The sequence below is a fragment of the Rana temporaria genome, chromosome 9 (assembly GCF_905171775.1).
Source record: "Rana temporaria chromosome 9, aRanTem1.1, whole genome shotgun sequence".
NCBI classification, from domain to species: domain Eukaryota; kingdom Metazoa; phylum Chordata; class Amphibia; order Anura; family Ranidae; genus Rana; species Rana temporaria.
The window spans coordinates 58,102,786-58,218,403 of record NC_053497.1 but is presented as its reverse complement, the minus strand read 5'-3'; the positions used below and the strand labels follow the sequence as shown (position 1 = coordinate 58,218,403).

Sequence of the window (115,618 nt, the reverse complement as noted above, 5' to 3'; positions counted from 1 at the left end):
AAGCCATATTGTAATTTAAAGCTGAACTCTGGACACAATGCCTTTTTATGAAAATATATTTCTCAATAACCGCAACGTTTCTAAACCCATCTTGTGTGCACTAAATTACTTTTACCAACAGGCTACTTTCACGCTGGGGCACTTTGCAGGCGCTATAGTGCTAAAAATAGCGCCTGCAAAGCACCCTGAAAGAGCCGGTCCTTTCACCTTGGCTTTCACACTGGAGTAGTGCGCTGGCAGGACGCCTTTGAGACGCTGTAGGAGTGGTGAATAAAGCGCTCCTGCCCATTGAAATCAATGGACAGCGCCTCCTGCTTTGCGGGCGGTTTTAACCCTTTTTTTGGCCGGTAGCGGTGGTTAAAAGCGCCCCGCTCGCAGGTGAAAAGCGCTAAAAATGGCGGCGCTTTACCATGAACGCCCGTGACGCCACAGTGTGAAACTAGCCACACTGATATTACATTTAAAAAGTGATATCGGTGGCATCATCACAACCTGTGCAGACGGCAGAGCTGAGGGGGTGGGGTCAGCAGTCTCTAATCGCTACAGGCTGCCTGCAGAAAGCTACAGGAGGGGGCTGAGACAAGACCAATCTCTCTGCACAGAGAGAAAGAGCAGCCATGACTGGTCTTTATTACAGGAAGATCCTGCCCAAAGGCAAAGTACTGCCCAGATATGGAAGAAAGACACAAAGCACACCAAGATTCATCCTAATTGTATTTAGGCAGCATTTTCTTATCCTGTTCAGCTTTAAAGTTACAAAAATTACCTTTCCATGTCAGTGTGCAGTGCTGTAGTTTTCTGTAAAATTCAATGCAGTAAGGCTACTTGGAGGCATTCTATACAGCGTTGCTTGTTTCATTGGCTCATTGGTTTTCCCCAGAGACTGCACTAAGGTATAAGTCAGACTTTAGGCATCCTCTGCAACCGAAATTTCATTTTTGTGGAGATGCTCAATAAGGGTTAATTCTAAATTCATGCAAATGTGCTGCAACTCTCCTCTTCAGAACACTGAGAATGCATGTTTATTATGAACCAGACTCTCCCATTCAGGATCGGTCTTGACGGGACACGGTCACACAAACTGGTATGAATTTGGAACAAAGTTTGTTAAAATAACAACAGATGCTGACTCCCTGTTGCAAGAGTGTGAATAGAATGGGTAAAAGATGGCTTTGATACAGCCCTGAAAAGGGGCTTAATGCATCTGAGGAGTTCTTTACAGATGAAGAACATGAGCTGAAGCCTCTTTTACCAATCCTATTCACACTCCTTCACCAGGGAGTTGGTGCCTGTGTGCAGATGGCTGCCATTTTATTTAAGTGTACTTTCTGGTTGCCAGTGTAAAATGCTGTGTTAACACTGCTTGTGATCTGATGACATTTCTCTAATTTGTCCAATTTATTTAGCTGCTGGCATGAAGGGAAATGCCATGTATCGCTGGGTAGGGAAGATCATGTGTTCCTAAATAGGAAATTCTAAAAAAAAAAAAACACCTCAAAAGCCAGCACCAATAATGAACACATCTTCTAACAAAACACACTGTGTATGTATATATAATTTATATTATTTTTATTTTATTTTTTATTATCATCTCTATCAATTTGCAAAGTGAGTGAACAGAAGAAAAATCTAAATTGAATCAATATTTGGTGTGACTATCCTTTTGGCTTCAACCCTGCATCAATTTTTCTAGGTACACTTGCACACAGTTTTTGAAGGAACTTGGCAGGTAGGTTGTTCAAAGATCTTCTGTGAATGTAGGCTGTCTCTTCATGTAATTCCAGTCAGACTCTATGGTGTCGAGATCAGGGCTCTGTGGAGGCCTAACCATCATTTCCAGGACTCCTTGTTCTTCATTACACTGAAGATGGTTCTTAAAGCAGAGTTCCACCCAAAAATTGAAGTTCCGCTTTTCGGAAACCTCCCCCCTCCGGTGTCACATTTGGCACCTTCCAGGGGGGAGGGGGGTGCAGAAACCTGTCTGAGTCACACCACTCACAACCCCCTCCCCCGCTGTCTCTCGGGAAACACACTGGTTCCAGGAGAGAGCGGGGACCAGTGAGAGCGCATGCGCAGTAGGGAAATGGGCAGTGAAGCGGCAACGCTTTACTTCCTGATTCCCTCACTGAGGATGGTGGCGGGGGCTGACTAGAGACGAGCGATTTCAGTATTTGGAGCTGCTGGCTTTTTAATTTTTTTTAATTTAATAAAAATTCGGGTGGACCTTCGCTTTAATGACATTGGCTGTAAGTTTGGCTTTGTTCTGCTGCAGAATTTGTGGCCAATCACAAACCTCCCTGATAATATGATGGGTATGTATCTGCCTGTATTTCTCAGCATTGAGGACACCATTAATCCTGACCAAATCTCCAACTTCAATTGTAGAAATGCAACCCCAAACTTGTAAGTTCACCTTTGGAACATATTACATGTTCCACCCATTTTTTTTTACATGTTCCAGCAGCTGCAGCCTCTCCCCACTGCCGCCCCCCCCCCCCCCCCATGGCAATGAGTGGGGGATCCTCTTCTGCACTGCCTGTCACAATTTGAAAATTGCACCCCCATACAAGGCTCCATCCACACGGCTCGTCATTCAATCACAATTTCCTGTGCATGAATAAATTGAAGCCATTGTGGCTGATGGCTTGTAATTCTCCGTGAACTAGGGAACTGGTGAGCATCCTTGTAGGACAAAGAGTAATGGCACTAAAAAAAATCCATATTTATTGAAAAATTATTAAAATCCTGGACAAGACATGCACAAACACAGCACTAGGAGCAACAGCAAATGCATTTCACACCACTGTGCTTAATAATTGCTAATTGTTTTTAGGGGAGTCTTGTTCCCTATAGCACAGGGCTGCAGGTGGAACAAATGAAAAATCTATCCCACAGCCCTGTCCTCCAGGGAGACCACCTTAAAGGGTTTGTAAAGGATTTTTTTTTTTTTTATCTTAATAGCTTCCTTTACCTTAATGCAGTGCTGTTTTCATGTCCTCATTGTTCGTTTTTGCTCTCAAGTTGCTGTAATTCTTCTCTGATCTCCACACTTCCTGGTTGTCTGTTCCTGATAACCACAGTCCTGGGAGCTTTCTCCCTGTGGTCACTAATCAAGGAGGTGTGATTACTGTGTGTCTAAAACTCCTCAGCACCAATCCGTTTCGTTTTCCAAACCATCACTACCCTGTATTGGCTCTGTACATCACAGAGGCAGGAAACAACATGCACAAACGAAACTAGAAACTACAGGTACATTATATGATTGATTTTTATCTATTTTTAATCGTTTTTAAAAGGAATCAGTTAACTATTATGTCTCTATACCCTGTAAACGGTCATTTCAGCAAAAAACATTTTATTTACAACTCCATTAACTTTTTTCTGTATAACAGAGTAAACGCATATACAGAGATTAAATAAATATATGTGTAATATATAAACACCAAGAATAGAATGAAAAAGCAGCAAGATTATGTACATACGGTATATATCCTCAAACAACGCCTGGGGAAAAAAAGGTTTTAATCTTATAAATTCATAGTTGCTGGTAGTAAAAAAGAAACCCCAACACAATCCCAGGCTAAAGGACTAAAATGTGGGTACCAGAAATCAACCGACTCAAAAGGTGTTCTAGTAAAGTATAGTCATAAGTCTAAATTAAAGCGGAAGTAAACCCATCGATGTAACACTTAAAAAAACTGTTAAAATTCCCGGCAAGCCAGGAATGCTAACTGCACATTGGTTGTGCTCTCAACCAAACTGTCAAACCATCCAATGGCTGGTGTCATAACTGATCACATGTGCAGCTTCATGGCAGTTGAAGATTGAACAAAGGCCAAGATGGCTGCTTCCTTGGCTGAAAAAGATAGGAGGGTTTACTTCCACTTTAAGTTATATCCAGAAACCACACTGGTGGGTAATACCAAAAGGAAAAAGAAAAACGTCCCCGTAGTCTGTTGATCTTCCTGCTCTCAGGTAACTGCCTGCTCATACGAACAGACTGCTATGCTGAGAGTCTGTTGGAGCCTGAGATTGCACTTGCAATCTGCTGATTGCAGGTGCAATGCTCTGCAGACTTCTTGGGGAAAAAAATAATAAATGCACTTTTTTTTTTTTTTTAACTAAAAAAATGTGCATTTGTTTTTTTTTTTCTTTAAAGGTAAACCCACCCTTTAAATTAAATGATAAAAAAAGATTCTAACCCAATCAATCAAAGATAACAAGAGATCATGTGCAATAATAAAGATTAGAAGTAATATCCAGCTCCAGGTAGCAGTTCAGAAATATCAACTACCATGCACAAGGCGTGTGCTGACTCTGTATGCAAGATACAAACAAACAAAGAAATTCAGATAGCCGCACTCCAAAATAGTGTCTTTATTGAATAGAAAACTGTTCATACAGCATACAGAGTCACAGATAAAATAGCTGATGCGTTTCAACCTCTTTACGGGGCTTTAGTCATAGCTAAAATAACAATTACAGAACACACACGAATCATGTATACGATTACTAATACTATCATGTGTAGCCAATTAAACACTTGCAATAATAATGGGAACAGCTGAAACCATTGAAGGAACCAAAAGGTCCCAACAAAAGCACCTGAAATCCTTAAGGCCCCTTTCAGACTGGGGCGGGAGCTGCGGTGGCGGTATAACGCCGCTAAAAATAGCGGCGCTATACCGCCGGAATTGCCGCGGATATCAGCCGCTAGCGGTGCGGTATTAACTCCCGCTAGCGGCCGATAAAGAGTTAATACCGCCCGCAATGCGCCTCTATAGAGGCACATTGCGGGCGGTATTGCCGCGGTTTCCCATTGTTTTCAATGGGAAGGAGCGGTATACATGCCACTCCTCTCACCGCTCCAAAGATGCTGCTGACAGGAGATTTTTTTGTCTCCCGCCAGCGCATCGCCTCAGTGTGAAAGCCCTCGGGCTTTCACATTGAGTCTGCAGTGAAGGAGTTTTTCAGGCGCGATAGCAGCGCTATTTTTAGCGCTGTACCGCCTGAAAAACTCCTCAATGTGAAAGGGGCCTTATGGAAAAGCACACTAGAACAATGGGAAGAAAACGCACATATATACCAAAAAATATATATATATATATATATATATATATATATATATATATATATATATAGTATATGTATGTGTGTATATATATATATATATATATATATATATATATATACACACTTCCATAATACAGGGCATTTTCACCCCCTTCCTCCCCAGACCAATTTTTAGTTTTCAACGCTGTCACACTTTGAATGCCAATTGCGTTGTGCGACGTGGCTCCCAAACAAAATTGACGCCCTTTTTTTCTCACAAATAGAGATTTCTTTTGGTGGTATTTGATCACCTCCTAAGGTTTTTATTTTTTGCGCTATAAACAAAAGAAGAGCGACAATTTTGAAAAAAAAAAAAACATATCTTTTACTTTTTGATTTAATAAAAATATTTTTGGTAAAAAAATCGCAATAAGCGTATTTGATCGGTTTGCGCAAAAGTTCTAGCATCTACAAAATAGGGAATAGAATTATGGCATTTTTATTTTTTTACTAGTAATGCCGGCGATCTGCGATTTTTTTTTTTAATTTTTTTTTTTTTATTGTGAGCGTGACATTGCGGCGGACATTTTGACACATTTTTGGGACCATTCACATTTACACAGCGAATAGTGCTTTAAAACTGCACTGATTACTGTGTAAATGTGACTGTCAGGGAAGGGGTTAACACTAGGGGGCGCTGAAGGGGTTAAATATGTTCCCTAAAGTGTGTTCCAACTGTAGGGGGACTCACAAGGGGAGACGATCGATGTGTGTTCCTCTGTACTGGGAACACACATCAGTCTCCTCACCGCTGACAGGACATGGATCTGTGTGTTTACACACACAGATCCATGGTCTTGCCGTGATTGCCGGTAATTGCGGGTGCCCGGCGGGCGCCGCGCACCGGGTCCCGAGCAATGCTGAAGGAGGAAGGGTTCCTGTCGACGTCATTTTACAATGACTCGGTAGGGAAGGTTTTATATATATATATATATATATATATATATATATATATATATCTATCTCTATATATATATCTATATAATATATTGAAGTTGATGTCAACGCATTCATTGACAATTCTTGATCTGTTTATTGCTGTGTTTATAGACTTGAATTAGAGTTATTTAATGTGAACTTGATCTGAGCCTTCCTTGTGGGGTGGGAGGAAACTTGATTGGGATTATTACGATTACTCTTAGGGGATGAGTCATTTTTTTTTCCTAGGGATGATATATATTTTATTTTAATTTTATTCTCCATCATGGAGGTCTTGTTGTTACAAGCCAGTAATTTATATTTCCTGCTTGAGTATTGCAATTTTTATATAATTTATTTTTCACGTTTTTCTTTGTTGTCTCTTTTGTTTTTTGCTTTGTATTTTTTGAATACTAATGCTTCATTGCATCTTCACTGTGTGTGTGTGTGTTGGTCTCAGACACACACACGTTACTGATTTTTTTGTTTTTTGTTTTTCTATAGGGATGTGTATTGATTCCTCTATTTAACCACTAGATGGAGTCTCCAGCATTTGGTGAGGTAATTTATACCCACCATTGTTTTTTGTGGGTAGAGGATTCATGCCCCTTCCTTTACCTGGGATATTGTTGTTTTTAAATTTTTTCCAATTTCTATTGATTTTTTAGTTTCCTTTATTGGATTCCTGTTTTTTTCCCGTATTCTGAGGTTTTTTCCTGCTGTGAGCAGTTCTGAACCTCTAGGCTACCATACACGAGTTTCCGGAGCTCTCGACTCAGATCGAGGCTTGGTTTCCTGTTATTGTATTTAATGTGATGCGTCAGTGCGTCGCCCGTGCCCCAGACTACGTCATGTGTGACGAAACGCGCGTCGGGAGAGGGAGATGTGCTGACGTCATCACGTGACAGTCTGAGCCGGATTTATCTTATATGCTGAATATACGATCGTTCTCTTGTAAGTTTTTTTATCTCGTTAAATTTTATACTATTTCTACTGTATTTCAAATTTTATACTATTTCTACTGTATTTCACTATTGTGAGTCCACATTTTTTTGGTTTCTCATCTGCTTGGGGACATCCGTGCTTTGAGGATTCATTGATTGCCTTATCGCTGGCGAGTGCTGCAGTTCATGTTAAAGGCCCGGGATGGGGTTTACAGCCGCAAGCTATCCTTGCTTGCCATCTGGTAAGCCTGCATTCCTTATGGTGTCTTCACTTTTGGTGGTGGATTTTTTCATTTTTGAATTTCTAAATAAGATTTTGCATTTGATTTGTGTTTTTTCTTTTGGACTTCACTGAACTAATGCTTTAACACATTTGTTATTGCTTCATTTGCATTTTTCATTACTACTCGCAGTAGTATCTTTTCACATATTACTTTATCACAGCACAACTACATATTTTTCCATTGTCTATTTGGTGTGTATTTCACTTTTTAGTTGCTGCTTTTGCAATTGTTCACTTTTTTCCTTATATTTTTATATATTATTATTATTATACAGGATTTATATAGCGCCAACAGTTTGCGCAGCGCTTTACATCAGGGATATATATATATTATAATTTTTTCTAATGGGGGGTGTGTGTGTGTGTGTGTGTGTGTGTGTGTGTGTGTGTGTGTGTGTGTGTTTTTTTATATATATATATATATATATATATATATATATATATATATATATATATAATGTGTGTGTATGTGTATATATTATATAATGTGTGTGTAATAGTGTTCATATTGTCTCAGAACTACCCGAAAGAATAGAATATACATTTATATATGTTATGTAATTTGCTATTCCTGTTTATTTCTGTTTTATCTTATGGTATATATGTGTTCTTTCTTTCTTTCTTTCTTTCTTTCTTTCTTTCTTTCTTTCTTTCTTTCTTTCTTTCTTTCTTTCTTTCTTTCTTTCTTTCTTTCTTTCTTTCTTTCTTTCTTTCTTTCTTTCTTTCTTTCTTTCTTTCTTTCTTTCTTTCTTTCTTTCTTTCTTTCTTTCTTTCTTTCTTCTCAATATTGAACCCTACAGACTAAGACTGGGATGCCATTAAAGTGATATTAAATTAACTAACAAACATGTCATACTTACCTCCACTGTGCAGTTCATTTTGCACAGAGTGGCCCCAATCCACCTGTTCTGGGGTCCCAATGGCGGCTTTTGTGGCTTCTCCCAGCATTAGATGATCCCCTCTGGGAAGCTCTCTACTGAGGGGGGTTACCTTGCGGGCGCACTCCTGTGTCATACACTCAGTGTCCATAGGCGCCGAGTGTATGACTCGTCCCTGCCCCCCGGCACCTGTGTCATTGGATTTGATTGACGGCAGCGGGAGCCAATGGCTGCGCTGCTGTCAATCTATCCAATGAAGAGCCATGAAGCCATGGAGAGAGCGACGCAGGATCGCGCCCACTGATATTTGGGAATCATGTTATTAAAACAGGGGGGCGGGACACTGCAAGGTGTTTTTTCACCTTAATGCATAGGATGCATTAAGGTGAAAAAAACGCGAACCCATTTAAAGTTCATGTGCGTGAAAAGGCAGATGTTCCAATACTTTTGACCAAATAGTGTATGTTGTATCATCACAAATTATTCGCCCTCTGCCGAACCAAGCATTTTCACATTTTTATTGTTTCTTTTCACATTTCAACCACATAACATCCTATATGCCATAGCTTGAGTCCACCAGCTTAAAAAAAAAAAAAAAAGCAGTCTACCTAATTATATAGGCCTTAAAGTGGAATGATGACTCCATGGCTCCCCAGAGCTCTTGTCATAATACTGTCTTATTATGGCACACTTACCCACCAAGGTGCCTTGTTGCTCTGTCTGTACGGCTACAATCTTCTGCCAGTCTTCTTCCTGGTCTGGAGTCTGCTGCCAGCCAAGGCTGGCCGGGGATGATGCAACTCCCGCACATGTGTAGCCAGCTCTTACCTCCGTAGCAGTCAGCGAATATTAAACATGCAAAGTCTTCAACCAGCTCCAAATTTTTAAAACTTGGCTTTGGTTCCACTTTAACAAGAAAAATGTACAGTCATTTATATTCTGCAATTTTCAGAAATTGCTGACGCAGTAATCACCTTGGAGCTCTGTGCTAAGTGTTAAAGATCTTTATAATCTCACAGTAAGGGGCATTTTAATTCTTGCCATATACAGGTCATAGAAATGCTTCTGTATGCCCAAATGACTATACTTCCAACTGTTGTGGAATTTGCTGTAGGATATTCTAACGTTGCATAGTTTGGATATGTACGTTAAAGAGGTTCTTCAGTCATATATTAAAAAAATAAAATTAAAAGTCAGCAGCTACAAAAACAGTAGCTGCTCACTTTTAAAATTTAGACATTCACCTGTCCCAGGATCCAGTGGTATCCTCACCCGGCGGTTTCTTCACGGGCATCGGTCCCTGGTGCCGGCATACTTACTGTGGGCAGCTGGCTGTGACTGCTTTTGGCTTCACAGCCAGCTGTTATCTGCGCATGCGTGAGCCTGATTGATCCCGCAGCTTTCTAGGACTTGTGACATGTTCCAGAAGTCTACACGGGGAGGAGAGAGGGCTGAACTTGCACTCATATTGATGTAGCTATCCGACCAGCAATGGGGAAGCGGGTACCTGTTTTTCACAGGTACCTGTCCCCCCTCCAAAAGAAGTGCCAAAACTGAAGGAGGAGGAGGATGAAGAGCGAAACTTCTCCTTTTGGGAGAAGTTCCGCTTTAAGGCTGGGTTTATACTTGGTGCGGATGTGGCTTACAGCAGGGGTCCAGGGCGTCCCTGTGCTCCGTTTCAGACCTGAATTTGGACCTGAAACTGATCCAAAGACGCACAGGACCCCTGTGAAATCTGTTCCACGGCCGCCACTGAGCTGTGTGAACCATCTCCATTGAGAGTCGGGCACACTCTCATTTTATAAAAAGTTAAAAGCATTACTAAGGCTGGGTTCACCACAATGCAGCACACCACAATGCATGTATGTTCAGGTAAGTGCTTTGGTTAAATGTTCTTGGGCACAGTACACCTATTTCTGAGACGACTGTTACTGACTAAACTAGCATTTCACAAAATTTTGGGAACCAATTGTCATGGTTCCCAATCATGTCATTACAATGACAGCCAATCACAGTGATCACATGAGGTTTGTTTACAAACATCTGTTGGCTTCAGTCATTCCTTGCACACAGAGAGGGCTGTCAGGCTGCATTCACATCTAGGCGGACGAAATCGCGGCGTTTTGTCGCCGCAAATCGCGGTAAAAATAGCGGCGTTTTGTACCGCGATTTGCGGCGACAAAACGCCGGTATTGTCCGCCTAGATGTGCCCCAAGATGACCCCCTCTATGGAGAGGATTCCCATCTCCTAGCCGAACGCTCGAAGACGCCTGAAAAAAAGGTCCGGGACCTTTTTTCACGCGGCAGGCGACAGGCGTCCGGCGTTCGGCGTGGAGATGTGAACCATCTCCATAGAGGGACATCTGTTTTCAGCCCTCTGGCGGCAGTGGCGTAGCGCTACAGGCGTAAAAACCCCTAGGTGTGAATGCAGTCTCAGTGTCACTGTGCAGTGTGTAAAACAGAATAAAACTGTTTTAGAAAACCAATAAGTATAAATACATTTACATACCGGTATATTACATATAAAACATTACTAAAAATAATATTTTCATACCTGTTTATTGTAAACTTGTGATGAAATTCCTGCATGGTAATTTATTAAGCAATGTAAGCATCAAAGTGTTACCCCAACACTGCATATTCCTGATATGTGTCTGCTGTACCATGTACTTGTATGAGAAAGTATCCTGTTCTCTTTGTATTGCCTCCTTTATGTAAAATCCCTGGTGTTCCTTCCAGTCCCCTTGCTTTGCTAATAAAAACTGATCACACTAAGCAGGAGAGCACACTGTGGTCAGTTCTCTAGCTATGCTGGGAACTTTTGAGTACTCTCCTCCAATGATCAGACTTGCCCTGACATGCCCCCGCTGCAAAGCCTTCCCCCAGCTCTTATGCAACTGAGAACAGAGTAAATGTGATAATTTATAAAAAAAAAAGGGGGGGGGGTATTTATAATGTGTGTGTGTTTTTTTTCTTCCATGCAAATGTTTTGCCTTTCATTTCTACTTTCGTTTTACAAGGGGGTTGTTTGTTTACAATCACATTAACAACTTATGACCCGGACCAAAATGCAGGTAAAGGACCCGGCCAGTTTTCTCCCATCACCTTCCAGGACGGCACCTGAGAGATGATGGCTCCTCCCTGCAGGAAACACAATCACATGACAGATTAAAAAGCCCCACCCATCCCCTTGTTCCCCAGTATTGATTGTGTTTCTCCAACACAGCGACATGTTTGTTTTTTTCCAAAAACCTAGAGACCGGGGAGGGTCGAAGGTACCCCTGTGAGACAGGTTCTAGGGAAGCCGGGGAGGGCTGAACTAACCTGTAGACCTTTTGGTCCAACTCGCAGGTCGCCCCAGGTGAGCATCAGCGCTCTGTGCTGCGGGGAGGCAAGCCATCGCTGATTGCTGTAAACCGCCGCCATTTCAAATCGCTCTCTTTCCCAGGCAGAACGCTGCGCTCCAAGCCTCGCTCTGAGAAGAAGCAGGAACCGCGTCACAGGAAGGGGCGGTTCCCGGCGGCGCAACCCGGAAGCATTGAGGCAGCGTGGAGAGCAGCGTTGGCGGCGGAGGGTCGGCTTAAGGAAAGCCTGTTCGGAGGTTCTGGCAGCCAAGGCCCAGTCAACCCCCATCATGGAAGAGGATGGAAAGACGGACGCGACTGCTGGCAGATCCAGGTCGGGGTTCGGTGAGTACTTATCCCCCTGGAAAGGGAGGAAGGTAGCAGCTCGAGTTCCCGACTTCTAGGGAACAGCCAGAGCAGGATCTGGCCCCCCTCTTGCCTGCTTCCTTCCTCCCCAGTACAAACCAGCAGTCTTAGGGGGAAGACAGAGTAATGGTTGTGCATTTCATGTCTTTTCAGAATCCCCCAGCGGAGCCCAGGAGGCCTCTGGTCAGTCTCCTGCCGCTACAGGGCATAGTTCCTCTAAGAAGTGTGGGAGTTGTAAGGAAAAACTCCCTAAATCCTATACTAAACCCCTCTGCTACAAATGTATAAATAATTTGGCAGGAAAGGAGGCTGCAACAATGATGAAAAGTTTTTTTCTTTCATCTATGCAATCGGAAATGCTAGCAACAGTTAAAGCTTTCCGAGAGGCAGCTGGGCAGTCAGTACAAACTGATACAGAGGAACTTACCCCCAGGGAGGGCACTTCTTCCCAAGAAAGTTTATTCGCGAAGGGTCCAAGTGCCTTCTTCACACCTGCGCCTATACCCCCTCGGGGTCAGGCAGAGGATGAAGAAAGTGACATAGTGAGTCTGACCAGGTCTAGACACAGCTCAGGGGAGGCAGACGGAGACTCAGCTAGTCAGTCTCAGGAAGACTTGCGTCTTAGGAGACACCTCTTTGCTGTAGAAGACCTTGAGAGTCTCCTCCAGGCCATTTATGCCACAGAGGAAATTCCTGAGACCCCTAAACCAACCTCAGGACAGGATAAAGTTTTTATAGGGGTTTAGGTGACACCCAGTCTAGGGTATTCCCTCTACACCAGTCCCTTAAGGAATTAGTCCTACAGGAATGGAGAGATCCTGAAAGGAGAATTGTCAAACAAAAGACCTGGAAAAGAAGGTTCCCTTTTCCCAGGAGGACGAGGAAGTCTTTTTTAAGCTTCCTAGACTTGATGCGGCTTTGTCGCAAGTCACAAAATTGTCTGATCTCTCCTTTGAGGATGCAGGAAGTATCAAAGACTTGATGGACCGCAAAGCAGAATCTCTCCTTAGGAAGGCTTGGGAAGCTAATGCAGCAGCCCTAACCTTACTTAGCAGTAACATGTGTAGCCAGGAACACTGATATCTGGGTGGAAACACTCACCGAGCATCTGGCTCAGAACTCGGACACTAAGGAGGTGGTAGAGTCCCTAACAGTCATCAGGAAGGCTATTGCCTACCTAGCGGATGCAGCAATTGAATCTGCAAAAGCATCAGCAAAAACAGCAGCCTTGGTTAACTCAGCTAGGAGAGTGGGGGGTCGGCTGTCCCAGTTCTTACCTCAGTGGGTAAAGATGTCAAACAGCCCTTACATTTGCCAAATTGTTCGAGAGGGCTACCGTCTAGAATTCTTGGCAACACCCCCCTCTATGATCACCCTCACACATCTTCCCAGGGAGACCCTAAAAAGATCTGTTCTTTTGGAAGGGATACAGGAGCTAGCCGAACAGCTAGTGATAGTACCAGTACCGATCAACAGTACCAGGGATTTTATTCCCACGTATTTGTAGTCCGCAAGCCGTCTGGAAAATACCGTCTAATAGTAAACTTAAGAAACCTGAACAAGTTTCTGACATACAAAAAGTTTACTATGGAAAGTATCTATTCGGTAAGGAAGAACCTCATGAAAGAGGCCTTCTTGGTGACTCTAGATCTCAAAGATGCCTACCTTCATGTGCCGATTCACGTAGATCATCAGGCTTTCCTAAGGTTTGCTATAGTGATTATTCTCTAGGGTGTTAGAAAAAAATATATATAATGTTTGGGGGTTTTAAGTAATTTTCTAGCAAACAAAAATGTTTTAGTCTTGTAAACACCAAATCTGAAAAACACCTTCTGTCCTTAAGTGGTTAAAGAGGACGTACAGGTACGTGCTTGTGCCCAGCCGTGCCATTCTGCCGACGTATATGTGCAGGAGGCGGTCCTTCAAGTGGTTAAAAGCCTTATTCTAAGTGCTGGTTCACACTACAGCGACATGAAAGTATGCACGACTTTGCGAGGCAACTTGAGGCAACTTCAAGTCGCCCCCAGCAACTTTGCCAGTGGCCAATCAAACGATAATCCGTTCTGTGGGAGGGAGGGGTTTGCCTGAGAAAACCATTTTCTCTTCTTGTAAAGTTGCTTCAGTTAAGACGGTGATCCAACTTTGGAGGCAACTTCCATTGAAATCAATGGGTACAAGTTGCCTAGAAGTAGTACAGGAACCTTTTCTGAAGTCAAAGCGACTTCAGTAGTGTGCATTAAGACGGCTCCATTCACTTCAATTGAATTTTTCTTGTTGCGTAAATTGGGGCGACACAAGTCGGATCCCAAGTCGCGGTAGTGTGAACCGACACTAAAAAAAATAATTAATTTCAGTTTTATTTATACATTTTCTAAAACAGATGTATTTTTTTTTTCTACCCGAGAATATATGTAAAAATAAACAACGTGACCTACATACTGAAACGTTTGCAAACCCCTGTCCTAGATCTGTATCTCTAAAGTTCTGAAGTCCACCCTGCTATTCCTTAGGTTGTGGGAGTCCCTACTGTAGGTTCCTTCTCATGCTCTATATCCGTGTTTCCCAACTCCAGTCCTCAAGGCACACCAACAGGTCACGTTTTCAGGATTTTCCTCAGATGAAACAGCTGTGGTAATTACTAAGGCAGTGAAACTGATCAAATCACCTGTGCAAAATAATGGAAAGCCTGAAAACATGACCTGTTGGTGTGCCTTGAGGACTGGAGTTGGGAAACACTGCTCTATATGACTGAGGGCGAATATGTTCCTTCATCCTCAACAGGGAACCCTGGTTGTTCCTGCTGGGGGCACGAGACTGGCTTACTAAGCTCAACTTGTCGTCCTTTACGAAAAAGCTATCGTTTTCCTCTCATGCTTATCGCCCTTCACACTAAATTTGAAGGGCTGTGTTCCCTCCATGAGCTGCCTAGACATCTACTTTCCTCCCTGTATTTCTTAATTCATGCACTAACAACATGATGACTTACCAACATACACTAGTTTATGGTCCACCGATCTGGAAGAGGAGTTTTCGAGAGCGGACTAGTAGACCTCATTCTGTTTTACACATAAGTCCACTATCTCTTGCTGTTCTCAAGAAAATAATTTTAAGATTCTATCACAGTGGTATAGGGATCCGTCAACACAATATAAGATCTTTCTGTCCACCTCAGCTTCCTGCTGGCGCTGTGGCTCAGCTTTAGGTACATATTTGGTGGGAATGTGGGAGAATGCGCCCTTTCTGGACTCGGGTATTTTAAGGTTTATAGTACAATTTATGAGGAGCCCCTATAACCAACCCCAGTGATTGCCCTTCCCCCTATGCTCCCTGTCTCTATGGTGTTCCAAAAAAGGTGCCTTCTACATTTTTTTGTCTGCAGCACGTCAGCTCATTCCTCTATATTGGAAGACTGAAACTACACCGCCATTATCCTTGCGGGTTTCTACTGTAAATGACATAATTCACATGGAGATGTTGACCCTTAATAAAGGGTTAATGAAAACTAGCTTTGGGACTTTAAATGAGGCATATGAAAAACGTACGCCTCCATTCCTGTTGGATACAAAAAAGAAGGGAGATTTTGGGACTTTAGATGAGATGCGTTTTTAAGCAAACAGTAAGTATAAATAAAGTTGTAAACGTTTTTAATCAGGCTCACACTTGCCACCCAAAGAGCAAGCCAAATTCAACTGTCTTAACTGTGTATGTTAAAAGCAGAGGATTGGTTGCACGCATTTGCAAGTACATGATTAAGCTGCAGAGCCATCGACAAGGCTCTCTGCGTTTGTTAACCCATTTATATTAGACTATGCCAGCCTCTCTATTAGAGGCTGGCATAGCACACTATGTAAGTAGTTTTCAAAAACGAGCGTTCTAAATACCGATTTTGAGCTGTCACATGACTCACAGCCGATTAACAGCTCCGATGGATGTCTTCGGCGGGAGGAGCCGTGATCTCACTCTGACGTCAGCCTGGGAGATCACGTGGCCACTCGTCTCCTCCACTGAAGCTCTGTGTTGTAGCTGTAAAGGGTCCGTGAGTCACGTGACCGGCCTAAAGACAGCTCAAATTTGTATTTATTTTTATTGTGACGCCTCTCTTGATTTCACAGATCCTACTAGACTCAGCATTCCCAGAGTCTCATTCCAGCTCCCCTTCCTACTCTTCCCCTTTATTCCTTTTCACCCTTTTGGTCTCTCTCTCTCTTCTTGTATTATTTTCTTCTTCTTTTTACTATTGGTACAACATGACAAAAAGTTTATTTGGTGTATTATTAGCATACCGGGTCAATTGCAAATTGACCACCTTGTTGGATTAGATAACGGTCCATGCTATGTTTGTGAATTATATTCTTTTGCCATTTTCACAATGGACAATATCGGAATGTTTTTTTTTTTTTATCTTATCTGGTTTTTCTTCTTCTTCTTTTTTTTTTTTTTTTTAACAGGGAAAAATCTGTTTTTTCTAATGTGACACTACACACAGTTTCTAGGACGCACGTTTAGTTTACATATGTCATGCTAGGGGCGACAACTATTGAGCTGACTGTTTTGCCTCATTACTGTTGTGTCTTGATTACATGTTTTGAATGTTGATATGATAAAATAATTTTCAACTCTAAAGTACTGAAGTCAGTGCCTATCAGGAAAGTGGCATATTTTATCATAGCAATGGTTTCTTTTTAGTAGGGGTTTCCTTAAAAAATACATTATACTTTCTTTTTTATAATTCTGACTTGCAACTAGTAATTCTGGTGGCAATCCCTTTTAAAGGACCTCAAGGCTTTGCTTCCAGGCTTCTCTGAATGGCTCCCGAATCTTACTCTATTCTTTGCTCAGCTGAAGCACTTTGGAAAAGTTTTTGCCGTTCTTCTGGTCTCCATAGAAACGTATGTCAAATTGTTTCTCCAAAGACTGGCACAGAACAGAGAGGGGACGCTAGTGGGCCGAGTTCTGAATGGGAGCAAGATTTGTGGGTCAGTTGTATTCGGTTCTTGTGTAAAAAGGAAAAAAAAATCGCATTCCTTCATTGCTGGATTGACATATCTACACTGGCAGTTCTAAAATCTGCTGACAAAGGAAATTCCTGGACTTGGAACAAGGTGAACACTTAAGCCAACCCCTGATGTTCCTATAATCTACATACTATTACATGTATTTATTGCCAGTGCTGAGTAGCTGGGTCCATAGTACTACTATCCTGGGCAGCTCCTTAGATATTCTCCTCTATCATAATTGTACATAAAGAGCCTTTGTTTTGGTCAAGTATCAGCTGAGTTGGTGCAAGAAGGGAGCTGATGCCTGGGGTGGGGAGTGAGGGCATGGAGGGGTGCTTGTGATCATCTGATGGAGGAATGGACGCATGCTGTGCTGAATCTGGGAGGAGAGGCTGCAGAAGTCAAGGTAGAGGGGCTGGAGGAGGGCAGCCGACGGTGACCCTGGAACATAGTAAAGGGGGAGTGTGATCAGCACATGATCTATGTAGGGGGGGGACCACAGACACAGGAGACAAGCAGAGCCTGGCACAGCACAGACAAGGTAAGAGGGGAAAGTGGAGCAGAGGCTAGAAGAGAATCAGGGACAGATTTACAATGAGCGGAGAGAGAGAGAGCAGGAAACTTTCCAGCTAGAGACAGACCTACAACGTGAGATGGATGAGAACTAGGACATTTTGGAACAGCTGTGTGTATTTAGTTTCCTCCCCCCAAGCAGGCGACCCGTATTGTTGCATTGCTTGCTGTGACACCTCTAACCTGTGCACCTTTCTTATTCTTATCCCTTGTTCTCATCTTCGAACAATCGGTATTTAAAAGGTTAACATTTATCTATAGTGAAGGTTTTGTATAAATTAGGAAAAGTTTAAAACGAAAAAAAAAAAAAAAATTATATATATATATATATATTTTTTTTTGCGGAATGTGACCTATTGGGGGAGATTTCCCTTCACTTCCTGTCCTGGAGAAGTGAGAACAAATCTGTAGCAATTGGCCTTTATGATGTCACCAGAACAGGTGTCCACATGAGAAGATTTCCATTCACCAATGTTCCAGTGATCACTGCAACATTTTGGAGTTGCCATCACCACCTGTTTCAGTGACAATGGAGACAGGACAAATTGGGTGACTGTCCCCAGCGTGGACACAGCCAGCAACTAGACTAGAAGACCTGAGGTTCCAATCCTCCCCTACTCTATTCAAAACCTAATACCGCGTACACACGGTCGTTTTTTGTGACCGTGTGTGGGCAAAATGTCGTTTTTTTGTCTTCTGAAAAACGACCAAAAAAAAAATTCAAACATGCTTCAATTTTTTATGTCGTTTTTCAAAATGTCGTATTTTGTGTCATTTAAAATGATCGTGTGTGGGCTAAAACAACGTTTTTAAACCCGCGCATGCTCAGAAGCAAGTTATTACGTGCTTGAATGGAACAGAGTGTCGTCGTACGTGCTGAACGTAACCGCGCTTTGCTAGAGCATTTTGAAAAAACGATGGTGTGTAGGCAACGTTGTTGTTTTTTAAACTACGTTTTTTAACAAGACAAAAAACGACCGTGTGTACGCGGCATATGAGAGAGCTTTGTATATCACCTTTACTTTGGAAGGCATAAGATTGATTGATTATATTATTATTATTATTATTATTATACAGAATTTATATAGTGCCAACAGTTTGCACAGAACTTATAAATTATGATTTTTTTTTTTTATTGTAATGTCATTTACAACAGGTTTTTACTATTTTGTAAACGCACCTCGGTAGTTTTTTCTTTTTGTTTCCTAAGTTGTCCTCGAATAATTTGCTAAATGTGTTGTTCTTTGATATTTTACTTGTTTGCGGTTACCTTTTGTTTTAATTTTGCATATGAAAATGTATATATACCATCTGTATATCTGCGAGGTAGATTAGCTTCCCTGCTGATGGACTGCTGAGATCAGATCAGTTAGGGCCAGTTCACACCAGACGCAGTTTCGTGTGCATTTTTTCTGCACAAAATGCATGCACAGTGTTTTCCATGTATTCCAATGGCTCAAGTTGACACCATGCAGTCAGTTTCCGGTGCAGAAACTGACTGCATGGTGTAAACTAGAGCCAACTAGAGTCATTGGAATAGATGGAAAACACTGTGCATGCATTTTGTGCAGAAAAAAATCACACGAAACAGCGTCTGGTGTGAACTGGCCTTAAAGGATAAGTTACCTTTTTAAAAACAAATTATAAATGCACATTTTTTTGCAGGTAAAAAAAAATAGCATTTTATTCTTTTTTTGTTGTAGGAGCCTGTAAAGCAGTTCATCAGTGATCAGATCGCTGGTGCCATGCAGGTCTCCTGCAGACGTGTCAGTTTACTGGCTTGCTTGTACCTCGTGTGAGGAAGCCAATAAATTCTGACAGGAAAACTCGATGAACTACGACAGAGCTCACAGCGCAGTGGTAGTTCATTGAAAGCTGACACCTGCTGGACTTTGTAGTTTTCCATTCACAGAGGACTGTGAATTAGTGACGTGGATGGGGCAACACCCAGCTCCACGAAAGTACATTTTTCAGGCAACTTGTCAAAGGAGCTGGGTGGCCCAACAACACCTGCATCCAATCAGATGCAGTCTCTTTTTGGGTATTCTGACAGCTGTTGTTCCCGTTGGTTGCTGAATGCAATAGCTGGCAGGAGAGAATCCTCAATCCATGCTGAACAAGAGAAATCTAAAGGTATATGGGCAGCTTTAGTCTTACAGGGGGGTTAATTTAAAGGAGTAGAGGCTGTTCATCAAGTGAACTGAATGCTTATGCCCCATTCACACGAGCGGAATTTTCGCCAGCAAAAGTCTGATGTGAGCTTTTCATCGGAAATTCCAAAAGTGTGTATGCTCCATCAGACTTTTGCTGTCGGAATTTCTGCTAACAAAAGTTTGAGAGCAGGTTCTCAATTTTTCTGATGGAAAAAATTCCTATTGGAAAATCCGTTCGTCTGTATGGAATTCTGACGGGAAAAAAACATGCATGCTCGGAAACAACTCAACGCATGCTCGGAAGCATTGAACGTCTTTTTCTTGGCTTGTCGTAGTGTTGTACATCACCGCATTCTTAGCGCTCGAAAGTTCAGAGAACTTTTGTGTGACCGTGTGTATGCAAGCCAAGCTTGAGCGGAATTCCGACGGAAATTTCCGCTTGTGTGTAAATGAATGTTGGGGAATAAAGTTGGAGCTGTGTTCACTTTGAAAATTCAGTTATGTTCTAGTAAAAAAAAATTCCCCCCCCCCCCAACTTGTACATGATTGGGTATTTAAAGTGAAGACAGGTGCATCTTATTTGGTAATATTCACTTTGCAAGCAGACCATTCACATTTTTAGGCTAGACCCCTTTCATATAGAATTCCAGATTAAACCTAACCATAAAATGTCCCCTTCCCCCCTTCTAACTCCTATGCTAGCTAACCTTTGTAAAAAGATAAAAAAAAAAAAAATGTATACTTGCCTATTTTCAGCCTGCGTAATCCCCAGCGGCTGTTGGGGAGAGGAGAGCATGTTCAACAATGGCTAGTAAAGCCAGAAGACGTGACATCACCCATAGGCTTTAATGACCCATATGGCGCTTTCTCCTCTCCCCTGCAGCCACTGCTGGCTGACACAGACATGGATCGGGCTGAAAAAAGGTAAGTATATTAGGGCTGTGGAAATTAAAGATTAATTCCTCAATTAATCGTTAATTTTTTTGATCGATTAAAATTCTTTTGATCGGTACTAGTGGTGCAACAGATCGTAAATGATCCGTGATCCAAATGGGTCACCATATGTGGATCGGCACACCTCGTGATCCGCGGAGCTCCGCTGCTGCCTCAGCCATAGAAAAGGCTGCGGCTCCAGCCTAGCTCCCTGAGCGGCGGCCATCTTGGTACACCCGGCGGCCGCCTAGGTGATCCTAGAGCGGCGCGCTGACGTCATCACTCGGCCTCAACTGCTTGTGTTCGGCCGGCTTCTCTGGTAAGACTAAGCAAGCACTAATCTTCCTATACAGTGGGGGAGATTGTGGATATTACAGTGGGGGGAGATGTCTGTGGATATTCCAGTGGGGGAGATGTCTGTAGATATTACAGTGGGGGAGATGTCTGTAGATATTACAGTGGGGGAGATTGTGGATATTACAGTGGGGGGAGATGTCTGTGGATATTACAGTGGGGGGGAGATGTCTGTGGATATTACAGTGGGGGGGAGATGTCTGTGGATGATGCAGTGGGGGAGATGTCTGTGAACATTACAGTGGGGGAGATGTCTGTGGACATTACAGTGGGGGAGATGTCTGTGGACATTACAGTGGGGGAGATGTCTGTGGACATTACAGTGGGGGAGATGTCTGTGGATATTACAGTGGGGGAGATGTCTGTGGACATTACAGTGGGGGAGATGTCTGTGGACATTACAGTGGGGGAGATGTCTGTGGATGATGCAGTGGGGGAGATGTCTGTGGACATTACAGTGGGGGAGATGTCTGTGGACATTACAGTGGGGGAGATGTCTGTGGACATTACAGTGGGGGAGATGTCTGTGGACATTACAGTGGGGGAGATGTCTGTGGACATTACAGTGGGGGAGATGTCTGTGGACATTACAGTGGGGGAGATGTCTGTGGACATTACAGTGGGGAGATGTTTGTAGATATTACAGTGGGGGGAGATGTCTGTGGACATTACAGTGGGGGAGATGTCTGTGGACATTACAGTGGGGGAGATGTCTGTGAATATTACAGTGTGGACTATATATGGTGGTGATCCAAAAAAATGTATGTTCGTTATAATTAATCGAAATTAGTCGATTAAAAAATTTCAATCGGTAACAGCCCTAAAGTATATACATCCTCTTTTTTTTTTTCACAGGTCAGTCGGCATAGGTGTGAGGAGGGAGGGGCCTTTTTAAGGCTTGTAAGGTTTAAAGCGGGAGTTCACCCGAATTTTTTTTTTTAACATTAGATTGAGGCTCGTTTTGTCTAGGGGAATCGGGTGTTTTTTTTACAATCGAAGCAGTACTTACCGTTTTAGAGAGCGATCTTCTCCGCCGCTTCCGGGTATGGTCTTCGGGACTGGGCATTCCTATTTGATTGACAGGCTTCCGACGGTCGCATACATCGCGTCACGAGTAGCCGAAAGAAGCCGCACCGACGTTCGGCTTCTTTCGGCTACTCGTGACGCGATGTATGCGACCGTCGGAAGCCTGTCAATCAAGTAGGAACGCCCAGTCCCGCAGCACATACCCGGAAGCGGCGGAGAAGATGCATCTCTAAATGCATCTCTAAAACGGACATCTGCAGTATGCTGGATTATTTTTTATTTTTTTTGTACTTATCATTTTAGCAGTATTTCTTCTTTTGCACGGAGCGGCGTATCTTTCCGGGTATAGGCGTTCTTAAATAAAGCGCAGTTGATTGACGGGCTTGAATATCGCGTCACACCATCCGGAAATAGCCGACGTGACTCTCTGCAATTTACGGCGCCTGCGCAGTCAGCTCTACACGGCAGGCGCCGTAAGCAGCGGAGAATCACGTCGGCTATTTCCGGATGGCGTGACCCGCTTATCAAGCCCGTCCATCAACTGAGCTTGATTTAGGAACGCCTATTGCCCGACGGATTCCCCGCTCGGAGCCGGAGAAGAGATACGGCTACAACGATAAGTACAAAAAAAAGAAATGAAAAATCCAGCATACTGCAGATGTCAGCAGTATGCTGGATATAGTGACAAAAAGTTGATTTTCGGGTGAACCTCCGCTTTAAGTTGAAATTCTGCTTTAATAAATCACCCATCATTGCTTTCAAATAGCCCAACCAAAATGGTAATCTTGCATTGAGAGAAACTATGGAAAGAACAAATGTTTTATCTACATGAACACACATCAATAAGGTTGTCTACGTAAGATTGATCACATGTATCTGTTAAATGGACTTTAAAACTCATATAATCTTTTATCACTTGTTATCTTCTTGTCTACGTTCTTCCGCTGCGCTTCCTTTCAGTTGGCATAATGGTGTCTCATATTCTACTCATTGTTGTTGCTTTTGCTGTATTTCTAACCCAGATTGTACTAAGTAGACTGTCAGATTCTCTGCTTACACTTGCAGACTCGGCACATACGCTTTCTCTTATAGTTGCTCTGTGTCCAACCATCATCCTTTCTCACTCGTCGTCCTTGTCTTCCCATGCTCAGGCCCGTCTTCCCACACTCTTCTCCTTCCTGTCCCCTCTCCTGCTCTCCTCCCTGTGTCTGGCTCTCACTTTAGGCTCCCTGGGACATCTGGTACATCCTCATCACTCTCATCAGCCAACTCTCATCTTTGTGGCTGGGGTGCTGGGTCTGCTCTTCAACGTGACCTATCTGGCAGTAACAGGAGCCCTGCAAGGTAAGGAGATGGAGGCGGGAACCATGGGACCTAAGCCCCCTGTTTACACCTTAGCCGTTTGTCATGTGTTTCCAGAAGCGCAAAAATGCTTAATAATAAGATTTCCATTTTATTCTATGGGGCCCATTCACATGATCTGAGTGATGTGTTGTCTATTGTCGCACCAAAGAGGTACAGACGTTTCGTTGGAACAGGATCATGCATTTTTTATTTTATTTTTTGCCCCCATAGACCACCAGAGAAAAAAAAGGCTAATGTGCCTAACAGGTTTCCTAAAAGAAAAATACTTGAAATACCTGAAAGACCCAAAAAGTGCATTTAACCACTTCAATACCGGGCACTTTTACACCCTTCCTGTCCAGGCCAACTTTTAGCTTTCAGCATTGTCACACTGAATGACGGGTTGCACGGCATGCAATGCTGTACCCAAACAAAAATGATTTACTTGTCCTGCCGCGGTGGAGATGTTATTGTTTTGGTGATCTTTTTCTTGCACAGAAGATTTCTGATTATTACACTTGAGTTTAAAGTGTTCACATGTCAAAAGGGTTGTAAAGGTTTGTTTTTTCTTTTCTAAATAGGTTACTTTAAGCTAGTGCATTGTTGGTTCACTTATCTTTTCCTTCCATTTCCCTTCTAAATGTTTTTTTTTCTTTATTTTCTTTGTCTGAATTTCTCACTTCCTGTTCCTCCTCGGAAAGCTGTTCTGGCTGACTAAACACCACTTGGATGATAGTGGAAAGCTTACTGAGGAGAAACAGGAAGTGAGAAATTCAAAGAAAAAAAACATTTAGAAAGGAAATCGAAGGAAAAGGTAAATGAACCAACAATGCACTAGCTTAAAGGAACCTATTTAGAAAATAAAAAACAAACCTTTACAACCCCTTTAACACTGAAGTTGGTATTCTGCAACGTACTAGGACTGTCTATGGTTCTCAACTCCTGTCCTCAGGGCCCACTAACAGGCCAGGTTTGCAAGATAACTGAAATACATGACAGGTTATATCATTTGCTGCTCAGTGATTGCCATATTCTAGTCTGCATCTCCCCAAAGTTATACTTAAAATCTTTCCTGTTTGTGGGTCCTAAGTATAATTTTGGGGAGATGCAGAAAGCTCATATTGCATTAGGAAATCACATTGCCAGAGAGGCTTCTGGGAGCCACATCAAAGGAAGCTTACAAGATGTGAACACCAGCCCACTGGTTAGAGACCGTTCCTGGAAAGAAAAGTGCTTTAGGATTAATGGTCCTTTAACCACTTAAGCCCCGGACCATTATGCAGGTAAAAGGACCTGGCCAGTTTTTGCGATTCGGCACTGTGTCGCTTTAACTGACAATTGTGCGGTCGTGCGACGTGGCTGCCAAACAAAATTGGCGTCCTTTTTTTCCCCACAAATAGAGCTTTCTTTTGGTGGTATTTGATCACCTCTGCAGTTTTTATTTTTTGCTCTATAAACAAAAATAGAGCGCCTATTTTGAAAAAATTGCAATATTTTTTACTTTTTGTTGTAGTAAATATCCCCCAAAAACATATACAAAAACATCAATAAGCGTTTATTGATTGGTTTGCGCAAAAGTTATAGCGTTTACACAATAGGGGATAGTTTATGTCATTTTTATTAATAATTTTTTTTTTTTTTTTTTACTAGTAATGCCGGCGATCAGCGTTTATTTTTTTTCATGACTGCGACATTACGGCGGACACATCGGACACTTTTTTGGGGCCATTGTCATAGCGAAAAGTGCACCGATTACTGTGAAAATGACAATGACAGTAAAGGTGTTAACCACTAGGGGGCGCTAAAGGGTTAAGTGTGCCCTAAGGGAGTGATTCTTACTGTAGGGGGGCATGGCTGTAGGTGTGACGTCACTCACTGATTGTCGTTCCCTATATCAGGGAACAGACGATTAGTGACACTGCCACACAGAAGAACGGGGAAGGTGTGTTTACACTCACCGCTCCCGTTCTTCAGCTCCTGTGACCCGATCGCGGGACACCGGCCGCGATTGGGTCCCGCAGCGAGCGCGACCCACGGCTGGGCTCTTAAAGGCGACGTATCAGTACGTGCCATTCTGCCGACGCATATCGGCGTTGGGCGGTCCTTAAGTGGTTACACACGGACACACCAAATTCCGACCGCCAAAAACGCGGTGATGTACAACAAAAAAAAATTTCTCCGTCACAGTTCCATACAGACAAACGGGAATTTCCAATTATTAGTATTTTTTTCTGTCGGGGAAAAAGAGAACATGTCCAATGGGGCATACACACGGTCGGAATATCCGATAAAAAAAATTTGTCTGACTTTTTCCATCGGACATTCCGATTGTGTGTATGAGGCATAAGTGCATACAATATTTAAGGTGTTTAGGCTATGGTTTTGGTAAATCTAACGGAAAATTAAATAAGAAAATTGAATATTGTATTGCCAGCCTAAATTGTAACATGTATAAATAGGTTAAAGTGATTCTTAATACATACAAAAAATTAGGAAGGGTGTTTTCAGTATTTAGCAAGGCCCTTGTGCAGCTGAAATCTTATTGCTAACCGTCCTCGATAAGAAAGCCTGAGCATTGATTGAGAAGGTCCTTTTTAAATGGTTGTCTAGGAAACAGTTTCAATGCTATCTCTATGAACTGCTGAGACAACATGGCATTTCAAACTGATATTTAGTCTTACAGTGGACTTTAGGCCTTCAAGACCAGCAAACAAACTGCATAAGGGGGGAAAGGTGTACTAGAAAACATAGTGAAACATCCATGTCTTCCAGATGTTGGAAGGACCTACCCAACCAGCAGCCTAACACAGCCATTGTAGTTTTGGACAGGATTGTTTAAAATCGCTTATCGACAAGCTGGCAAGTCACAAGTGACTTTATATTCTTTGATACAAAATATTAGGTGCACTTGCTTTTTAATGTTATTTGGCTGGTTTTCAACAAACATTTAATATCCATCTAATATTCTCTATTAACCATATTTTAAATGTCCTTGCAGTGTACTCATATCTTGCTCTACCTTTTACCCAAACCAGGTCTGTGTCTATCAACATTACTTCATCAACAACAACCAAGATGGCGTCAAGTGCTGTGCCTGTTGTGTTCTCTGGCTCCTTCTTCCCTCCTCCTGGCCAGCAGTTTGCTTCTTCACCTGTTCACTCACCCCACCGTACACTACTTGGATCCGGCTCTCTCCTTGGCTTCCATAGCAATAATGGTGGCTTCGGTTTACCCAGACATAGTTCATAATGGCCGTGTCCTCCTCCAAGCCATTCCTGCCTCTGCGAATATACAAAGCCTTAAGATGGATTTAGATGCCCTCTGTGGCCATAACGGACATCATGAACTTCATATGTGGGCCCTTTCTGGTGACCATGGGGTGGCTTCCCTCCATGTTCATTGTCTTGAAATGGAGGCTTACAAGACTATTTTAAGTCAAGCCAGAGTTCTGTTCAAGCGCCATGGCATAAGAGAGCTGACGGTACAACCAGAATTTGGAGTTCCAGGCACATGTTCCTTGGCATGTGAACCAGTCTGTGCCCGTTACTCCTGTTGTGACCCTACCCCTTCTACGAGCAATGATTTGGTCCTGGCCAATGTGTGCACATGAGATTTCAGTAAGACGCCACATCAGTCAACCCAGTTCACCAATAAGGCACTAGAGAACTAATGGAATTTGGAAAATGGAGTCACTGTACATATAGTATTAACAGGTGGAAGTAGAGACTTTATGGACAACCAATTACAAATCCTATAAAATGTACCTGTAGTCTATGCACAATAAAGCAGGGCTCGACAAACCCGTACGCCAGGTCACAATTGCGACTAGAATTAGCGACCTGGGGTTACCTGTCTCCGTGCGCACAACCCCCCCCCCCCCGCGCAATCGCGTCGGCCAGTAATAGAGGCTGCGACTTTGCGGCCTTCTGCAGGCCTATTGCTTCTTTCTGGAATCTGGCACCCTCTTGTGGTGGCCGTTGGTATTACAAGACAACCAGCAATGCTAATGGAGCTTCCCTGACTGTTTTCATTGCCCAACAATCTCCTTCTCTTAGAACCCCCAAACATTATATTATATATATTTTTTATTCCAACACCCTAGAGAATAAAATGGCGGTCGTTGCAATACTTTGTCGCACCATTCCGTATTTGCGCAGCAGTCTTACAAGCGCACTTTTTGGGGAAAAAATACACTTTTTTTAATTAAAAAAAATAAGACAGCAGTAAAGTTAGCCCAATTTTTTTTATATTGTGAAAGATGATGTTACGCCGAGTAAATTGATACCCAACATGTCACGCTTCAAAATTGCTTCCGCTAGTGGAATGGCGACAAACTTTTACCCTTTAAAATCTCTATAGGCGATGTTTAAAAAAAAATCTACAGGTTGCATGTTTTCAGTTACAGAAGAGGTCTAGGGCTAGAATTATTGCTCTCGCTCTACCAATCACGGTGATACCTCACATGTGTGGTTTGAACACCGATTTAATATGCGGGCGCTACTCACGTTTGCGTTCGCTTCTGCAAGCGAGCTCGGCCGGACGGGGCGCGTTCCTGGCTCCTAACTTTTTTAGCTGGCTCCTAGATTCCAAGCAAATTTGTCAAGCCCTGCCATAAAGTGTATTGAACCAATATTCAGTCAATCGATACACAAGGAACAATGTCACTGTGGTGTGAATCATACCCTACTGAATTGGTAGACCATATTTTCTAAAATATTATTCTGCCCATTTGCTGGCTATGTGGATGCATTTCTGTAATTGTGACAAAATAATGTTTTTACATTGACCTTGGCTTGTCTTGTTCATATTGGTTACACAAACACAACGCAATGCTGTTTAAAAAATAAGTTCTTTTAATGATATATTAAAAAAAAGTTAGTGCTCTGTTTCTTGCGGTTATTCCCATTTTTATGGCCCAAATAGTTTTAAAAAATCGGATTACTTTTAAGCCCCCAATCCCGATCCGTTCACACTCAATAGAATCTGCCCCCCCCCCTTTTTTTTTTTAAAGGTACAAACCTCAACTACTTTGCCCAAGCCCCCTCCCTCTGGGATATTCAGGAGATACACATTACTAAGCTCTCAATAAAAACTGGCTACACCAGTTCTGGCCAGAGGTGTCTAAACAGATTATTTTCAGGAAAAAGGTCTTTTGTCAGGTGATAATTGCTGCCTGTGCCCCTACTGGGAAAATTCCCTCTACTTCCTGAGCAGGTGACACCTAGGTCATTGCTGTGAGCTAAAGTTCCTGTTACCTCTCTCTAGGTTCTGTCATTGGCCCCTAGTAGATTCTAAGGACAAATGTGGAAAATGCATTCCTGGAAGACGAAACAAGAAGCTTGGCACACAACCATGCTAGGTGCAAACAGGACAGGAAGTAAGGGAACACAGGAAGCAGGAAAATTGTAATAAAGGATATAACTAGGGTTGCACCGATACTGTTATTTTATCGGCGAGTACCAGTACAGATACTTGTGCTCAAGTACTCACCAAAACTGATTACCAATAACTTTGCAGTGTTGTTTGAAACCATACAAGATGAATGAGCTCAAATCAGACTGCAAAAAATCGCATGTGATATGAACAGGAATGCGGTGCAGGTCCTGTGCGAATCGCATTTGGTTACCCACACTGCTCCTGTTTGAACGCAGGTCGATGTCACTATAAAAAGCCTGGGTTCACACAGGAGCAGTGGGGGAAACTGCATGTGATTTTGAATAGGAATTGCATCGTATTCCAGTTCAAATCACAAGCATTTTTTTGCAGTTCGATTTAACCACTTCAGCCCTGGAAGAATTTACTCCCTTCCTTACCAGAGCACTTTTTGCGATTCGGCACTGCGTCGCTTTAACTCACAATTACGCGGTCATGCGACGTGGCTCCCAAACAAAATTGTCGTTCTCCTCCCCCCCCCCCCCCCCCCCCCCCCCCCCCCAAACTTTCTTTTGGTGGTATTTATTTGATCACCTCTGTGGTTTTTATTTTTTTGCACTATAAACAAAAATAGAGCGACAATTTTGAAAAAAATGCAATATTTTTTACTTTTTGCTATAATAAATATCCCCCAAAAAAATCTATAAAAAAAGTTTTCCTCAGTTTAGGCCGATCCGTATTCTTCTACATATTTTTGGTAAAAAAAAAAAAAATTGCAATAAGCGTATATTGATTGGTTTACGCAAAAGTTATAGCGTCTACAAAATAGGGGATAGTTGTATTGCATTTTTATTTATTTTTTTTACTAGTAATGGTGGCAATCTGTGATTTTTATTGTGACCGTGACAATGCGACAGACATATCGGTCACTTTTGACACATTTTTGGGACCATTCACATTTATACAGCGATCAGTGCTATAAAAATGCACTGATACTGTATAAATGTGACTGGCAGGGAAGGGGTTAACACTAGGTGATCAAGGGGTTAATATTTTCCCTAGTGTGTGATTTTAACTGTAGGGGGAGGAGACCGATGTGTGTTCCTCTGTACTGGGAACACAGCATCTGTCTCCTTACTGCTGACAGGACATGATCTGTGTGTTTACGGACACAGATCCACGGTCCTGCCGTGATTGTGGGCAATTGGCGGTGTACGGCGGACATTGCGGCCGCTGGGTACGCGCAGACCCGCACCTCCTAGACAGCCGGAAAGTCCAGGACGTCATATGACGTCCACCCAGGATGGCAAATCCCATCTGTGGACGTCATTTGACGATGGGCGGTAGGGTAGTGGTTAAGACAGTTAATTTTGTATGGGCTCAAACCGGACCGCAAAGGTATCGATTTCAGTTATTCGGAACAGTTGCATGAGTACGAGAAGTGCATATTATTAAAACCGGTATCGGTGCAACCCTAGATCTAACCCTTTCTGAATCTTTCCAAACCTAAAAACATAATGATGATAAAGGCTTGTCAAAGAAAGTACTACAGAGAACTAGGATTTATCAAGTAAAGGAACCCAAATCTACCAATTTCGAATATATTAAAAGTTGATTGGTAACTATGGGTTCGTTTACTTATATAAATTCCATGTAGTGCCATACCGATGTTTGTGACTTCTCAAAAGACTGCAATAAGTTTTACAATCCTGAACTATCTGTATTGAGGGGGAGGAGAAAAGTGTGAGTAAAAGTGCTGTGACTCTTTCCCTATACAAATCAAATGAAGTTCCCCTCTCATCTGGACACCAACGGTCCATTGTAACCACCTAACAAGATTGGCACTCAACCATTCAATATTTGATGTACATCTATGGAGAGGTGTAATCATGTAGTGGGAGATCTATATTAATGCTCTTGCTGGTTGGTTTGTCTGCTAACCTTTATATTTACATAAAAAACAATAAGTGCTCTCGGGCTCCCAGTGCCACTTGTCCACTCGGGTTAACACGTGTCTAGACAATGACCAAAGTGAGTTTTCCAATCATTTGTGATTAACAGATGGTACATTCAGTCAATTTCTGGATAGGCAGCCACTGAAGGTCAACAACTACCCATTCTCATATCATCTGCGTAGGGGCATTCTGAGTACATCTGTGCCTGCTCTCCTGTGAGGCTGAGACTGTGCCCAACCAAGCTGGCTGTGGCCTCTCCATCATTGTAAGCTTGGATGCTTTCAAAATGACTTGCAGTTGCTTGTTCCTCCAGGTCAGCGGTGGTCCATGCAGCATAGATGTCAAGGTTTGAATGTGTATCTTCAATGTGTGTCACATAATCCTGTAATATTTGTGGGTCAGTCAGGATATTAAATGGATCAATAGCAGGAAGGATCCCGTAATCTATGAAAGGAGAAAGAAAGGTATTAAATCACAGCACCTGTCTCCCCATTTTACACCCTATTATGAAATCCCTGAGATTATGGCATGTACACGGGATGAACCAACGACTATAGATCTGCTGGTCAAGTCTGAAAATGCAGCTTCTGGTTTGGAAGCAAGGGTGGGAAACGGCCATCAAATGTTGTACTTGCGCTAGAAAATGACCCCACATACCAGTCCTATTTTTGTGGCTGCCTGAGCACATCCCCCTCCAACATACAGTACTCTGCAAAGGACTTTGGCAGGTGTGAAAAATGCTGTAAATTAAGAATGCTTTGAGAAATAGAAGGGTTAATAGTTTATTTTTTATCAATATGGAATGAACAGAAGACAGATCCATATCAAATCAATATTTGGTGTGACCACCCTTTTTGCCTTCAAAAAAGCATCAATTCTTCTAGGTACATTTTTTGAAGGAACTCGGCAGGTAGGTTGTTCCAAACATCTTGGAAAACTTACCACAGATCTTCTGTGGATGTAGGCTGCCTCAAATCCTTCTGTCTCCTCATGTAATCCCAAACAGACTCCATGATGTTGCGATCAGGGCTCTGTAGAGGCCAAACCATCACTTCAAAGACTCCTTGTTCATCTTTACACTGAGGATAGTTCTTAATGACATTGGCTGCATGTTTTGGGTTGTTGTCCTGCTGCAGAATACATTTGGGGCCAATCACACACCTTCCTGATGGTATGGCACGATGGATAAGTATCTGCCTATATTTCTCAGCATTAAGAACACCATTGATCCTGACCAAATCTCCAACTCCATTTGCAGAAATGCAGCTCCAAACTTGCCAGGAACCTCCAATGTTGTCTAAAGACACTCAATTTTGTACCGCTCTCCAGCCCTTTGAGAGAAAAAAAAATGCCTTCTGCTACAGCCAAATATTTTAAACTTGGTCTCATAAGTCCGGAGCACCTGCTCCGATTTTCTGCACTCCAGTTCCTACGTTTTCGTGTAGAGTTGAGTTGCTTTGCCTTGTTTGTCCTATGCACGCCCATGACTAAGCCCTGTGGCTGAGGTGAAACATGTTGGAGGCGTGGCCTGGATGGAGCCAAGCTGAAGCAGTTTACTACTACAGATATGGGCTGAGCCGGTGTGTGCAGCAGTTGAACTTTTTTTTTCACTTGTTCTGCAAGATGCTTGGTACAACCTACCTGCCGAGTTTAAAAACTGTGTGTCTAAAAGAATTGATGCTGTTTGAAGACAAAGGGTGGTCACAAGAAAATATTGATTGGATTTCTCTATTGTTCATTTTCCATTTTGTTAATTGATAAAAAAATTAACACTTTTATGTTTCTTAAAGTATTCTTAAAGCGGAGGTCCCACGAAAAAAAAAATAATAATATTAAAAGCCAGCAGCTACAAATACTGCAGCTGCTGACTTAATAAATGGACACTTACCTGTCCAGCTCGCCCGCAATGTCGGAAGCCAAAGCCGAGCAATAGATCGTCCCTGCCGCCATCCTCGGTGAGGGAATCAGGAAGTGAAGCGTTGCGGCTTCACTGCCCGGTTCCCTACTGCACATGTGCGAGCGGAGCGTCCTCACTGGTCCCCACTGGCTCCTGGGAACAGTGTGTTTCCAAGAAGACAGCAGGGGGGGGAAAGGGGCATGACTCCCACAGGAGTCTATTCCCGGAAGTGGGTGCAAATACCTGTATTATACAGGTATCTGCACCCCCCTTACCCCTAAAAGGTGCCAAATGTGACACCGGAGGGGGGAGGGTTCCGAAAAGCGGAGGTTCACTGGAGCGGTGCGCTGGCAGGATGGTAAAAAAGAAAAAGTCCTGCTAGCAGCATCTTTGGAGCGGTGTGTATACCGCTCCTGTCCATTGAAATCAATGGGCACTGCGGCTATAATGCCGGAAAAGCGCTGCTGCAGATGCGCTTTGTGGTGGTTTTAACCCTTTCTTGGCTGCTACCAGGGGTTAAAAGCACTCCGCTAGCGGCCGAATACCCCCACAAATGACTTTACTGCGATTTTGCAGCGATTTCAGAGAATGCCTGTGTAAGTGGCATCAAAATCGGACCAAAGTAGTGAAGGGACTACCTTGAAGTCAGAACGACTTGAAGTCCTACTAATATGATTGGTTGTCATTGGAAATCATGGGAAACGACTTGTCATGCTACTTTGCTATCACAAATGGTGGGACAAGTTGTATAAGTGTGAAAGGGGCCTAAATCTGCTCCCACCCCATTCTAAGTCTATTCCATATATCATGGGAAGGAAACCATGTCTATACTTACCTATTCTGAAGCCACTCCATTGCAGTCACATGACCGGCTTCCAGCACCAGCTTTAGTGTAGAGGAAGGACTGCTAACAATAATGGCCCATAGTAAGCTTATGGGTGACGTCATCGCCCAGTGTCTGCAGCCATTGTCACTGCCTCTCCTCTACACTGAAGTAGGTACAGTACTGGGACCCAATCATGTGTCTGGACCAGAGCAGCTTTACAACAGATAAGAATACACATCTTTTATTTTACAGGGTAGATAGAATAGTCCTAGAATGGGGGTGGGATTGGATTTAGGCTTAGTTAGATTTTCATTGGAATTCTACTTTAACCCACACAAACTCTGCACTGGGTTTACAGTGAACTTACGGCTATTGTAAACAAATAAAAATTGCCATTTTCTTTGTACAGCTGACACCTCTAGGTACCAATATGTCACATCAGACTCCTTATAGAGTGTCCTGGGATTTCCCAAACCAAGTTGTTTTACTAACCAAAAGTGGGGCATATGAGGTGCAAACAGGTAGATAAAGTTTACAACTAATGGAGCTATATACAGAACATGGAGGTACCCAACTCTACACAGTAGGTGGCAACGGTAAAGCATTTACAATAACTGCAGAATTGCTTTAAAAGAAATGTTGAGGGTGTTTTTAACATGTTATTAGCAGAGTAATGTTTATTTTAAATCACATTTCTTGCTTGCTCTCCAATAATTATATTATATTACACATTGAGGTTTGTAAATTGGCCACTAGAGGGAGCTCTCAGCATAGTCAATCTCTTTCAATGTTTTCAAGCAGAGAAAATTGAGTACCGTCTGTGATACTTTTATTTGCACTAACATACAATTTTCAGGAGAAGCTTTCGGGGGGATGTCCCCTTCTTCAAGGTCCAAGCAGTACTGAAAAATTGTATGTTAGTGTAAATAAAAAAAGTATCACGGACAGTACTCAGTTTTCTCTGTTACTATTGCACGAATACAGCTACAATCACGTCAAATATTTTCAAGCAAAACATATGCAGTGTATCTTAAAGTACATGCAGATTTCCCCACAATTTCTCCCTTTAAAGACCCTGGAAGTACAGAATATTACCTGTTCATCTGCCAGACTCATAAGTCTTGTTGTGGGCGGACTACAAACAACATTTTAGTGGAGTGGTGTCAGCCCTGCTACTTGCCATTTGCTAAAATACTTAACTAAGCCCATTCCCAATATTCTACAACATAAAAGGACAATCATTCTGTAGTTCAGGATAACTAGGAGGACTCTTTAAGATGACATAGGAATTGTGCAGAAGACAAAGGAGAGCTATGAATTTCAGAAAAGCAACATCATTTTTGTTTGCACTTTATAAACAGATGTAACAAAATGCTTCCACTTTATCCTGAACTGACCTTAAGGGCGCTTTCACACGGAGCGGATCCCTATTGATCCGCCCCGTGTGTGTCCGTCGGCTCAGCGGGGATCCTCCGTAAATCCCCGCTAAGCTGTTGGCGGACAGGGCGGTCCCCGCACACTGTGCAGAGACCGCCCTGTCCCAACCTTCCATTTTTTTAAACCCTTTTAGGGATGGAGGCCTGTGGTGGTGCAAACCACATGCCTCATATAAAGTCCCAACCCCACTTTTTCCTATAACAACGAGACTGCCCTGTCTTTCCTCCGCTCTCCCCTATGGGGAATCGGATGAATAATGAATACGGACCGTATGTCCGTATTCATCCGATCCGTTTTGCCAGACGGAAGAAAAATAGGGTTTTCTTCCGTCTGAAAAAGCGGATCTTTGCGGAGGCGGATCTCTATGGACGTTAGCAGATGCATCATCCGCTAACGTCCACAATCCCATAGGGATGCATTACAAGTCTGTAAACGGACTTGTAAAAAACGGACCGTTCGTCCGCCCGTGTGAAAGGGCCCAAAATGATTTGATTGCAAAAGCAGTACTGAAGTCTGCCAAATACAACTACATTTATTGCACTACATTTTACATTTAATTACCTGATGGAGAAGTTATGTAGTCTGTGTATTCGGGTCTTGCTTGTCGTCTCCTGCTCTCAATCCCATGTGGGTCTGCAAAAAAAAAAAAAAAGGATCAGAGTAACATATAAGATTAGACACATAATAGTAATGTGTATATATAAAATGTTGCCAAGCACTGACCGTGTCCGACAAACTCATCTAGCGGAGAAGAGATGCGAGGTCGCTTTCTGCGCACTCCATGGGAATCTGTAGTAAAATTATGGGACACATTGTTTGTCTAGTTAGATTGGACAGAAGACCATTCAAGACACACAATCCGAGCAGATCACACACCAACCACACACACTGGACAGATCACACACCAGACAGATCACACATCACCCACACACCAGACAGATCACACATCACCCACACACCAGACAGATCACACACCAACCACACACACTGGACAGATCACACATCACCCACACACTGGACAGATCACACATCACCCACACACTGGACAGATCACACATCACCCACACACTGGACAGATCACACATCACCCACACACTGGACAGATCACGCATCACCCACACACTGGACAGATCACACATCACCCACACACTGGACAGATCACACATCACCCACACACTGGACAGATCACGCATCACCCACACACTGGACAGATCACGCATCACCCACACACTGGACAGATCACACACCAGACAGATCACACACCAACCACACACACTGGACAGATCACGCACCAACCACACACACTGGACAGATCACGCACCAACCACACACTGGACAGATCACGCACCAACCACACACTGGACAGATCACGCATCACCCACACACTGGACAGATCACGCATCACCCACACACTGGACAGATCACGCATCACCCACACACTGGACAGATCACGCATCACCCACACACTGGACAGATCACGCATCACTCACAAACTGGACAGATCACGCATCACTCACACACCGGACAGATCACGCATCACCCACACACTGGACAGATCACGCATCACCCACACACTGGACAGATCACGCATTACCCACACACCGGACAGATCACGCATCACCCACACACTGGACAGATCACGCATCACTCACAAACTGGACAGATCACGCATCACTCACACACTGGACAGATCACACATTACCCACACACCGGACAGATCACACACCGGACAGATCACGCATTACCCACACACCGGACAGATCACGCATCACCCACACACTGGACAGATCACACATTACCCACACACCGGACAGATCACACTCCACCGATGGACTGGACAGATCACACACCAATCACACTCTGAGCAGATCACACACCACCCACACACTGGACAGATGACACACCAACCACACACTGGACAGATCTCAGACCACCAATAGACTGAACAAATCATATGCCACCCCACTGAGAAGTCTGTACACCAGGTTGAGAAACATTTATTATCTGGGCCACCCTACTAGATTTCATTTAAATTATTTGTTTAAAGCACACGTTTATGAAGAGAAATGTGTAGGCTGCTTCCTGAAATTGCTAGTTACCTGGCTGTCTCTGGTTTCGATATTTTCAAACATTGATACATGTGTGATAGGTAGAGTAACAGCACAATCAGAATTCCTTATTTGTATACATATTTCTTTCAGTTTGGCGACACAAAAAGTATTGAAGCAAATGTTCATAGCTTTCCTTTAAGGCTGACCATACACTATAACAGTGTTTCTCAACCTTTTTTCAGTCAAAGCACCATTTAAAATGATGGACAGTCCCAAGGCACCCCATATCTAAAATGTAAAAAAACTATTCTAATAGTTTACAGTGGTTGCAATTAGTTTGTATAAGGGAGGGGCTTACCATTAATATTCCAATATTAGGTCTGATTAATAGGAAAACAATACAGGGGGACTTGCCTTCTCTACCCACCATCTTTGCAACATATTTTCTTCTTTAATTTCAACAATTGAGTGACAGACACCACACCCTACACACTGACCTCCATCATGTGGCAAGTATGTGAAGCTCACTCCATCGCTGCGGATGCCGTCAGTGATCCTCTGCAGGCAGACTTGCACTGTAGCCGGGTTACAGATATGCAAATCGCGGTATGGTGGCGTCTTGAGAACGATGGCGATCTGTCTGTGCACATCAGCTTGGGAGAAGTTGGCGCAGGCTTCCCACGAATTGTCAAAGAATACCACCTTGATATCCTCTGCAACAAATGTGGAGTAAGCAAAAGTTTACAAGGGACAATTAATCACAGGCAGATGTTGTCATTCAGTCATTCACACAAATGCACAATTGTGGCAACGTATGTACAATTTTTTCTTTTTTATATATACATATTGTGTGGGATGGGTCCTGGATGGGAGGTTTAGTTTCTTTCTATTAGTGTTGTGGTCCCTTTAAGGGAGACTCCAATAGATATTTTTAGTATTTAGGGGTTTTCATCTATGCAGGGGGAGGGGTACTGGGGTAGTGCAGTTGAACAAGAGAGGTCTGATTTCAGTACTTGGTAGTCCTCTTTTGAGACCCGAAATTCGGAGGCTCTGAAACTTTGGGTGGGAAAGAGCCTCCAAACCCTGACTGCAGGCACTTTGGCCCTGGAAGGGTTAGTCCACCTGCAATGGAGTCTTGAAAAGCAGCAAGAAGGAATCATCACCTGTCTACAAGGTAAAGTGGCGTAGTCCACAGCTGTGAGACCGGGTGGGCAGTCTGGTGACAGACTCAGTTTGCTGATCTCTTGCAGCTTGTATTGCACCCACAAACAGATGGGAACCCTAGGCCCAAGTGTGGGACTGAGATACTGGTGGTGAGCCATTTTGTGGGGACTTCATTATATTAGGACTATAGATTGTTATTTTGCTGAAGAAAGTGATTTGTGATCCTCTATATCAGGGATCTGCAATTAGTGGACCTCCAGCTGTTGCAAAACTACAAGTCCCATCATGCCTCTGGGTGTCATGCTTGTGGCTGTCAGAGTCTTGCTATGCCTCATGGGACTTGTAGTTCTGCAACAGCTGGAGGTCCGCTAATTGCATATCCCTGCTCTATATTATCACAAAGTAGATGGATAGAGACCCAACCCATGACCATTTACCTTTCTGCACCTTGTCACACAGGATGTACACCTCTTCTCCCCCTTCACAGTGGCCATACTCTTTATTCATCCGGCATATCTTCAGTTCGGATGTATTTGTGGATTCTAGAGAAGCAGAAAGAGAAATATCCAATTCAGACACCGGATATATGTAGAGCAGGGAGAGCATTCCAGTAATTGAGCACAAGACTTCTAAGGTGATCTTCTCTTAAAGTGGACCTCCTGTAATTTTTTCATCTTTCCATCTATTAAATCCTCTGCCCTTGTTGTTTTAACTTTGGATAGTAAACATTTTTTTCTGCCAGTAAATACCTTATACAGCCCACTTCCTGTTTCTTGTTTGGTAAAAAAAAAGCCTAGGCTTATGACATCATACACAGTTCTCACTCTTGTGAGCATTTGCCAGGAAGGGAGGTGGGATGAGTAATAAGAGGGCCAATGAGAGCTGAAAAGCTAGTGGTGTGTCTGTTTGAATCCAGGAAGTGGACAGGCAGCAGCTTCAGCTGCCCACAGTTAAAATGGCTGCAGCCATACTCATCGGCGGGAGATTTTCTGCAGCATATGTTTATCAGACAGAAAATAGAGTACTAATAAAGTAGGTCCACAGTATGGCAAAACGCGTCGGCACGAGGACTTACTTTATTAGTAGTCTATCTTCCGTCTGATAACCATACGCTGCAAACTGTCACATTTATACCTTGATATTTTAGCAATTAGATATATGTGCTATGCGTTATAGCTGTTCTTTTAAAATTGTGAGACTTTAATAAAATATGTGATTTTCATATAACTTTGGTGTATGCTCCTTTTCTGGCCTGTAGAGTCCGATATCCTTTTTTTTCTTTTTTTAAAGTCAACCAGTACTCATGGGCATCCGCAGAACTTTTTCCGGGGGGGCATAATTTTACGGTCACCTATGCTCCGCTTCTTTGACAATGTCATGAAGGGGAGGGGCTTAGCCATTATCCCATAAAGCGCAGGCATGTGCCCATGATATGCAGCCTCACTGTGCTGATCAAATGTACAGTACAGAGGGTGTACAGTATGTGTATATAGAAGGGGTGGATGGTATAGGTATATAGAGGAAGGAAGGTGGGTATATACAGCTCTATATACACAGGACAGATGATGTATATCTGCAGTTCGTGATGATGGAGGAATACAGGAAGGAAGATGGGTGTATATAGCTGTATACAGGACAGATGGGTGTATATAGCTGTGGACAGGACATGCCACCCCCCTTCACTGATCATACCTGTATGCACTCAGCTGTCCACCTCATCTGTATATATGTCAGCCCCCCCCCCCCCGTACACAAACAGCCTTCTCCCTTCACTTGTACTCACAGCCCCCATTTGTAAGGTCACAGTGGTCTTCCTTCTCCAAAGTCCTGTTTCCACATGTCCCTTTGAAAATACATTACAGGCAGCAAAGCAAACACGAGGGTGCACATACAGGAAGCAGCCAGAGGTGTCAGTAAAGAGCTCTGTAACTCAGTGACACTGATCTTGCAACAGCTGTGGAGCCGACTCACACAAACACAGAGAGAGTCAGCACAGCTACAGATGCGAGCATGGCAGACCCGTGCCGATTATAGGGGGGGGTCACTCGCCCCCCCTTACCCCATGAGCGGACGCCCATGCCAGTACTGTGCCCATTCCCAGCCAAACACGAGGTTTGCTTTCAAGCAGAATGAGCAAGAAGTCCACACCTAAATTCCATGCGCTCCCCTTTGGCCCATTTCCTTCCCCTACAAAGTCGCTTTGTGAATTCTGACCCAACACTTTCAAACACAAAAATACTTTCCACCAAGAGATGGGATTATGGAAGGCGAATTTTAAGACAGATCTCACAACTTCTGACAGCTTCATGTAAAAACACATTGATATTTTAATAGATCCATGGATTCATTTACTTGAGTTCAGCTTCACCCCCCTTGTTTTTTCCCGACTACTTACTCTTATCATACACGGGCTCTGACAACACAGGTCCAATTTTCATCTGTTGTCCGGCAGGTGAAGTATACCAGGCCTGAAAACAAAGCCTGACCACGTTGAGATCTACTTCCTCATGGTGCCGCCACATACCAGCTGTTGGGTTAAATGAAGAGCAGGTAAACCAAATACACAGATGGATATGTACATTCATCAAGACTTATGCAGCAATACGCCTGAAGGGAAATACAACACTGACACTCATGGCAATCAATCAAGAGCTCCATTTCGATTCTCCCATATCTGCAGCACAGGAGAATCCAATTGGTGGTAAAGACAAGACAAATAGTTCACACTTCAGGATTATTTTCAAAGGAGGCTTAAAGAGACCCTGGGCCAGATTCACAAAGAGTTACGCCGGCGTATCAGATACACCGACGTAACTCGCAATCTAAGCCCGTCGCATGTTTAAGTGTATGCTCAAACTGAGATACACTTAAACCTACCCAAGATATGACGGCCTGCGCCGTCGTATCTTAGGGTGCAATATTTCCGCTGGCCACTAGGTGGCGCTTCCATTGAGTTCGGCGTAAAATATGCAAATTAGTAGATACGCCGATTCACGAACGTACGCTTGCCCGTCGCAGGCTATGCCGGCGTAAAGATAAAGCTGCCCCCTAGGTGGCGTATCCTATGTTAAGTATGGCCGTCGTTCCCGCGTCGAAATTTTGAAACTTTACGTCGTTTGCGTAAGTCGTCCGTGAATGGGGCTGGACGCCATTTACGTCCACGTCAAAACCAATGACGTCCTCGCGACGTCATTTAGAGCAATGCACGCCGGGATTTTTTAGGGACGGCGCATGCGCAGTTCATTCGGTGCGGGGACGCGCTTCATTTTAAGGAAACACGCCCCGAACCCGCCGAATTTGAATTCCGCCGGGTGTTTTACGCTACGCCACCGCAACTTTACAGGCAAGTGCTTTGTGAATAAAGCACTTGCCTGAAAAACTTGTGGCGGCGTAACGTAAATCAAATACGTTACGCCCGCCCAAACGTACGCCCATCTACGTAAATCTGGCCCCCTGCCACCAACCTACAAGATTGTAGGCAAAAACACTGAAAAATCACCGGCCCGTTCCTTTTTCCCCTGTACACACAGCCAGTTTTCCCGACAGGAGAGCTTTGATTGGGAAAACCGGGGAAAAAAACACTGCGATTCGTGGCAAGAAAAAAGACAACATGTTCTCATTTTTTAAACCGCAGTTTTCCTGTTTGGAAACCGCTAAGGAGCATACACACAGTCGGTTTTCTTGGCCAAACAAAAACACAGCAGTTTTCCCGACGGGAAAACCGATCGTGTGTACTAGGCATAAGCCTATTTCTGACATTTGGGGTTTACAAGTTAAAATATGTATTTTTTGCTAGAACTCCCAAACATTATATATATAATTTAAAAGCGGCTCATTGCATTTTATAGCATACACACATTATTATTAACTCTACAGTCATTATCTTGACCTAAGTCCATATATTACTTCCTGCCTGATGCCTGTCCATCCTGGGTGTGCGCCTCTGTGTGTGGGGAGCCGTCTGCCGTTCAGCACCCTGCCTCAGTCCCTGGCAGGATCTACGCCTATTGGGGTCTGTTTGGGCTGGACTTCCATGCCAGCTACATGGGAATACCCCAAAGCACAATGCACCTTTGCTCCTGATGAGTGACTTAAAGTCGCGAAACGCGTAGAGCTAACAACGTCATGCTCCAACTATATGTTACTACAATACCCCATATTGCATTTTGTGTCTGTAAATCCCGATTTTTGTTCTGAACTGCTTTAAGCTTTCCATAAAAGTTTATGTATTTTAACCTTATCATCTTTGTCTTTTTGTTGACATGAATTTGAATCTATCTATATAAGTATTTAATACTGTATAATTATGATCTTCTTCAATAATGTAATATAGTTATGTACGATACATTATATGAAAGTATTAAATGATCGTAATCTACTTCAATCATCCTTTACCATTTCAAGCTTTTCCCCGCACACACTTCATTTAAAGGCCCGCTCTCCTTCGCTCTTCCATTATTTATATATATATATTTTAGCAGAAAATCTAGAGAATGCTGCAATATTCAGCGATTGCTGCAATATTTTATGTCACACGGTATTTGTGCAGCAGTCTTTTAAACGCAACTTTTTGGGGAAAAACACACTTTCATGAATTTTAAAAAACCTTAACAGTAAAGTTAGCCTAATTTTTTTGTATAACGTGAAAGATGATGTTACACCGAGTAAATAGATACCAACCGCTTTGCCAGCGGCGCTATGCCAGCAATTTTAACCCTTTTTAAAAGCACCCCTCTAGCGGCCAAATAGCGCCGCAAAAACAATGGTAAAGCGCTGCTAAAAAGAACGGCGCTTTACTGCCGAGGGCGCAATGCCCCAGTGTGAAAGTAGCCTTAAGAATATGTTGGTGCTCACCATTATAGGGATCTATCCCCAAATTTAGCCTGGCTTGAACCGATGACTCGATTTCCTTTTTCCGGACACATTGGATACCAAGGTTACTAAAGCTGGAAGAAGGAAAAAATACCGTGGTGAAACAAGTACCATATAAATACCAAGTACAAAAACAATGGGAATGCTAAAAACATTTTATTTTATTTTTTTCAATTCTTTATTTTCCGTCACAAGGCAACAGTACAGGAAGCGCAAGAAAATGCATATAAAAAGGATAAATACAGTATCTCACAAAAGTGAGTACACCCCTCACATTTTTGTAAATATTTTATTATATCTTTTCATGTGACAACACTGAAGAAATGACACTTTGCTACAATGTAAAGTAGTGAGTGTACAAATTGTATAACAGTGTACATTTGCTGTCCCTTCAAAATAACTCAACACACAGCCATTAATGTCTAAACCGCTGGCAACAAAAGTGAGAACACTCCTAAGTGAAAATGTCCAAATTGGGCCCAAAGTGTCAATATTTTGAGGGGACACCATTATTTTCTAGCACTGCCTTAATTCTCTTGGGCATGGAGTTCATTCATTTCTGAGATCTTTTTCCGCCAAACGAAGATCGGCCGTGCTTGCGACCGCTTCCAATGGAGCAGTGTGCAGCCTTTGACAACGGTAAGTAAAATTGGTACAATAGAAAGTCTATAGGTCCTCACCGAGTTCTGGTGATGATACAGAAGAGAGAACGCTGGGTCCCACGTACACCTTTGACCAAAAGGCAAGTAGCGCGTGGCAGGACCAAAAGATGTGAAGAAGAGAACCAGTCTCCTCCCGCACCGCCAACATACATTGGGAAAACATCTTATTGATCAAAACAGGGTAAAAACATTTCTTGCTGAACCATTCCGATGACATTTTAAGGGAACAGGTCCATTTCTACTGCTGATTTGAGTTTAAAGAGACAAAAAAACATCTGCAGGTTTGAAGTACAGGAAACTTGTTGTGGTCTTAGCGTAGCTTCAAAACCCTGTAATTTCCAGACAATTCCCAGGCCATTCTGTCACTGAAAGCTACAGTCCTTCTCTGTCCTGCCTCTTACATTTCTATTGGCCACTGAAGCACTCTATCATAGTAATGGGCCAATAGGAGACTGTGTGTGTCTGCGGCAAATTCTAACATCACTGAGAAATGCCGGCGCTTGGTCTCTTGGTCAAGGAACCATGCGATCACAAGAAGAGGCAGTATCATTAACACTTAAAAACAAATTTAAAAAATAATTTACTGGCAATGTATATTTATTAGACACAAAAACGAATGCGTTTAGGTTAAATCAGAGCACGTGTTAAGCCCTCATTCGGCTTCTATCATTAAAGTTGAACTCCGTGCAGATACAAAAGAAGCACATTTAATGCAGCGCTGTATTCATTAACCACTTGAGCTCCAGAAGATTTGACCCCCTTCATGACCAGGCCATTTTTTGGTATTCAGCACTGCACCACTTTAACTGGTCATGCAATGCTGTACACAAACCAAATTTCATCCATTTTTTTCCCCACACAAAATAGAGCTCTCTTTTGGTGGAAGTTATCGTGCCTACAAACTAGAGTACCATATATAGTCGAGAATAAGCCGACCCGAGTATAAGCCAAGGTACCTAATTTTATCACAAAAAACTGGGAAAAAACGTATTGACTCGGGTATACGCCTAGGGTGAGAATGCAGCAGCTACTGTAAGCGGAAAAGAGGGTCAACAATGCCAATTTGCAGCTTCACTGTGCCATTTGCACGCCTCACTGTGCCCATTGCAACCTCACTGTGCCAGAGTCAGTGTACCTGAAATTCTTGACAGGCTGCTGGTGTCCATTCATTGTTTAAAAGTTGCGGTCTCCTCCTGGTCCCTTCCGTGATAGGCGATTCCCAGCAGACACAGTTCCGCCTATCACGGACGTTCTCTCATCCTCGGACTCAGTTTCCCAGCAGACACTGTGTTCAGTGTTCTGCCAATCACGGACGTCCTTTCATCCTCGCACAAGAGGACGTCTGTGATTGGCGGAACACTGATCACTGTGTCTGCTGGGAAACGCCTATCAGGAGGAGACCGCGACTTTTAAACAATGAATGGACGCCCGCAGCCTGTCAAAAATTTCAGGTACACTGACTCGAGTATGAGCCAAGGGGGGTATTTTCAGCCCTAAAAAAAGGGCTGAAAAACTTGACTTATACTCGAGTATATACAGTATATATACTAGAGTTTTTATTCTATTTTTTTATACTACTGACAGTAATCTGCGACTTATAATGGGACTGTGATAGTGCGGCGGGCAAGCCGACACTGGGGTGAACTGATTTAACTGCCACTGATATCACCAGTGACATTAATACAGTGATCACTGATACTATATGCTGTCACTGTACTATTGACACTGGCTGGAAAGGGGTTAACATCTAGGGTGATCAAGGGGTTAAATGTGTGCCCAACTATGTGTAATGCGTGCTGTTTTTACTAAGAGATCTCTCAGTTTTGCATCCCTGCTTTGCAGGAATGAGAAACTGACAGATCGCTCCATCTGTACAGAGCTCTGTGTTGTTTATCAACACGGAGCTCTGGGCTGTGAATGTATGCAGCTGTCCTGAGTATGAATCATTGGCTGGGACTTTCTGACAGGCTCCTGCTATGTACAATCACAGTGGGTGCTGAGTGGGGCACCCTAAACCCGGAAGTCGTCAGCGATGTACAGGTACATTGATTTCCTTACCCCAGCTGCTCGGGTGGGTGGGATGTGGTGAATATAATCATTAAATGTTTTTGGTTCAATAGTTTTTATTGAGAAGATTTATTTTATGAAAACATAAAAACCAAATACAAGAACAACAGTTCTAGAACAAACAGGTAAGAGAGCTGCCGCTCCAGGTGAGCTCACTAGGGTAATTGATGTCCACTCAGAAGCAGATGGGTGCTGGCAATGCACAGGATGTGCAAAAACAATAAGGATATGGACAGCCGCACTCCAGTAACTTGAAAAAGACGTGCCCTTTATTGGGTACAGGAAAAAATGATTAAGCATTGACACTCATTGATTAAGCATTGACACTCAATGCGAAACGCGTCAGCTGTTTATCCCACTGTGTGCTGATATCTGTAGTGCATTTTTTCCTGTACCCAATAAAGGGCACGTCTTTTTCAAGTTACTGGAGTGCGGCTGTCCATATCCTTATTGTTTTTGAACAACAGTTCTAGAATACAATCTCTGAAGTCGTGGTGGCAAGTAAATATGTTTTTTAAATTGCAAGTAGTCGAGTGCTCAAACTGGACTTGATGTCAGCCACTTGTAGTCTATCACGCAGCAGAGCTCAGACAGAGAAGGGAAAGCAGCAAAGACACCAGTCAGGTGTACTGCAGTGCTCATGTACAAAGAACAAGTTGAATGGAGAAGAGAGCAAAGTGACAGAGAGGTAAGCTAATTTATGAATGAATATAATACATTTTGCAATTTTGCATAAGGACATTTTTGGATTGAATAATATTTTGATTGGATTTTCTGTTCACTTTAAAGGTTTTGCACATGGCAATCATATATGGTGTTTTGCACATGGCAATTTTACTTAGCGCTGCACTTTTAGGACATACAGAAAATCTCATCAGTCTGCTGCTTCTCCTTTCACTGTCTAGTCACAGGCTGGGGGAAGAACAAGATCTGTTATCTACCTGCTGTACCGAAAATCTGGCCTCCTGATCCTGCTAGACAGGAATGTGTTCTGTCACAGAGCAGATAAAACGGCTCCTGTACATGTATTTTGTCTGCATCTTTAGCTTCCTGTCTGGAGTTCAGCTTTAAGAACATACAATGCCTTGCAAAAGTATACTCACAACCTGGAATTAACATGGATCGTTTGAGGATTTGCGTCATTTCATTTACAGAACATGTCCACAACTTTAAAGATTTTTTTTTTTTATTGTGAAGCAAAAACAAATAGGAAAGATAACAGAAAAAGTCAATGTGCATAACTATTCACCCCCTCTAAAGTCAATAATTTGTAGAGCCACCTTTCACAAGTCACTTTGGATAAGTCTCTATGAGCTTGCCACATCTTACCACTGGGATTTTTGCCCATTCCTCTTGAAAAAACTGCTCCAGCTCCTTCAAGTTTGATGGTTTGTGCTTGTGAACAGCAATTTTTAAGTCTGACCACAGATTTTCTATTAGATTGAGGTCTGGGCTTTGACTAGGCCATTCCAACACATTTACATGTTTCCCCTTAAACCACTCAAGTGTTGCTTTAGCAGTGTGTTTGGGGTCATTGTCCTGCTGGAAGGAGAAGCTCCGTCCTAGCCTCAAATCACACACAAAGTGGTACAGGTTTTGCTCAAGAATATCCCTGTATTTAGAACCATCCATCTGTCCCTCAACATTGATCAGTTTCCCAGTCCTGACTGCTGAGATGGTGTTTTTTGGGTGATGTGATGTGTTGGGTTTGCGCCAGACATAGCGTTTTCTTTGATGGCCAAAAAGTTACATTTTAGTCTCATCAGACCAGAGCACCTTCCTCCATACATTTTAGGAGTCTCCCACATGCCTTTTTGCAAACTCAAAACATGCCATATTTTTTTTGCTGAAAGTAATGGCTTTCTTCTGGCCACTCTGCCATAAAGCCCAACTCTATGGAGCGTATGGCTTATTGTCGTCCTATGTACAGATACTCCAGTCTCTGCTGTAGAACTCTGCAGCTCCTCCTTACCTTGGGTCTCTGTGCTGCCTCTCTGATTAATGCCCTCCTTGCCCTGTCCGTGAGTTTTGGTGTGCGGACATCTCTTGGCAGGTTTGCTGTTGTGCCATGTTCTTTCCATTTGGTTATGATAGATTTGATGGTGCTCCTGGAGATTATCAAAGATTTGGATATTTTTTTATAACCTAACCCTGACTTGTTCTTCTCAACAACATTGTCCCTTACTTGTTTGGAGATTTCCTTGGTCTTCATGGCAGTGTTTGGTTAGTTGTGCCTCTTGCTTAGGTGTTGCAGCCTCTGGGGCCTTTCAACAAGGTGTGTATATGTAATGACAGATCATGCGACACTTAGATTGCACACAGGTGGACATTTCACTAATTATGTGGCTTCTCTAGGTAATTGGTTGCACCAGAGCTTTTTATGGGCTTCATAACAAAGGGGGTGAATACATACGCACATAGCAATTATTTTTTTATTTCTGAAAAATAGTTTTATGTATATATTTTACTTCACCAACTTGGGACTATTGTATTCTGATCCATCACATATAATTCAGATTAAAAAAACATTGAACTAAAGGCTGTAATGTAACAAAATAGGTAAAAAGCCAAGGGGGGTGAATACTTTTTCAAGGCACTGTATGTGTGACAATTAGGTAATGAACCACTCTGTATTGCTTTGTGTGTTATCATCAATATTCAGCTCACCAATGTTCAGTCTCTCCTTCATTTGGGTGCAGTATGAATTCACAGATGCCATCGTGACAGTCTTTCCCCACAAGGGCGTGTGGGTGGATACGATGAGGAGGGTCCTTCCAAACCAGGCAGACGCTAATATGAACTTCCCGGATCGCCTCGCAGTTTAACAGCTACACCAACAAAACAAGGAGGTGACAGGTGATGAGGCTGCTGGGATGTGGGAAATCTTAGGTACTTTCCAAGAAAGGTTAAGCTGTACAAATCTCATCAATCACTATATGTGCTCAGAAGAAAGTGTGTAACTAATACAGCAGAAAATGAAATCACAATAAGTCATGTTGCCAAACACAATTTCTTTCTATAGAGCAGGCAGATGCTCTCCGCCACCTGTTGCATAACTAGAAACCCCAGCATGCTTTGCCAGCCAGCGGCCAACCTTTTTGGCATCAACAGCTTACTCTGGTTCTTCCGAAACTGCAGAAGTTGGCATGTCCTGGCAGGTTGTTGAATATCCAAAGCAATCACAGCAATATAACTTTTAAGGGAAAGCAAATTGAATGGGAAACCCATGCCATGAAACTGATATGAGAAGAATATTGAGGCGTCCACTGTTGACCAATGCTAGTTGCTGCTTCTGGTTTCATTATTCTCTAAGGCTGGCCAGAGATGGAGCAAATTTCCTTCCTTAAACCACAGGCAGTGTTGACAGAGCAATCCTTCCCCTGAAGTAGAGTGTGGGTAGAGAGGGGAAGGGTGGCAGCGGGGGAAACCGTCCCCACCGGGAGAACACAGTGATTATTGCTGACAGCTATCAGCCGTTTAGTGATAATCACATGTAAAATCACGCAGGCTGGTTGTACTCAAGTTGATCGACCGGTCAATCAACTTGGGTACATTCAACCTGCCCATACATGGTTCAAATTTCAGCCGGTTCAGCAGAGATTTGAACCGTCTTAAGACATACAAGGATAAAAGTAGGAAAAGTAGGCGCTTGTGCCAACTTAAATGTGTACCACCAACCTACTTACTCAGGGTAGGGGAAGATACAAATGGTAAAATTATGAAGAACAAAAACAACCACCCTAAGTGCAATAAATCAAAGATTTTTTTTATTCCATATAAACATTTAGGTACTCACAAAAGTACGATCAAAATAGGCACGTAGGCATATGTTGCCGAACATCCGTATAGTCTGTCGATCCGTAGGCTGATGGCTCCGGTGTCTGCGAGAAGGCTGCGCCAGTGTATGCTGACACTTCCTGTCTCTGGAACGCATGCAGGGAGCCAAGGGGATGTCGTCACTTCCGGAGGGAATTAGCCAATAGGCGATGCGTTTGTGGAGCATGCACTCCTTCTTCAGGCCCAATAGAGGCTGTGATGGGTCACGGCTTTTAAGCCCGACGGGCTGCGCTGCTGGGTCCCAACTACTCCCAGCTGGGTTGAGTTTAATCGCAGCAGTATACACAAAATGACTGTATTACTATACATTAAAAAAGAGATAAAAACAAAAAAAGAGCATGCAATTATTTTGTATCACATGCTCTTTTTTGTATCACATGCTCTTTTTTGTTTTAATCTTTTTTTTTTATGTATAGTAATAGTCATTGTTTGTATAATGCTGCAGCAATGCAGTCCGCTGGGCTTAAAAGCTGTGACCCATCACAGCCTCTGTTAGGCCTGAAGAAGGAGCGCATGCTACGCAAACGCGTAGCTTATTGGCTAATTCCCTCCGGAAGTGACAACATGCGTGCGTTCCAGAGACAGAAAGTGTCAGCATACAGCCTTCTCATAGACACTGCAGCTATCAGCCTACGGATCGACAGACTAGATGGACGTTCGGCAACACATGCCTATTTTGATCGTACCTTTGTGAGTATCTCATGTTTATATGGAATTCAAAAATTCTTTAATTTATTCCACTTAGAGTGGCGCCTGTGTTTCATCCTGTCCTAAGACACTGACCTGGAACAAGTATGTAACAAGTCAAGTCGGAAATCCTCATCTGGATACATACCATGGGCCAGCAGAGATGTAAATATTAAGCCTAGTAGAAGGCCATCAATGTATGTAGTTCTCACATAGGAAGTTTCCTTTAACCACTTAAGGACCACCGCACAACGATATATGTTGGCACGGCTGGGCACAAAGGCATACATGTACGTCCCCTTTAAGAACCCAGCCATGGGTCGCGAGCATGCTCGCGACCCGGTCCGAAGCTCCGTAACCCGCGGGACCCGATCGCCACCGGTGTCACGCGATCGGGTCACAGGAGCTGAAGAACGGGGGGAGGCGAGTGTAAACAAACCTTCCCTCTTCTTCTCTGTGGCAGTGTCACTGTCATAGGGAACAACGATCAGTGACGTCACACATCCAGCCATGCCCCCTACACTAAGAACCACACATGAGGTCACACTTAACCCCTACAGCGCCCCCTAGCGGTTAACCCCTTCACTGCCATTGTCATTTTCACAGTAATCAGTGCATTTTTATAGCACTTTTCGCTGTGAAAATGACAATGGTCCCAAAAATGTGGCAAAAGTGTCCGATGTGTGCGCCATAATGTCGCAGTCATGAAAAAAAAAAATCGCTGATCGCCAGCATTACTAGTAAAAAAAAATAAAAAAAAATATTAATAAAAATTCCATAAAACTATCCCCTATTTTGTAAACGCTATAACTTTTGTGCAAACCAAACGCTTATTGCGATTTTTTTTACCAAAAATATGTAGAAGAATACGTATCGGCCTAAACTGAGGAAAAAAATAGTTTTTTTATAATATATTTTTTGGGAATATTTTTTATAGCAAAAAGTAAAAAATATATATATATATTTTTAAATTGTCGCTCTATTTTTGTTTATAGCGCAAAAAAATAAAATGCAGAGGTGATCAAATACCACCAAAATAAAGCTCTATTTGTGGGAAAAAAAGGACACCAATTTTGTTTGGGAGCCACATCACACGACCACGCAATTGTCAGTTAAAGGGACGTAGTGCCGAATTGCAAAAAGGAGCAAGGTCCTTTACCTGCATAATGGTTCGGGTCTTAAGTGGTTAAAGTGGAACTGAACTAAAAAAAAAAATATTTGGTGTGTTATAGAGAACATATAGAAATATTTATTGTGCCTCAAAATACCAAATAAATAAAAATAAATCTAGATTATGACTGGAATTCTAGCTGAAAATATCAGTACACTTCCTTGTATGTAAGGGTGCCTAGGCATGGTTGCTGGAGGCTCGGACAAGCGGGAGCAAAGTCCTGCCTCTACCAAGATGTCCACCTCCTGACAAAGTGGCCCCCGAAACGTTGCACCTTCAATGTTATAATGGGATCATTCTAACAAAGGTCTGGACGTTATCTCGAAGAACCATGGGGTGCTGGTGATCTATGCTTTGGCGCAAGGTATGGTAAACCCTCCGATTGCCTTTTCTGGGCACAGTTTCTTTTTAAAAGCAATAAGCAGAACAATAAAATATCCCACTGTTTTGCCGTAGTCACTTATAAGATGTTGTTTAACTAAATGCATTTTAAACATTCGCCCCCCTCTCCCCACTTCTTGCAGGTTTCCGCTGAAGGTCGGTGGGATTTGTGACTCTCAGCCAATTGGCAGACAGTGAATTTGACAATTCATCTAACCACGGGCAATGCCACACTTTTCCTAGTCTTTCCTGTATGGAGAGCACACATACACAGTGTGTAAACAGGGGCGTTCTTCCTCAAGCCCTCAATTTTAGATAGTCTGGACTCCTGTTTAGGAGGAGGTGTTTGTTAGCAATAGAAAGAAAACAGATTATAAGGATAATGATCATCAATGAAGAATTTCTCATGGAGTTTCCCTGGGTCATCACAGGTTGGTAAGCAATGTTCATTTTGGCAGCAAATTTCGATTTAGTTTTAGTCTAATGCCTTGTACACGCGACCGATTTTCACAACAAGAAAACTGCCATTTTTTCTATTGGTCGTGAAAACCGGTCGTGTGTATACTCCCTAGCAGTTTTCTCGACGAAAAAACTGCCCGCAAAAAAATTGAAACCAGCTCTCTTTTTTCTCGTCTTGTTTCCCGTCAGTCTTTTTCTCGTCGCGAAAAACAGTCATGTGTATGCTTTTCCGAGGGGAAAAAAAATGTGCATGTTCAAAATCAAGTATGCAGCCCAAAGGGTGGCGCCATTTGAAAGGAACTTCCCCTTTATAGTCACGTTGTACATCACCGCAAGTCAGGCTGGAGAGGAATCACGTCGGGAAAAACAACGGCTTTTTGCACTTCAGGAAAAACGATGGTGTGTACAAGGCATTAGTCTTAGGAATAAAATGGCATTTTAGTTTTAGTCCCATTTTAGTCTTCTGCAATTGTTTTAGTTATATTTAGTCAACTAAATCTCCAGTACATTTTAGTCAACTAAAATGCCCTACGTCTTAGTCGACTAAAATCTAATGGGTGTAATTAAATTGTAATGCATTAGTTAACATTTCTCTACAATTTCCAAACTCATTATATACTGCTGGAGTGAAGAATCGAATATGTAATTATTTATGGTATTGAGGTATGAACATTGAAGTCAAATTTCAATTCAGTTTTAGTCTTAGGGGTAGATTCACGTACCTCGGCGCATTAATACGCTGGGCGCAGCGTATCTAAGATACACTACGCCGCCGTAACTTATTTATTTTTTTCGAATCCTCAAAGAATTTGCGCCGTAGTGTATCTTTGGCGGCGTAATGGCGCGGAATTTAAATGGATGCAATGGGGGCGTGTTTTATGTTAATACGTCGTGACCCGACGTAAACAACGTTTTTTTAACTGCGCATGCGCCGTCCGTGGGGGTATCCCAGTGCGCATGCTCGAAATTAACCCGGAACAAGCCAATGCTGCCGATGGTGACGTCATGCTACGCAAATCCCTATTCGCGAACGACTTACGCAAACGACGTAAAAATTTCAAATTTCTACACGGGAAGGACGGCCATACTTAACATTGCGTACGCCTCATAACAGCAGCTTTAACTATACGCCGGAAAAAAGCCGAACGCAAACGACGTAAAAAAATGCGCCGGTCGTACGTTCGTGGATCGCCGTAACTAGCTAATTTGCATACTAAGACGTACACCCAGGGTGCCCATACATGGGTTGAAATGCAGCCGATCCCTGCTGAACCAGCCAAATTTAGATCCATGTATGATCGGCTTTAGAATGCCTCAACTCCACATGAAGGAACACAGGACACCTTTGGACAGCAGCATTGTCAGTCTGGGGGGCAGTATTAGATGTACTAGCAAGCTTAGATACACTAACAAACTGAAGTTGAACTTACACTTCTTTAGCAGTTACACTTTTGTTCCTTTTAAGATAAAGGCTTTACATAAATAAATAAAAGGGGATCATCGTAAGAACCCATGTCAGTTGTAAATGGTTTGTCTCTACTTCCAACTTACTTGCATTATCACCAGGTGAAAATAAAAGAAATAAAGCCTAAAAACTAAAACTAATGCAGCCATCTAAGATTTGGTAAGCTGCATTAGAATTAATGTTCGCTTTTGGATTTAATACCTCTTTAAAGGGGTTGTAAAGGTACATTTTCTTTCCTAAATAGCTTCCTTTACCTTAGTGCAGTCCTCCTTCACTTACCTCATCCTTCCATTCTGCTTTTAAATGTCCTTATTTCTTCTGAGAAATCCTCACTTCCTGTTCTTCTGTCTGTAACTACACACAGTAATGCAAGGCTTTCTCCCTGGTGTGGAGTGTCATGCTCGCCTCCTCCCTTGGACTACAGGAGAGTCAGGACGCCCACTAACACATAGCTACTTTATCTGCAAGGTAGAGAGCGTCCTGACTCTCCTGTAGTCCAAGGGAAAGGGCGAGCACGACACTCCACACCAGGGAGAAAGCCTTGCATTACTGTGTGGAGTTACAGACAGAAGAACAGGAAGTGAGGATTTCTCAGAAGAAATAAGTACATTTAAAAGCAAAATGGAAGGATGAGGTAAGTGAAGGAGGACTGCACTAAGGTAAAGGAAGCTATTTAGGGAAAACATTTGTACCTTTACAACCCCTTTAAGTCAACTAATTTTGTTCGAAGGCCCTTCAAAATTTAGTCCAGTTACTTGAATGGATTCCCAGAAGTAATAAACAGGTTTCTTTTATTAGAGAGATTACTTTTCACTTCCTATTGTTTCTAAAGTATAGGAAATAAAGGAAAGACTCTCCAATAGAACACATATGCAAAAACAAATGGGTTTAACCAGTTCTACCGTAAACCAATATGAGAAAAAAAAATGTACATTAATAATAATATTTTCAATGCAAGTATTTTTACATGTTTTTTCCATTTGTGAATTTTGGTTTTGCTTTTTTGCATACTTGTTTATTGTATGGGGTACCATTTGGACATTTTGGCCCGGATTCATGTAACACTTACGCCAACGTATCTAGAGATACGCTGCGTAAGTGTAAATGTGCGCCGTCGTATCTATGCGCCGTTCCCATAGAACTAGATACGCCTGAAAATAGGCTTCCTCCAACCGACGTAACTTTCCTACGCCGGCGTATCTTGGGCGCATATTTACGCTGGCCGCCTCATTGCAAATGAGTGAGATGCGCCGATTCACGAACGTACTTGCGCCCGGCACATTAATATACGCGGTTTACGCAAGTCGTACGTCCGGCGTAAAGTTAAGCCTCATAAAGCAGGTGTAAGTCATGTTTAGGTATGTACGTGAATGGGGCTGGGCATGGGTTACGTTCACGTCGTAGGCATTGAGCCGTCATATCTTAGGGAGTATATTCGACGTGATTCTGAGCATGCGTACTGGGATACGTCCGTTTGTTCGGCCCATCATTTGCATGGGGTCACGCTTCATTTAAATGGATCACGCCCACTTCCACCTACTTTGAATTAGGCCGGCTTACACCGAAGAATTTACGTTACGCTGGCGCAACGTTGGGAGCAAGTGCTTTGTGAATACTGTGCTTGCCTCTCTGTGTTACGACGGCGTAGCGCATATGAGATGCACTACGCCGGCAAAAAAAAAATACGCCGATGTATCTGAATCCGGCCCGTTGTGACTATCGCTGTTGTGTCTTTATTATATCAATTTTAATTTCAGAAAACACATTCCGATGCATTTGTGTAATAAGTGTCATTAATCAAAATATATAGAGAGTTCTGGAACTGATATTAGTGACGTCACAAGAGTATAATGTGTGACCCATGTCCTCACCTGTATTGCAGGAAGGGTCTTGGTTTGATCATTGCTGCTTTCCCCGAGGATGCTGCCGGCAGACCTCCCCTCGCACCGATACCGGAAGCGCATCCCCCGCTGCTTTGGCTGTTCCTTGATTATCAGGGTGGGTAGTGCAGAGGTCTGGCATGGTTGCCATTCAGAAGAAACAGTTGGTTCTGCTGGGTATTGGTTGATGGTAACTGTATCAAGGAGACCGCCACATGGAACATGATCGGTTAATATAGGAAAGGAGACCATATCGTTCTGTGGTCTTGTATTTACAGAATCATTGCTGATTAACTCCATAACATCATCTGTCAGAAGAAAACAGGAGGTTGAGTTGGACAAAGGATAAAGAACTGAAAAAGAACTTAATTGGAGGATGTAATCACCAGGAGTGATAGACCTGTAAATCTGACTAACATCCATGCAAAGACAACTCCACTGAAATCCTAAATCAATGTTGGATTGACACTTTTAGAATGAATTCCTCTCGAGTCTTGAAATTCTAGACTTCCTTAAAGTGATTGTAAAGGATTTTTTTTTTATTAATTTTTTTTATACTTGCTTGCTTTCGTTTAGCAAAGAGCAGCCCCGTTGTCCTCTTCTCGGTCCCCCCACCGGCGCTCTGGGCCTTTCCCCCTTGCCGAGTGCTCCCATAGTAAAGTAAGCTGCTTGCTATGGGGGTACTGGTGCATGCTTGCTTCTGAGCTCTCTGTGTCCATAAGATAGCCCTGCCTCACTGGCTGATGATCAGTAGGGAGAAACCCGGGAGAGCCTCGGCTCTCGTGCACATCGCTGGATCGAGATCAGGCTTAGTTAGGGGTGCTGAGGGGGGACTTACACACTGAAGTGCATGACCTTTAGCCTTTACAACCACTTCCTTCCTTTTCTGGTAATTATATGTACAATACGGATGATTGCTTATGGGGCCTCACACAGTAGTGAGCCCTGAGATAATCTCGGGGATCACTACCAGGATTCTCCGTAACTCTGCATCTCTATCATTCACCATACATAGTGGTATCCCTGATCATAGATAGAAAATTATTGTTCAGTTCCATTAGTATTTGGATGCATGTCATACATTTTATGCTATGATGTGGCGATAGATGACAGGTATGTATTATGGCCATACCTTTTGTGTGTCTGTATTGCTATGTTGACAATCTGAAAATGTACTTTGTTCCATTAATGCGTCTGTTCATACAGGAATTTGTTTCTTTTTCCAATAAAAAAAAAAATTGAAGGCAGGAGCCGGCTGCATCCTAGCAACCAAGGACCTACTATAGTGCAGGAGCCACCTGCATCCTAGCAACCAAGGACCTTCTATAGTGCAGGAGCCACCTGCATCCTAGCAACCAAGGACACTAGGTGGCAAGAGCCACTGAATCCTTGCACAAACGTTACATGCATACAGTGTATAGACAAGATTCTACTTGAATCTTGCTACCAAAGGTTTGACAAAGGTTAGCCTAAGAATCTACTTCTGTCAAATGGGACTTTTGGAAAACTTTTTTCGAACAGTGGCTTGTACTTAAGCATTTTGACAGCTGAGAAGTCCTGCTGCTTTATTCGGACAGCTTGGAGGATTCCTCCATCCACCTTGCATGTTGTATATTTTTTCGACCGGCCTTCCCCCTCCCCCCTCACTTGTGCTCATCTCGCTCTAGAGTCTAGACCTACTGTATTCATAATTATATCAATCTATTTTTGAGTGCTTTATTTTTCCTTGGAGAGTCTCATAAATAGTCCATCCACAAAGACATTTACTTAATTTACTTATTTTTTACATTTACATCTACGTAGACAATTTAAATTATTCGATTTTTTTAGACCTAGCTTAAAAAGTTTTTTTCCTATTTATCTTCTCAAGTACAAAAAAGATTTTTAAATCGGGTCTTTTGGAGGGGGGATGTTTTGCATTTTTGTTTTCTGCTCTTTATTTAATTTTTTTTTTACCTAAACTACTTTAAATCATTTTTATTTTTTTAAACTCTATAGGTCTTTGCAGTCTGATTACTCTAAATACAGACTTGCTATGTTTTTCATATAACTTTATACCAGATCCGCACACACACGACTTTCCTTTTTTCATTAAACGTGACAACTGATGATGTATAAAAACTACCCATCTCCATCCACATGATTAAGCTCCGAGGGGTGGAGTAAAATGTGTTGGGGGTGTGGCCTAGCCAGAGTCCAGGCTGAAGTTGCCACTTACTATTGATTTCTGGGATTGTACATAGGTACAGCCATAGGGTGACCTTCCTTTACACATAGCGATCACAGGAGTCGGGGGGAGGTACATTCCGAATCAGCACTCAGCAGTGGACATCAAGGATTTGCACCCCTTTCAGGGAGCCTGAGCCGCACACGCAGCAGGTCTTTTGTGTCACTATTTTAGCTTCTAGGAGCAGAAAAACATGAATTGTCGTATCATCTCTTATGAGCTACAGCCTCCAATGTACATATGAACACCTCTTTATCATGATTCAGAAAATCCTTAGCTTCTTTGTGAAAGAAAACAAAACTGTAATCACCGATTCTGGAGAAAAGTTTTCCCCTGGTGCCGTTTTCTCTTTTAAAACAATGGTTTTCCGGAGTATTAGCAGAATTGTTTCTATTTTAGATGGACTTCCCTTTTTTAGCATACAACACGCATTAAGCAATCCCATGGAATGAACTATTCTGACATATTTTAAAACCATAACTGTTTAAAGCGATAATTTTTTTTTTATTATTATATTACAACTTATTAATTCTTAGATATCGTGGCTGCATTTGTTTTCTTTGTTAGTTTTATGATTACAGCCAACTTTCTTTAACCCAAGCTGTCCAGCAAAAGTGGCACAGGTGCTTACAATGGTCAGCTTTTATTCATCTATGCAAAACCTTTACCCCAAAAGGAGAACTGTTACTGTAACTGCTTATAAAGTGTTAGCTGGAGTTCAGCTTTAATTTGTTATTCAAGATCATTTAAATCTGCCAGTGCATTAACACTACTCTTCCCTCAAACAATGCTGCTGTCCAAAGGTGTCTCTGTTGCTCCTCCTTTTAGAGTGGAGATACCCTAAGACAGGAAGTGTGTCACTAGCCGGATCATCAGGTGAAGAGAAAAAGAAACAAATCCAGCAACCACATTTAACCACCTCCCGTGATCTTGCTTCCAATGTCACCCCTGTAGCACACATCGGCATGGATCTGTGATCGATCAGCTGATCACAGATTGGAGTAAGGAGACAGTCAGAGTGGCTCTTTACCATGTGACCAGCTTTGTCCAATTGCAACTGATCACAGTGTAAACAGTATTTGCCAGTTATCGTCAGTCCTCTATTCACGTTGATAGCGCGTGAGGAGAGGAGAGCTGATAACCGGAAAATCCACAAAGGGGACATCTATACTGTTAATCAGGGCACCAATTATCAGTGTTCTGATGATCAGTGCAGCCCCGACAGTGCCCACAAGTACTGCCACTCTGTACCCATCAGTGCTGCTAATCGGTGCCCAACAATGCAGCCTATCGGTGCCCAACAATGCAGCCTATCGGTGCCAAACAATGCAGCCTATCGGTGCCAAACAATGCAGCCTATCGGTGCCAAACAATGCAGCCTATCGGTGCCAAACAATGCAGCCTATCGATGCCAAACAATGCAGCCTATCGGTGCCAAACAATGCAGCCTATCGGTGCCAAACAATGCAGCCTATCGGTGCCAAACAATGCAGCCTATCGGTGCCAAACAATGCAGCCTATCGGTGCCAAACAATGCAGCCTATCGGTGCCAAACAATGCAGCCTATCGGTGCCAAACAATGCAGCCTATCGGTGCCAAACATTGCAGCCTATCGGTGCCAAACATTGCAGCCTATCGGTGCCCAACATTGCAGCCTATCGGTGCCCAACATTGCAGCCTATCTGTGCCCAACATTGCAGCCTATCTGTGCCCAACATTGCAGCCTATCAGTGCCCAACATTGCAGCCTATCAGTGCCCAACATTGCAGCCTATCAGTGCCCAACATTGCAGCCTATCAGTGCCCAACATTGCAGCCTATCAGTGCCCAACATTGCAGCCTATCAGTGCCCAACATTGCAGCCTATCAGTGCCCATCATTGCAGCCTCATCTTTTTTTCATTTGTAAATACCACCAAAAGAAAGCTCCATCTGTGTAAAAAAAAAATGATAAAAAATGTCAGATGGGTACAGTGTTGCATGACCGCTTAATTGTCATTCAAAATGCGACAGTGCTGAAATCTGAAAACTGGCTTGGGCAAGAAGCGGGTGAAAGTGCCCAGTGGGCAAGTGGTTAAGGATTGGTAAGCTGCAACATATTACATTTTTGGGGGGGTTAATACCAGCTAAGGCTGCAGAGATATTCATTTACCCACAGCAGACAGAATTCAGCTTTCAGTTTTGAGCAGTTAAATTACTTATGAAAGTGGTAAGATGCTGAACCCGTCAGGTTATCCTTTTGGCATTGCTATAAAACCATATTGCAATGATGTTGGTATAGGTGATCTGATTACCGGGGAGGCAGCTTTTAAGCCCCAGAGGAGCAACACCATCTTCTTGGTTTGAAATGTATTACAGTATAAATAGGAATTGAAGTTCCACACTGCTGCTCAATAGTGCAGATCCAGTTTTGTTTCAGTAAAGGCTGCTAGACGATCAATCAAAAGGGTAGCTATTTTATCGTTCATCTTACCTTCATTGGAATAGGAGCTGTATCTGGACTATTAAGCAGCAGTATGGAATTTCAGTTTAATTACTTACGAAACTGGAAAGATAGTGGTGGACCCATGAGCAGTGTTGTGGCAATCCAGTTTCTACCAATACTGTTGAACAGGTAAAGGACAGTGAAAGGTAGCTCCTAATTTGAAAGTATCTGTCATCTCCTCTCTAAGAGACTCTCAAGGTCCATATTTTCTGATTTGCTTTGTATGTTTAAATAGACACAAGCCCAAAACCAGTCAACACAAGCCACAAAGATAAAGTAACAACATAGTTGGTGAGGTTGAAAAAAGTCCATCAAGTCCAACCTGTGTGTGTGCTTTTATGTCAATATTACATTGTATATCCCTGTTTGTTGTGGTCGTTTAGGTTCCTAATAGTTTTTGGAAATGATCATTCTTACCGCAAAGAACCCTCTACGCAGTTTCCGGTTAAATCGCTTTTCCTCTAATTTTAGTGAATGGCCGTGAGTCTTTTTAAATTCCCTTTCGCAGAAAGATTTTATCCCTATTCTGGGGTCACCAGTACGGTATTTGTACATTGAAATGATAATCCCCTCTCAAGAGAGAATAAGTACAGTGCTTGTAAACTTTACTCATAACCAAGATCCTCCTGTCCCTTTATTTGCTTTGTTGCCCTTCTCTGTACTCTCTCCTTTTCCAGCACATCCTTCCTAAGGACTGAAGCCCAGAACTGGACAACATACTCCAGGTGCGGCCGGAACAGAGTCTTGTAGAGTGGGAGAATTCGCGTTTTATCTCTGTAGTTAATTTCCTTTTTAATACATACCAATATTCTGTTTGCTTTGTTAACAGCAGCTTGGCATTGCATGCTGTTTCTGAGCCTATCATCTACTAGGACCACCAGGTCCTTTTCCATCCTAGATTCCCCAAAAGGTTCTCCCCCTAGTCACTGGTGCCAATGTTCAAAACCCCCCCCAGTAATCTGTCCAGCAGATCCGTGATGTGCTGAACCCGAGCGCCTGGTAGACAACATACAGTTCGGCGCTTGTGACAGATTGTCCTCTCTGTCCTTCTGAGAATTGAGTCCCCTACCACCAAAATCTTCCTTTTCTTCCCCTTGGCTTCCCCTCCACTCTCACTGGAGGAGTTCTTCTTCCCCTGGCAGCTAGGGGCATCACTCTGCTCCAACAATGCTGGTCCCTGACTGGTTTCACCAATATCACGCAACGGGCTTACTTATTCGGATCTTCCAGTTCAGGATCGGCTTCCCCTCTACCCTGACTGTCCCCCATCTACTCTTCTCTGGTGCCTGCACAACTTTGTCTCCACCCGCCTCTCTGCTGGCCCATGCCGACACCTGCCGTGTACGTTCCCAGCTCTCCTTTGGGTTGGAGATTATTTTCAGTGTTGACAGTTGCTTCCCTAGATTCAGAATCTGTGCTTATAGGGAATCAATGTGCTTACATTTTTCAGAGCAGTATTCGCCCTCGATCACATGATCAAGGAAGGCATACATGCCGCAAGATGTACACGGAGTCGCATTTCCATCCCTGCCAGGCATCGTACCTTCTAATTCAATGGGGATTATGCTCTGTCCAATTAACTAACAACTAGCTTCCTGGCACTAATACTCAACAATACAATGCACAGGTACTCACAGCACTCGTGCACTCACAACATTGTCTGTAGATGAGGCAGATGAGTTAGACACTGAAATGTGTGTAAACCAGGCTAGGGATATAGAAGAATGAAAGTCACATCAGGACTTGAACACCGCTGGACAAATGTTTTTTTAGCACCGAAACTTTAGTACTGAGAGATCTCAGTGAACAACGAATAATTCGAACACTCAATATGGTAAGTGTGCACTTTAAGCTATTATTTATTTGGTATTAGTATGATAGTAAAAGTATACAGTATATTATTATAACATTATAGTATATATTATTATACAGTCTTGATATTATTTTAATATTAGTAATTAAGTTAAAGTTTATAGTCAAGGGTTAGTGGATCAAATAAATTATTATAGTTTAGGGCAGTGGTCTCCAAACTGCAGCCCTTTGCTTGCCTTTATCTGGCCATCCCGATACAAGACACTATTCCTCCCACTGACACCTACAATGGGGCATAATTCCTACCACTGACAAAATGGGGCACTATTTACACCCATTGACACAAGGACAATTTCTACCCCCACTGGCCGCAATCCAGTCCTCCGGTCTGAAAGACAGTAAACTGGCCCATTGTTTAGAAAGCTATATGGCTGACTCAATTAAGTGTTCACACATTCCTATCAACTGGTAGATGTGTTCTATGCAAGCCAGTGTCCATTTGCATCCTGATATAACTGCACTATTGCTCAGTTTGATTTCAGCTTTATAGATTGCTATCACACCTGCTGAAATATCACATAGAAACTACTCGGCCCATGTGTGACTTTCCTATCATTCTACAGGGATAAAAACACCTGCTTAGCCAACAGGCTGCCAATGTCCTCAGCCTACAATTGACCAGAACGCTACTTCTCATATGCCCTCTTTGCCACCCATAATTGGGACTGTTGTATAAAAAAACATATAAATTTAATGATAGTTAATGTTTAACTGAGTAACTGCAAGAAAGTAAAGAACTTAAACTCAAATTACTATATTTGGTAAATATTTGAAATGCAGTCATTTATTCATGCATTCATAACCGACATATTCTGCAGTGCCTTAATTGATAACACTTAAGCATTCACACCACTCCCTAGACTTAAAAAAAGCTTATAATATACTGTATTTATCGGCGTATAACACACACAGGCGTATAACACGCACCCTAACTTTAAGAGGGAAGTTTCAGGGAAAAAACTTACCACAGCACCCTGCGTATAACACGCAGGCACAGTTTACCCTCTATTTTCAGGGTAAAAAAGTGACTGTTATACGCCAATAAATACAGTAATCGCTCCACCAAGGTCACTCACACACTATGGACAATCTGGCAGTTAAGGTACTAGTTTGAATTTGGATTATAAGGGGAAAAAAATATATATTTCAGCTTTCAGCAGTGGACAGCTTCTGCCTGGTGGCTACGGTAAGGCTTCCTGACACCCAATGTAAACTTAAGCTCTAAACTGCATACTCGTGGTCAAATGACCAATCATTCTGTACAGCAGATACAAATGCCAAAATCTACTGTTCTAAGAAAATCAAAGCATCTAGACCCCTGGTGCCCAACCTGCAAGTTACCTTATGAATATCCAATCTAAAAACATCAAATGAATATCAAGCTACTTTATCAGATCAATGTTTCAAGCTATGAATGTGTCATAAACAAAGCCATATATGCACAGGTGCTCTAATTCTTGTTCCATCTTTGGTTAAAAAAAAAAATATAAAAAAAAAAGTTTACCTGTAGGAAGAAAGACCCAAGACAGGAAAAATCCCCAAACCACTCAATCTGAGGCTTGCCACTAGCTGTAGATCTATCATCCAAGCATGTATGTCAGCAACTAATGGAGAGGTGAATAAATTAATAAAGAATTCAAGAGCCAGGCAGGTCAAAGTAGGAGCTAGCAGGAAATTTTAAGGACTATGGGAAACGTGCGCTTCGACTGTCAACAAAATCATTTCAAAAGAAAAAAAAGAGGGAGGTGTCTTTTAAAGTGCATCGACTATGTATCTCTTGGAATTTGCCCAGACAAAAATAACACCAATGTACAAGAGTAGAGGACAGTGGTGTCTTTCTAAGATAAGCAGTCTAGCCTATAATAACCTTTGTTAAGATGCAGTGATATGTAGAGAATGTCCTGGGTGGCAATAAAAATGATTCAGGTGCTCTGTGATATATCACCAACTAGAAACCAACAAGAAACTACTACTGTGCCAACAATGGAGCCAACTGGAAGAGTCATGAGGTAATTGGAAATTATTACCCTGCCCTAACCACTGGGTAACACATTAAGGTTATTCCCAGAAAAAAAAGGCACCAGACACCCTACTGTAGGTAAATGTGGCAGATTGCTCAAAAAGCCTTTTGCAACGTTTCCGTCACACCCACTCCTTCACTACTCACCCCTGTCGTGGGAAACCCTGCCTTAAGTCCGGGACTCAGCGACCCTAGATTTCAAGATCTGAAGAAGACTGAACGATCTCAGGTCCGGCACTCCCTCACAAAGGGACAATGGATGACCAGGCAACAAATCATGGATGACCCATCTTTGACGGGCCTCTCCTTCTGGCAAAAACGACAGTTGGCCCATTACCTCCCCCAGAACCCTACAGGAGAAGCCTCACTTCCTTCAAGTTATTGTGTCTTGAACAGTCCCCTACATGCCACATAGTATCCCAGACTTGTCAGTTGCTCCTAACGCCACCACCAAATTTCAGACCTTCCTATATATCTAAATGGGAGCAGGACTTCACAAAAAGGTAAGTAGAGAGACTTCTCTTGTAAGATCTCTGTTTGTGCTAACTAACCATCAGGAAGTGGCATACAAGGTACTGACAAGGTGGTACTATACGCCCGCAAGGATCCACAAGATGTTACCGCAGAGCACGGGATCTATGCTGCAGGTGTGGGGAGGAACCCGGTTCTCTCCTACACATCTTCTGGTCCTGTCGCCTTTTGCTGCCCTACTGGACTGAGATTCACTGCATTGTTCAGAAATGTACAGATTGTGAGCTGCCCAGGACCCTTGCGTTCTTCTTCTTTCACCACCACGAGACTCCAAGCAAGATCTATAGGATATCCATCTTGCCTCTCCTGCTCACAGCAGCGAAGAGCTGCATCCCACTGTGCCATCTGGTTAAAAAAAGTAGCCGAGATCAACATAATGGAGGACCTGGTGGCCATGGAGAAATTCCTCAAGAAGAGGTTTTATTAAGTTGGTGACTTAACTCCCTTGGGAGATGGGACTAATGGAAAGGCTCCCCAGACATGGTTGGAGGTGGTGGGTGGTGGTTAACTTCCCCTCCCCTTCCATCCCTCTTTTTCTTACCCCCTCTTTTTCATTACTTTTGCTATTGGTCTCCTTGCTGCTTGGCCCTCTGGGTCTTACCTGCTCTCTGTCCTTTTAAAAAAATAAAAATTAAACGGTGTTGACCATTAAAAACTTTGCGGAAAATACGGGGACTTCCTAGTCCTTGAAGCCCACTGTCTAAAAAATGCACATCATATGTTTACCTAATGATGACACTGTGATGACCGGGCAAGAGGCCTTATAGGTGAAGATGATCCACTGTATGTTCAGCATTGTTGATGTTTCTGTATAACTGTATGCCCTATTGAAATAAATAAATGGGCCAGAGCTTATACAAGCTCAAAATATATCCCATTTAATTGCACCTTTAACTTAGATCCTAGATGTTTAAAACTTTGTTTACTTGTTTAACACAGAAATCCCCTTAACGGTGTCACCAGAGAAGCAGCGAAACTGGAGATCTGGGAAAGTACCCAGGACAAACCCAGGACAAAGGCTGAGGGTAGCTGCTGAGCAATAGAGTCAATCTTAGCAGCACACATTGGAAACAAATGTGTTGTCATGAGGTATGTCTAAAGAAAACGCGTCACTTCTGTTTAACACGGCGTTGATGAAAAGCAATACCTTCACGTATGTTACTTGTGAATGGATGGGAATATTCATTAACGGAGAAATGCATTCTTAGAAAATGTTTTATAACTACATATATTCATTTTTTACATAGCCACCAGATAACTTTACACAGTCGTGGAAAAAATGTGCTAGTACCCTTATGTTGTTATGGTACAGTAAGTGCTGAAATTAAAAGCAATTTTTTCATGTATACCGTACCTGCATGTCTATGGCATGTCAGAGTAAATCCAAGAAAGTGTGCAAAGAGATAAACAATAATGTATTCTACAAATCTATTCTGAAATGGCCTGGACAGATTTGTTGGTATCCCTAGAAAAAGATTATAAATGGCTGGATCACAGTGATATTTCTGACTTTTTTCTATAATTAGTAGAACATGTTTTTAATTTTGTAAATCGGCCAGTTGCTGTAATTAAATGGAGAAAAGTAGCTTTGCTGTTTAGTATAATTGCATGATCCACATTTTACATCGACCAGAGAAAGCATGGCGAGAGTTGTCTGAGGAGATCACATTGAAAATTATAGGCCAGCATGTCAAAGATAAATGCTTTTTTAAAGTGATATTAAAGGTATTTTTTTTTTAAATAACAAACATGTTATACTTACCTGCTCTGTGCAATGGTTTTTCACACAGCAGCTCCAACCCTCCTCTTTTCGGGTCTCCCGCCAGTGCTTCTTCTCCGTGTGCCCCCATAGCAAGCAACTTGCTTTGGGGCATTCGTGCATGCTTGCCCCCAAGCCCAGTTCTGTGTGTACATAAGACGCACAGAATGGTGCTCGTCCCTGCCTCGGCTCCCTCCTCACTGGGTGTAATTGACAACAATGGGAGGCAATGGTTCCCGCTGCTGTCTGTTAGCCAATGAGGAGGCAGAGACCCAGGAAAACAGCTGCTCTCATGCACATCGACGGATCGCGATCAGGCTTGGGTAAATATAAGGGGGGTTACAGGGGGAGCCACATACTAAAGTGGCTCCCCCTGAAGCCTAGTTCTGTGTGTACATAAGACACACAGAATGGTGTTTGTCCCCCTCATCACTGGCTGTGATTAACAGCAATGGGAGGTAATGGTTCCCGCTGCTGTCTCTCAGCCAATGAGGAGGCAGAGACCCAAGAAAACGGATGCTCTCTTGCACATCGATGGATCTCGATCAGGCTCGGGTAAATATAAGGGGGGGCTGCAGGGGGAGCCACATACTAAAAGGTAAAAAAAAAAAAATCAAAATAGAATCACTTTAACACCACTCCTTAAGCAGCTTGATGTTTTTGTGACTACTGTTACAAATATTAAGAATTTAAGATCCATGGGAGTGTAGCTAATTACCCTGGATATGACCGCAAGAGGAAAATCAACTCAGATTGAACAGAATGTTAGTGTAAATGGTAGGCAAAGAGCCAAGGAAAACTTCCAAACAGATACAAGCTCAAAATACATCAGCGTACTATCCTTGGTTTTTTGAGCGATGGTGGACTGGAAGAAGACCCTAAAGAACACCACTGTTGATAGAAAAACATAAAAAAGCCACAAGCCACAAAGTTTCTGGGGGACTGTCCTTTTGACAAACGGGGCAAAATAAACACTTTTCGGCAAGTAACATCAGCTCTATGTTCGCAGACAGAAAAAAAAAAGATTTCAAAGAAAAATAACACAATACCTACTGTAATATGGAGGAGGCTGATTTGGGGCTGCGTCTGGCACAGGGTACATTAAATCTATCTATTTTTTCCCCCTAAATAGCTTCCTTTACCTTAGTGCAGTCCTCCTTCACTTACCTCATCCTTCGATTTTGCTTTTAAATGTCCTTATTTCTTCTGAGAAATCCTCACTTCCTGTTCTTCTGTCTGTAACTACACACAGTAATGCAAGGCTTTCTCCCTGGGGTGGAGAAAGCCTCTTGAGGGGGGAGAGCAGGAGAGTCAGGACACTTTCTACTTTGCAGATAAAGAAGCTGTGTGTTAGTGGGCATCCTGACACTCCTGCTCGCCCCCTGAAGAGGCTTTCTCCACACCAGGGAGAAAGCCTCGCATTACGGTGTGTAGTTACAGACAGAAGAACAGGAAGTGAGGATTTCTCAGAAGAAAGAAGGACATTTAAAGGCAAAATGGAAGGATGAGGTAAGTGAAGGAGGACTGCACTAAGGTAAAGGAAGCTATTTAGGGGGAAAAAAATTCCTTTACAACCCCTTTAAATTGAAATAGCTGCAATTGGCCCCTCCATAGCTGTTCAGAACATCAGTTCTTATTGGGCAGCAATTTAGCACTAACAGTCACTTCATTCGGATTTGACAGATGTGCAGAAAAATCCACTAAATGTAGCTTCTCATTGTAGTTGCAATAAAAACCATAAGATAAGGTACAACATTATAAAGGGTTCACCCAGGGGCCTCAACATGGAACAAACTACAACACATTCTACTCATTTCAGTATAAATCTGACCTTAGTCAGACTGAGTGGGTGTCATGTTATAAAATGTTCTCTCAAAAACAAAAAGAAAGCTATTTCTGGAAGCCAAACGTGATAATTGGTGCCGGTGGTGAATTATGAAACCACTTGTTATGTGTCATATCAGTTCAAGGACGATTTAACAATTTTTGGTATAACTAAATAACTGAATAACTGCCTCCCAAGTTTTGTAAAGCAGTGCTAGTGACAGAACGAAATAGATAGATGTGGAATACATGGAGTAATGCTTTATCTATACTAAACAAGAGAAATTACACTGCCTGCTTTGCGTTTAAAGATGAAATTTAGGTATGGCAATTTTTACATTGGTACAGTGCCTTGAAAAAGTATTCATAGCCCTTTAAATTCTCCACATTTTGTCAAGTTACAACCAAAAACGTAAATGCATCCTATTGAGATTTTATGTAATAGACCAACACAAAGTGGCACATTTTAAAGTGGAAGGAAAATCCTACCCAATCTACAATCCCTCCTGACCCGCTTTGCCGCCATTTCAGGGCTCCAGATTAATCCTCATAAAACCACGGCGCTCCCCTGGTCGCACACCTTCAATCCTCCTTCCCATACCGCTGGTCCGACTCCACTTTAGAATACTTGGGTATCAAGTTGACCCCCTATTATTCCTCTTTGTTTTCTGCGAACTATTATCCCCTATTACGTACCATCACGGCGCTCATGGCATCCTGGAATCTCCCTACCTTGTCTTGGATTGACCGCATCTCTGCTGTCAAGATGACGGTCCTTCCAAAGATCTTATACTTCTTTTGGACTCTACCAGTCCGGATCCCTGCATTTTTCTTGTGTCTCCTCCAGAAAAAGCTCCTGTCTTTTATATGGGCCAACAAGCTTCCCAGGGTTTCCTGCTTTACCCTATATGCTCACAGACTGAGAGGCGGGCTTGGAGTCCCGAACATTGCCAAATACTATCAATCCGCACAAATCTCTCAGTGCTCCAGGCTACCTCCGATATTCCCTCCTGGGTTCTTTTGGAGATCCCCAATTGTGCACCGGTCCCCATCTCCGCTCTCTTATGGCTCCCTCTTTAAATGTGTCCCCCCCTCACTCAGCCCTTTGATGGCCGATAGCTTAAAACTCTGGAACACAGTCCGGTACTCCGGTAGGCTTATGTCCCTGTCCTTCCCGCTCCTTCCCCTCCTAAATAACCCCCTATTTCCCCCTGGCCTAGAACAACCTCATGTTTTTTCCTGGTGGCCAGCCCATGGATTCTCTCAAGTCCGACATTTTCTTCTAACTCGTGCCTTCCCCTTGTGTGCTTCTATCTGAGAAACAAATGATGCCCCCTCTGTGGATTTTTTCCACCATCTCCAATCACAACACTGGATCTCCTCTCTCAGGCGTAATGCCGTTTTCCCCTTCCAGAAAATGGCCTTTGAGCTTACGTGCCAAGAATCGCCGGGATCTCCGCGTACGATATCCTTGATATACTCTTCCTTTAACTCAAGCGGGACTCCATCCTCGCTGTCTTATGTCCTCCACTGGGAGCGGAATTTATCACATATCGACCTAGCAGATTGGAGCAAAGCCTGGTCTAACACTGCAAAATGTTCCTTTATTATGGTTACCCTAGAGGCAGCCTATAAGGTGCTCCTCCCTTGGTACTGGGTCCCTTCTCGTATTGCCAAAACGAACCCATCCTGCAGCGATAGATGTTTCAGGGGCTGTGGTCAGCGTGGAGATGAACTTCATATCTGGTGGTCCTGCTCCCGTTTGGTGGGATTCTGATCAAGGGTGTTTGGTCTACGGTCTACTCTCCTCCATATATCTCCCCGCAGAGATGCCAAATGGGCCTTACTCCCCTGCCCGATCCCGGGCCTCTTTTCTTATCAACAAACATTGGCCACTTATTTGTTTATTGCTGCAAAGCGTGCAATAGCAAGGGCCTGGAAGAAGCCGGCTGTTACGTTTGCAGAGGTCAAGAGCATTTTAACGACTCTTATGATTAATGAGAAGATGTCCAGTATTCTACATGACTCACACACCAAGTTCCTTAAGGTTTGGGGCCCGTGGTGGTCCTACGCTCTTCCCACTCTGCATCCAATCAGTTTGGGCCTGGCCAATTGACCCTCACTTCCCTCCCGACCTGGGGGTACTCTACCCTTCCCTTGTCTTTTTCCTATCCAGCCTTTCTGCTCAATACCCCCTTTCATCCTTTATCTTTCCTTCCCCTCTCTGGTGTCTCCCCCTCACCACCTAGCTCTCCCCCTCCTATATAATTTTTTTTCTTTTTCTTCTCCCTCTCCTTTCTTTCTCTCTTATTTGGTTTTCCCCCTGCATTTTTTTTTTTATTCGTATGCCTTTTCATTTGTGTTTTTGTTCGTATGTCCTCAATTTAGCTTTGTTTTTCAAATTTTTGTGGCATTTTCCGCAATTTAATTTCTGAGCAACCAAGCTCAGTTACTTTATGTTGACCCCGGTCTTGGCCAGAGGGTTGTTGATGTTCAACAATTCCCACTATCACATGTGTATTATTAAGCTGTGTTATGTCATGCTTTTTTGTTCACATCCCCTACGTGGGATTATCATAATCGTTTTCTAATTTCTTCAAAAAAAATCTCAATGAAAAAGATTGTAACTGAAAGTGGAAGGAAAATGATAAATGGGTTTCAAAATTTTTTACAAAAAAAATGATTGGCCGAACAAAGTGTTGGGTGTCTGAATACAATAGCCAGCAGAAGAGATTCCTCCATCCATGCTATTTAGCAAGAATGGAGGCCTGTCAGGACAAGTCTGATCATTGGAGGAGAGCAGGCTGAGTTCCCAGCATAGCTAGAGAACTGACCATGGTATGTTCTCCTGCTAAGTTCAATCCTCTTGTACAATTTTCCTTTAGATTTACCAAAAAACATATAATATGAGGTCAAAACTAAACAACACTTTCAGTTGTATACAATTAGGCAGGCCCATGCACTACATTGTTGAAAGTAAACCTAAAGAAAATTGTAAGAAAATCGTATAATGAATGGCCAGCCTTCGTGTGGTCAGTTTTTAATAGGAAAACAGAGGGACTGGAAGGAACACCAGGGATTTCACACAAAGGAAGCAATACAAAGGAGCCTTGCATACAAGTTCATGGTACAACAGGCACATACAGTGTCTTGAGAAAGTATTCATACCCCTTGAAATTTAAAACATTTTGTCACGTTACAACCAAAAATGTAACGTAAATCAAAAAAAATTGAAAACCATTTATCATTTTCCTTTCACTTCACAATTATGTGCCACTCTGTGCTGGTCTATCACAGGGATATGCTGGAGGTCCACTAATTGCTTATCCCTGGTCTATCACATAAAACAGGGCTTGACAAATTTGCTTGGAATCTAGGTGCCAGCTAAAAAAGTTAGGAGTTTTTCGGCTGCTGATTTTCCAGCATGCTTATCTGACAGAAGCCACCAAAAGAGCTGTCTTTCTTTTGGACTAGCTGCCATACACACGGGCCGAATGGCAGCCAGTTTTTATTGAGCTGGCTGATGTTGCCCGACATTCGGCCCACATGTACTTGGATTAATGGTGTGATGGGCAGCAGCTCACTAGGGAAGGACAGTGCAGCAAGGTGGGGGTGATAGGAAATCCAGTAACTCATGCCACCTTAGGCCCCTTTAACGCGGGTGCCTCCGCTAAGAAGAATCTGCTTGCTCAGCAGGGGGGGGGATCTCCCCGCTAATCTCCGCTGAGCAGAGCGGACATGGACACAGCCTGCTCTCCTCTATGGGGCAATCAAATGGAAACGGACCACCTGTGTTTTCATCCGATCCGCCAGATGGATGGAAAATAGGACTACCATCCGTCTGTTTTTGGCAGACAGGATTGGATGGCGGTGGGTGTCAGCGGACATCTGTCCGCTGACATTCGCAGCTACATAGAAAAGACTGAAGAGTCCAATCACGTCCGCCTGAAAAACTGAGAGGCGGACCTGATCAGGTCGCCTGTGTAAAAGGGGCCTTCAGCTGTGGCATGGCAGAGGGAGAATGAAAAATAAAAATTGTATTTCAATGACCAGAATTTTTTTTAAATGTAATAAAAATCTGTTTACATCTTTGTGGGGGTATAAATGGAACAGAGGCTATGGCAACTAGCTGTCCTGAACTCCCTGTCCACTTAAGAAAGGCGCCAGATAAAGACCACAACAACTTCAACCTCTTCTCCTCTTGGGAAGAAGATAGGCGTGCAGTGAGAACAGGCAGGGGAAACTGCTTGTCGGAGCCACCACAAGAAGGCGCCAGTTACCTGATCTAAACGTCTCGCTCTAGAAGGTCGCAAAGCCGTGACCTCAATTACTGGCCGGCGCGGCATCTTCGTCCACGCACCTGCGGGAGGGGGGGGGGGCTTGCACAGGGACAACACACCTTCTGCAGTGCAGCCCAGGCACCAGATCGCTAATTCTAGTCGCCAATGCGACCTGGCGCCTGGGGTTTGTTAAACCTTGACATAAAATCACAATAAAATACATTTACGTTTTTGGTTGTAACATGACAAAATGTGAAACATTTCAAGGGGTATGAATACTTTTCCAAGGCATGTGCATTGGTCCAACTTGAAACAATGTAAGAATGTATGTGCCATACCTGTGGGATCTCCATGGAAGATGGAATCACTGTAGTAGGCACTGCTATTAAAAGTGATCTCACCTAGCTGGCGAATCCTGTTCCCTAATGCATTATGAACACAAGGGGGTGTTCACTCAGGCGCCATTCAGATAACACTTTGCATTTTGCTCAATGAATGCAGTGTTCACCCAGGGCATGTTCAGGGCAGTGCATATGTTAATGGTTGCCCCGGGTCTCAGCTCCACAATTGCCTGCATTTCATTTTAATTCCTGTGGTTGTGCAGAGAATGCAGAGAAGCAGCTGTGGGGAGGTTGGGGTGTTGTGCAGAGGTGGGAGCTGTGGGGTGTGGGAAAGTTGGCAGGTTGTGTAGAAGTGGCAGAGGATGAAGAGGTCAAAAGATGGAGGGTTGAAGAGTTGAGGTGCTGAGAATTGGGTTGAGCTGTATATGGGGGTGCAGATGTAAAAATGTGGAAGGGGGACAGAGATAAGCTGTAGCTGGGGGAGCAGAGGTGAGTTGTTTAGAGGGATTACAAAGGTTAGTTGGGGGTGGGGGGATGTTGACAGAAGTGCAGAGTTTAGCTCTGGGCAAGGGAACAGAGGTGGGCTGTGGACAAGGAGAGAAGAGGGCTGCTGTGGTCAGAGGAAGAAGTGGTGGGCTGTGGACAGAAGAAATTGTGTGCTGTGGAAGAAGGAAAAATAGGTGAGCTGTGGAAAGAGAAAGAAGAGGTGTGCTGTGGAACGGGAAAGAAGAGGCGAGCTGTAAAAAGAGGTAGAAGAGGTGAGCTGTGGAAGGAGGTAGAAGAAGTGAGCTGTGGAAGGAGGTAGAAGAGGTGAGCTGTGGAAGGAGGTAGAAGAGGTGAGCTGTGGAAGGAGGTAGAAGAGGTGAGCTGTGGAACGGGAAAGAAGAGGTGAGCTGTAAAAGGGGTAGAACAGGTGAGCTGTGGAAGGAGGTAGAACAGGTGAGCTGTGGAAGGAGGTAGAAGAGGTGGGCTGTGGAAGAAGGTAGAAGGTGTGGGCTGTGGAAGAAGGTAGAAGAGGTGGGCTGTGAAAGAAGGTAGAAGAGGTGGGATGTGGAAGAAGGTAGAAGAGGTGAGCTGTGGAAGGAGGTAGAAGAGGTGAGCTGTGGAAGGAGGTAGAACAGGTGAGCTGTGGAAGGAGGTAGAACAGGTGAGCTGTGGAAGAGGTAGAAGAGGTGGGCTGTGGAAGGAGGTAGAAGAGGTGAGCTGTGGAAGGAGGTAGAAGAGGTGAGCTGTGGAAGGAGGTAGAAGAGGTGAGCTGTGGAAGGAGGTAGAAGAGGTGAGCTGTGGAAGGAGGTAGAAGAGGTGAGCTGTGGAAGAGGTAGAAGAGGTGGGCTGTGGAAGGAGGTAGAACAGGTGAGCTGTGGAAGGAGGTAGAAGAGGTGAGCTGTGGAAGAGGTAGAAGAGGTGAGCTGTGGAAGAAGGTAGAAGAGGTGGGCTGTGGAAGAAGGTAGAAGAGGTGGGCTGTGGAAGAAGGTAGAAGAGGTGGGCTGTGGAAGGAGGTAGAAGAGGTGGGCTGTGGAAGGAGGTAGAAGAGGTGGGCTGTGGAAGGCGGTAGAAGAGGTGGGCTGTGGAAGAAGGTAGAAGAGGTGGGCTGTGGATGGGGAAAAGAAGAGGTGTGCTTTGGACGGGGGGAGAAAAGATGAGCTGTGGATGATTGGGGGAGAAAAGATGAGCTGTGGATGATGGGGGGGGGGGGATGAGCTGTGGATGATGGGGGGAGATAAGATGAGCTGTGGATGGTGGGGGGAGCAGAGGTAAGCAAAGATATGTGCAGATGTGAGCAGTAGATAGTTACTTTGGGTGAGCTATGCAAGTACTGCCCCATGAGCTGATTTCTGTGACCTGTGTGATACGCACAGCTCAGCCCTACACAGTACGCACTCCCGAGGCCTGTGTGTGATGCACAGCTGAATGTGGAACTCTGCGTGTTACTCATTCCTAAATCTTGCATCTTGTGCAATGCAGAAATTATTTGACGGCACTTTACTTCTCTGCCCCTCAGGGGGGGTGGAGTTGGCCAGGCAGGGCGAGTTCCTGCTCCCATTCTCTGAGAAAAAAAGCCCTGAACATAACTATGTAAAAGTTGCCATACCTGGAATTCAGCTTTAACGTATATTTGAACCCTCATCTTGTAAAACACCCCACTCAGTGTAAAATAGAAATGAAAGGCAAAAAATGTATGTATAGATTTACAAAACAATATAAATACCCTTTTTTCTTTTTCTATATCTGATTGCATAACTTCTTTTCTCAGCTGCATAATGGACTTAGAGATGTGGGGTGCAGACTGCAGGGGGCATGCTAGCATGCTAGCAGGAGACAGGGAGAAGGCAGTACAGTAAAACCTTGGTTTGAGAGTAACTTGGTTTGAGAGCGTTTTGCAAGACAAGCAAAATGTTTTAATAAATTCTGACTTGATATACAAGCGATGTCTTGATATTATTATTATTATTATTATTATTATTATACTGGATTTATATAGCGCCAACAGTTTACGCATCGCTTTACAACATCAGGGAAGACATTATAGTTACAATACAATTTAATACAGGAATGATCAGAGGGCCCTGCTCGTTAGAGCTTACAATCTAGATATAAGAGTAGCGTCATATGTCACAACTGAGTATAAAAAAAAAAAAAAAAAAGGAGGAGACTCTAATGCCGCGTACATACGATCATTTTTCGGCATGAAAAAAACGTCATTTAAAATGATCATGTGCGGGCTTCACATCATTTTTCGGCTTCTGAAAAACGACAAAAAAAATTCGAACATGCTGCATTTTTTAACGACATTTTAAACAATGACGTTTTTCGGGTTGTAAAAAAATGATCGTGTGTGGGCTAAAACGACGTTAAAAACCCGCGCATGCTCAGAAGCAAGTTATGAGACAGGAGCGCTCGTTCTGGTAAAACTACCATTCATAATGGAGTAAGCACATTCATCACGCTGTAACAGACAGAAAAGCGCGAATCGTCTTCTACTTACACGGAATCAGCTAAAGCAGCCCAAAGTCGAATGGAACTTCCCCTTTATAGTGCCGTCGTACGTGTTGTACGTCACCCCACTTTTCTAGATCATTTTTTAAAAACGATGGTGTGTGGGCAACGTCGTTTTAAAGATGAAGTTGGAAAAACTTTGTTTTTTCAACATGCTGAAAAACAAAGTTTTTTTTCATGCTGAAAAATGATCGTGTGTATGCGGCATAAGGGTGTGCACACTTATGCAACCATATTATTTTTTATTCTTACTTCCCTCCACCTAAAAGATTTCAGTTTGTTGTTCAACTGAGTTGTACAGTTTATAGGTCACATTAAAAAGTGGAGAAAAAAAAAAAAAATCGGAAATTATTTTTCTTTGTCTCATTTTTTTTTAACATCACAGAAACCTGACATTTGACAGGGGTGTGTAGACTTTTTCTATCCACTGTATGTACTGGTGCAGAAGAAGACAAATGTATTTACTTACCTAGTGGGTCATGGGAAAGGATGCAGTTAGAACCTGGGAGAAACACAAATGAAAGCATTTACAATCCATATATTAGCAAAGCAAGGCTCGCCAAAAATAATAGATTTGTTATCAGCCATTAAACCAAAGAGCACACTTTGTTCAGAAAATTGCATCTATAAGAGCCCAACTAAGGCTGTTCATAGAGTACTTGCACTTTGACCAATTCCTGCTAAGGATCGGTTCACACTGCTGCAACGGCAGTCATACAACTTTGCCTGCGACTTCCTTCCGACTTGGATGCTATTTCGGAGCCTGTACAAGGGCTGAAGTCGCACCCAAATCAAAACAAAGTAGTGCAGGAACCTTTTCTAAAGTTGGAGTTACTTGTGTATTATCAGTTAACCACTTGCCGCCCGCCAATGACAAATTGACGTCGGCAAAGTGGTTGTAGAATCCTGACCGGACGTCATATGACGTCCTCAGGATTCTGAGCCGCTGCGCGCCCCCCGGGGGCGCGCATCGCGGCGATCGTTGTTGCGGGGTGTCAGTCTGACACCCCGCAACACCGATCTCGGTAAAGAGTCTCTCACGGAGACTCTTTACCACGTGATCAGCCGTGTCGAATCAGGGCTGATCACGATGTAAACAGGAAGAGCCGTCGATGGCTCTTCCAAGTTTGAAAAAAAAAAAAAAAGTTTGAAAAAAAAAAAAATAAGTCTGGAAAAAAAAATAAAGATGCCAATCAGTGCCCACAAATGGGCACTGACTGGCAACAAAAGGAAAACAGTGCCGCCCCACAGTGTCCATCAGTGCCGCCCCACAGTGTCCATCAGTGCCGCCCCACAGTGTCCATCAGTGCCGCCCCACAGTGCCCATCAGTGCCGCCCCACAGTGCCCATCAGTGCCGCCCATGAGTGCCCATCAGTGCCACCCATGAGTGCCCATCAGTGCCGCCCATGTGCCCATCAGTGCCGCCTATGTGTGCCCATCAGTGCCGCCCATGTGCCCATCAGTGCCCATCAGTGCCGCATATCAGCGCCCATCAGTGCCGCATGCCAGCGCCGCCAATCAGTACCACCTCATCTGTGCCCGTCAGTACTACCTCATCGATGTCCATCAGTGCCATCTCATCTGTGCCCATCAGTGCTGCCATATCAGTGCCCATAATTGAAAGAGAAAACTTACTTAATTACAAAAAAATGTACAGAAAAAAATAAAAACGTAATTTTTTTTCAAAATTTCCAGTCTTTTTTTAGTTGTTGCGCAAAAAAAAAAATCGCAGAGGTGATCAAATACCACCAAAAGAAAGCTCTATTTGTGGGGAAAAAAGGACGCCAATTTTGTTTGGGTACAGTGTAGCACGACCGCGCAATTGCCATTCAAAGTGCGACAGTGCTGAAAGCTGAAAATTGGCTTGGGCGGGAAGGTGTATACGTGCCCTGTATGGAAGTGGTTAAGACGGCTCTTATAGGAAAACATTGAATTTGACATGTCATGCGACTTGGGGTCTCACAAGTCGAATCCCATGTAGCAGCAATGTGAACCAAGGCTAAATCAGATGAAATTTGAGCTGTAGTCGGGCCTGCAAGCATCCCCCAGCCTGAAAAGTTGGGTGGAAATTCGTGTGCTATGACTGCCTGAATACAATAGCTGTCAGAGAAGATTCCCCCATTTACACTGTTAAAGTAGACATGGTAACCAATCAAATTGTTCTCTCGTTCATCCCGTGGGCTGAGCAGGAGAGAATTGAGTCATATATGGCTACTGTAATGCCGCATACACACCATCACTTTATGTGATGAAAAAAAACGACATTTTCTGTGAAGTAAAAAACTACGTTTTTGAAACTTCAATTTTCAAAGACGAAGTTGCCTACACACCATCGTTTTTCTCACAATGTTCTAGCAAAGCGAGGTTACGTTCACCACGTTTTTCCATTGAAGCTCGCTTCATAACTAGCTTCTGGGCATGGGTGTAAAAACGTCTTTTTAAACGACGTTTTTTGCTACACACGGTCAATTTCTGTGAAGTAAAAAACGACGTTTTGAAAAAAGACACATAAAATTGAAGCATGCTTCAATTTTTTTTGGTCGTTTTTTACAAGACATAAAACGACGTTTTCCCCCACACACGGTCAATTAAAGTGACGTTTTTAAAAACATCGTTTTTTTTCATCACATAAAGTGATGGTGTGTACGGGGCATAAGGCTGTATTCCCATATGAACGAAGTGGGAGCATCATATTTTTCCCAAAGTTGGATCCAAAAAAAGGGCACATGAGCTATTTTTGTGTGTTTTTTGTTTGACATGTAGGGCAGCCCATTCACTTGAATGGGCTGCCCTCCTCCCCAAGAAAGCACCAAAATAGCCCCTGTGTATTTTTTCAAGCTGACTTTGGCAAGCTTTTAACTAGCTCACTTTTGCACATTTTATTTTAAAATTGGTCTGGGCACGAAGGGGGTTTAAGTGCCCAGTAATGAAGTGGTTAAAAGGCATTTGTTTTGTAATATTATGGTTCTTTGATTTTTTAAGATCGAAATACAACAATGTTGGTGTCCCTTATTAATTTTCCATTGTGTTGTTTTTAATGTAACTGCCTACTCCCAAACTGTCATTTGAAGACAAACACATAGCCAAGTATTATTCTACACTATTTTTTTATTGCGCAGAAGAAAAAAAACAGAAATTAAATTAGAGATGCTACCTGCCATCCAAATACAAATAACTTAACAAAAAAGTGTAAATCAACGCTCACCAAACTTCTACTAACATGAAATTAGCAGAAGGGATCCAAAGGGTGGCGCTTGAGAAATGAACTTCCTCTTTATACTCTCATAAAACGTCACTACGTTCCTGTTTGTCGAAACGACAATTTGCAGATAGTATGCAAGACAAAATTCTACACACGTGCTTTTGACAAAAATCGGGCGCTTGGTCGTATAACAATCGAACCGTGTGTGCGAGGCTTTAAGACCCCTTTTACACAGAGGCGCTTTGCAGGCGCTATAACGCTAAAAATAGCACCTGCAAAGTGCCCTGAAAGAGTCGCTGCTGTCTCTCCAATGTGAAAGCCCCGAGGGCTTTCACACTGGAGCGGTGCGCTAGCAGGATGGTAAAAAAAAGTGCTGCTAGCAGCATCTTTGGAGCGGTGAAGGATTGGTGTGTATACCGCTCCTGCTCATTGAAATGAATGGTCACTGCGGCCATACCGTCGGCAAAGCACTGCTGCAACCCTTTTTCGGCCACTAGCAGGGGTTAAAAGTGCCCCGCTAGTGGCCGAATACCCCCTCAAATATGACGGTAAAGCTCCACTAAAAATAACGGCACTTTACCACCGCCGCCACCAACGTCCCAGTGTGAAAGAGGCCCAAGTCTGCAAAAGACTTGAGACTGGGGAGGTTCACCTTCCAGCAGGACAACGGCCCTAAACATTCAGCCAGAGCTACAATGAAATAGTTTAGATCAAAGCATATTCATGTGTTAGAATGGCCCAGTCAAAGTCCAGACCTAAATCTAATTGAGAATCTGTGCCAGACTTGAAAATTGCCATTCCCAGACGCTCTCCATCAGGCCCGGACTGGGACAAAAAATAGGCCCGGGCATTTTTGATTGAGCAGCCCATGACATGCTAACCGGCACCTCCGGCTGAGAACATGCGGGGAGGTGGAGAGCACTGGTGGGTGGTTGAGAGCACTGGGGGGTGGCAGAGAGCATGGGGGTGGTGAAGAACACTGTAGGGGGGTGGCAAAGAGCACTAGGGGGGTGGCAGAGAGCATGGGGGAGGTGGAGAGCACTAGGGGGTGACAGAGAGCACTAGGGGGTGGCAGAGAGCCCTGGGTGGTGGCAGAGAGCACTGGGGGGGGGGGTGGCAGAGAGCACTGGGGGGGGGGGGGGGGGTGGCAGAGAGCACTGGTGGGGAGGTTGAAAGCACTGGGGGTGTGGCAGAGAGCACTGGAGGGTGGCATGGCAGAGAGCAATGGGGGAGGCAGAGATCACTGGGGGGAAGGTTGAGATCACTGGAGGGGAGGTTGAGAGCACTGGAGGGGGGGTGGCAAAGAGCACTGGGGGGGGTGGCAAAGAGCACTGGGGGAGGCGGAGAGCACTGGGGGGTGGCAGAGAGCACTGGGGGGTGGCAGAGAGCACTGGGGGGTGGAAAAGAGCCCTAGGGGGTGGTGGAGAGCCCTGGGGGGAGGCGGAGAGCCTTGGGGGGTGGCAGAGAGCCTTGGGGGGTGGCAGAGAGCAATGGGGGGTGGCAGAGAGCCCTAGGGGGAGGTTGGGAGCCCTAGGGGGAGGTTGAGAGCCCTGGGGTGTTGAGGAGAGCAATGGGGGGTGGCGGAGAGCAATGGGGGGTGGCGGACAGCAATGGGGGGTGGCAGAGAGCCCTGGGGGGTGGCAGAGAGCCCTAGGGGGTGGCGGAGAGCCCTAGGGGGAGGTTGAGAGCCCTGGGGGGTTGAAGAGAGCAATAAGGGCTGGCAGAGAGCCCTGGGGGGTGGCGGAGAGCCCTAGGGGGAGGTTGAGAGCCCTGGGGGGTTGAAGAGAGCACTGGGGGGTGGCAAAGAGAACTGGAGGGTAGCAGAGAGCACTGGGGGGTAGAAGAGAGCACTGGGGGGGTAGAAGAGAGCACTGGAGGGGAGGTTGAGAGCACTGGAGGATGGAAGTGAGCCCTTGGGGGTGGCAAAGAGAACTGGGGGTAGCAGAGAGCACTGGGGGGTAGCAGAGAGCACTAGGGGGGGAGTTGAGAGCACTGGAGGGGAGGTTGAGAGCACTGGAGGGTGGCAGAGAGCACTGGGGGGTGGCAGAGAGCACTGCAGGGGGTAGCAGAGAGCACTGGGGGGTGACGGAGAGCACTGGGGGGTGGCGGAGAGCACTGGGGTGATAGCAGAGAGAAATGGGAGGGGTGGCAGAGAGCACTGTGGGGGGTGGCAGAGAGCACTGGGGGGGGTGGCAGAGAGCACTGCAGGGGGTAGCAGAGAGCACTGGGGGGTGGCGGAGAGCACTGGGGGGTGGCGGAGAGCACTGGGGTGATAGCAGAGAGCATGAAGGGAGGTGTAGAGCACTGGGGGTGGCAGAGAGCCCTGGGGCATGGCAGAGAGCAATGGGAGGGGTGGCAGAGAGCACTGCAGGGGTGGCAGAGAGCACTGGGGGGTGGCGGAAAGCACTGGGGGGTGGCGGAGAGCACTGGGGGGGTGGCGGAGAGCACTGGGGTGGTAGCAGAGAACATGGAGGGAGGTGTAGAGCACTGGGGGGGTGGCAGAGAGCCCTGGAGGGTGGCAGAGAGCACTGGGGGGGGTGGCGGAGAGCACTGGGGGGGGTGGCGGAGAGCACTGGGGGGGGGGGTGGCGGAGAGCACTGGGGGGTGGCGGAGAGCACTGGGGTGGTAGCAGAGAACATGGAGGGAGGTGTAGAGCACTGGGGGTGGCAGAGAGCACTGGGGGTTGGCAGAGAGCACTGGGGTTGGCAGAGAGCACTGGAGGGTGGCAGAGAGCACTGGGGGGTGGCAGAGAACACTGGGGGGTGACGGGGAGCACTGGGGGGGTGGAAGAGAGCCCTAGGGGGAGGAGGAGAGCACTGGGGGTAGGGTGAGAGCACTGGGGGTGGCAGAGAGCCCTGGGGGGTGGCAGAGAGCAATGGGAGGGGTGGCAGAGAGCACTGCGGGGGTGGCAGAGAGCACTGGGGGGGTGGCAGAGAGCACTGCAGGGGGTGGCGGAGAGCACTGGGGGGTGGCGAAGAGCACTGGGATGATAGCAGAGAGCATGAAGGGAGGTGTAGAGCACTGGGGGTGGCAGAGAGCCCTGGGGGGGTGGCAGAGAGCAATGGGAGGGGTGGCAGAGAGGACTGCGGGGGTGGCAGAGAGCACTGCGGGGGGTGGCGGAAAGCACTGGGGGTGGCGGAGAGCACTGGGGGGTGGCGGAGAGCACTGGGGTGGTAGCAGAGAACATGGAGGGAGGTGTAGAGCACTGGGGGGGGGGTGGCAGAGAGCCCTGGAGGGTGGCAGAGAGCACTGGGGGGTGGCGGAGAGCACTGGGGGGGTGGCAGAGAGCACTGGGGGGGTGGCAGAGAGCCCTGGGGGGGGGTGGCAGAGAGCCCTGGGGGTGGCAGAGAACACTGGGGGGTGACAGGGAGCACTGGGGGTGGAAGAGAGCCCTAGGGGGAGGGGGAGAGCACTGGGGGAGGGTGAGAGCACTGGGGGTGGCAGAGAGCCCTGGGGGTGGCAGAGAACACTGGGGGGTGACAGGGAGCACTGGGGGGGTGGAAGAGAGCCCTAGGGGGAGAGCACTGGGGGGAGGGTGAGAGCACTGGGGGTGGCAGAGAGCCCTGGGGGGGGGGGTGTCTTGGAGAGCCCTGGGGGGGGGGTCTTGGAGAGCCCTGGGGGGGGGGGCAGAGAGCACTGGGGGGAGGTGGAGATAACGAGGAGGCAAAGAGTATGGGAGGTGGAGGAGGAGCAGTGGGGGCTTCTGCATATACAAATCTTTTTCTCTATCGTCTCCCTTCTGCAGTATTGGAATGCCTGCTGCTTTTACTGTACCTCTCGCAGCCTCAGGCATTCCAATACAGCAGAAGGGAGACGATAGAGAAAAAGATTTGTATATGCAGAAGCCCCCACTGCTCCTCCTCCACCTCCCATACTCTTTGCCTTTGTATTTGTGTAAAGATATGCAGACGCCCCCACTGCTCCTCCTATCCAGGTTACAGGAGCGGGGGGGGGGGGGTGCACTCACGTTTTCTGGAATCCGGTCCGGTGTTGTAGCAGCAGCCAGCAGGTGTCGGCTCTGGCTCCTCCCCCTCGCAGTCACACCCCCCCGGCCGTGGAGAGGCCGAAGGCTTCTCATCTAGCTCCTCCCCCTCGGTGTTTACGTCCACCCGGGCGGCCGCGGAGAGGCTAGATGAGCGGCGCGGCTTGTGCCCCGCGGCTTGCAGCCTGGCAGCATCTCGGTGGCCGCGGCCCACCGGGCGTATGCCCGGTTTGCCCGATGGCCAGTCCGGGCCTGCTCTCCATCCAATCTGACAGAACTTGAGCCATTTTGCAAAGAAGAATGGGCAAAAATGTAACTCTCTAGATCAGGGATCCTCAAACTACGGCCCGCGGGCCGTATCTGGCCCGCCAGTGTGATTTACCCGGCCCGTGGACTGAAACTAGTGACAGGGCAGTGGCGACGAAACTGACAGGCTCTGAGAAGGGACACAGGCAGAGCCACAGCTGCGGGAGAATTCCACCCTCCCTCTCCTTGAGCAGAGCATTCACCTGGTAATGCTTGTTCCTATTGGCTACATTCAGAGCCAATAGCTGGGAAACTAGAGCATTATGGGAATTGTAGTCCTGGATACCATTAAGATTTCCCTGAGAGGAGTTCAGCCCCAAACATGCCGAGAGGGAGGGGGAATAGGAAGAGAGGAGAAGAAATGGCATGAGGCTGTCGAGTGGAGGGAGCCAGTGATTCTTTTTTTACCCTCCAAGGTAAGGACGTACCTCCCATCTATCTGGCTGCTCCCACTCTATTCTACCCTCCACCTGGCTGCTCCAACTCTATTCTACCCTCCACCTGGCTGCTCCAACTCTATTCTACCCTCCACCTGGCTGCTCCAACTCTATTCTACCCTCCACCTGGCTGCTCCCACCCTGTCCTCCCCTCCACCTGGCTGCTCCCACCCTGTCCTCCCCTCCACCTGGCTGCATCCACCCTGTCCTCCCCTCCACCTGGCTGCATCCACCCTGTCCTCCCCTCCACCTGGCTGCATCCACCCTGTCCTCCCCTCCACCTGGCTGCATCCACCCTGTCCTCCCCTCCACCTGGCTGCATCCACCCTGTCCTCCCCTCCACCTGGCTGCATCCACCCTGTCCTCCCCTCCACCTGGCTGCATCCACCCTGTCCTCCCCTCCACCTGGCTGCATCCACCCTGTCCTCCCCTCCACCTGGCTGCATCCACCCTGTCCTCCCTCCACCTGGCTGCATCCACCCTGTCCTCCCCTCCACCTGGCTGAATCCACCCTGTCCTCCCCTCCACCTGGCTGCATCCACCCTGTCCTCCCCTCCACCTGGCTGAATCCACCCTGTCCTCCCCTCCACCTGGCTGCATCCACCCTGTCCTCCCCTCCACCTGGCTGCATCCACCCTGTCCTCCCCTCCACCTGGCTGCATCCACCCTGTCCTCCCCTCCACCTGGCTGCATCCACCCTGTCCTCCCCTCCACCTGGCTGAATCCACCCTGTCCTCCCCTCCACCTGGCTGCATCCACCCTGTCCTCCCCTCCACCTGGCTGCATCCACCCTGTCCTCCCCTCCACCTGGCTGCATCCACCCTGTCCTCCCCTCCACCTGGCTGCATCCACCCTGTCCTCCCCTCCACCTGGCTGCATCCACCCTGTCCTCCCCTCCACCTGGCTGCATCCACCCTGTCCTCCCCTCCACCTGGCTGCATCCACCCTGTCCTCCCCTTCATCTGGCTGCTCCCACTCTTTCCTACCCTCCACCTGACTGCTCCTTCTCTGTCCTATCCTCTCCCCTCCCTTTGTGTTGGGGGTCTGTGTGATGGGGGGGGGGGGTCTGTTATTGGGGGCTTTGTAATGGAGAGAAGTTTGTGTTGGGGGGCTTTTGATGGGGGGACCTAATACGGGGGAAATCTTTGATGAGGGGGATCTGTAATGGAGATGAATCGGTTCCGTGATGAGGGGGGTCTGTGATAGGGAGGGGGTTTTGTGATGGGGGGGGGATCTGTGATGGGGAGGGGTTCTGTGATGAGTGGAGTCTGTGAAATACCAATACGTTTATTAGCACCTCAAATCTAAAGGCACATCGTACAAGAAATCTAAACATGTATGGCCAGCCTTAGCAGGAGAGCACACCGTGGTTAGTTCTCTAGCTATGCTGGGAACTCAGCCTGCTCTCCTCCAATGATCAGACTTGTCCTGACAGGCCCCCGCTGCACAGCCATTCACTGGGAATATCAGTGTGCTGCCGATTCTCCTCCCTCCAGCTCGTATGCAGCTGAGAACAGAGGGAATGTGATCTTTAATAAAAAAAAAAAAAAAAAAGAAGTATTTATAATGTTTTTTTAAATCTATACACAAACATTTTGCCTTTCATTTATTTTTTAAACTAAATGGGTTATTTTACAAGAAGATCGTTTACAATCACTTTAACAAAAGAAATCCAATAAATTCCTCCATCCTTGCTAAATAATCTGGATGGAGTAATCTCCTCTGCCGGCTATTGTATTCAGACAGCCAACACTCTCACCTATCATATTACCCATACAGTGACTTTATCGTGATTGGATGCAGTCACTGTTCGGCCAATAATTTTCCATCCGTCTCCTTCAACAAGATTTTACTGAAAAGGTCTAGCGGTCTATGAAAGCCTTAAATCTGAAATAAAATACGCTGGTGAAATAATGGAATTGGCATCAATGGTGTGGAATCTCTATCCATGTTTCCTAAACTATAGGTTGGGGACTTGTTTGTGATGGGTCGCCAACTGTGTGTGTGGCCAACTTTATCCAAGTGCAAAATCGGTTGCAAGTGATATAACACAGATAGACCGAGTCTGAGATCTGCTGTACAGATGCCAAGTTAAAATGCAGATACTTGCACTGATTTGCATGGACTTTCCTTATGTATGAGCATTTGGAATGGAATGACAATCGGGATTATATGATAATAATTTTTTACCTGAATACAGCCACATTTAGCTGCGCATGGCCATGTACAGCCATTTCCTTCTATTGGCGGCTATACATGACACGTGCGTCTCCAAAATAGCGCCAGAGATTTCATGCCTAAGCACAAAGATGCTGCTAAGCCTCCATGTGCATGAGGCTTAAATGTCCAAACTAGCCCACCCTCCATATGCTCTCACTGGGGATAGATCCGAAGTGAAAACTACATGTGTTCCTTTACGTTGTCAAGTTTGGAAACACAAAAAAAATACTTTAGTAAAAATCCATTTAAAAAACATTGCAAGGCAGATGTAAAAATGCATGCTCTTCTAGACTGGCGCATTTCAACCACTCGGATCTTACTGATCAACTTTTGGTTTCAATTTACAAAACGCTGCCAGTGCGCAGCAACAGCACAAAAACTGGATGTGCAACCTTTTTCTAATATGACAAACCACAATGGATGGTATGTGCTGCAGGGTGTGTCTATTAACACCTTATGTACTGTGTGTTACGGATCGGTGACTAAATGAATGACAACATACGTTACCACAAGATATAGGTTTGTGAAGCCAGCCTCAATGTTTTTAGTAAAGTATTGTGGTAACCCGGAAAAATTGATTCTAGTAGTCAAATTCATAACAAATGTATTGTTTTGGCACACTATATATTGGAAAGGTACTACTAGTTTTAGTATATTCTCTGTAGTTCATGGACGGACACAGCAGCATATTCTTGACAGTAGGGTATTAGCCTTCTATCAGGAGAGGACTAGGCAGAAAGATGTTAATGTGTTAATACAACTTTAAAACTGTACAGTACCGCCCATGGAGGCAGTCCCTCTGGGTACAACCCCTCTCCCTGCATGCAGCATTACAGTACCGCCCATGGAGGAAGTCCCTCTGGGTACAACCCCTCTCCCTGCATGCAGCATTACAGTACCGCCCATGAGGCAGTCCCTCTGGGTACAACCCCTCTCCCTGCATGCAGCATTACAGTACCGCCCATGAGGCAGTCCCTCTGGGTACAACCCCTCTCCCTGCATGCAGCAGTTCAGTTTGTCAAAAAGCAGTACAAACGGAAAAGGAGGGGTGGGTGCTGTGTCTGTCCATGAAGTACAGAGAAAAGGATTTTACGGTGAGTACAAAAATCCTATTTTTTCTTGTGTTCATGGATGGACACAGCAGCATATTCTTGACAGTAGGGACGTCCTCAAGAAGTGTCAAAAAAAAAAAAAAAAAAAAAAAGGGGGGGGTGGGAACAGCAAACAAACTTCACCGCAAACATAACCAGAGCTCCTCAACGGAGGAGTTGCCGCCACCTTAAACAGCCGCCTGCCTGGGGGGGCTTGCCCTCCCTAATCCGTGGCTTTACCATCTAGCCGCCCAATTACAACATATTGCCCGGTGGGTGTCGGGAGGACTTGGAGGGGATCCTATGAATGCTTTGTTAAGATACACCTCAGGCGCAGACACCGTAATTATGGGCCTCGAAGCGTTATAATTTGCCAAATCCAACAAGCGCTTTCCCGTCTATGCTTTGATTAAAAAAATTTGGAACAAGGCGCGTCAGCTCCAGGATGTTGAGGGTTTCACAAGACATAGCCCAATATGGAAAAAACAGTATTATGGGGAATTGGCTCAGTTGACGTGTGAGGAGAGATGGAGAAGGTTTGGGGTGACACATTTGGTTCACATTTTTTCGGGCGGCAAGCTGCACCCCTTCACAGAACTACAAGAGAGATTTGGACTCCCTCAGTCCATGTACTTTTATTATTTGCAGCTGAGGCATGCTGTCAGGGCCCAGGGGGAAGACAACCCATGGATTCTCTCCTTTCGCCCCGATCTTCCAATACATGTCGGGGGTGAAATGTTTTAGGGGCTTCATTTCAGATTCGTACTCCATGTTGCTCTCCTCGTTCCTGCCGGGGTTTCCTGCAAAGGTACGGTCTTCCTGGGAGAGGGACGTGGGGACCTTTGAGGACGATCAGTGGGAGGGAGCTTTACAGGCAGTACAGGGGTGTTCACTAAACATTGCACAACGTCTATCACAACGGTTTATTCTGATGAGTAGAGAATGGACTGTGGAATGCACACTGGTTTGTAGGCCTTCCCTGACATCCCCTGCCTGAGTCTTCTTGAGAGCAAGCTTGATCAGCTGCATTTATTTTTCATATCCGATAACTATCATTGTATATTGAGGATGTCTGTAGAGTGCCCCACTACCTTCTTCATTGCATAAACATGCACTTTAAAGTGGAGGTTCACCCGGAAATAAAAAATTTTAACCTTAGATTGATGCTCATTTTGTCTAGGGGAATCGGCTAGTTTTTTTTTAAATCGAAGCTGTACTTACCGTTTTAGAGAGCGATCTTCTCCGCCGCTTCCGGGTATGGGCTGCGGGACTGGACGTTCCTATTTTAATTGACAGGCTTCCGACGGTCGCATCCATCGCGTCATGATTTTCCAAAAGTAGCCGAACGTCGGTGCGCAGGTGCAGTATAGGGCCGCACCGACGTTCAGCTTCTTTCGGCTACTCGTGACGCGATGGATGCGACCGTCGGAAGCCTGGCGGAAGACTGTCAATCAAAATAGGAACGCCCAGTCAAGAAGACCATACACGGAAGCGGCGGAGAAGATCGCTCTCTAGAACGGCAAGTACAGCTTTGATTTTAAAAAAAGAGATTTTTAATACAGCTTACCTGTAAAATCTTTTTCTTGGAGTACATCACGGGACACAGAGCGGCATTCATTACTATATGGGTTATATGGAGTACCTTCAGGTGTAGACACTGGCAATCTCAAACAGGAAATGCCCCTCCCTATATAACCCCCTCCCATAGGAGGAGTACCTCAGTTTTGTAGCAAGCAGTATGCCTCCCAAAATGGTCCTCAAAAAAGAGGGGTGGGAGCTCTGTGTCCCGTGATGTACTCCAAGAAAAAGATTTTACAGGTAAGCTGTATTAAAAATCTCTTTTTCTTTATCGTACATCACGGGACACAGAGCGGCATTCATTACTATATGGGATGTCCCAAAGCAATGCTTACAATGAGGGGAGGGAGAACATCTCCAAGACAAAAGGATTTAATTTAGAGATATACTCAAATCATAATAAATCCAACTTAGTTGAGAAAAATAAAATTTTTAAATTTAACTCGAACAAGAGGAGCCCCCGGAATCCGAGGGTCTCAAACTGCAGCCTGCAGCACTGCCTGCCCGAAGGCAGTATCAGTATTCCTTCTTACGTCCAACTTGTAGAATTTTGTAAACGTGTGGACAGAAGACCAGGTTGCCGCCTTGCAAACTTGAGCCATAGAGATCTGGTGGTGTGCTGCCCAGGAGGCGCCCATGGCTCTAGTAGAATGAGCCTTTAATGATACTGGAGGAGGCAACCCTTTCAAGCCGTAGGCCTGAGTGATTAATTGCTTAATCCACCTAGAAATGGTGGACTTTGCAGCTGCCTGCCCCTTCTTGGGCCCATCCGGTAGAATGAACAGCACATCTGTCTTCCGGATCTTCTTTGTAGCTTTAAGATAGGCCTTCATGGCCCTGACAATATCCAAGGTATGCAGCAACCCTTCCTTTCTGGAAGTAGGTTTAGGGAAGAAGGATGGTAATACCAAATCCTGGTTCAAATGAAAACTGGATATGACCTTCGGAAGGAAGGAAGGATGAGGGCGGAGAACGACCCTGTCCTTATGAAAAACAAGATATGGTTCCTTACAGGATAAGGCTGCCAGCTCCGAAACTCTTCTTGCGGAAACTATGGCAACCAAAAATACTAACTTCCTTGTCAGTAGAACCAAAGGAATATCAGCCAACGGCTCAAACGGTTGTTTCTGTAAACTTGACAGAACAAGATTTAAATCCCACGGACAAAGCGGGGATTTAACTGGAGGTCTAATACGTAAGACCCCTTGAAGGAAGGTCTTAACCAGCAAGTGGGTGGCCAGCGGCCGCTGAAACCACACTGACAGAGCAGAAATCTGTCCTTTGATTGTGCTTAATGCCAATCCTTTATCCACTCCTAGCTGGAGAAAACTTAATACTCTATCGATGGTAAATTTGCGAGAAAGCCATCTCTTGGACTCACACCAGCCTACATAGGCCTTCCAGACCCTGTAATAAATCACCCTAGAGACCGGTTTCCTGGCTCTGATTAGGGTAGAGATTACTTTCTGAGACAGACCTCTACCCCTGAGAATCAGGGATTCAGCTTCCAGGCCGTCAAATTTAGATGCCGTAAGGCAGGGTGGAGGATCGGACCTTGCGATAGCAGGTCTGGCCGTAGAGGAAGAGTCCAAGGGTCTCCCACTACCATCCTTAAGATTAGTGAGTACCATGCCCTTCTGGGCCATGCTGGAGCTACCAGGATGACTGGTATGTGCTCCACCCGGATCCTGCGCAGCAGGCGGGGTAGGAACTGGAGCGGGGGAAACGCATAAAGAAGTTTGAACTGATGCCAAGGGCAAACCAACGCATCGGTTCCGCAGGCCATCGGATCCCTTGAGCGGGACATGAACCTGTCTAGTTTCTTGTTGAGTCTCGATGCCATGATATCCACGTCCGGCACTCCCCATCTTTGGCAGAGTGCTTGAAAGACTAGTGGATGCAGAGACCATTCCCCCGGCCATAGAGTCTGGCGGCTTAAGAAGTCCGCCTGAAAGTTGTCCACTCCTGGAATGAATATTGCCGATATGCAGGGCACATGAGCCTCTGCCCATAGAAGAATCAAGCTCACCTCTCTCTGAGCGGCTTGACTCCTGGTTCCCCCTTGGTGATTTATGTATGCCACGGCCGTGGCATTGTCTGATTGAATTCTCACCGGGAACCCCTGCAATTTTGACGTCCAAGCCCTGAGGGCTAGTCGAGCAGCTCTGAGCTCCAAGATGTTGATGGGCAACTGCTTCTCTGGCTTTGCCCAAGTACCTTGGCGAGTGCAACCATCCAAAATTGCTCCCCAGCCCGTCAGGCTGGCGTCTGTGGTCACTATCTTCCAAGCCACTGGGCTGAAAGACCTCCCCTTCAGTAGATTCTGAGGGTCTAACCACCAACACAGACTTTGTCGGACTCTTGATGAGAGCGGCAACGGGATATCCAAGGCCTGTGGCCTTCTGCTCCATGCTGACAGGATGGCTGCCTGTAGGATGCGAGTGTGGCTCTGGGCGTATGGTACCGCCTCGAATGTGGCCACCATCTTGCCTAGTAACCTCATACATAGGCGAATAGTCGGTTCTTTCTTGCTTAGAACCAGTAGGATTAATTCCTTGATGGCTTTTACCTTCCTCAGAGGTAGGAACACTCCTTGTTGTTCTGTGTCTAATCTCATGCCGAGATATTCCAACTGCTTTGTGGGCTGGAAAGCTGACTTTTCTCGATTTAGGACCCAGCCGAACCTCTCGAGGTATTGGACCGTGAGGGCCACTGCTCGCTCCAAGCCGGGAGACGAGTGATCTATGACTAGGAGGTCGTCCAGGTATGCTAGGATCGTGACCCCTTGGATCCTTAGTTTGGCTAGGATTGGAGCTAGGACCTTCGTGAACACCCGGGGGGCCGTAGCCAACCCGAAGGGAAGCGCCACGAATTGGAAGTGACGCGAAGCCACCATGAAGCGTAGATATCTTTGATGTGGCTGATAAATTGGAACATGAAGGTAGGCATCCTTTATGTCTATGGACGCCATGAAGTCGTCCTTCTGGAGTGTGGCAGCTGCTGACCGCACGGATTCCATCCGAAATGAGCGGATCTTTAGATATGCATTTACCATCTTTAGGTCCAAAATTGGCCTGACATCTCCATTGGATTTTGGGATGATGAATAGGTTGGAGTAGAAACCCAGCCCCTGTTCCAGGACTGGTACCTCTACTATTACTTCCTGGGAAAGTAGATCTAATGCCGATCTTAATGCGGCTCCCTTTTCCGGATCGTTTGGAATCCTCGACTTCTGGAAATGAGGAGGAGGAAACCTTAGGAAATCTAATTTGTAGCCTGTGGCCACGGAAGACCGTACCCACTCGTCGGGAATGCTGGCTTCCCAAATCTCTGAAAAGAGTCGCAGCCTTCCCCCCACCTTCGTGGGTGGGGGCGCCCCTTCATAAGGTTGGCTTGGGGGCTGGTTTTGCTGGTTTGCGAAACCACTGCCTTTTGCCTCTAACAGCCTGTCCTTGTGATCTGCTGTTGAAGCCGAAGTTTGCTTTTGCAGGAGGCCGTCGATACTGCTTGGCATTAGAGGGCCCCTGCCCAGGGGAATACTGTCGTTTAAACGCAGGTCCCTGAACCTTCTTCTTAGTTGGCAAGAGAGTACTCTTGCCGTTTGAAATGGTCTGAATGTATTTATCTAGGTCTTCTCCGAAGAGTCGTCCTCCATGGAAGGGGAACCCTACCAGGAGCTTCTTGCATGGGGGCTCAGCCTCCCAGCTTTTTAACCATAAGAGTCTTCTCATATGGATAAGGGATAACGATAAACGTGACGCTTGCTGGATAGAATCCTTGATTGCGTCTACCGTAAAACATATGGCCTTAGGGACATCCGAAAATTTTTCTGCCTGCTGGGCCGGAATAAGTTTAAGCATCTGCTTAAATTGATCCGATAATGCTTGAGCGACCCCAATCGCAGCCACAGCTGGCTGTACTACTGCCCCTGCAGTAGTGAAGGAGTTCTTAAGTAGTGCTTCCAAGCGCTTATCAACTGGATCCTTGAACACCTGTATGTTTTCTACAGGGCATGTTAACGATCTGTTAACACATGAGATGGCTGCGTCCACTGCAGGAGTAGCCCATCTTTTGGAAAATTTTTCTTCCATAGGATATAGGACAGAGAACCTTTTAGGTGGTAAGAAGATCTTATCTGGCTTGTTCCAATCTTGGAACAAAATTCCCTCTAATAGAGGATGGATCGGAAACACAGCATTGCTTTGAGGCGCCCTCAGTGAGCCCAAAGCTGAAACCGTCGATACCTGGAGATCTGGTACTGGCAAGTTGAATGTCCTATGGACCAAGTCCGACAATCCTTGAATCCACCAGCTCTCCCTCAGGGAGACTGCCCCAGACTCCTCTGTATCCGGGTCTTCGATCCCTGAACCTACTTGGTCCGTGTCCAAGAGGTCGTCCAATTCCCCTGAGGAAAGGACCTCCTCTTCTGAGGGTCCGCGCTCGGGCGACGGAGATCTATTCCGCTTACTGCCCCGCATAGCTGCGGATATCATTTTTCCCATGCTTTTCTGCATCTCTTTTAAAGAGGTGAGTAATACCTCCTCCGTGACCATCTTAGGGTTGGACTGACCCGCGTCAGCTCCAGCCCCAGATCCCGATGGCCCCAAGGCTCCCTGTAGGGAAAACAGCGGCATACCATGGTACAATACCGAGGTACACCTGCTACCTATTGGTATTTGGAACTATAAAAGTTAATTGTCCAAACACCTGTTTGGGGGATAAAAAAAAATGCTTCCTCTCCCCTAGATGACTTTTTTTTTTTTTTTTTTCGTTTTTGTTTCAAATCCAGGAAAGAAAAAACATTCTGTCCCCCTGAGTAGTATTGCAAAGAAAAACTATGAGATGGAAAAGAAACAGCCTATTTCTAGGCTTGACAAAACAGTCCTTTCTGGCCACTGTGTGTCCTCGGCGCCCCGTGCTGCCGCTCTGGTCTTTCTCCTCAGTTCCAAAGTATTGATGGAACAAACAAGGAAGGGCCGCCCCTTCCTTTAAGCCACTGACCCGCCCTTCCCCCCCAGCAACCTCAAACAGGAAATGCCCCTCCCGACAGGGGGAGGGGGGGGGGATTTTGGGAGGAAGGGACCTCTCTGTTCCAGCAAACTGCAGCCTGCAGCCTGGAACCATGAGGAGGTCAGCGTTTTGCCTGCTTGCAGGCTCTGAGGAGGAAGACTGAATGGAGCATCGCCTGGAGGCCTGCAGGTAAGCAAAGCTCTCTGACACACACATATATTTTTATATAACACAGGCCCCACTCAATGCTTTTCCAACACTACAAGGGAGGTCACATCTTATGGGGAATAATACATAGAGAGCCATCCTATCTTTATGATATGTGACTAGTTTGCCAGATGCAGTGCATAACTTTAGGCATGTCCCCTGTGACCCCCCAGAAAAAAACCTGCTAAGAACCAAGTTCCGCAAGTTTTCCCCTCACTTACCTGCTCCATGCCGCAGGACTTTGCCAAGCAAGAGGCCCAATCTTCCCCCATCTCCGTGGGGATGTCTAGACCTTCAGGCCCTGGGTTCCTATGAAGGATCCACTGTCCTGGGCCCATATAGCACCCTGGCAACAGAAAACTTTAGGTACCCAAAAGGTTTCTAAGTTCTGGGCCCAGGGTCCAGCTCTCTAAAAAGAAAAGCATTATGGGCTATACCCCAAGGGTTTGGGGTCCGGTTACTGACCACTTTAGCGCTGAGGCTTTTTTGGACAGAACCGGTAGCTCACCTAATCCCAAGGATGCGGAGGCAAGCTAAACCATGACTAACACCTAAGACACTGGCGTAAAAACTGAGGTACTCCTCCTATGGGAGGGGGTTATATAGGGAGGGGCATTTCCTGTTTGAGATTGCCAGTGTCTACACCTGAAGGTACTCCATATAACCCATATAGTAATGAATGCCGCTCTGTGTCCCGTGATGTACGATAAAGAAAACAACTAGCCGATTCCCCTAGACCAGGCATGTCCAAAGTCCGGCCCGCGGGCCAATTGCGGCCCGCGTTCCGGTTTAATGTGGCCCCCCTGGTAATTTGGATATACATATATTTTTGGGCCCCCATATACTGTATTTATCAGCGCTGCCTCGAAGGGGACTGGGAGGGGGCGGGACGAGCGCCATCAGATTACGTACAGTAGAATCTCGTCTGTAATTGGAAGTCCTGTCTCCTGGGTCTCCTAACTGTTCTGTCTATCATAGGAGGCGGGACTTTGTATTAAAGAGGCCGCCACGTAAACAGGAGATTCTCCTATATCTAATCTGTTGGCGGTCGTCCCGCAACCCCTGCCTGTCCCCTCCGGGGCTGCAAATGGGCATCAATCAGGCTGCATTCATGGCAATGGTTAGGCTGCATTCATGGCAATGGTTAGGCTGCATTCATGGCACTGGTGAGGCTGCAATCATGGCACTGGTGAGGCTGCAGATGGGCACTGATTAGGATGCATTGATGGGCACTGATTAGGATGCATTGATGGGCACTGATCCTTATTTTGCTTCAAAGTTATTTAAAATGTAGTTTTTTTTCCTGAATCTTGCCTCTTAAAGTGAAGGTGCGTGTTGTACGCCGATAAATACGGTATATCCAAATAACACACCCGAGCTCATCTCTTCACCACACACAGCCACAAAAGCAAGAGAATTCTTGTTGGGCCGTGTATTAGTGCTCAGACGAACACACTTAGACCGAATTTTAATGGTTCAAAGAATGTCAGGCAAAATGGTCGGCCCTCAGGCATGTTCACTTTATCAAATCTGGCCCTCTTTAAAAAAAAGTTTGGACACCCCTGCCCTAGACAAAATGAGCATCAATCTAAGGGTAAAACATTTTTTATGGGTGAAATTCCCGCTTTAAGGCTCTTCAGTTGTGCTTGTTTGTACAACGCAGTGGTGTGGACTTTATGGGATTAAAACACGCAGCGAAGGGACGGCTTAACGCCTCAGAACGCTCTTCGGAGAGCTACAAAAGGTGCCAAGGGAAACAAGCCCTTCATGTACTATATCTACGGAGGAGCAGTCACCCAAGGAAGGAAGTGTGTTATGAATACAGACCCCCCCATCCCCATAACATATGGGGGGGGGGATGTTTTGTAGCCTACGAAGAGAACAGGAAACAACGTCCTGAGAACTGATTACAGTTACCATCAGCAGAGAGCCCAGGAATCAGCCGATTTCAGATCTGATCATCGGGTTTTGTAGAACTGACATAACAAAACAACTTTCCATTCTGTATTCAACAAACCAGGAGGGAGTGAGGAAGAGAAACTATTGTTCAGTTTTATGTTCACTTTAAGTAAATCAACCACAGTGTGTACCAACTCACCAAGAAATGAGTAAGCGGCCTGCACCAATCACAAGAAGCGTTTCCTTGAAACCGGGCCGTGACATCATGTTACAGCATAAACAAAAACAAAAACTTATTGGAACAGACAAAATAAAAATATCACAGACAATCGCGGTCCCATAGGTACTAGAGAGGAAAGCTCCCCCATATACCTTTCCAATGAAAAACTTGGACTAGATCCAATATAGGAATATACTACATCATTAACCACTTCATCTCTGGAAGATGTTACCCCTTTAACCACTTGAAGTCCAAGGCCCAGATTCACGTAGAGCGGCGTATCTTTGTGCGGGCGTAGCGTATCTCATATGCGCTACGCCGACGTAACATAGAGAGGCAAGGCCAGTATTCACAAAGCACTTGCTCCCCAAGTTACGGCGGCGTACCGTAAATGGGCCGGCGTAAGCCTGCCTAATTCAAAGTAGACAGGTAGTGGGCTTGATGTATTGAAATGAAGCGTGACCCCATGTAAATGAAGGGCCTAACGAACGGCGCATGCTCAGAATCACGTTGCATATACTCCCCAAGATACGCCAGCTCAATGCCTACGACGTGAACGTAACCTACGCCAAGCCCCATTCACGTACGACTTACGTAAACGATGTAAAATACGACGGCTGTTCTGACATTTCCGATGTCCATACCTTAACAAGACTTACCCCTGCTTTATATGTTACGCCGGACGCACGCCTTACGTAAACGGCGTAGATTACAGCGACGGGCGCAAGTACGTTCGTGAATCAGCTTATCTAGGTCATTTACATATTCGACGCGTAAATCAATGGAAACGCCCCTTGTGGCCAGCGTAAATATGCGCCCAAGATACGACGGCGTAGGAGACTTACTTTGGTCGTATCAAGCCAAAATTCAGGCGTATCTTGTTTGCTGAATAAGGCGCATAGATACGACGGCGGATCCGTGGACTTACGCGGCGTATCAGAAGATACATCGGCGTAAGTCCTTTCTGAATCCGGGCCTATGTCTTTTCTGGAACTTTTTTTTTTTAAAGTTTAAATGGGTATGTTTTGCTAGAAAATTACTTAGCACCCCCAAATATTATATATAATTATTTTTTAGCAGAGACCCAAGAGAATAAAATGCCAATCGTTTCAATATTTTATGTCACACAGTATTTGCGCAGCGGACTTTAAAACGCAATTTTTGGGGAAAAGCTTTACAACAGTTTTTTTGTATAATGTAAAAGATGTTACGCCAAGTAAATAAATATCTAACATGTCAGGTTTTAAAATTGCAGACGCTCTTGGAATGGCGACAAACTACTGTAATTAAAAATCTCAATAGGGGACACCTTAAAAATGTTTCCAGGATACCCGTTTAGCATTATAGAGGAGGTCTGGCGCTAGAATTCTTGCTCTCACTCCAACGATCATGGCGATACCTCACATGGGTGGTTTGAACACTGTTTACATATGCTTGTGCGACTTAAAGCGGGAGTTCACCCGAAAAACTATTTTTAACATTAGATTGAGGCTCATTTTGTCTAGGGGAATCGGGTGTTTTTTTTTTTTAAATCTAAGCAGTACTTAGCGTTTTAGAGATAGATCTTCTCCGCCGCTTCCGGGTATGGTCTTCGGGACTGGGCGTTCCTATTTGATTGACAGGCTTCCGACGGTCGCATACATCGCGTCACGAGTAGCCGAAAGAAGCCGAATGTCGGTGCGGCTCTATACGGCGCCTGCGCACCAACGTTCGGCTACTTTCGGAAAATCGTGACGCGATGGATGCGACCGTCAGAAGCCTGTCAATCAAATAGGAACGCCCAGTCCCGAAGACCATACCCGGAAGCGGTGGAGAAGATCGCTCTCTAAAACGGTAAGTATTGCTTCGATTTAAAAAAAAAACACCCGATTCTGCTTCACAAAATGAGCCTCAATCTAATATTAAAAATTAATTAATTAATTTTTGGGTGAACCTCCACTTTTAATATGCGTTTGCTTGTGCACGGAGGGATGGACGCTTAAACGTTTTGTTATTTTTCTTTTTTTACACTGTCCCTTTAATTATTTTTTATTACTTTTATCCCTATTACAAGGAAAGTAAACATCCCTTGTAATAGAAAAAAGAATGACAGGTCCTCTTTATTAAAGGGTCACTAAAGGAAAAAAAATAAATGTTGCTGGAAAGGCGATTAGCTTAATTGCCTTCTTGCAGCCCCTCCCTGTAGGCGAGCGCTTGTCCAATCGGACGGTGCCGTGCGCGCATGCGAAGTGCCGCTTGCGCAGTGGGTGCCCGGCCGTGAAACCGAAAGCTGTCACTGCCGGGTGCCCACACTAAGAATGAAGACGCCGGCTTGTGAGGGGGGGCGAGGAGAGGAGCCCCGGCCAGCGCGTCGCTGGAGCCGTGGAGCAGGTAAGTGTCTGTTTATTAAAAGTCAGCAGCTACACTTTTTGTAGCTGCTGACTTTTAATAAACTTAAAAAAAGACTGGAACACCCCTTTAAAGAGAATCTGCCTTAGTAAAAAACAACTGTGATTCAGCACTGCGCTACTTTAACTGGCGATTGCGCGGTTATGCGACGCTGTACCCAAACACAATGTATGTCCTTTTGTTCCCACAAATAGAGCTTCCTTTGGGTGGTATTTTTTGCGCTATAACCTATCAAATAAAACTCTTTTAAAAATCCAATTTCTTCCTAAGTTTAGGCCAATATGTATTTCTGCTACATATTTTTGGTAAATAAAAGTGTATATTTTTGGTTTGCAAAAAAGTTACAGCGTCTATTAGGATGGATGCAAACTGATTGATGATCTTCCGCCCTGGCTGATCAACTCAGTTTGATTTTTATCTAAATAGATCAGGGGTCTCAAACTAGCGGCCCTTCAGCTGTTGCAAAACTACAAGTCCCATGATGCATAGCAAGGCTAACAGTCACAAGCCTAACCTCAGGCATGATGGGACTTGTAGTTCCGCAAAACAGCTGGAGACCCCAGAAATAAAGTCTAAATTGATCAGAAGGGAGGCTATGGCTATTTGATTGTTTACAGATTTGATTGTTTTGATTTGAATCACATATCAACTGGATAAAAAAATGGAAGTATTGTAAGCAGGGCCTTCCTATTCCTTCTGTACTGTCCCCTTTGTATATTGTAATGAGCCGTGCAAACTGTTGGCGCTATATAATACATAATAATAATAAAAAAATGATTATATATATATATATATATATATATATATATATATATATATATATATATATATATATATATATATATATATATATATATATATATATATATATTTTTTTTTTTAAATATATATATAAAAAATATATATATATATATATATATATATTTTTTTTAAATATATATATATATATATATATATATATATATATATATATATATATATATAAACAATGTTTTTTATAATAAATATATATATACACACACACACACACACACACACATATATATATATATATATATATATATATATATATATATATATGGATCTTTCCACACATTCCAGTCTTTGCATTCATCTCTGTACAGATGTAAACAGACTGCATCCAGGGTCAAGCATCCATCTCTGTGCCAATCAACTTTAAAACAAACAGATGAGCTGCAGTTTAACCGCCCAGCTAAATTCTATTAATGCAGCCGGACCAGGCTGTACAAATGCGTTGGCTGCGACGCTTTGCATAATTTCTTGGCTTGCGGAGTTTGACAGGTGGCAGCCTCTGTCAAAAAGGCACCCATTATGGTCAGTTGGGGGGCGTACTGCACCAGTGAGCCAATCTGCATCATAAATGCCCGACAGCTGCCCTCTGAAAGGTGATCACCCACAGATTGCTTTTCAGAGGGCGGCAGACACCTCTAAAAGAGAGACTTTAGGGCTCATTCCCACAGGCATTGAACATACAGTTTTGTACACATCTGAATGCTGCAATTTAGGAATCATTGGGGCCAAACACTGCGATGTACTAAAACATTTCTGCGTCCAGCTCCGCACATCTGCAGATTTTAGGTATGTAGATCCATGAGGAATCACACACGTCTCAGCGCTGAACGCGACGAATCGCACGCGTCTCAGCGCTGAACGCGAGGAATCGCCCACATCTCAGCGCTGAACGCGAGGAATCGCCCACGTCTCAGCGCTGAATGCGAGGAATCGCACACGTCTCATCGCTGAACGCGAGGAATCGCACAAGTCTCAGCGCTGAACGCGAGGGATCGCACGCGTCTCAGCGCTGAACGTGAGGAATCGCACGCGTCTCAGCGCTGAACGCGAGGGATCGCACGCGTCTCAGCGCTTAACTCGAGGAATCGCACACGTCTCAGCGCTGAACGCGAGGAATCGCACACGTCTCAGCGCTGAACGCGTCAATGCGACTTTCTTTTCCGGCGCAGGACCCTCTCCAGCAAGAACATGCAATCCATGCAGAGAATGGGACAAGGCGGATTATTATCGGTACTTTTAGATAGAGAAATCATCATCCTGGAATGAGAAGTATGACAAGCAGGGACACTTCCCTCCCCCAACTCTTCTCCCATGCAGGCCCAGGGTCGGCTGACACTTGTAGTTCCACAAACCCCCCAGACTGGCACACCTACCTGTCCTGCCCGGCTCCCTCATGCTGGCTGTACACAGGAACACGGAGGAGAATGGAGCCCGGTGGGCGGTGTGGCCCCTCTATGGGTAGGTGACAACTCTGAGGATAAAGTTACACGACTCTTCCTCCCCGAGAGCTGGAATTCCCCGGCTCCGGGAGGCGCTCGCCGATTGGCTGCAGGGGGGCGGTGACGTCATGACAGATCGAACAGGAGGACGGGCCAAGGAAATCCCCCTCCGAGTGCTGGAGAGCACGTGACTTCCCCTTTCCGACACCACGTGGGCCAGAGAGAAGATGAGAAACACACACAGAGTTTATATGATGTAAACAGAGGAGCCATGTGGGGTGATCGCACAATGTATGGAGGCAGGAGGTACATGTCGCCCCTCCATACCGATCAGCAGGCTCTGTGTACACTATGGGAACATTTCCATACAGGGGATTGTACGCAACGACCCTCCATACAGGGGATTGTACGCAACGACCCTCCATACAGGGGATTGTACGCAACGACCCTCCATACAGGGGATTGTACGCAACGGCCCTCCATACAGGGGATTGTACGCAACGGCCCTCCATACGGGGGATTGTACGCAACGGCCCTCCATACGGGGGATTGTACGCAACGATCCTCCATACAGGGGATTGTACGCAACGACCCTCCATACGGGGGATTGTACGCAACGACCCTCCATACGGGGGATTGTACGCGACGATCCTCCATACGGGGGATTGAACGCGACGATCCTCCATACGGGGGATTGCACGCGACGATCCTCCATACGGGGGATTGCACGCGACGATCCTCCATACGGGGGATTGCACGCGACGATCCTCCATACGGGGGATTGCACGCGACGATCCTCCATACGGGGGATTGCACGCGACGATCCTCCATACGGGGGATTGTACGCAACGATCCTTCATACAGGGGATGGTCAGGTTTTTATTGCTGTCTGTGAACAAATCGGGAGATTCACCTCCTCCGTGTTTCCGGGTGACAACCATCGACAAGAGTGAAAATCCAAAACTTTGAGTTACTACCATAACAGGAATAGAGGGGAAATAGTGGGGACACTTGCTCTGGAATCTCCCCAATGTGGCACAGATGACAAAAACTGACAGGGTTTGTAGCCCACCTCTACTCCATCCAAAATGAAAACATCGTTTTGGCTTTTAGTTTACTTTAAAGCACATAAACCTTCAAAAAAAATAAAAAAAATATTTATATATATATATATATATATATATATATATATATATATATATATATATATATATATATATATACACTCTACAGAAAATAAAAATCACTTTGTGTGCACCAAATACCTTTAAAAACTCAGATAGTACCTTCTAAAAGTGGCAGAGACATCATCACTGTGCTGTACATAGCCTGTGCAGAGGAGCAGAGCTGTGGAAGGGGCCCAGCAGGCTCCGCCCACCACAGAAAACTACAGGCGTGGGCGGAGACAAGACCAGTAACTCTGCACTAGTTGAGAGTGCAGCAGTGATCGGTCTTTAATTACAGGAAGCTCCAAGTGTCACATTGGATTATAGCACAAATCTTTAACAAAAACACACAGCACACCAAGATTCACTTAAGAATACACGCAATGAATGTATTTAGACAATATTTGCTTATCCTTGAGCAAATCAGCCACCTTGGTGATTAAAGTGGTATATAATTCTTGTGTCCTTCCTTGGGACTTTTTTGTTAAATAAAAAGAGTAGTTTTTTTTGTTTGTTTTTTTAGAAATCATGCTTACCTAGGTGGATGCAGCATTGGTCTAATATTGCAGCTGTCCCTTGCTGGCTCCAAGGCCGAGAACTGAGCGATCAAACACCGATTCCGACACATCTCCTTTTGTATCATGTGACCAGTGTAATAGAATGAGAGGTCCATAAAAAAATAAAATAATGAAACCTCCCACTGATAACCTCTGCCACTGAAAATGCCTGGTCAACATTTTGATCCAATGATTAATATATCAAGTGACTGACTTGAGCAAGAATGCAGATCAGGACTTTTCACAGACTTGTTTTGGTTAAGTGAAAAATCTTTCTAGCCTGCATTAAAAAAATAAAATAAAAATTGCTCATGTCATAAAAGCCTAGTAGGCAAAGATCACATGGTCTCTGGCCACCAAACTCATTCAGGCACTCTCCCGCATAGGCTTGCAGTACAATAATAAGGTCCATGTGTGTGCTGAAGGAATCACTATTTGCAAAGCACAAAAAAATAAAACGTACATCCCTTTTGCAGGCATGTGACTGTGCCATTAGATCTTATTAGCACCCCAACTACCCTGCTCCAAAACGCCTAGGGGGAGATTTACTAAAGCTACACCAAACCCGTTTTGCAACACAGACAAAACCTGTTCTTGAGCACGCTGTAAACCCGCCACGCAACAGCGAGGCACAATCTGACAACTACGGTCTCCCTCCACTGATTACATAGCCTTCAATTCTGCCCATCAAATGCTATCTCACATAGAAAAATGCCTCCTACGATGTGCGCATGCGCTATGGTGACGTCACGCCAGCTGATCGGGAAATCGGCCGGAGTGTCATTTCGTACTGCGCATGCACTTTTAGACAGCGGGGACCATTTGATTGAACACTGGCAATAGGCTGCGATTTGTCATGCAATTTGACCTGTCAAATCGCGCCGGTTTGAACGAGGGTTTAAAGTGGTTGTAAAACCCCCCCAGGAAGTTACACCTACAGATAAAGCCTAGATTTAGGCTTACCTGTAGGCGTTTGCAATATCTCCCTAACGTACACGGTTTACGAGATGTTTGCCAAAAGGTATACACCGGTGTCTACGGCAATGGCGCAGCCGCGGGGTGAATTCCATTCATAAAAATGCCAATTCCGTATTTGCCAGCTTCTGCGCATGCGCAGAGTGATGTCTTCGCCACTCCGGCCAATCACAGTGCCGGAGCGGCGAAACCCGGAAGTAACCTTCCAGGTATCTGGAGAGATGTCTGCGGCCGGAGGGGGGACACAAGGATCTAAGGCAAGTAATGCATAATGAGCTAGTATGCTAGTCATACTAGCTCATTATGGCTGTGTCTTGCAGGTGATTTTTTATTTAGGGTTTACAACCGCTTTAAATCTGGTGGCCGATTGAAGAAGCCGATTGGCTACCATGCACCAGATTCCAAGTGCTCCAGTTTTAGTAAATCTCCCCTACATAACATTTTGGTGGAGTGCAATTAGATTTTTTTTTTACTTTTTGTAAGGAACTCCATTTGAATGAATGGGTTGCTCTAAATGGGACACCCAAAAACACGCCTACACTGTTGCGCCTGCATAGGTGTGAACAGAGCCTAAAGCCTAGTATACATTGCTAGTGTTTTTTCCTTCAACCCAGCTGGCTGAAAAAAACAGCTCCGGTCGGACCTGCTGTACTAACGATTCGATGTTAGTACAGCGATCTCCCCAGCTGTGCTATTGTGTTCTGACAGGGGGGACGCCCCCTCCCGCAAGAACACTCCTGTCAGTGCTCTTAGCCATTGGCTTAGTGCGCCGACTGGGAGCCGGTTATGCTCCTTCAACAGGCTTCTGTTGGACCGGCTGCAGTACAAATGGACCCAATGTCCGATGCTGCCCGACATTCGGCTTGTGTGTACGGGGCTTAAAAGGATCAGTAAAGGCCGGTGTACACAATATGGAAATTGGATGGAAAAATTTGTAAGACGAGCAGTCTGACGATTTTCTGAACGTTAGTACGGTGCTTTTAACATCCAATTTCACTTTATCGTCAGACAAAAGCTGGATGTGCAGGCTAGATCATTTTTGTCGGATGAGACGTCTGATGTATATATTTTTTTCTATTCTATTAATTTTCTATTCTATTCTCTTTGGAAATGGGAAAACTATTCGAATTTCGTATTTGTTTAAATTTGGTACTATTCTAATTCCAAAGAACGAAAATTTGTCCGAATTTTGTCACATGTCTTAAAGGGGAGTTCCAGCCATTTGTATGTTTATTAAAAGTCAGCAGCAACAAAAAGTGTAGCTGCTGGCTTTTAATAAACAGACACTTACCTGCTCCAGCGACGCGCCGGCCGGGGCTCCGCTCCTCTCCCCCCCTCCCCGGCCGGCGTCTTCATTCTCAGTGTGGGCACCCGGCCGTGACAGCTTTCGGCTTCACGGCCGGGCACCCACTGCGCATGCGCGAGCGGCACTGCGCGAGCGGCGCGGCCCTGCGCCGCGCCGTGTAATTGCCCAGGAGATCGCCTAGGACCTGCGACGTGTCCTAGGCGATCGCCTACAGCAGCCCCTTCCTGAAGGCGATTAAGCTTAGTCGCCTACAGGAAGGAGGAAGTGGGACAGGAAGTCCCACTCTTGCTGAAGCCCCCACTCCCCCCCCAAAAAAATGACATGCCAAATGTGGCATGTAAGGGGGAGAGGAGTGGGTTAAGAGGAAGTTCCAAATTTGGGTGGAACTCCTCTTTAAGGAATGAAAGAATACATACAAAACTATTAAACACATTACGTCACTTCTGACGTTGTATTTCGTCATATGAAAATTTTCATATTGTGAGTAACCACTTCACTTTCGACATGAGACAAAAAAACGGACGCTCTGACGTCTGAAAATTTGATCGTGTACAAGGCTTAAAAGGGGTTGTAAACCCTCGTGCTTATTCACTTTAATGCATCCTATAAAAAGGTGAAAAACTTCTGACCCCCCCCCCCCCCCCCATTTACTCACCTGAGCCCGTTCGTTCCCTCGGCGGAAACAAGCTCTTCCTCTCTGCCCGGGGTTCTCGGCTCTTGATTGGATAGATTGATAGCAGCGCAGCCATTGGCTCCCACTGCTATCATCAAATCCATTGACGTGTGCCGGGACTCGGGAGTGCGCCCGCAAGGTAACCCCCAGGGAGAGCGCTTCTCCCAGGGGGTTTACCGATGCAAAGAGGAGCCACGAGCGCTGCCGGGGGACCGCAAAAGACAAGGTTCAAGGCCACACTATCCAAAAGAACTGCACACTGGAGGCAAGTATGATAAGTTCGTGATTAAAATAAATAAAAATAAATAGAGGGTTTATAAACCCTATAATGTGGCGTTCCACCCAAAAATGAAAACTTCCACTCCCCCCCTCCGGAGTCACATTTGGCACCTTACAGGGGGGAGGAGGGTGCAGATACCTGTGAAATACAGATATTTACTCCCACTACCTGGCATAGACCACCGCAGTGACCTATGCCACTTCCTGGGCCTACTATGTCCTCACCCTCTGTCTTCTGGGAGACACACACACAGGTCCTAGAAGACAGCAGGGACCAGTGAAGACGGGCATGCGCAGTACGGAATCAGGAAGTGAAGCCACGAGGCTTCACTTTGATTCCCTTACAGAGGATGGTGGCGGCGGCAGCTGCCGAGAGCCGACGGATAGATCGGCTTCGGCTGCCGACATCGCGGGCGCCCTGGACAGGTAAGTGTCCATATATTAAAAGTCAGCAGCTGCAGTATTTGTAGCTGCTGGCTTTTCATTTTTTTTCGGCGGACCTCCACTTTAAAACACAACCTTATTGTCTGCCCCACTGTAAATAGGCAATTAAAAACTAGTCAAAGGATTTTGTATTTTTTTTTTTTTCATTTGAATACTTTGTGACAACATTTATACATAAGTTAATTTTCAAGTGTATGTATATATATATATATATATATATATATATATATATATATATATATATATATATATATATATATATATATATATATAAAAAAAACATTTATTAAGTTCCTCTCTTAGAACACCAAGTTAGCCTTAGCTGTACTTTGCCTACCTCTCGTCCTTAGCTGGGACATGTTGAGGAGTGTCTATACTACATCGATTTCCTGCACGCGTGTTGACGCTGGAAGACTGAAAAAAAAAAAAAAAAAAAAAAAAAAAACTGAAAACATCGAGTTATTTTCACACAAAAGGTTTAAAATGTTAACAGATGTAAAAGAGGAAATATGTAGGCTGGTGACTGCTGATCTCCCATCTCCAGGGCTGGTTGCTGCGCTGTGTAAATGCTTTCAACAAAAACTACTGGTGGCAGTGGGTGGAACTGAGCAGCGCAGCAAACTACAACTCCCAGGAGTCTCCGAGGCAGGGCGTGCCAGGGGACGCATCCTGTGACTGGCTTAGGCTGGGGGCTGGCTGGACTGTGAAATGTTTGGCCGCGCCGTTAAAAAGGTCTTGCCCTCCTCCTAGAGCAGCTCGTGTGATAGACGGAACACTGCGTCTATCACATAAGCTGGTCTAGGAGGAGGGCGGGACTTCCGTCAACGCGGCTGAAAATTTCAGACAGCTCCGTGACACAGCAGGAGATGCATAGTCCACGCACTGACTGGCACAGTAAGTGCGATGATGGTAATTTACAATGATGGTGAGGTTGCAATGAGGACACAGAAAGGCGGCAATAAGGGCACAGAAAGGCGGCAATGAGTAAGGGCACAGTAAAGTGGCAATAAGGGCACGGTAAGGTGGCAATGATGGGCATGCATTGAAAAACCAGGTGGGCATGAATGGTGAGCCGATTCGGTGGTTCAGTGGGCCACTTGATTGGACATGCCCCCCGAGCCTAAGGCTGCCAGAGTGTAGCAATATGGTTACATTTAATGAAGGTACAACATTCAGCAACTTACATGCTTGATGATTAAAAGAGAAACATCCAAGTATGCAGGCATCCGGGGTAAAGCGGTCCACATAGACCATCCTCCTCACCTGCCGACTCTCACCGCGGTCAGTTTGCAATCGTAACCGGGAAGACTACCCTGCAGTAGAGCGATCTCAAAGTGCTTGTGGAGCGCAGCATGGAAAGGATGACATCAATGGCGGTGTGGAGGATGATCTCCCCGGATCCAAGCATACTTAGATGTGCCTATTTCAATCATGAACCATGTGAGTTGCTAAATGTTGTACCTTCATTAAATGTAACCATATTGCTACACTTAGAGACGCCTCTTCTTTTTTGTACTCAGTTGTGATGCTACTATTATATCAAGACATTGCTTGTTTATCAAGTCAAAATGTATTTAAAAAAAAATTGCTAGTCTTGCAAAACACTTAGGCCAAGTTACTCACAATCCAAGGTTTTACTGTATTTTGCTTTACTACTTTTTCTTTATAGAAGGAACAAAGAACATCTTCTGTTTGGAAAGGTTAAATTCAAAGGGAATGTGCCAGGAGAGAAGTATATGGGAATATCATCTGCTTTTTGACAGTACTTGCTCCAAGGGCTGCCATCCCTAGTCCTTGCTTCGTTACTAATGCTGGCCATACACTATACCAGTGGTCTCCAAACTGCGGCCCTTTACTTGCCTTTATCCGGCCCTTGGAGCACCATCCCTCCCACTGATACAAGACACTATTCTGCCATCTGACACCGACAGTGGAGCACCATTTCTCCCACTAACACCATTAATGGGGCACTATTCCTCCCTATGATACCAACAATGGGGCACTATATTCCTCCCCTAATACCAGATGTTTAGTCCCACTGATGCCAAGAAAATTTCCAACCTCGCTGGCCAAAGTCCGACCCTCCAAGACTCTGAAGGACAATAAACCGGCCCTTTGTTTAGAATGTTTGGAGACCCCTGCACTATACGAAAAATCGGCCGAACCAATTTTCAAAAAAAGAACGTTCGGCTGCGAGTGCAAACTATAGTGCCATCATGTAGTGACCGATAAATCGTTCAGTGGACATGAATACATTTTTTTTATTTTTTTTTACATATACCTAGTGCAGACAGTTTGGACAGGAAACGCATTAACCTTTCAATTTATCATTCGTTCGGCACAACATTTCCAAACTTGTCCCAACGGTGATCGATTTTGTGCCCATTACCTGGCCGAAAAACGAACAAACTGTCTAAACGACCAAATTTCAGCCAATTTTATATATAGTGTATGGCCAGCATTAGTAAATCATTGATGTGGAAGTAGTATGCACCGCTGTGTGTCCCAGGAACTATGTGCATGCTGTTTGGGGGGCAGCCACTCTCTAAAATATAAAGAAAGTAGGGTGAAAGCCCTGGAGCACACAATAAAAAACACAATTCTGTTTTGGTGACTTCCATATTTCTCTCCTGACAGGTTCCTTTTAAACATTGCCTACACTTTTTATAGTCGGGTCATCCACCATCTAACCCTCGGTGTTAGTTTCAGGGACGAGCACTTCTGCAACAATATGTTCCAGAATTTGCACTGCTTTGGCCAAAGGCAGCCACTGGACAGGAGCCCAAAAATAGGACTAAAATAAGTTAAAATAGGACTGTGGTCAGTTTAGAGACACCATTTACATATTCCTAGGCAGTAAACATGCTTTAACGGCTTACGGAGCAGCCGCCAGTTACACTGCGGCAGGTTGGCTCCGCTGCGCGAACAGTCCGCTGTATCATGGGGATGCCGATGCTCATGACCGGTGGCCACGAGCGATCACTGAGCACTAGATGCTGAACAGGGGTGTGTGTGTGTGTGTATTATATACACACACACACAGTGTGTATATATATATATGTGTGTATGTATATGTACACACACACACACACACACTATATTATATACATACACATATACACACACACACATATATATCTATATATCTATATATATACACATACATACACACACATATATATACATACATACCTGTTCTGTGAGCTGAGGAAATGCAGATCGCGAGTTCCCAATAGCTAGGAACCACGATCTGCAATTTCCTCTAGGTCAGTCTCCCCCCCACAGTTAGAACACACATTAGGGAACACATTTAACCCCTTGATCGCGTTCTAGTGTTAACCCCCTCCCCTGCCAGTGACTTATACAGTAACAGTGCATTTGTATAGCACTGATCGCTGTATAAATGCCAATGGTCCTAAAAATGTGTCAAAAGTCATAATGTCGCAGTCCCGATAAAAATCCCAGATTTCCACTACTAGAAAAAATAAATAAAAGTGCTATAAATCTATCCCCTATTTTGTAGACGCTATAACTTATGCGCAAACCATTCAATATACGCTCATTGCAATTTTCATTACCAAAAATATGCAGACTAAAATCAGCCTAAACAGAGCGAGAGAGAGAGAGAAAAAAAAAAAAAAAAAAAAAAGGGAAATTATAGCAAAAAGTACCAAATATTGTGTTTTTTTCTAAATTGTCGCTCTTTTTTTTTTTTGTTTATAGTGCAAAACATTTAAAAAAAAAATGGAGATGATCAAAAGAAAGCTATATTTGTGAAAAACAAAAAAGGATGTTCTATTTTGTTTGGGTACAGCGTCGCACGATCGTGTAATTGTCAGTTAAAGCGACGCAGTCAAATCGCAAAAAAAAGGATTTTTGTACTCACCGTAAAATCCATTTCTCTGAGTTCATAGACGGCCTAAATCTCCTGGTAGGAAGAAGCATAACCCTAAGGTCAATGAAGGCTGTGTCCGTCTATGAACGAAAGAGAAAATGGCCCGGTCATTAAGCAGCCAATTCTTCCAGGGCTTAAGTGATTAATCACCAACCTCTCTAATTTTAGGCAGATCTCGGTAGATCAAGGTGCATAGAGAGTGAGAGAGATCAGTAGGACTTTACTGCTTTTCTTATGAATTTTGAGGACGAGTTGCTCCACAGGTCAGTAGGTGCTCGTTTTAAAGCTTATTTACCGCTTTTTAACAAAAAGGAAAATATCTGTATGTCCATAGTCTGGCCACAGCTCTGCTTAGCGTGATTGTAACCCTCAGACATGAAATATGAACAAAGCATACCACCCTATAGTGTGTACTTGTCTCATTCCAGAGCACTGGGGGGTCGATTTAACTAAAATTGGAGTGTGCAATATCTGGTGTAGCTCTGCATTGAAACCAATCAGCTTCCAGGTTGTTCTGGTCAAAGCTTAACTGAAAAAGCTGAAGTTAAAAGCCGATTGGCTACCATGCACAGCTGCACCAGATTTTGTACTTTCCAGTTTTAGTAAATCTACCTCCAAAAGGCACCGTACACAAGATAAGAAAAGCGGAACATTTTGTACAACGAACGATCGCCTGATGATCTAATCGTTTGTATACTGCTTTTGACAGCCAATTCAGACTTTTCAACAACAAAACCTGATTTTTTTTTTATCGTAAGTGAACATAACGTCCGATTTTTGTTTAAAGGGGTTGTAAAGGTACAATTTTATTTTCCTAAAAAGCTTCCTTTACCTTAGTGCAGTCCTCCTTCACTTACCTCATCCTTCCATTTTGCTTTTAAATGTCCTTATTTCTTCTGAGAAATGCTCACTTCCTGTTCTTCTGTCTGTAACTCCACACAGTAATGCGAGGCTTTCTCCCTGGTGTGGAGTGTCGTGCTTGCCCCCTCCCTTGGACTACCGGAGAGTCAGGACGCCCACTAACACACCTTTCTCTATCTGCAACGTAGAAAGCGTCCTGACTCTCCAGTAGTCCAAGGGAGGGGGCGAGCACGACACCAGGGAGAAAGCCTTGCATTACGGTGTGGAGTTACAGACAGAAGAACAGGAAGTGAGGATTTCTCAGAAGAAATAAGGCCATTGACGTAAATCCCAACATGTTCTATTTCTAAACTCCGACAGAAAAAAGTCCAATGGGGCCCACACACGGTCGGAATATACAATGAAAAACTTCCGTCTGACTTTTTCCATCGGAAATTCCGATGATGTGTACAAGGCATTACTCATCTATTTGGGATACAGTGGGGAAGGTTTAGAACCTTTGTCAGGTGTTTATTGATCTCTGCATCCTCTGTGCAGAGATTTCCCTTCACCTTCTGTTCCAGTGACCATGTGAAATTCTGGATTTGGCCACCACGTCAGGAGGTGCAATCTCTCCAGTGAGGACACAGATCAATAAAAACCTGACAGAGCCTTCACTTTTTCCAAAAATACAAATGCTTTAGAATGTAGTGCCATTTTAAAAAAGAACCAAAAATGACATAGTAACCTCTGCATAACCACAGCGAATAAAAAAATCCCAATAATGCAATGCACATATCTCCACCCAACTCACTCTGGTTTATTTTTTTTCAGTTTCACAATTTCATGTCATACTCTGAATATTACTTACAAACTAAACATTTGTTTAAAACTGCGCTAATAGTCTTTGATGATTTAAAAGACTGCTGGATATTTTTTTTTTTTTTTACTTAAACAAAAAAAGGACACCAACCACCAAGAGTGGCGAGTGGGACAAAACCAATCACCCTCTTGATGATGTGGCTCTTGTAACACAAATGGGCAGTATTATTCACTGCAAAATGCAACAGTGTCCAGTAACACACTTCAACCAATCAGAAATCATTGTTCATGAAAAAGCAACCACAGGCAACAATTATCATCCAGTACGCTGCTAAAGCTACAAAAGGAAATATTGTCACTGCACGCTAGAGACATAAAATGCATCCACTTGTATTGATCCGAGTAAGAAATTGCACATGATGCCTTGCAGTCAGATGGTGTCATTGGATAGGACTTCAGCCTCTTACTACAGCCTGAGCAGTCAGCCTCACCCCTTAGGGATTGTTTACACTTGTAGTTTACAACTGCTTTCCTTTAAAGCGGAACTTCACTCTCTTAACCACTTCCCGACGGCCGTACGACTTTGTACGGCCGCAGGGTGGCTCTAAATCTCTGGGAGGCCATCTTTTTACGGCCTCCGCTCCTCCTGGCCACTGGGGGGCGTGCGAGCGCGCCCGCCGCATCACTGAGATGCCGATGCGCGTGCCTGACGGCCGCCATGTCCGCCGGACACCCGTGATCGGCGGTTAAAGAGACAAGGACATGGATCTGTGTGTGTAAACATAGGGACACAGATCGGTCACCTCCCCCAGTCAGTCCCCCTCCCCCCACAGTTAGAAAACTATGCAGGGTACACATTTAACCCATCCCTCACCCCCTAGTGTTAACCCCTTCAATGCCAGTCACATTTATACAGTAATTAGTGCATATTTATAGCACTGATCGCAGTATAAATGTGAATGGTGCCAAAAATGTGTCAAAAGTGTCCGCCATAATTTTGCAGTCCCAATAAAAAAAAAAAAAATCGCAGATCACCGCCATTACTAGTAAATAAAAATAAAAAATAATAATTCTGTCCCCTATTTTGTAGGTGTTATAACTTTTACGCACACCAGTCGCTTATTGCGATTTTTTTTTCTTTACCAAAAATATGTAGAATACATATCGGCCTAGACTGAGGAGAAAAAAAAAAAAAAATGGACTATTTATTATAGCAACAAGTAAAAAAAAAAAATTATATATATATATATATATATATAGTCGCTCTATTTAGACCGCGCAATTGTCAGTTAAAGCGACGCAGTGCCGGAAGCTGACATTTCACCTGGGCAGGAAGGGGGTATATGTGCCCAGTAAAAAAGTGGTTAATCAGCATTATTTCCAATTCCTCATGCTCCTAGCATTAGTAAATAGATACACTTTCCTATCAGATTTACTTGTTTTAAACTTTCTGGTTTCCAGGCCTGGGCAAATTATGTACATCCCAGGAGTCTTCAGGAGGGGTTCTCTCAGCTAAGCACACCCTCCATGCCTGAGCCAAGGGAAGATGGATTACAGGAAGTAAATTATACATGAATCATCTGCCTTTGCTCAAGATGGCCTCAGCCAGAAGACATGGATAGGCAAGCATACTTTGAATACTGAAAAATAATTAAAAATAACATTTTTGTACTCACCGTAAAATCCTTTTCTCTGAAGTCCATGGACGGACACAGCTTCCTTATAATCTTGACTGTAGGGTTATGTTCTGTCTATCAGGAGAGTCCTCTCCTATGAACAGGAACATAACCCATATGTCAAGACTTGTGAAGGCTGTATCCGTCCATGGACGATAAGAGAAAATAGGATTGTTTGTACTCACCGTAAAATCCTTTTCTCTGTCATCCATGGACGGATACAGCCTTCACAAGTCTTGACATATGGGTTATGTTCCTGTTCATAGGAGAGGACTCTCCTGATAAACAGAACATAACCCTACAGTCAAGATTATAAGGAAGCTGTGTCCGTCCATGGACGAAAGAGAAACAGCGTTTTTGGTTTGTGGTGCTCAGATGCAGCATACTTCCACTTTAAGCTGCAAAAGCAGCCGCCAGGATGCTTGGATTCCTGGCAGGAATTCTAACCCCAGTCATGTTTGGTGGGCAGTAGAGCAGCATTTCGACAATGAGGCGACATATCGTCTCCTTGACACCTTTCAAACACCTCTGAAAAGCATTCAGAGCACTTTTCAGGGGAGACTTTTCTTGCTGCAAGTGTAAACGATTCCTTAAAATGGGGGCGGGTAGTTTATCTTAATTTTTTTTTTAAGATGCAGTGGCTTGCAAAGGCTGGTAAAGGCAGTTCTGGGGAGTGTGCGCTTACAGAGCGTTTGCATATTAACGTAACTTTCTAGTCAAATACTGTCTATATCTATACCTGCTCCCACCCCCATGCTAAACCTATTCCAACTACCCCGTTAGGGAAAGACGTCTATACTTACCTATTCTAAGGGCACTCCAGTCCGGTCACATGATCAGCTCCCAGCACTGGCTTCAGTGTAGAGAAGAGACAGCCGAGGCCCCATAGTGGGCCTATGGGTGATGTCACCCCCCCCCCCCCCCAGGCTTTGCAGCCTTTGTCCTTATTGGTCTTTTCTCTTCACTGAAGACGGCCACTGGAGAGATCATGTGACCAGACTGGAGCACCCTTAGAATAAGTATAGACACCTTTCCTTTAGAGCAGGGGTCTCCAAACTATGGCCCTTCAGTTGTTCAGGAACTACAATTCCCATCATGCCTAGTCATGTCTGTGAATGTCAGCGTTTTACAATGCATCCTGGGACGTGTAGTTCCGGAAGAGCTGGATGGCCAAAATTTGGAGACCCTTGCTTTAGAGGGTAGTTAGGACAGACTTAAGCAAGCTATAAATATTACAATTTTCTTTCCTTCAATTCCCCCATCGACACAGTCAGTGTTGATGGGGCAATCCCTCCCACAGCGCTATTGTATTCTGCCAGTTGGGAGCCTTTTCTGCCAGCAGAACACAATAATCACTACTGTAGCAGACGACCGTGATCACAAGCAAAAAAAAAAAAAAATGGACAGAATGGTTGTACTGAAATTGAACGATGGATCAACTTCAGTACAACCAGCCTGCCCAAAGCTGGATGAAACCTTGTCCAGTCCCTGCTGAACCGGCCAAGATTCGGTCCATCTATGGCCAGTTTTAGAATGGTGGTGGGAGCAGGTTTATGTATAGTATTTGACTCAAATTCTACATTAAGATACAGGCTTTTCTTAGGTTTCCTGTGCGACTTCCCAGCCTGTATAACTCTATGTTTAAGAACACCAATTTATGACCAGGATTCTGCTAAATGGGTGGCCTAGAGTACACAAGCAAAGCTGGGATGAGAAACAAGGCACTGGATAAACAGGCCATATTCCCTGGATGTGTTTTAATGCCAAAAGGTTAACATTCGTATGCCGTGTACCTTTGATCTATCCAACAGATGTTGCCAACTGTTCATTTCCACTTGGCTGCCAAGGAATACTGGATATTGCTGCCATTTACAGTAGAAGATAAGCCCAAATGAGGATTTTTCACCCACACTGATCACAGACAAGAATGATGAGATTCTGGTTGGTCACTAAATTTTTAAGAAATTAAATCCTTTTCCAATGTTGGTAAACAACCCTCATGCTCCATATCCAACATATATTTTACCGCTGTACAAAAAAATAAAAATAAAAAAAAACATACACAGTGCATTTTACAACAGAAAAGGTGTGTTGTCTTCCAAGTTTTTTTTCCCAAGATGGCCGACGATCAGCCATGAAAACTGTCACACAGGCTCTGGTCAGACACTGGAAAAGGTCAGCGTGACTCAGACTGGTCCATTTACCGTCTCTACTGAGTTATACATATGAATGAAACAGTGCAAACACATCTACGCCTCTAAAAGAAAGCACATTGCAAGTACAGAGGACCTGTCACATTGGAAATATTTAATTCATCAGTTAGATCCATGATAGGCTTTTTTTTTTTACACTGGTTAAAAAAAAAAAAAAAAAAAAAATTGATAAGATACTTTTGACAGTAGGTTGGCCCCATGTTTGGGCATATGATATCATTATTTTTTTTAATCCC

At 44.6% G+C, this 115,618-nt stretch overlaps 2 protein-coding genes across 5 annotated transcripts; one reads left to right on the top strand and one right to left on the bottom strand.

The window, feature by feature from the left end:
* Positions 1-17,022: 17,022 nt before the first annotated feature.
* On the top strand, positions 17,023-27,005 carry LOC120913562 (metal tolerance protein 12-like). 4 transcript variants are annotated; one of them, XM_040323573.1, is made up of 3 exons: positions 17,023-17,248; positions 22,842-23,225; positions 26,261-27,005. In XM_040323573.1, the coding sequence occupies exons 1-3, from the start codon at positions 17,200-17,202 to the stop codon at positions 26,833-26,835; spliced, it is 1,008 nt and encodes a 335-aa protein (XP_040179507.1). In that variant the 5' UTR covers positions 17,023-17,199; the 3' UTR covers positions 26,836-27,005. The 4 variants fall into 4 exon arrangements, with proteins under 4 accessions (XP_040179507.1, XP_040179508.1, XP_040179509.1 ...); XM_040323574.1 differs by lacking the exon at positions 17,023-17,248 and adding an exon at positions 17,257-17,383; XM_040323575.1 differs by lacking the exon at positions 17,023-17,248 and adding an exon at positions 17,395-17,490.
* A 3,513-nt stretch (positions 27,006-30,518) lies between these two features.
* Positions 30,519-100,695, bottom strand: RELB (RELB proto-oncogene, NF-kB subunit). The gene is made up of 11 exons (XM_040323570.1): positions 100,471-100,695; positions 76,213-76,245; positions 55,401-55,717; positions 48,197-48,357; positions 42,783-42,874; positions 40,324-40,455; positions 38,366-38,470; positions 37,262-37,477; positions 35,437-35,502; positions 35,275-35,346; positions 30,519-30,997 (listed from the first exon to the last, which is right to left on the bottom strand). The coding sequence occupies exons 1-11, from the start codon at positions 100,490-100,492 to the stop codon at positions 30,702-30,704; spliced, it is 1,512 nt and encodes a 503-aa protein (XP_040179504.1). The 5' UTR covers positions 100,493-100,695; the 3' UTR covers positions 30,519-30,701.
* Positions 100,696-115,618: the final 14,923 nt, after the last annotated feature.

What these genes read in the sequence shown, in the direction of transcription:
- RELB (XM_040323570.1), bottom strand. Translation starts at nt 100,492, where the DNA reads ATGAGGGAGCCGGGCAGGACAG. An exon ending in GGGGATAGATCCCTATAATG is followed by an intron (nt 40,456 to 42,782) that starts GTGAGCACCAAC and finishes TTAACCCAACAG; the next exon opens with CTGGTATGTGGCGGCACCAT. An exon ending in ATACTTGCCACATGATGGAG is followed by an intron (nt 35,503 to 37,261) that starts GTCAGTGTGTAG and finishes ATTTTACTACAG; the next exon opens with ATTCCCATGGAGTGCGCAGA.
- LOC120913562 (XM_040323572.1), top strand. Translation starts at nt 19,440, where the DNA reads ATGCAGTCTCTTTTTGGGTATTCTGACAGCTGTTGTTCCCGTTGGTTG. An exon ending in TGAACAAGAGAAATCTAAAG is followed by an intron (nt 19,549 to 22,841) that starts GTATATGGGCAG and finishes GCTTCCTTTCAG; the next exon opens with TTGGCATAATGGTGTCTCAT. An exon ending in AGTAACAGGAGCCCTGCAAG is followed by an intron (nt 23,226 to 26,260) that starts GTAAGGAGATGG and finishes TACCCAAACCAG; the next exon opens with GTCTGTGTCTATCAACATTA.